The sequence below is a fragment of the Amaranthus tricolor genome, chromosome 1, assembly GCF_026212465.1.
Source record: "Amaranthus tricolor cultivar Red isolate AtriRed21 chromosome 1, ASM2621246v1, whole genome shotgun sequence".
In the NCBI taxonomy this organism is placed as follows: Eukaryota; Viridiplantae; Streptophyta; class Magnoliopsida; order Caryophyllales; family Amaranthaceae; genus Amaranthus; species Amaranthus tricolor.
This window is the reverse complement of record NC_080047.1, coordinates 5526387-5628209: the sequence shown is the minus strand read 5'-3', so window position 1 is coordinate 5628209 and position 101823 is coordinate 5526387. Positions and strand designations below refer to the sequence as shown.

The window sequence follows — 101823 nt, the reverse complement described above, 5'->3', positions numbered from 1 at the left end:
CAAAGAACAGAAAGAGAGGGTAACTGGAGACTAAACCAATACAATCAATAACCAAATAGCACATGAGATCAATGCTCATCACTAATGTCCTACCGACAATAAGAGCTAAGTGGCCACACAGAATGTCAAAGCACATTTTTATTCAACAGGATAATGCAAAGCCGCACATAGCACACAATGACAATGAGACCAAATTCTCCTGACATAAATGTACCAGACCTAGGTTTTTTTAGGTCAATTTAGGCTTTGCAATATTAGAAAGCAGCCTACAATGTACCACAATTACTAAGTGCTGTGAATAATGCATTTGCCAATTTAAGTCCACAATGTTTAAGATTTGTGTTCATAACACTACAAGCATGCATGATTGAGACCATGAAAAGGCAAGGGGGTATTGACTATCATATCCCACATATGAACAAAACCAAAGTTGCTAGGGAGGGGACCTTGCTTGACTATCTAAGTGTGGGCAAACAATTAGTGGTTGAATCTCTTCAACATTTATTCACAAGAATCAGTTCAAAGACAATGAATCAATTGGTGGACATGATAGGGTACCAGCAAGACAACATCACCATCACAGCAAGCCAAAACAATGAACAACAGAACCACCAGCAAGACAACATCATCACAGTAAGCCAAAACAATGAACAACAGAACCAACAATAAGGTTGAGGCACAACAACAAGTACACCAGTAGTTAAGAATCATTTTGAGAGCAACAACAATGAACAAAACATCCAATAAATAAAACGAAGACTTATTTTAGTAAGAACAGAACAGGAAGCACAAACCCAACACAGCAGCTTGAACAACAAGAACGAACACCAAACACTTACCATGTGAAGCTTAAAAATCAAGCATTTTTTGGACAATTTTGAGATCTTGAAAATGGGACGTTTCAGATCTAAACAAGTATAAAAATTTTGATGTTGTTTAAAATGAAACATTTGTACTCATGCTTACATTAATGAAAAAGGTGGTTGTTTTTACAAAACTCTCAAAATGTTGTCATTTTTAGTGTGAAATCATTGAGCAAAAAACGAACATGTTTGCACTTGATGTTTAGGGAAACAATCCAAACCCCTATTTTTTGTTCCTTTTTTAGTGGCAAAAAAAAATGCTCTCACTTGAAGATCATTGAGCAACTAAAAATAATGCATCGAAAAACCCTAAAACACAAAAATCATCATCAGCCAGAACACAACCATAGGAGTAGAAACATACTCGAAAATGGCCCAAGTTTGTCAAGCCAATCTTTATCCTTACAATTAGTGTTAGAGAAAACAACATCAATAGAAGAATAGTCACGATCAGGATAAAGATCAGGCTCAGGAGTGTAAATGGGTTCACCTTCAGAGTCTAGTTCTCTACCCCACTTTAGATTTGTCTCAAATGAAGAACATTCATCCTCATATGAATCAAAAGACTCATCATCATAATACTTAGGGTTTGATAGAGGTGATTTGAAGATTTTGAGAGGGGAAACATCAAAGGAGTTAAGGCTCTTCAGAGGTGAGTTAATGGCGGATTTAGGGTTCTTGAGAGGAGAGGTTGTTAGAGATTTAGGGTTATCCATGAACACAGCAAAGAAAATGACGCAAGAGAGAGAAGTAGGAGAAAAACAACAACAAAAAAAATACGAAGAAGAAACCAAAAACCCTAATGTAGAGTTTGAAGAACAATGGAGGAAAACTTGAGAGTGAAAACAACAAAGAACAGAAAGGGAAAGAGGAAAAAGACTGTGGGGTGGGTAACTTAGGGTTTAAATTGGAGGGAGGGATTAATTTGTGTTTAGATTAGGATTGTGTAATTGATTGTTTAGGAAAAAAAAAGAGTAAATTAGTTAAGTTTAATAAGGATATAAAAGTAAATAAGTTAAGTGAAATAAGGGTAAAAATTGCATACAAAAAATGAATATGAAACATTTAAGATGACTTAACCCTAATAAAAATGGGACAATTAGGCTGAATAGAAGGTAGTATATAAAATATTACAAAAAATATTACATGTTTAAAGATAAAGTTTCGTTCATGCATATTAGAAGTGTAGCTATTAAAAAAAAACATATAATAATATTTTAAATACTATTAATTACTTAATTTCGCTCCTTCAAATGGTAATGATCTCTCTTCTCATCTTTCTTTTACACAAGCTTATTCTCTCAATTAGAGCAAAACTTAACATGTCCTCTACATAGACAACATGTATTCTTCATAGGTCATCAACAGTATAAGATCAACTGTAACATTTTTCCTAATTTATCAATCTTGGTGTATTCATAAAATTGTACTTCAAAACTGAGTCTAAAATCCAATCGAAGACCTCCATCTAAAAGGGCTTGTTGATTAGCCATTGCAGTGCAAACATTATAACATGTCCATCAATCACTAATTTCCTTGCAAATTGCGAATAAAAAAAAAATTATGATCGGTTTGAGCCACTTTAGTCTTGAACGAATCGCAAATTCAAAAAGCGAATCAACTGGTGAATTATGTTGCACTACTTATGCACAATAATTCAAATAAGATGACTTCAAGTTCAACAGACTAATTTAAGTGATTAACATGATTGTAGAACATAATTGAATTCCAGCAAAATAATTCAGTATACAAATTCTACAGATACTCCTATTTTACCAATAACTACAACAAAAATTTACTCCTATCTGAAGGCCAAAAAAGGATCATGAATAAATTAGTAATAAAAAATCCTGTAATTCTCCATTAGTAAGAAGACCAGGTGATTAATCACTCACTGAAACCTTCACTAAGATCAGCATCGCTTAGACCACTAAAATCTTCAGGTTCTTCCGTCTCTTCGTCAGCCTCCATTGCGTCTTCTTCTGATTCTTCTTCATCGCTTTCATCATTGTCCTCGTAAATGACCGGGGGAGCGGAGTCATACTCATCAACTCCTTCATCGTCGACCTATTCCACACATACAGGGCAATTAATGAGCTTGAATCAACATCTGAAAACTCGATAATATGCTAATACAACACTTACCCCAGCAAATAAGAGGTCCAAACTGCTAGACAGATGCATTGCAGGGTTAAAATTTGCAACTCTAGATTCTATGAGCTGCAAATGGACAAAAAAACTTGTAAACCAAGATGAAATCCAAAACAACTTACTTCCATGTTAATAAAGTAGAAATATGAGAATCATATGTTAACCTAGTGGTTAAAGAATTTTCATTTTATACTTGTGACTATTGTGAGATACTGAGTTGTGATTGGGATTCAATCCTTATCACTTACCGGAAGGATTATTGTGGGAATTATGAATTACTTCCTGCATTCTACTATACTTGCTACATTTGACTTTTTACGCGGTCCAATGTGATATTTTGATTATTTATATATTGAACCATAGACATCTAAAAATTATAAAAAATTAATATTATGAAAGTATGCGATTAGACGATTCAAACAAAATCCAACATGCGTATATTTTTTCTTACACATTAGCCGCAATATATAAAATAAGCTTAAACGATGAATAGTGCCAATAATTGTAATGTAGCGAGTATTTCAGAACGGAAGAAGTATCATAGAAGCAGGTGAAATCACCAGTCAACTTGCTACGAAAATGTAAGATAAGAAACTTTACCTGGTACAAGGAATTAAGAGCAGGTAAGGAAGATTCTTGGGACATAATCATGCTAGAATGTTGGAGTAGTAAACTTTTTAGCCAAGGAAGGGTACATGCCAAAACCGCACCCCTGCATCAGATTCAAGCTTGTAAGACTCGACCTTTAATGAGCAGCACCATGATACTATTACCAGACAAATGACATTGCAATGCATTCAGACAAGTTGAACAATACAATCAACAGGCAGTACAATCTTACAGCGTTTCTCAGTGACCTTTGCTCAAAGAATTAATTGCCACAAAAAAAGAAACACATCTAAAAGAGCTACACTATTCCAAGCATCACAAAATGTAGCCATCGCCAAGAATTTAGTAGTTTACATAACATATTTGTGAAATCATCTTTCAAGTGTAATAATTTAGCATTTACCGCCCGTTTGGTTGTCGGTACAAAATGTGATAATGGGTATGATTTATAGAGTAAATTTTCATAAATTCACCATTTCATTCCTAGAAGGGGGCCCTTGACACTAGTTCAAGTGTCGTTGTGTGAGTCATGGGTTCTAGTCTTAGAAGCAACCTAAGGTTGCACATATGACGTGAAAATCATTTGACGGTGTTTTCATGAACACTTCCTCCTATGTTTGATGAAACTCCTTGTCCTTGCACATTTGCATACCAACACAACATTTGAGGAACAAAGGTCCGAAACTAAAGAAAAACAATATTCCAACTCTTCAATGGCCTTTATGTTGAACAAATTACAAGCAATACACTGTAAAAATCCAAAAGAACTACTCACTTTCAAGCACTCTTGCAGTGGCAGCAGGCTACTTTGTCTCAAACAGACCATATAAGGCAGTAAAAGAGGCAAGCAATGGATGCTCCGTCCCCAACATAATGAATTTTAAAGGATAGCTATTTAGGCTTTAGAAAACATTAAGTGATAAAGAGCACAACATTCTTTAACAGTCTGGTTTTCAGCTAATAAACAGAGCTACATAGTTATTTCCCAAGTCTCCTAGTCACATGCTACACATACTTCTCCAAGATTCTCTTTAATTTACACTGTACAAAATCTTCTGTTGCTAGCCTCAAATGAAGCACTACTGGTTGTCTTCTTTGACATGTTTGTGTCTTTCTAATTAATAAAAAATGGGAAATTCCTTGTGGTAATCCTCAACTTTCGGCTTTTCCATGAGATAGACAAACCTTTTTTAATTCACATGGTGACCTTAACCTTTCAATTTTCCCCGTGGTAGACAAAAGGGGAGTTTTTTTTGTTAACTTTATCTATTTTTATCCAACATCTGGACATTTATTTCCAAAAACAAACGTCGTAATCACCGTAATTGACCATAAATTTTGAAATCCTGTCGAAATAAGTACTTAATTTAACCAAAAACTTAACATTTTGTCCAACACATCAAAAAGTTGGAAGCTCAAGGTCACTACGCGGATTTCAAAAAACATTTGTGGAAAACCAAAAACTCAAGGTCACCACATGGAATTTCCCTGTAAAAATTCTTGTCTTTAATAGAACATTTCATGCATGTTTATAATGAGCATTATAAATCATCAAACGCACACAACATGCTGATTTACCTTGACTGGATGATGGATAAAATGGAGTTCAGGAGTTTGAAAATGTCAACTGAATTCAGTAGTGAAACAGAATTTGCAATAACCTGCCATTAGATTAATCATGGGTAAGACATATATCTACTCCAAGCGCCAAGGTGAAGTTTTAAAAATCAATTGAGGGAGAACCAACCTTGTCATCTTGATTGTACAAGCAGTCCAACAGAAGAGCACGATCATCAGCATGCAGTGCTTGTTTCAGCAATACATGTACAGAATCCGCACTTGGAGGCTGTGTCTTAGGACGCTCTGCGTTTTCTTGAATTTCTGTATCTTTTTTGTTATCAAGATCTAAAATAGCTAATTGATCTGCCATAGTAGGCTCATTATCATCAATCTGAGTCCCATAAGCATCCTCACCTTTATCTGTGTGAAGAACACGACTGATCACTACTTGCAATTTGCAAGTGCAAAAAAAAAAAAGAAGAAAAAAATATGATATTGTAATAAAATATTCACTTTGACACATTACCAGAGCCTCAGTTCCCCAATCCCACTCATGATCCTTCCACTATATTAGATGATCTCAATTCTCAAGTATAAAAACAAGAACATGTTGAATTCTTGAACTGCCAAAAAATGACAAACAAAGATGATGCTAAGCCTATTTTGGGGAGATAAGAGAAATTCAACAAACAATTTCCATGTCCTAAACCACGGGGTTATGACGTGTGAAGCGATATCACACCACCATCACAACTTTAGTATAATGATGAGAAACGTTCCATTCAGCAGAAAAACAACTAAATCAGTAATCTCAAAACTCAAAAGAAGACTACTTAATCAGATACTACACAATAAAGAGAAGATTCATGCTCCATGAACAAGGAAAAATCTTCAAAAAAAAAAATTCTTTATAGTTGGTGGAAAAACATCAGGTGATCAAAAGGCTAAATCACCGTAAAGCTATCAAAGCTAACTTCAAATTATTTATCTTAATAATACCCAAGCTCTACTTCTCAGACTTAATATTCCTATATAAATTCTTGCATAACCATTGAAAAGGCTTGAAATTTTCACTCCAATCATTCTTTACAGATTTCATATTCAGTCTTAAATTCTGCCAACATATAATCCTTGATTTTGCATACAAAGAAGTACATAGAGACAACAATACCATATCATTCTATTGTCACCACTTAAACTTATATACAATATATACAACTCAATAACCTTAGCCCAAAGATGACAGCTTGGCAAACCTTTGAAAAAACAGGCAGTCTATTTAACAAAATACACAATTATAAGTATGTAAGCAAATCATAAGCCTAAACAATAAAACGACCCACAAGAAACAAAGACTTCCGCCTAGAGAGGATTTAAGGAGTCAATTGTACGAAATTTTACCCTAATAACAAAGAAATTGTTTCAAATTCACCCTCGGTAACAAACATTAAAGGGGTGTTCGGTATGGAAGATTCACTTAACTCACTCCATTACTTAGTTTTTGTTATAAAATTTGTTAACCCAATTCCTTCATAAGGATGATGGGTACCTCCAAATTGTTAGCACCCATTTCTCTATATAAATCAATTCTCTTTCTTTGGTTCTCTCTTCCTTCTCGTTCCCTTTACCAAACAATTAAATATTAACAATAAAAACACTTAACATTACCCTTATCTTTCTTCATACATTCCTTTTCCATTACATTCCCATTTCTCGTACCAAACATCCCCTAAATGGTGCACATGATATAATGAGGAATTTGATATGCTTCATTAAAATCAAAAATCAAAGAAACAATGGTATAAAAAAATCAAAAAACCACTTAATGCCCAAAAACATAAATGAGAGGAAATTTAAGAGAGTATAGATAATTCATTCAGAGGAAATTTAAGAAAGTTAAAGATAATACAACAAATCAATAAATACCATGAATTTTATCTTCTAACAATGGAGCATCATCGTCAGGTGCTCTTCTCTTTTTCTTGGATTTTTTTTTAGAACTATTCTCTGCGAAAACTTCTGAGACCACATCACGTCGACCCATATTACAATTTTTTACTGTCACAAATACAAAATTGTTATTACTTCATATTTCGTCAACAACGACAAAAGATTTTCAAGTAGGGTTTAATCAATACATACCAAAAGAAAAAAAACTGAACCAATTAAATATTCCAAAATTAGGGTAAATTTCATAATCCCAATATGCAAAAACAAAAATTGAAAGACATAAAATATAAAATGGGATATCAATTTAGCTCATGAAGAGAGGTGCGAAGACTGCAAATCGAGTAATAATCTCTCGCAGAGTTTTGGTTTGGAGTTTTGGCTTACGACCAAAGAAACCCAACACTAGTGACTAAGTGGAGTGTTTTTTAACCATAATCTGGCATAATAATCAGTTTTTTAGCTGATTTTAAAGACATTTATTAACCAAAACAACAAATGTAAAGTCAAAAATTAATCTAAAAGCCATTTATCAAACAACCTTTAAATGTTATGTTTTAGATTTCAATAGTAATATATTTATTTATTTATTAATATAATAGAACAACCAATCTCATTAGTTACATACCTAGAAACCAATCCAAAAAACTAATGAAACTAAAATAAAAAGAACTTTCAAAACAATTACATAAACTTATTAGACGACAAGCTAAGAGCCAAAAAACCTATATAAAATATCGGCAAACCACCCTATACTGCATCGTATGCCCTTTAACTATATTCTTCATTCTTCAATCTTCAATCTTCAATAATTTAAAACAATAATTTAAAAGTCATATAATAACTTAATTACATATATAAGATTAATAATTTTTTATTTAAATAATTAATAAACCGTGCTTGGCACGGAAATCTATCTAGTTAATACAATAAATTATGAGAATATACTCTTTATTTTGGGTTATTTTTCTAAGAGACGGTCACAAAATAATTGTTTCTACTAAAAAGGGTCAATTCTTAGCGGATAGAAATAGGATCGAGCATTTTTCCAAAATATAATTCAACTATTTCAAATTCAATTCAAATACTACCGATATAAAATATAAAAATTCTCATAATACTACTATTCTACTACTATGTGCTAGTATATGATTTACTTTTTTTGGCATTCACAAAGTAAATGAATTTGTTTGAGGTATTGAGTACTGACTCAGTAAATCCCGTATAGTGGGAAAGGGTCCAGAAAAGAGGAGGTAAACAAATTAAATCTGTACCTCCTCTAAAAAAGGCAAGAGAAATACAGTTTAAGATATTATAAATAGTGAAAAGTCTTAGTTCTTATATTATCAAACTAAAATGAAACCTTAGAAGCCTTGTAAATTATCTTTTTGCCTACAATTGATCCTAGTTTAAGAAATGACTCTACTGCCATTCAAACAAGTTTCAACTTGTGCCAACAAGTAGTTTAGCCACACACAACGACTTCAATCCTAAACTAGCTTATGAACTAAAACATCATATTACAAATCTAACCACAACACAAAATTTATACTCTAACTCTATATCAAGGTATGATCTAATGAGAAAGCTTCCAATTTTATACTTTTTGCACTAGCATAACTTTTAGGAATTAGTAGACTTAAGCTCTACAATGCAGTGTATTACACCAAATAGTAATGAAAATACTCATGGTGGTATTAATTTACATTCCTACATTATTCAAGTTTAAAGTGATAACAAATGAAAACAATAAAGAAGAAACGATTTATTTAGACACATTATAATAAATATGGCTAAGTTTACGCAACTTACGACAACAATAAACAAGATCACCAATGTCAATCACTATTAACAACAATAATGACCCCATATTACTACACTAACAATAACTACACGAAAGCTAACAATTACTACAATCACTATTATAGTCGACAACCAACACCATTACTAACCACTAACCACTAATATTATTACACTTATCAACCACATTTTAATAAACTTTAAAGTAATGCTTATGGTTAACAATACCCAACAACCATGACAACAAGAATGCTTGAACTCATGACAATGGAAATTATAGTGTCCAACAAAATTCCAACATTTAACACGAAGTTTCCATGTAGTAAGACACCATCGAAATAGCACACAACTATCATTTTTATTGATACTACAAACCCTAATTCATAAATATTCAAATCATCAATCAAGCTCTTACCCATAATAAGATTTAATAGAAAATAGTATAAAATCAACACAACACTCATAAACTTAAAATTCCAATTGGAAACTAAAAAAAATCAATTAAGGGAAAAGAAAATGGCTTACAATAGGTGAAACTAGGAATGGACCAAGAGATTGGAAACTAGGAATGTACTAGTGGTGGGGGGAAAAGCTGCGTGGACAGCCGGTTGTGGCAGCAACCGCAGCCTACTGCTGCTGTGAGAGACGCCCGTTGCTGGTGTCTGTTTGTGGGAGTGAGAGGGAAGAGGAGGTGGCTGTCGGGCTCCGTGGACAGCCGCTAGGGGGCCAGCAGCTGGCGGCACACAAGGGGAAAGGGAGAAGAGAGGGAAAGAGGGAAGGAGGAAGAGGTGAGGCGTGTTTTTTTGCTTCAGAATGTGAGGGAAGGCGTCTCATTCAAAAACCCTAACTCATCCTTTTTTTTTTCTATTTATTTATTTATTTATTTACTTAAATTTATTTTCTTGCGAGGCCCAACTAAAAAACTCATTTTCGTGTGCTCACACATTTTAAATAAAATAATAATTTTGATTCGCACCTCTTTATTTTAAAATCGTAATTATATATATATATATATATATATATATATATATATATATATATATATATATGTTAACATTTAAATTTGTATAAAAAAGAAATTTATTAAAACTAATTCAAAACAATTTAATATAATTATAAAATCCCCAAAATTTATTAAAATATTAATTAATGACGTCAGAAAACTCGGGGTGTTACAGACTACCCCTTAAAAGGAGTTTCGTCCCCGAAACTGGAGTAACAAGGCACCAGTCATGAAAATTTATATTTCTAGCTAACTATTTTAAGCATAACAAATTGACTTAAAGGTGGTGACTTTATAAACACTATTAACAAAAGGATACTCAATCTATCTAAATAGTCATACATATTTGATTTTGAGTATTTATAATCACGCAAATTGACTCAAACAACCAATCAAAAGCATGTAATTATCATACAAATTGAAAACTATCAATCAAAAGCATGTGAATTTGTAATAAGTTGATATCATAGAGGAAAAAAATCATGAAAACGCGCGAAATTCAATCGCATTCTACCCCCTCAAAACTTAGTTACGACCCCCTAACTCAAATAACCTCAAAATAGGACAATCCGAATCTTTTCTATGACCTTATAAGGTCCTATAAATTTCAGGCTTGACTTGCTTTTACTAACAATTCTCAATACTCCTTTCATCGGGCGATACCCTCAGTAGTAATCTCCCATAGTGAACGCATTATAACCTGTAGTAAACCATCTTTCAAGTTTACTAAACATCACAATCCCTTTTTCCTTCACTTATATCTCATAGAACAGTTGACTCGATGAGACGTTTGCTTTATTCACTTTACTTTAATTTACTCACTTTAAATATCATATATGAAAAGGCTGAATAATAGTATAGATCTCAGAATAACAAAAATCTCAAAATATTTTAGAGTGAGGAAGGTCATACTAGAACAATTAAATTAAATATGATTGAATGAGGGAGTTCACTAGGGTGGCACTGGTCTTATTGAGTGACTTTATCCATAAAAGTTGATACGTTTGTATGAGTACAATGCAGTATGTCGAATTTGAATGGTTGCACAATGTAAGATAGCATGGTTACTACATGAAAGAGCGAAGTATTATTAGGACTTGTAAAGAAAGTTGAGTCCAATTATAATAACAGAAAAAAAAAAAAATAAATTTACTTCCGAATAAGTTTCAAAAGAACTACACAAATGTTTTACAAAGGCATGGATGAAGTTGATGGAGTAAGGGTAGCAAAATCATTCCAAGGTAGAATTTAACAACCATTGTCAACTAGTAGATGGACATACATTATAAACTTATACTAAAAAATGATAACATGATTATAAGTTAATTTCAAGACATTTCAACATAGAAAAGTTTTAGGATATAAATGTATACTACTATAACTTCAATTTAAAAGATAAAAACCTCACTTTAATATTTTAACAACTCAATTTACTTCTGAATTATTTATATTAACTTGACAAGTTTATCTCGGAAAAAAAAAATCAAACACTCAATGCTTTACTTTAAAACGTTAATGAGTTATATATATGTAGATGAGAACTTTAGTTATGCAAAGGAATTATTAGGTAACTTATACATTTAGGAAGACATTCTACGATAAACTTTTGAACGAGAACAATATAGAGTATTCATAGTGATTCAATCACTACATTCATAACTATCCCATCTACACAACCTTTTAATTCCATCTTAGTGACCCATTAATACTATTTTTGGATCATCAAACTTAACCAATATTCCCCAAATGATCCATACTATGATAAACATATAATTCTCTAAGTCCTTGCACTTAATCCAAGGAACAAGACATGAGCCTATCCAATTTACTATACTTGACACTTACACTTGCAAGACATTTTCAAAATCGGACAGAAGATCTTTTACTTAACATGCCAGGGTCGGTTAAACGTTACCCATAACTATACTTGACACTTTCGTGCTCTTGTATGCGTTACACAACAATAACTAATCTTTCACGTCATCGGGTACATAATCTCTTTACTTAAAAACATACTTTAAGCTTTTACATAACTTCTTGATTATAATTCAGGATTCAATACATGATTAAACCAAAACTCACACTCATGCTACCACGTTACAATTCATATAACATGCTACATATAATACCTCAATTACTTAAGTAAGTATGATTTGATAATAACCCACATTGTTATACTTAGTGATGATACATCAATACATGATCTGTAACACCCCGTAATTTATCGGGTCTAGAAATAAATAAAGTATAATAAAATAAAGTATAACAAAATAAAATAAATAAGTAATATTAAATTATGCTACTTTAAATAGTTAATTATAAGTATTTAAGTAGGTTAATTTTAACGGTAACGAGTTTTATCGTGTGACGTTTCTTTTCGGTTATGACAATAACACAATAATTACTCAATTAATTAATTAATTAATTAAAAAAAAAATTAAGGAGGGAATGGGAAAGGGGCAGCCGGTTGGGTGAAGGGAATGGGAGGAGTTTTGTAACTCCTCTCATAATGGGATTTTATGGCACAATTAGTGACTAATAATGCCTATTAATCCTTAAACCTCAATGGAACTCTTCACATTTTTTTAATTCCCAAAGGAAATCACAACAAAATCAGAAAAAATTCCTTCCCTTATTTCTGGATTTCGGCTGTCTCAAAGAAAATAAAAAAAAAAAATTCTTTTGGTGTTCAATTCAATCTTTTGTTCAAGGGGTAAGTTTAGTTGAATTGTTATTATAAATTTTATTCAAAAAGATTTCTAAGGTGAAGTATATTTTTATGTATGATGATATCCTATGATTTTTAGGAGGATTGAATATACATTCTTTTATATATAATTTTCTCTACTAATCCTTTAATAAACTTCAATTTTGTTAAAAGGATTGGGTTATGTTTTCTTTTGATTTAAATTCTTTAACAAATTTTAATTTGTTAAAAGAATTAAGTTAATATTGATATTTAAATAAATTTCTTTTATGGTTCACATATCTCTAACTAAATTACAATTTGTTAGTAGGAATTTTAAGTGTATGAATTAAGTAATGTAGGTATCCATGAGTTTATAAATCCTTTAACAAAATTTGATTTGTTTAAAGGATTGTCCTTATATATATATGTTTTGGTTCTAAAATGATGATGTATGATTCTCTACAAAATTTTAATTTGATAAGAGAGTCAAGTATTTAATTTAATTATCATGGTTTATGAAACTTTAATTGCTCTTGAAGGATCTTGTGGATGAGTATGTCTTAAGTTGCTAGTTTTATGTTTTTGATGATGGTTTAGATTGTTGATGGGATTTTATGTATTGTTAAAAGTGTGGAAATATCAAGTGGATTGTGTGATAGGAGATTTGGTTTTAATTGTTTTATTTTAGTAAAATGTAAATTTGGTTTTTGGTTAGGTGTATTTTGGTATGGAGATTTAAAAAGGATTAAAATAATTTAAATAGGAAAAAAATATATATATAAAATAAAAAAAAAAAAAAAATTTAAGTAGAAGGAATTTCGGACAGCAGCTGCTGCCTCGGTAGTGGCGCCCCGATCCGAGTGTTGGGTGTGTTTCGTTGTTGTTTTATTTAACCGATGCGTTTTAAAACTCGTTAAAACGCTTAAAATAATTAAAAATAGTAATCGGATGCTAGAAATTATGAAATTTGGTACCCAAGATAATTGATGCGTTCCGGAGGCAGCGATGAAGTTGGATTTTTAATTTGAATTTTCTAAACTGTCCGAAATGACCATAAAAGTTTCTGGTCAGAATGTGAATTTGGAACTAATAGGAGTTTGATGAAAACATTTGAAATTATCAAGTCTTAGTGATATCTTAATGATATTGAGTGGATTAAATGTGTAAACACGGTCTAATACGTGATCGTTTTGTGTTATTTAGGACCTCGTTTCATAAGAGGGCGAAATTTTAATTGTGCTTGAACAACGTGTGTTTGCAACGTTCAAAGGTACACGCTTAGACCATACTGTTTATATGGTTGTGCAAGTAATGTTGTTTTATTCCTAATCAAGGCATTGTAATCACATAAGGATTAGACACCTCAAATAATATGAAATAATTATGTGGAAATTGAGAATTTATGGATATGTTACCCAAAAGGGTTAACAAATAAATTGGAAAACTATCAACTATTTTTTCCATGGCATTCAGGGATCTTTATGGTCACCATGGGGGTATGCATACTTAGCCTTTGGCGACCCGAACAAGACGGGCAACGTCTTAGGTAGGTGGTTGCCTTGGGATTTGCTCTCCCAAGTGTATTCCACCAAACAAATTTGAAATATGACTTGTACGACCCGAACAGGACGGGCAACGTTACAAGGTTGGAAATAATGAATAAAGATTACATAATAGAGCCTTTGCATGCTAGGGTAAACACAATGCTTGTATTCAACCTGTTTTGTATATGTATGAAGTCTCTGACGTGTATTGGTTGTTCTTTGGAACCTGCGACGTGTTATCATACGACGTGCAGCAGGTTAACTGCAGGAGGGGGCTGGAGTGAGGATTCAGCTTAGAACCCGTAACTATCAAGTCTAGACTTACTTTGTAATGAGTCTAAATACCTCAGTTTATGTAACCAAAGTTTATGATGTTTTTTTTTATCTCGTACAACTTTTAGCTAGTCTAGAGGCCGGTGGGCTCTCGAGTTGTATGTAAAGACTTCCGCTGTTTTGTTTGGTTTTGTTTTGTTTGGCGCTGTATTCTTTGTTGACCATATTCCTTTACCGTTGGAACGTTGACGATCCGAGTAAGGATGAGTTTCCTTGCATCCGTTTGTGAGCCGGATTCATGTTTTCACATGATTTTTTTCCGAGTCACTTAAACCGGGCCGTTACATGATCTCAACTCTATATATTCAACTTAATAACTTTACTTATCATAACATAATCCTAACCTTTTACTTAACATAAAATGCTCTTTTCATTAATCATATATGATCAAATCATTTTATAACATATTAGATTATACGTGATCACTCGATTAGTAGATTCACAGATCAAATTAATAACTCAGAACATAATACATGTTTCAAGTATATGATCCAATTATATGTACCACATTTTAGCAAGTTATTAAAGTTAATAATTATACGTTCACATCCATGATACTAATATACATATAAGAACTCGATTTCAATGAGCAATCAATGGAAAATTCTTTGTAAACCAATTTAGACTTACTGGAGGGGTGAAAACACATTTTAGAATCAATTTAGTAGGATAACTAGATCAAAACCAAATTGGATAATTTGGTAGCAATACACTTGACATATCTGTCTAAACAAATGACCTCGAATTATTACTGAACGAATTCAATATGTTATAAACACTTTTAAGCATGTGTTATTTTAATTTGATGTGAAATTAGTCAAATCGTCTAGGAATTAGTTCAGAGTCTTCGATAACTTAATAGAGGAAAACGACTCGAATTACTTGTTAGAATTTCTACTGTCATTCTTGCGTCAACAACTTTCGATTCTTCATATTCTAACATACTCCATCAATATTAGTAATCACACAAAATACCATTTAGATCCATAGTTATCCATATATCGTCAATGATCTAAGACAATAACCAATAGTCTCCAATTTACTCTACTCCAAGGTGTAAATACATCATTACCAATTTCAACAACATGAATAAAATTATTACCATTTGATTTACATTAAACACCAACTTGACTTCAAAAACCATAATATTATTCTTAATTTATGATTAAGACTTTATTTACAGGCTATCTTATCAATAATCTAACCAAATAACTTCATTTACAGTCATGTCAACCTCCTATCATATTAGTTCCATATACTTATTCTTGTTTAAATCACTCACAATCCTATTTGCACGGTTATTAATCATATTCGAAAGGACTTTAATCTTCACTTCATATACTATAATGAATGAATGCACTGGACTCATGAAAATATTTAATCACATAATTAAAGAGTGAAAATCTTTGTATATTATCATATCAAAACTCATAAAGCTTAATGGAAACCTATTCACATGAACGAAAATTCATGCATATAAGACCAAAGTTTATGCTATCCTCACCATCAAGAGTAAATACCAGGTGCAACTAGCTTCTCTATAATTCTATTATTCATACTTTGTTTTTCATAATTAATACCTATTACGCAACTCATGAATTGCCCAAAATATGTAATAACTGTCATTTATACTCGATAATACATAAATCAACTCTAATAATTTGTAAAATCATATCATCATTCAAACCACAATCATAACTTTTAATTATAATAATAACACACATGAGAATGACTCTTATAACATGCTAAACTAAACAAACTATATATTTATCTATGCACGTGCAATGATAATCATTATGCATGAATATGTAATATGAGCCTATCACATATCTACGCAAACTTTCACGAATAACTTCTAACTTCGAGCAATTTCTCAATGAATTCGAAAACACAAAGCATCAAAAATAGAAACCACTGGCTCTGGTAACCACCTGTAACACCCCTGAATTTTCGATCCCTTATACGAAACTCAGACTGCAAAAGACGGGAGGAAATTCGGGTGTTACATTGAAATAAAATAAATAAGATGATATTAAATTTTAAAAGAAATTATAAGTAGAAATTTCGACAGCATCTCTGCTAACCATCGAACATGTAGTAGAGCAATTACCACAATAAAACATTAAACTAATCTAAGGCATCATTGCCTTTAAAATTTTACACCATGGCGGAATGATTCATCGCTGGCTTCTCAAATCAACATACCAAGCACGAATAGTAGTTCCAGTGTTAACGCTTGCGTTTTAAAATGACTTAACTCTTTAAAAACCATACAAAGTTATAAACTACACAGCGGAAAGACAAATATACAAAGGAGTACACCAGGCCTCATAACGAAACTTATACAACCAAAATTTACAAAAGATAAACAAGTGCTACAAAATCGAAAGATATCAGTATGACACGGGTTATGCTTCGCCCTCATCACTCTCCCCCAATGCAATGCAATGCAAAAGAAGCTTCAATACCTGCCACGCCTGTCTATGTTCCTCCTGCTGCTCGACATCAGACCAAAGGCCAATGTATCATAGCAGGACAATCATAGAAAGTCATCAAACAATCAAACATAAACACAAACACATACACGTTAGTAACTAGCATCAAATATAATAAGGCCAACTACTAGGTAACATTATGTTATACAACAACATAAGATGATTTCATAAGACACAAGTACAGATAGTAACCGTTTATTATCCACCTATACTTCTTAATCTCATTACATCCTTTCCAACCCGAACCATGTGTTCTTGAGTAGAATACAGGTCTTCACACTCCTCTTTTCAAAGCATAAACTCTAGTAAAACATGCGTAGTATCAACTCAGCCAAGGCATTAACAAGGGACCTTATAGGGCTTGTCTATCTTAAAGTAAGTGTGATCATAGTCTATCTTTGGGACTGGTAACTCCCTTGAGGTAACTTAACTTAAGCGCACTTCTCATTAGAACTACTCTATCATTAAATAAATTTTCTATCAATGAGTAAACTTTCTATCAATAGCAATTTTTACATTTTAATTGTAAAGTATTTCATGAATTTTCAACTAACAAAAATAATCTAATATTTTATACCAATTAAGCGACTAAATATATGAAGTTTTAATACATTGAAGTTCTTAAAAAGAAATAATTATTATGTCTCACTTTTTTTAAAGTATAAATACAACGTTTATATTTTAAATTGTAAAAATTGATAAAATTTTAAATTAGACAATGGTCCAAAATATAACAAAGTTGCAATTCAAACAAACAACTACACTTAATAATTTAACCCAAATTTAAACCCTAAGATCATAAACTCATAATCAGATCAAAATCCATTAAGTCCAACACCCATGGCATCCATACTATGGAGTCATCCACCAACTGATTTCATGACAAATTCCCGAAATAGTAAAATTTTCATGATGTTGGTTGTTGACTATTAAAAATTTAGAGCTACACGCCTACACACATGAGACTATTACACACATGACGAGAAGCAACGAAGAGTGTTTGTTGTTTTTATTGGCTTTTAAACTAATTTAATAAATTAAATTATTTAGGATGATATTTGGTAAAATTATGTATTAATCATTGATTGTTTATTAGTGAAAAATAAATCAATAAGCTTATAGTAATTGAAAAAAAGCTAAAGAAAACTAATCTTTTCATTTTGACATAAAAATTAGTTTTTTCAGCTTATTTAAAAGACATTTGATTACCAAAACAACAAATTTAAGTCAAAAATCAATTTAAAAACCAATTATCAAATAACCTTTAAATTTTATGTTTCAGATTTCAACAGTAAAATATTTATTTATTTATATAATAGAACAACCAATCTCATTAGTTACATACCTAGAAACCAATCCAAAAGAACTAATGAAACAAAAACAAAAAGAACTTTCAAAACAATTACATAAACTTATTAGAGGACAGGCTAAGAGCCGAAAAACGTATATAGAATATCTGCAAACCACCCTATACTGTATTGTATGCCCTTTACTATATTCTTCATTCTTCAATCAACCATTTCATTTATATCTTGTTTACATTGATCTCAAATAATCTTTCAATAAATTTTAATCCATCCCTCAACGAAAACATTCGAGCCCCAACCTTGATACCAAGAAATTGCACACTTCATCCATCTCCCTTGGAACTGTGTAATGCCCAAGTCTGCATAGCCGAACATATATGTTAGATTATATAACATATTTTAGAGCTTTGACTATCGGCTCAACTTTTTGATTTAGTTAATTCCTTAACATGGTATCTGAACAAAGAGGTCATGAGTTTTAATCTCAGCCACGTCTCATTTAAAGTGAAATATTTAATGTCAGGTATAAGAAGGGTACGTGTTACATCCCCACTTTACTTAAAGGATTGTTGTGTGAGGAGACGTGCTAGAATCTATAAAATATTTTAGGGCCTCAACCATGAGCTTAATACTTTTGATTGAGTTGATTTCTTGACGTTATAGTTTGTCAGTTGAAATGATTTATATGAAGCCAATAAACCGTGAAGATAATTAATTGTTCATTGCAAGAGAACTAAATTTTCATACCCATTATGGCTCGAGAATGTAAGAAGTTGGAATCCAGCATAAGTTAAGGCATGAGCTGATTTCTCTCCGAATTTGAATGAGACTACTTCGTCAGCTGCAACAGGAAAATTGTATGATTAGCAACACAAACATATACACTTAACTGACATATCATGTCGAGAAACCAATTCAACTAAAAACTCAAACTTATAATTATAGCGACAAGCTATATTACTCGAAGACTAAGGGACTTACATTTGCCATGACACAGGAAAATCGGCAAGGATGCAGCCCTCCTTGCTGCATCATGTGAACATCCAATCTTATTCCTAAGGGTTCTAGAACCAGGAAGCCAACCACTGAGTCCTACTATTGCCCTTAAGTTTATTGGATAAAAGTTACCATTAGCATACTTTCCTACGGCAAAACAGGATGCTGAATAGAGTGCAACTGCTGCACCCATACTGAATCCTCCAATACCAAGTTTTACTGTTAAATACAAGCCAAGATATCGTCAGAATGTAACAATGCAAATACATATAATAGTTTTTTTAGGTGTTTGGATGTTTGGATTTTACGTTCGCTTTTAGGTTGACTTTTGGATTTTGGCCGTTGGTCGGTCAAACAACAAAAAAAAATGTTTTGTTTCAGCTGAAAAATTGACTTATAAGCCAAAATAAAAAATTAGCTTTTTACTTGTTGACCCACTTTTTCTCTAATAAACAGCCAGCAGTCGATCTCTAAATTTTCCAAACATCTCCGTAAAAACCTGACTTTTTCAACTAGTTTAAAAGCCAACAAAAGACCAATTTTTTTAGCTGGTCAAACGAGCCAACAAACAACGGCCAACGGCTAAATTGACATAACACCCCCTTTAAATAAGTACTTCTACATGGGTTTGTCTGGGAGATGACAATTAGCTGGAGTTGTTGCTGATTTAGCCATTTGAAAATATTGATTGTTTGACCAAACAAAAAGCCAAAACACCTCCATATATTTTGTGGATATTTTGTGGTGGAAAGTTTAGACATTTACCATCAGCTGGCTCAGTTGACAACAGATTTGCAATATGTGCAGCTGAGGCATCCAATCCTTCAAAATCATCCGGACTATCCTCTGATATTTCAGCTACATCAAACCCTATAATACAATGAAGCAACTTCGGTGATTATTCTTTCCAAAAACTAGAAGTTTAAATGCCCTGTTTGGTTAACGATATTAAAGGGTTGCAATCGAAAACATTTGATGAAACTTGTTATGTCATACGATTGTAATTAAGCTCTCTTTCTCATGAATTCGAGTAGAAGAAGCATGACTATAAACCTTGTCGTGTAATTCTCCCAGCTAAATCAAAGTACATTTTCGTACCATTCCTATAATTTAATACCAATAACCAAATGAGCCATATGAAAGAAGGCGTTCTTACATGATGTGCATGTAAATCCACCGAGTAATGCAACAGGACGAGTAGGAGCAGTTGGGCATATAAACTTAACCTGTAAAAATGTGGAACTGTATTAAAACAAAGTATTCAATGATCAGTTTGGCAAGATATAACATTTGGTAACAAATGAGTTTGCTTACATTTGGAAGTGGGAGAGATTCCAAGAGTTGACAAGCACTGCAAGAACATCAAAGGCATAAAATTAATCAGAGGAACTGGCTAAAGAAAGCAATGGTAGCTCTAGAGAAAAATAGAGTAATTTGAAACATAGTGCAAAAATACGGCAAATGTCTCAATAAGTGGATGGTTTTCTTTGTTGTTTCGGCATATATTGATTAGATTCTGTAAGCTCAAAAGCCTTTATAATGTGGCATAAAATAATCTACTAGAAGCACTATTAGCAAGTAGCAACCCACAAACAAATTAGTAGATTTTTGTTATCGTAGTAATGATGGAGAATCCCGTACAGGCACATGGATTGAAGAATTATGTGTTGCGGTAAGTGGTGAAAATCGAACTCTTGTCATAAGGGTGTAAGGGAAATCCTTCAATGACTAGACGAACTTAAGATTCTCAAGTAAAGGAATCAACTCCTTGAATTCAATTTAGCTAGTCAATGCAACAAATGAACATCAAGAAGATCGTAAGGGAGAATGTGAACCTTGCACCATTATCACCAAGTCCATGTAGCCAAACAATTGTTGCAAGGTGCCTTCCTTTTGGCCTAACCACATGGGTCCTTCCAAATTCAAAGGTTCTCCTACCACTTCTTGCACCTAATCATGAGCATGAATACAAAGTTTAGAAGAAACATCATAAATCAACTCCATTCTTTCAATGCTACAACATAATACAATAATAACCTCATTTCAAAGATAGAAAATATTTGAATTTTTCTTCTCTATTAATTCTGATTTTCAACAATCTCAATCCATATTTACTTATTAAAAACAAAAAATGCTCTTATGTATTATAAAATATCAAAAAAAAGTTACTAAAATTGTGTTGGGCATAGTTTTTTAAGTAGTTCCTTGAGCTAGTGTTTTGTAAAAGCTAATAAAACTAGCACCTTTTGAGGTATTGTTTAGCAAAGAGTAGCTACAATAACCTTTTAATTAAAACACATGTTAATAACCCCACAACTAATATTTTTCCAACAATCTACTTCAAACAACTAATAACTAACAATTATTAGTTCATTGCTCAACAGCTACAACTAATGATCACACTTACAACTACTTTTATTAAACCCACACAAAAAATGGATCATATTTCTTCCCTTAGCTCGTAGATAGTCTCACCATGAAACGAGTCCATTTAATCAGCTTATTTCTCTAATTAATCACTTTAAAATTATAAGTAACCACTTTAACACTCTAATTAAATGTACATGACCAGCCAATAAAGACGGTCTCACTCATTTAAGAATTTGTGTTCTTCCCTATCTCTAAGGCCCTCCCCAATGATATAGGTAAACACTAATTAAACAAGGTTAGATTTACGGAATTTTACTTGTGCACATAAAGATAGGCATTAAAGCAAACCAATAACCCCACATATACTAAAGAAAACTGTTAAATTATATAATATATTTTGGGCTTCAACCATAAGTTTAAACTTTTGGTTGAGCTGGTTCCTTGACATGGTATCAAAAGCCTACGTGACAGAAGGTCACGGATTCATTTGAAAGTGGAATATTTCGCGCCAAACCCAAATGTAAATCATGCAACAACTACCATATTTGAGGCAGGGAACCTAACACAAAAGGGCACAATTTAAGTGCCATGGAGAAGTATGAACTAACCAGAGCCAGTTGAGTAATTGGAATAGCTCATATTGAAGTTGCAGAATAGTGTACAGTTAAGTAATCCTATTAGTTGAAAGTGAGATTATTGTCTAATAATTGGGAGTAGAATGCAATGAAATAAAACCCAGGTGAGACATCCTATTTATATACACAAAAAAAGAGTGGAGTAAGAATATATGAATATGCATTAAAACATCAAGGAGAAAGGAGTAAGGAGGTGTATTTTGTGTTTGTATACAGCTGCACTTTATGCCTATAAAGAAGTTCAATATTAAAGGAGAGGCATACATGAAAAGGAGAGACAAAAGCTGGAAATCTTTAAGTTTTATGGAAAAGGAATCAAAACTCATTTCCATTCCAAAAATCACATTCATCTCCCTGCTCTGCCTCAGTATTCTGTTTTCTACTATTCTTTTTTTAAAAAAAAAAACAAAAAAACAAAAATTGACAGACAGACATCAACTCAATCAAAAACTTAAGCCGATTGTTGTACTCTTATATTATTTACTCATCACGCGTTGAACCAGGGGCGTATGTAGACCCGGGCTGGCATGGGCTATGACCTGGGTCATGAAAATAGAGCAGTATGTTAAACTGATGTTCAGTATTCGAATTCAGATGTTCTATGCGCTTTGATAAAGGCATTTCCAACTAATTACGCCATGCCAATGAGAGGTCATATAATATTGGTCCAAATAATAAATATTTTTTGGATTCGCCCCTAAGTCACCTTCTCATATTAACGTCTTAGTAGATAAGAGACGAATCAAAGATAGTAATATAGGATGGATCGAACACTCAATCATTGTATATCAATGTGCTCAGCCAAAAAACTTGTCTACCTTTCATTGTGTTGTACCTTACACAACTCAATATTAATTGGGTTTTTAAATTAATGACTCGAGTTATGAACTAGGCAGATAAGAGACTAAATTCTTCGTTGTGTGAACATATATTACACTGACTTTTCTAGAGGTGTTCATTCGGATCATTGGGTTGATTTTAAATCAGTTGATTTGGGTTAGTTCAAAATCAGACACATTGATTTTTACATGATTGTAAATCTATATTTAAGTCTAGTCAAATCGGATTTAACTACAAAATTGAATGTATATTGGATCATCAGATTTTTTTTGAACACCTATGCTCATATCATTTAAAAAATCAAATCAAGCAAAAATATTTGTTTATAATTGAAAGGTGGGTGTGTTGGAATTGGAGTTCCCTTGGATGAGAATCTAATCCTTCAGGTCAGATTAAATATATCAACAGTACTCAAAAACCACTGTTTTTCTGGTTTAAAAAATAAATGCAATTATTCTCATAAGTCATAAGTGTTTTATCAAAAAATTTAATGGAGAATTTATATGTAAAACGTAACATGTTGAAGTCTATTATACTTTCATATGTGGTTATATATATATATATATATATATATATATATATATATATATATATATATATATATATATATATATATGGTATTTAGAATTTGTTATTTTAGGAATTAAATTGAAACTACTTCTACAAATGAATAAATGATTCATGTTGTTGGTCTATATTTTATGTCTTAATTAATAAACTTAAAAAGTGTAAAGTAAAATCAAAATAGATATTTTTTTTTAATTATTTGAAAGGCTTTAATTCTTTTAGTATTAAATGATTGATTGATAGTTTGATGCCCATCAAGGATAGGGACAAGGTTCCATTTTTTACTTCACATTGGAGGAACTATATTATTTTTACATGTAAAACAAAGAAAAGTAGTGGAAAAGAATAATTTGAGATTTTGGTACACTTTTTAATTTTATGGCAAATTAAAGTATAATTTTAAACTTAATAAGAAGTAACATAGATTAGATGAGGAGGATCGTTAAATTGTGGAAGTCAATTTTTTTTTTTAAGACTTACTGAATATAAGTTCAGTGATAAATTTATTATTATACGCATTAAAATTAGTTCATCTAAGCAAAAAAAATATTCTCTTTGATAAAAACAAGTAGTGTAAAGAAGAGAAACACCATGAATTGGTTAATAAGCTTATCTTAGTAGAAATAAGGTGAATTGCACGACTAAATTGGACTTGTTTTTAATCCAAAAGAACTTCTAATTCAACTTAACTTATTTCAACTAAATTAAATTTAATTAAATTCAACTAAATTTATTTTAACTAATTAACCAAATTAACTTATTTTTACCGATTAATTTTATTAATCAGTTAATAATTTCAACTAATTAAACTAATCCACAATCATTTGTCAACAGCTCATTCTAAGTACTTTCAAGTTTCAAACATTATTAATGTGTTGGTAATAGTGAAGTTAAATTAAAATAATTATAAATGAACTACACGAAGTGCTAAAAGTGAGTAACAACAAAATTGTTGTTTGCCAAATTCACCCATTTACATGTATATTTATTCCTGTTTTGAATTAGTATCGTAGAAAAATAAGAAATTTTTTTAAAAATATAGTTAAAATTTATGGATGATATTAAAAGAAAATGATGGACTATTATTTAAAAATAGAAATATACAAAATGAATGAGACGTACTAAAATAACAAATGATGCTAAATGAGTAAAGTGAGTAAGTAATTTTCATACTTGGATCTTTTACATTGCTTTTTGTACTTAGAATATACTCCCTTAGTTTTAGTTTGTTACACTTTAATCAAAAATTGTTAGAGCTTTTTGAATAAGTGTAACTAACAAAAATAAAATGGAGAAAGTAAGTTTTGTGTTAAAATGGAGCAAGTATATATGTATGATGATATATCATATAAGTAATATGTATAAATTTGGAGTATTTTCAAGTATTTAACAAAAATATGAAGTAGAGAAATGTATAATGTATCCATCGTCCTCTTTCCTACCAATGTAACAAGATCAATTCTCAAAACACCATAAGATAATATCTTCTTATGAGTCTATAATGTATATGTCAATTCCTATTACCTCTATTCTAAAATATGATATTAAAATGTTTATTTGAAAAATATTACTATCAGTAACAAGTATAATGAAACTGAGTAACATCTCTTTCATAATATGATGATCACTTTAATTACCACCCGTTTTATTAAGATATTGCTTGGATTGGTTCCTTAAGATTAAAAGTTATCGTTTTAATTTACGGATGAAAACTTTGTTCATAATATGATTACTTAACCTAATTATCATTTGATTAAACTAATGTATGTTAGTGTAATTGAATAACCTTTCAATTTTCCATGGGCACAAACCCTTTGTAAGCATCCATGACTTTTGCCAATTGATACCTACATGAAACAACACAATGCACCGTCCATTTTTACACAACTTATTCTCTTTGTCATCCACATAACTCATTTATTAAAATTTTATTGCATACTTAATTATAATTGGTATATAATTAATTAACGTACAAATTATTATCTATTACGTACATCAACATTCAACAACCATAAAGCAAAAGGCTAACTTTTCATATGAATTAGTTGACTTATAATGAATTGTAATTAAGAACATTTTGAGTTATAAACCGCGTTGAGAATGGTCCTTTAACATCACTAATTAGAATCTATAATAAGTCAACATTATGACATTCCTTTCTTCAAGAGGATGAAACATGTTTACCTTTTTTTTATTGTCAACCATACCTTATGAAGGAATATCTTTACTTACTTCTTTAATATATGCATATAGATTTAGAGGTGTATATTCTGAGTGTTCGGGCGTGATATTTTGTGACAGGTTAATTTTGATTTTTGCTTGTTATGTGCATATAAAGATCTTGACAATCTGATTTGTTTTATATGTGATCGATCAGTTATTGAGTCGAATTAAATTATACATAATTTCAGTTAATTTTAATTAGGTTTAGTTTTGACAACTCTACATATGCATGATCATATACCTAAGTTGAGGGTTTTAACCATAAGGAAATTTATGCTGTTTTTCACTAATTTAAATGCAAGTGGAATTTATTATTTAAGTAAAATATCATGGCATGCAACGTTTATTCTCATGTCTATTCTCACTTTATTATAGTATAGTTTTTTTAATGGTTTTATTATTAGTTAATTAATTTAAATAGAATCAGAATAAAGAGGTATGTACATACGAAAATGAGAATGGAAAATTCCTTGCTTACTACTCTCGGCCCATATGAGCCGTTTTTATATATTTTTAGTCTGCTAAAACTATCTCTAAAAGTCTGCTAAAACTATCTCTAAAAGACTTCTTCATAAACTTTCATCAAAACTTAAATGCCTTATACTCCATCATCTTAAGAATTGTAGATAGAAATATAATATAGCTCAAAATTCCATATTGGGATGGGCATGGTCTTGATCATAAGGGTCTACATCCGACCCTATTTTAAAGGTTTTGATCCACTTATTTTTGGACCCTTTGGATCAGGGTTGGATTTGGATTAATTATGACCTTAGGGTTTGGGTCCGGATCCATATGTTTGAGATTCAGATCCGACTCATAACCCATTTACATCTTTTTTTTAAAAAAATTATATATTTGCTATTATGTGTATTTTAATTGTTTGGTTTGAAACTTTGTTTTATATTGGAACATTTACGTGATCTAAAACTTTGTCGGTTCATGTAATTTGAAATGTGATCATTGTATCTATACTTTAAAATATGGAAAGGTACATGATAAATACTTCGTTTTAAAAACTTAAATATTGAAAAGCTTCGTACATTTGGTCTAATATATGTAGTATTAGAAGATCTTTATAGTTGAAAATATTTAAATAATTTTATAACTGAACAAAAATTATAAAATATATTTAAAAAATATTTCAGAAAAAAACAAAATATTATTTTGGTTCCAAATTCAGACCCTATACCTTATGCTTTGGGTCCGAGTCTGAATCCAATAAAAAATAGGGTCTAAATCTAAGTCTAACTATACTCGACCCAGATCCGATCAATGCTCATCAGTCATCCCTACTCCGGTACGATTAGACATCAGAATCTCAAATAGGTTGAGAGTTGTTGTATCGACAAAATTAAAGGCTGATATGAAGAACCTAACAAATACCAAAAGTCTTATATAAGAATTTTAGTAACTTAAGGGCAGGCATACCCTAGAGTAATTTAATAACATAATTCTAGAAATTAAACAACTAAAATAACCAAATAATTATGAATTAATTGCAAATTACAGTCTTAATGTTTGATGCTTTTGCAAGTTACAGCCTTGATGTTTTTTTTTTTTGCGAATTACAGTCTCCGAAATAGCATTTTGACCAGTATTCAAGCCAAGTGATTAGTTTGTGTAATTTTAACTGTTGACCAGACTTTTTACCTTTGAGTTTCATTTTTCTGATTTTAACGTTTTTTTTGTGAGTTTTAATTTATTTTTTTCTCGTTCAATTCCCTCTTCCTCCACCATTGATAAAACTCCATTGAAGCTTAAATCCAACCCCTACTCCTCCTTCTCCTCAATCCCAACTACCTTCCTCTCTCTTTCTTCTTCTTCCTCCATAAAATGTTAAAGCCTACAACTCTTTATTCTCAATGTCTGCATCTCTTTTCTTACCTTCTCAATGATCCCAACTATTGAAGATGACCTTATCAACAATCCTTTATTTTTAGACTTATCAACCCAAATTTACCACCTAATTATAACCCAAGTCCTAGATTTAAGCCCTCATCATCATCATCATCTTCCTGATCTGCTCCAAATTTTGGGTCATTACCCATAAATGTTTGTAAGAGATCTCTTGGGTATTCTCATTTTGAATGAAAGATTTTTCAACTTTGGGTTTTAATTTGTTGCAGATTATTTACTAATTTTAAACCCAGAATTAAAAATTGAATCTTTTACTTTTGGGTATTGTTGCAGATTACGAAGAAACCCAGAAAAAATAAAAAGAAAATGCTCAAGTTTAATGGACTCCCCAAAGCAATACTGTATATGATAGAATTAATTGCGAATACCTTATATAAATTTGTGATTGAAATGAAAAGAGTAAGAACTGAATTTTCTGAAAAAAAAAATGGATGATTTATGGAAAGAGAGAGGAAGGTGATTGAGATTAAAAAGCACAAGGAGGAGAGATTTTGAATTTAAGCTTGGAATTTCATCAATGGAGTTTTATCAAAATTAGGGGAAGAGGGGAATTAAATGAGAAAAACAAAACTCACAAAAAAATAAAATCTAAAAAAAGGAAGTCAAATGTAAAAAGAGTGGTCAACGGTTAAAATTGTATGGAATTGGTCACTTGGCTTGAATACTGGTCAAAAGGCTACTTTGGAGGCTGTAATTCGCAAAAAAAAAAAACATCAAGATTATAATTCGCAAAAGCATTAAATATTAAAGTTGTAATTCACAATTAATTCAATAATTATTGATTTAAACAATAATCGAAAAAACGATAATTAAGACAGAATGAAGACAATTGAACTTTATTAAATTGATGAACAAAAATTTTATACAAGAATTCTAGGAATTGAAGAAAAAGGAAAACTAGAACTAAGATAAGCAGGAAAAAAGAAAAACTACTACGTCTACTAGAACTAAAAAAATGAAAAAATTCATAGAAAAAATCTTCCCAATTAACCTAAAAAATATTTTAAAAAAATAAATAAATAAAATAAATCAATGGCGGAACCTCCTTAAAAAAGGCGGCGAGTCATCGCTTACTCATTGTTTTGTTTGAACTTCAAGTTTCAACTTCAAGTTTCATAACTTAGGTAGCAAGTCGCTCTTAGAGCACCATCATTCATGAGGATATATATATCCTTTCCCATTTTCTCTCTCCTTTCCTACACTTGACACATCATTTTCTCTTTCCTCCACATCACTTCCCACTATCTCCATCCTTTTACTTATCCTTTCCCTCAAAATTTCCCAACATCCATGAGTATCCTTTCCCACTTTCTCTCTCCTACTTACATATACTCCACCATTTATTCCCTTTTCAAATTATATATATATTTTTTTTGAGGGGAATTAATAAACTTAATTATTATTATTATTGGTGTACATGTTGTTAATAATAATTAATATGTAGATCATTCTATTATAATAATTAATATGTTGTTAAAAAAATTTTATGACCGTTGGTGTTTTCAGTTTTTCCAAATGTATTACCGTTTACAAATTATGGTAGTTTTTTATTTTTTAGACATATAAAAATACCCACCCACCCATAATCTGACAAGTGGCGTCATTTCCTTGCTCAACAAAAGCAATATTACCGTTGTAAAGCCATGAACTTCAAAAATATGTTACCCATTGCACTGTTTCTTTCCTCTTTTCAGTATTTTTTTTGGCTTCTTGTACAACTTGTGCTCGTGGGCCGAGGAGCCTTCTCCTTTCCATGGAAAGGAATACCCAATTCCTTTTTCTAACAGGATCCTCAAACTTATTTTTACATTGTTATTCATCAAGATAAGTACAAGATAAGGGAGCTAAAAGGAGAGTAGTCCTCAACAATGTTGGTGCTCTTATAAAGCGGTGACTCATTGCTTTTTTGGTGACTAGCGAAATTTAAACGGCCACCACTTATTGCTCAGATTAATATATTAACCGATCTTAGTTTGCCAGCTTTATAATGTATATGCTAATATCAAGTAAATTGAAATCTTGTAGAATTAAGTTGTTGATTAATTATAATATGTGAATTAAATGTATTTAATACTTTTTCTGTTCTGAAATACTTGCTACATTTTGGTTATGGGTACTATTCATCATTCAAGTTTATTTTAAATATTGCGGCTAATGTATAAGAAAAAATATAGTCAAGTGAGATTTTGTTTGAATCGTCTAGTCGCATATTTTCATAATATTAACTTTTTATAATTTTTAGATGTGTATAATTCAATATAAACACATTAAATTACGTAAAAAGTCAAATATTGCAAGTATAATGAAACGAAGAAAGTAGATAATGCTTTTCAATTATTATTATTCTATTATAAATCAAAAAATTCCATCACCAAATAGTATGATATTGCAAATTAATGACATTTTACAAAAGGAATGAATGATATTCCATATGTGTACAATAATTTTAGGGGAGAAAATTTACATTTACATCGAAACACATGTCATCATGTGTTTCTTTTTAATGATTGTATATGATTTGATGATAGATGATTTATAATATTGTCAAACATGTGTGTTTGATAAGATTAGAAATACTCTAAAAAGAATATAATTAGGTTAATTGTATACATTTCATTGAATTGGTGAGGTGTAGACATCTCAACAAAAAAATGTTCACTTATTTGTACGCGTCCATTTAACACAAAAATTTACATTATTTAAATTAGTTGATTGAATAATAATGTACGGTAAGAATGCTAAGCAATAACAAGTAAAAGTGTTCATTCAACTTTCGGGCGGATTTCAGGTATCATAATTATCATACTCAGTATATTCTGCTTATAGAAAATTATGATTAAGGTCTAGGGAGGAAAGAAAGATAGCAGCTCATTCCAATAGAGGAAAGTGCGGTCAAAAGTCTCTCGGCTTGAGAAAGATCTTCAAAGAGAGAGAAATTTGTAACTTACAAATAGAATAAATAGAATACGTACAAATAACTAAAAATAAAGACAAATTTAAAGAAGAAGGTAAAACACGATAATTAAAGGCAATGAACAATATCAAACGATGGGTAAACGGTTAGTAATCTAAGACGTGGATAAGGCGCCGCCAACTACCCCTATCCCTGGTCAGGTCCTTAGAGAGGTGAAGTTCATGCAAGTCACTTTTAATCTGTTCCTCCCACGTTCTCCTAGGTCTTCCTCGACTTCTCTTGCCCTCCACTATGATGTATTCTACTACACATGCACATGCGGAGAGCGGTGCAACCCCTAACTTCTCCTTGAACTCCTGGTTTCTTATCCTATCCATCATATTATTACCACACATTCACCTCAGCATACCCATTTCTGTTACTTCCATCCGCTGTTCGAAAACCTTCTTTACAGGCCAACATTCTGTCCCATATAACAACGCCTGCCTAATTGCGACGTGGTAAAATTTACTTTTTAATCTCCCCGAGAACTTTTTATCACAAAGCACCCCGGTTGCTGCTTGCCACTTGAGTCAACCCGCTTGTATACGATTCTTAACGTCTCCATCGATCTCCCCATTACTCTGAATCACCGATCCCAAATATTTAAACTTGGACATACATACGACCACTTCTCCCCCTATGGTCACCTCTGGCTCCCCTATTGGTTTTGTCCCACTAAAATTGCATTGCAAGTATTATGTCTTCGTACTGCTTATGCGTAAACCCTTACTCTTCAAGGCTTCCCTCTACTCTTCCAATTTACTATTAGCCTCCTCCTTTGTTTCTGTGACCAAAACTATATCATTGGCGAAAAGCATGCAACATGGTACGGTCTCCCAGAAGGATTTAGAGATTTCCTCCATAATGACCGTAAAAATGAAAGGACTTAGTGCTGATCCCTGATGTAGTCCCACTTTAATTGGGAAACACTATGTCATACCCACCGATGTATGTATGTTAGTCGACACTCTGTCATACATGTCCTGTATTACCTCAATGTACCTTCGTAAAATATATCTATTCTTGAGGCTATCCGAAACGATGCTTCGTGGTAACTATCGTACGCTTTCTCCAGGTCAATAAACACCAGATGTAATTCCTTCTTTCGCTCCCTATGCTTCGTGGGCGGATTTCGGGTATAATTTTTTAAATCGAATCAATATCAGGTTTAATTTATACGTAAATATCTTAACAATTTAATTTTATTTTTATACTTAAAACATTTAAAGTCGAATTAAATTATATTTAATTTCAGTTAATCGGGTTAAATTTGGATAAGTCTAATAGTTAGGAGTTTATTAAAAAATGATTGAATATTTCTTGGAAGTACAAGTTCGCATTTTATAAAATGATAAGTTAGGAGTTTATAGGTGGCACAATAGACCAGAATTAACCCAAAAGCAGAAAGAATTTAGACATTAGCAATTAGCAATAAAAAGATCCAAAGTAAAGTTGGCATTTATCTGAAAAGGGCATTGTCTTAATAACAAGTATATAATTAATAATTAAAAAAGATTATGGTTAATTAACTGTAATTAAGCATTAACCATCAATATTTAGTATCTAATCAGACATGTTTTGAATAAAATCTATCTCTGGAATCTTAGTAATGGACGGTTGAATTATTTAATTATGAGAGAAAGTGTGAAAGGCTCAATCTTTTATCATAGTAGCTCATTAATTCTTTGTGGCTTGTAGAATATAAAAGTTTTTTTTTTTTATGAAAGTAATAATCAAATAATTTAGAATAATGAGAAAGTTATTTTAGTGAAAGCCAGTAAGAAAATTTAGGTTTATCATAAATAATTTATGTTTTAAATATGTAGATACATCTGTTATTAAATATGAAGATTTTATTTATCATGACCTCTATATTAAACTTTTAAGATTTTGAAGCTTTATATTGCCTATTTCTCCCTTGAACGACTTTTCTTACAAGAAAATTCATGTAGAATTGTGTCGAATAATCAATACGCATGTTTAGTGTTTTATTATGAGAATCTATGATCCTAGTTTTGCTCTTCATGCTAAACAGTTTTTGTTTGCTCATTATCTAAGTTCTGATAAATTCGTTTATAAACTTGTACAAATTAGCTGATGAAATTTTATCCTAGAATCAATTCGTAATAGTAAAAGTAGTCTATCAAGCTTATATGTTAGTCAAATTGTTTCTAATTTTGAAAAGTAAAAATAACGTATAAGTTATTTTCCAACCGTTTTCTGTGTTGCTTGTTTCAATTTTCGACTTGCTTAGCTAGACCAATGTTTCATAGTAGTTTGTTGTAGATATATTTGGTGTGAGTTTTATTTTCAAAAATAAAAGAGTAATATTGTTCATTAATTGTTTTTAAGCCACAAGTTAGAAGTATACGAGTGTGAAGCAACCTGAAAAAGGGTAGAAATAGTGTACGTTTGGAATATAGAGAAGTGGGTGTCAATCAAGTGGCAAATTAAGGACAAAAAGAGCTCAAGAATCATATGATCCTTCTCTATTTCCTGTCTTTTCTTTGTTGCGTTACAATTGTCCACTTTGTACCAAGCATTCTCTTCACTCGCAACACACAACTTTTATGAGCCACCCAATTTACACCCATGATGTGTTCCATCCGGGAAATAGAGTGGTGTTAAAGGAGGGTTGAGGTACTAACTTTATAATACACTCTATCATGTCCCCTCATATGTCCTCAATCCTCCTCATATATGAAACTAGATATTTCGCTTGAAATTCAATACGAGGAATAGATGAGATTCGAACCAGTGATATTTCTGTTAGAAGATAACATTCATGTGATCTTACATCAAAATAATTAAATAGAGATTGACTAACATATCAGTTTGATGGACTACTCATCCTACTACCTATTGGTTTTAGGATAGAACGTCATTGAGTTTGTGCAATCAACTCTGCTCTTTTGCAGATATTATTATTGTACATAAGCATAATAACATATTTATTGTAGCATCAGAACCGATTATTGAAATTGAAAAGATATCGAATTTCTATAATAAATATTTTCATTTCAACCCAATTAAAAAAGGGCGCAAATATCAAACCATTCTGAACACAAAAAAGAAAATGTGTAGACTCAAGATGGATCCAACACAAATCAAACCCATTAGAACCTGACTCGAATAAGCCAAATGAAATAAATTGATCGTCACCCCTATTGCTCTAGCATAGAGTGCAAACTTCTAGTATGCAAACATTAGGAAAGTTTTTCTTGAAATCACTAGGAGTTTATTAAGAGTATATTGCTAGACTATAGTTAGATTTAGAATATGTCCATTATTTCTATAGCACCAAAAATTTATAATTTTTTAATTTTAAATTATAATAAATTTAAGTGACTTAAATCATGTGTACTTTTTATTTATGTTAATGTTTGCTATTAAAAGTCAATCGGAAATAATATCTTTTTTTTTAAAATAGGAAACAACTTCTTTGTTAGTTCACAGAAAATTAAATGAGATGGAGGTCTCCAAAAATAACAAAATGAGACGGTCTCATAGTCAGATCATCTCTATTGAGCTAACTTATTTACATTTAGTGTGTTATAGTGATCACTTACAATTTTAAAGTAATCAGTTAGAAAAACGAATTCATTATATGAGTCATTTTCATCTTGATCTTATATAACACGAGTTAGTTGTTGTTAATTCATAATTAATAAGTGTAAAATTGCATTCATCCGATCCTTTCAAACTCTACTCTAACTCCTAATTAAATAAATATCAGTCAATGACATTGGGATAATAGAATGTTATTATTGTTGTATACTTAGATTTAGAAACTATATTACCAATCAATCTTTTCCACTCATTGTTTCAAATTAGTTCAAAACTTTTTGTAAAAAATCATAAAGAAAATAGAATATGCTAGCCATTGCAAATAACATAACATTATAAATATATATTTAATTATTTATGTCCATCAATTTCCCGATATGTATGCTCTTTTCCATTTTAGAGTACAACGGTTCATTTAGCATCAATTTACAGATATTATTCTCCACTTTTTTACTGTACTATACAATGACTATAATTAAATGGGCATAGGTAGTGAACCCTATACGACGAGTTTCTTGATAGAAAGTTCTCTATAAAGTTTTTTAAAGATGAAAAGAGAGAATAACCATCTTAATGCCATTTTATTCTTTGAGTACTATAGATATTTTATTTTTATTAGAAAATATATATGTCTTTTGATGATAATATAATATTGTTTTGTTCCATTTATTAAAGTAATTAAACACTTTTTATAAAAAAATTAAAAGTTAGGTATTAATTAGGTTTGTTTATTATTTAGTCGGTTATAATCTTTTGGGATTGAAAATTTGATATTGTTATTGCAGACCGTATGAGAAAAACTACTTGTAAATCACAACACAAGTTGGCCTAAGGATAACCATTAAAATAGAAAGTAAAAAAATAAATAATAGCACATAAGCAAATTAGATAACACAGATTCAGGTAAATGAAATGAAACAATCAAAAAATTAATTGTAATAAGGTAAAAATATATTTAAGTCCTAACAAATACACTGATTAATTCTATAACTAAAATTATACTGTTATTATATATATTAATACGTTGAAAGTTATCTAACTGCCATATGATTAATTACTAATGAGATCTCGATTTTTGTCTTAGTTTGAGCAAATTCTACCTTCTTTATATAAGATTTTAAATTCTATTCTCATTTAGTCTTTCTTAATACTCATCTAGTCTTTTTCGATTCTCATCATACATTTTCTTTTCTTCAATCTGCCCTATAATTAAATAAATAAATAATAATGCAGATAAAACACAAAAACTTTCTCTATTTCTAGCAAATAGATCAACTACATTGAACTAACCTTTTATGTAAAACCTTACCAATTATCAATCAATTATTTTAAATTGTTACTTTTATTACATTAATAAAGTAAATAGAAATGAGCAAAAGACTCTTTGTGTTTTCAAATGTTCTTTTCATTTATTTTTTTCGTAGGCAATATAAATTTTAAAATCAAATAATTTCAATAATGAGTTTTTAAATATTCAAAAAAGTTGATAAAAAGTATATATTTAAACAATAAAAAATCATAATCAAAATTTGACATTAAAATTCATAAATTCTATCTGAGAAGAACACCAGAAAATAAAAAAGTATTAAAAAAAATGTGTAATATTTAAATGTGAAAGACTGAATCCATACAAGACTTACTCTAACTTGAATCAATATAAAATTTTAAAGTACGTTTAACCTTATTTGTAGATGTACTAATTTAGTTGAAGTTGGAATTGGTGATCGATAAGTAGAATCCACTGAGAAAAATTAGTAGTATTTATATAAAATTATATAAAACTTTTTAGTTTTTACTATTTTTGCAAAGAAAAATGAGTCCTGGTTTAGGCCACCTTTGGAAGGTTGCAACAGGTACCTAAAAATAATATTATTTTAACAGAATGCGGAAGAACAGGATGTTTTTTGCATTTGCCCATTCAACAGCTTTCTTAAGACAACCATATGAAGTACATGAGAATCATTATCGGTTTTTTTTTTTTTTTTATTTTTTATGGCAGTGGTGATGATAGATTCAATATTAATCTGTACAAAATTAAATTGAATGTCATTTATCTATGTTGTATACTATGATAACATTATTTAATATTAATAGAATTTTTAATCAAATGAAATCATAAGGTAAGATTTCCACCCTAAAATTGTGGGTATAATAATAACAAAAACAATGTACTTTGATGTGAATTCTACTTATTACTAATTAATTGGGTGGATAGTGATTAAGCGATAAATAATAACAAAATTATATGAAAAAAACACATATTTGAGTATGAAAATATCATTACTATGAGAATGACGTAACACTAGTTTTTATGAAAATATAACAATAAATTCATTATGATTACTAATTTAAAACGAAATAGTACTGAATGGGCCTTAAGATAACAAAAATCCCTTCATTCAACAATAGCGAAATCAAAATTCAGAGTAAAATAAGTTAAAAACCAAACAATAATTATACGAGAGCCTAAAATTCATAAAAAAATTACTTAAGGTTGCGTTTGGAAACATGTATTTCATTTCAAATTGTAGATTTCAATTACGAATTCATAATGAAGAATTTGAAAATGACAAGATTTGAGAAGTCATTCTAAAATTCTTATTGTTTAATCATTTTTATAACGGATTTGACTCAAATCCAAATTTGAATATTCTTTATTTGCTAAATACTAAATTTGAGTTAAATCTTTATTTTCAAATGAAATCCTCATTTTCAAACATAGCATAAAAGTATAAACAATGAAAATTTTAGAAATTAAGAGTTTACGTGGCTAACCCTTGCAACTCCCAACTCCGCCTATAAATAACCCTTAATTTTAAGGACGTGTCTGTTTTCGCCGGACAAAACCTAGAAAGCACGAAGGTTAATGTCGAAGTTCATCACTATGTCATAAAAATTTCAAGCATATGTAGACTTTCGTTGCAAGAAATAGACACATAGTGAGAAGCCACAAGGGAGAAAAAAAGAATAAAACCAAAATGTTGGTCCCTTCATACAATTGATATGATTTTAATACATCAATATAATTTGGGAATAAATAGTGAGTACTCATTTTGTCTCTGTCAATTTGACCTTTTATTTTATCCGTCTTGATAAATTTATATTATTACCATTTTACAACATGATTTCACCATTTTAACGTATATTAATTCTCAAAAGGACAAAAAAAACTAATCCATCTAATTCAATTGTTTAACAACATGTAATCCTTCTTGTTGCAAAATTAGTGGAACAAAGAAATATTTTGAGTAATATGATTGCATTGGTTCTTTGATAATATAATAAAGTTAAAAATAGATTCAACAGTCTAATATCCTACATAAATAAGGATTTGAGGGAAGGTAGCAGACACATTATATCTGTGTTCCCTAGAAGAAGAGGACAAGAAGAAATTCACCATTCAATATGTCCAAAATATTAAATTTTTTCTGAAAAAAAGATAAATGATATATAAAACGCCTAAAAAGACATCAAAAATAGAGGGAACAAAGTAATCATGATACGAGAAAAAGACAAGATATACATGCACTTTGGTGTTGTGTAGAGTCTTTTGCAGAGTGGAGAAAGATACTTCATGAATTGGGAACTAGCTAGAAGGGATGGTATATCCGTATATGCACCAATATAGCATCCGACTTCCACTTTCAACCAATGTCAAATAAAATGTCACTATATAGAAGTATAAGTTTATTAATTTAATTTAAAAATTAAAAATAAAATATAAATTAAGGAGTGATGTAAATGAAATAGTAATAATTCAACAAATGGAAATAAATAAAGGTTTCCTCTTATACAGTTTGAAATATTTGAGGGGTTGAGTTACTTTAGAATAATAAATTGAGTTTCCAAAATTATAAAATAAATAGATATTAAGGTATTTGTTTCACCTAATTTGTTACCAAGTACTCTAAAACTCGTACCAAACACCTCCTAAAATTGATAATGAATAGCGTCATATGCAAATGGAAATTCCATAGGAATTAAAAAAGGGTTATAATTTTTCAATTTTTTGTTTCCCTCCTTTCTTTGCATTTCATTCCTTTTGTTTCCTTCCCTCCTAAAAACTGGATCAATGAGTTTAGATGTAAATTATGTTACTTGGACTCGAGTATTGATGTCGGATACTAGTACGTGTTCATGTTTCGAATACGTCTAAATATTCAATTCTACGCCTAAAATGAAGCCTAAGTGCATACCAATGTCTGAGCATAAGAGTATCAAGGATCAGAAATGAGTATGTGAAGCAAAATAAAGAGTCCGAGTAACATATATGAACGTAGAAAATTTAGTATTTTATACTTAATTATTGTATATATATAATTCTATATATTAACCCTTTTGTTATATACTTTTATTTGATAGGTTTCTAGTGTTTTTTCCTGTGACGACAGAAATTCATAATATTACCTATTAAAGACTAATTTTATAGTTAGTAAAGGGGTTCCAAAATTTTTGAAACAACATTGCTTACACAAGTGAAGCAGGACAGTTCACTAAAATGGAATGTATGGAACTTCACAAGGATTTGACGTCATGTGATCTTTTTAATATATGTGGTGACAAGTGAGAATCAGATCTTGTCTAAATTGGAACAAGTATTATTTTTACAAAATTTTAAGTTCGATTTTTATCTAGTTTTTTTTATTCTTTTTGGCCTACCCTATAATTAAACAAAAGAAAAAATATACAAAGGTAGAAGAATTTGTAGTAAGTTGTCCTAACCTTAGAAACATCAAAGAAATGAGACAACGGTGCAAAAAAAAAAAATGGATGACAAACAACGGACATAATACATATCATTGTTGAATCTGATTCTATAAATAGACTTCCATGTAGGGATGGCAATGGGTCGGACTCGGTTCGAATTATACATACTCCGACTTTGCTCCGGATTTTAGTCGAACTTTTTTTTTCATTCCACCTCTACTCGGACTCGGATTATGCATACTCCAAGTTTACCCAGACTCGGACTCTCGGACCTCCAACGGAGTTGGATACGGAATCGGATTATTATTAAACTTTATCGTTGTAATATTGTACTAATGATTTAAAGCATACGAAGTTAACAAAATATATTTTTCAAATACAATTTAACAAAAAATATGTACTTTGCATTCAAGTTTAACATGAGAAATATTCCTAATACTACAATTTAACAAAATTTTCTCGCATTTTGATTTGGCGTATTTTATTTCTCTTGATCTGATTTGTCGTATTTTGATTGATTGATCTAAATAAAAATACCAAGTAGTTTTTCAAAATCGAAAATTACAATTAGTATGAGAGAGAGCTTGAGTTAGTCATGTCCAGAGTTTTAAGGAGACAAAATATTGGGTTACAAGTCAAATTCAAAGTCGGATTTCCTTCAGGGTCGGAGTCGAGTCGGAGTGTCGAATTTTTAATAAGATCCAACTCCGGTCCGTCTCTAACTCGGATTCGGATCATGAAGTCGGAGTTGGAGTAGGATAACCTTTTCCTTGGACTCGAATCGGATTATTTTCCTTGGATCGAGTCGGATTAGGGTCTGATTCGGACTGAATTGCCATTCCTACTTCCATGAAAGGAAGATTCAAATGCATATTGAAAATTCCATTCTTGGTTTTATTTTAGTTTTAGAATCATGAGTTAACTTAATAGCTGAAATCTATAAACTTTCTCTTTCATCTTTATGATAACGTTTAATTTTCACTGCCTATAAAAAGACTATCGAATTAAAAAAAATGTGTGATCCGACACTGCATTGTTTGTTCATGGAGACTATCGGAAGGTGGCTAAGATGAGCACCAAACTCATGTTTGCATTTGTTGAAAAAGCACCTCAAATTATTTCCTTGTATGTTATTTCCAATGATATTGGGGTGACAATAAGATTGAGCATTTTGTAATAAGATTGAAAGCAGCAAATAACCACTTAACTATTTATTAGTATCAAAATAAATTAAAATTGTGTAATAATTTATTTCATCGAACACTCATGATAAGTAAAAAGGAACGTAAATTAAAATTAAAAATTTGTAAGGGAAGAAGATTATACTGTCGGAATTGTGATAGTTATATTCGATTAGATAGTGATGGGATAGTTATGAATACCTGTCAGGCTATCACCTCAGTAGTATGTGAATTTTACCATCATGAATGCTAGGAACCGGGTAATTGGTGAATACAAAACTCTAAAGGAAAAATTATATATTATTCCGATTATTACAAAAGTATCGGAACTTTAATTTTAATTTGCTAGCAACATAACCTTTTATTTTATAATAATTCAACATTTATCCTTAGTTTGCTATAAGCATAACCAATTAGTATACTGACAGCAAACTAAGGACAAAAGTTAAATTATTAAAAAATAATTGAAAGGTGGAATTATTTACGGCGGATAGGTGTCTAAAAATTGGATTATTAATATCAATTTTTCAATTTTAAATTGGTACTAACATAGGCAAAAGAGTATTCATTTCCACCCAACCAACAAAAAAAGATAAAACATCGAAAATAAAATATAACAAAATCATAGAGAAAACTGAAAGTAAATCGTAATAAAAGCATGGAACAAAAGAGTATATCCAAACAATTGTACACAGATGTGCAAGAAAACAAAGGTGATACATAAGACATTGGCCTAGCATAATAGCACTTATTCAGTTATTTGTAGTAATGCGAATATTTGCACCATAAATTCAACTGGAAAATGTATCAAAAATCTAAAATGGTATCAAAGCAGCAAAAGAAAAACCCATTTGATTAACCAACTCAACTCAGCAATGGAAAAATGTGAATGTATATTTATACTTCTAATTACCAACTCAATGGTGAAGAAACGTCTCGTCGGATTTCTCCCAAAAATACAGCAACAGACTAAAATGTGATCAACAGGCATTCATCAAAAAACAAACAAGCTTTTACGCTTTCGATTGCAAAGCAGCAGCAGTAGTTTTCATAGGCCTTGTCATTGTATCACTCATCAAAATTTTATTTCATCACTACAATGGTAAACTACAATCAATGGTGGTGTTCATCTTCGTCATGTCCTTCAGGGTCACCGCCAGGGCCAACAACTTCCAACTGCAGTAAATCAGAAAACTAGTCAGAATACATCAAGAACATTTTGATGAATGATTGCAGATCATGTGACTGAATATATATTATACGCACACGACAACCGCAGAAACTAAACTTCTGAAAGCAGTATTCATCACCCCTTTAACACTAAATCGGCAAGGATGCGAATGTGACAAATCTCAAAGATCTGTCTAGACCAAGATCAAAAGATCAGTAGAAGGTGCCAAGGACCATAAAGAAAAAAATCCGAGCACTTAGCATTCAGTAGTTAATTTGATGAGACGCTCTTTAACCACATTACAAATTAGAGGTTTATAAACAAATATTTCAATTAATTTTATTTAAGTGACAGTTATTTTCGCAAATCTTTCATGCTTTTAAAGGGCGGGTCATTACAGTTGATATCAAAGTCATACTAATTTATGTAAATTTTCATGAAATGTATTTTTCATTTCTATAGAGATGAAACTTTGATTATTAAAAACGAATGTTTGCAACTTAAACAACAATCTAATATCATGTAATGCGGCTGCTGGTGGTGCGGTACAGATGGGCTGGTGGCTGCTGGAGTGGGTGGTGCAGGGGCTGTTTGGTGGGTGGGGCAGGGGCTGTTGAGAGATGGAGCAGGGGCTGTTTGTGATGGAACATAGTACAAAACAGTAGCAACAGTGGGTAAGTAAAAGAGAGATTAAAGGAAAGATTACTAATTTGATTGATTAAGCTCTTCGAGTGGCTTTCACTCCAAAATAGCCCTAGGCATTACACATTTCAAAAGATGATCTTACACATTACAATCCCCTAGTATAAATAATACTACTACTCATCCAAGTTTCTCTAAAAACAGCAAACATACTCCTAAAGTACCAACAAGTACTACTATATAAGGTAACACAAGTTTCCACTACTCGTACATGTTATCCTTGCTTGTCCTTCTTGTCCCCCCTCCTAGAGCAAGTAAATCTCAGTTGTGGTCCCCCCTTTTGATTCATTACATATCACCTCTCCGAATGGTTATGAATTGAATAAATTTTGTGAACAAAATAGGATGATTAAAACAAAACAAACATGGCCATTAAACTTGTTAAGAGATTTTTCTACCAAACCAAACTTTTACAAAGAAACAATTGGGTTAAAATAAATCATACCCTTCCCTTTAAATCAATTTGTTCGATTTTCTATCAGATGACAGATGTATACAAACATGACTTAAGTTTTAAATATCTCTCCTTTATATATCCAAAACAGGAAGGGAGAAAAAAAAAAGAAAAAAAGAAGAAAAAAAAAAAGAACAACTTGTCTATGGGCATGTCAAATTAAGGCTCCCATCAGTTAACGGACCGAGTTCAGAATTCAAAAGTTCTGACAGCACGCAATGTACACTCATGTCACTGCTGACACTGTAAGTTTAACAATCGAATTCCTACTATATGTAATGTTTTTCATTGCCAAAAGAGTGTTAGCACTAACCTTAAAGTACTGTGTGCACACTGGACACTCATATGACTTGCCTTTCTCCAGCCAAAACCAGACAACATCATGTTCATCCTCTGTGAAAAGAACCAAAATAAAAAGATAAGTGTTTTAATGCATGCCATCAAAAGCAATGCAAGTCCAGTTTGAGAAAATTAGACAAGATCTGTTAAGATCAAGGAACAAATGATACTCACCTCCTTCACCTCCGGGACATCCAACAATTCTTTTGTCATAGTACGACTTGACAATAGAAGGATTTTCCTGCATGTAATTTGAACCAATTGAACTCAACTACAGTTCTAGCAAAATAAGTGACGCTCTTAATAAACCAACCCAAAACCATAAGAATTTCATTAAAAAATCATCAAGTCAATATCATCGGAATCAACGACAAATTCCAATTTCCAAGAGAACTTAGTATTGCACAGAAATAATTAAATAATAGATGAAAAAATACCATCAAGAATAGAAAATACAGGGAACACTAAATGTAAACTGGTTACAACTTCCAATTTCCAACAGAACTTAGTATTGCACAAAAACAATTAAATAATAGATGAAAAAGTACTATCAACATATATTATTATTTTATTATAATCGCTACAAAATAGCTAAAAATAGTATATAATAGTTTTTGTTAAATTTTTAATAGTTTTTCTTCTTATATTGGGTCAAAAATAACTCTTTCAGTCACACTTCTGCAATATTAACTAAAATAATAAAAAAAATTGACAGCTTAACAGAAGGTTACAACTCAAAAATTCATCAAACTTTAAGGAAAAGGGTTTGGTCGAGTTTCTGGGTCGGATCAAAATTTGAACGGTGTAATTGACAAGTTAAGAACAGCACTAACCGAAATATCATATCAGGCGTAACCTTGCTCCTTTCAAATCCCCACCTTTCCTCCCACACCCTTTCTTAGTGACCGTCAAGCAAACATAAATATACATGTACTTAACTGTTCATGCTTTTTGAAAGCACTTTATGAAAAAAGAATGAATGTTCCATTACTTCCCCAGCATCACTATTATCCTCTTTTTAGGAAAATACGGGTGCTTTTAACACTAGCTTGAGAGGCCAATTTTGTTCAAAAGTACCGCTGACTTAAAGAAATATGAGATCTAGCATGTGTGATTCTAAACATCCTGTGCTACGCTGCATTGTCACAAAGAGAGATTTCAAAAGAGACAAGCAAATATGGGGTTCAATCTGCAACAGAATGAAGGAAGTTGCACATCAGTTGAAAGTCAACAGATCGCAGGCTAGCAGCATACTGCTTTCAAAGTTTGAACAATCCACTATCAATGCCCTTTATGCTCATCTAGCTATATAAGAACACATGATGACAAAATCAAAAGTACAATACGTTGCTTCACAAATGGTCCCCTCGTCGAAATTGAATGGGAACACCAGATCCTATTAGGTAATTACAGAAGCAAAAGCACATTGCAGTATTGCGTCCAAACAGTCCTCTCACAACACCCTTGATGCTCATCAAATTACATGGGACTTGCACATTCTTTCCCCAAATAACATTATGCCAAAGGAAAACTACACAAACCCATCCTAAGGTCAAATAACAAGTAGAATTACGAAAACCAATCATTTATATATAAAAATCCCCAAGTTAGATCATAGAGATCGTTGCCAACTCAAAGGACATCAACAATTAAGGTGAGACACCGTTTGAGGCACCTATCTTCTTCATTACTTCTTATTACATTATCAATTCATCATGTCAAAAGAGCAAGGTGTACACACACTATAACTTTAAGTTTTTACCAACTTAAGGACCTAAAGGTTGTGACAACATATTTTCTAATGACTTATCACCTAAAGTCTCCAATGACAAAATCTATATTGGTTTTCATCCATATAATGAAAAGAAATCGGTACCTAGATTTTAGAATATTGTAAATTTTTGTCAGTTTTACTAATGAATGATATGGCTAGATTTATGTGGCTCGACTCGAGCGGGCTACAGCAGCCCAAATCTGCGCCTTTCTGTTTGTTGCGGGATATACTTGGGGAGCAAGGCTTTTATCCTAGGGCTTCTAATATGTTGTAGGACTATATATAAGGGTCTTAGAACATCATTAGATCACAAGAGAGAGCCCAGTACTTAGAATCAACTAGGGTTTCAACTAAGAAAGTTTATTATACTTGTATTAGTGCATTTGAGGAAGATTGACATCAAAGGTCCAATCTTTACTTTGAGAGGGTGTTCTATGTTGATATATAAATGAAAGTAGTGTTGTTTTGAGGAGGAGGTATCCTTAGATACCTCATTAATCTTTTGTGTTTTGGCCATTATTCTTGTGTTCTGTTTTTGTGCATTCTTAACCATTTGTTTCTTCATCAAACCCTCAAAACCCTTGCATTTCATGACCCATTCCGAACAAGAAAATGATGCATAAAAGTAAGATATGTCTTCTTTCAAACAAGTATTTCAAGCACTAACCATGCCAAAAGAAAGATAATAATCATAAATAATTCCATCAACTAAAACACACAATCAAGTTCTAGCATAAAGAGAGAAAGTAGAAAAAAAAATAAAATAAAAAAAATAAAAAAAGAAAAAACAAACCTTGGTACCAAAAGGACCCACAGGGTAGTTAATCTCCAGAATATCTTTTCCCTAAATATCACCAGTTAAACAAAATTCATAAACAAACAAATCAAAAAATCACCTTCAAAATAATTAAACAAAAAATAAATAAATAAATAAAAACCTGAAGTTCAGCTTCAATCTCTTCACGCTCGTGACCAGTGGCAATAGGCATTACATCGTCAATACTCTTCTTGGAAACCGCTGCACCAAACAAAATATCTACAAAATCAACAATAATAACAGATCTAATCAAATAATGTTTTAAAAAACCTAGATTACCAGCATCGGTGGAGAATCGGCGAGAAAGGAAGGAAGAATAGGAACGAAAAGAGGTAACAGGAAGACGAGAAGAAAATGAAGATTTAACAATGGAAGATGATGATGACGATGACGACGACGACGAAAGGTTTTTGAGTTGAGAGAAAACGAGTCTTCTCCACATGATTGCGAATGGAGGTGGAATTTTTTCGTATTTGTGTTACAAGGAAAAAAATGGAAATGATGCGTTGAGGAGGGAGGGACGGCTACTTTGGTATTGGGTTGGGTTTGGTAAGTTGGACGAAAGACATATTAACAGTCAAACAGATAGTCAACGACTCACCATAAGACGTTAATAAAAGGTTAATAAAACGTTAATAAAACGTTATTGGGTTTTGAATTTTTCACAAAAAACGTTAATAAAAGTTAATCTCGAAATTTTAAGACTGTTGTACGCCTATTTATCCGATTCACCATTTCAAATACAATCAGTTTTGACCTTTTTCCCCAAAATATAACCCTAACTCCATCTTTCATCCAAATTATTTTTCCCCCCAAATCCAAAGATGGTAGAGTTAAGGTTTATGTTTTGAGGGAAAAAGATTAAAACTAATGGCATTTAAAATGGTTAGTCGCATAAATAGGCTTATAGCAGCCTTTAAGCTTCAAAATTAATGTTTGATAACGTTTTATGTGCAAAAAGATCACGGTGGAACAAGTCGCAAAATTAATATTTTAAAAGTTTAAAAAATAAGCTTTTCTTTTGAAATTGTTTAAAAATAAGTTTAATTAAAGAAAGAAAGTGAAGTGAGCATAAATAGTTATGTCGAAAAAAACGTAAAATTGTTTAAAAAAGACAAAAAAAATTGAAAACCGGATATCCGGTATCTAATCTGGATTAAACCGAATATCCAACTTTCGAGTTCGGACCGGAACCGGATAGTGATTTCACTATCCGAAAAATCGGGTATTCGGATTTTCGAATCCAGGTCGATCCGGTATCCGGTTTTGAACACCCCTAGTTTTTATAGGCTAATTAATAGTACAAATTACGAAAATAGAAGTATAAGCTTTTTGTAAGCAATTTTTTATGATTCTGTTTTATTATTAGGCTATCTTATACGATTAATATATTTCTCTAATCAGTCGCTTTAACATTATAAGTTATTACTTTTAAGATTATAAGTTTTAAGTCACTCAAATGATCCTTCTAAAATTATAACTAAACGGTTTAAAATATAAATCACTTTTAAGCCTACAATTATACCTTAGTCTTGTTATGAGATAGATTTATTTGAGAGTTTTGAATTTTAATTTAAGTTTGACTCACGAAAAAATAACATCGTACAAGCCTAGTCACGAATGAACAGAATAGCAAAGTTGGTTAATCGGCTATTTGGGTTCACCAACTAACCACATGTGTATTGTTCAATGTTGACTTATTGTATACCGTTTGCCTCTTCCAATGTTCGTTAACTTGGGAAAAAAGTTGGTTTATGGACGGTTGTCCACCGTAATTGTGTATTTCCTTATCAATCAGACCGGGTTCGGCTCTATAAAATTTGTAAGAGATACATCACAGGAAACATTAACATTTATAATTTTAAATTTTTTTGTTGTTTTTAGACGTACGAGTGATATAAATACTAGTTTTATTATATAAAGTTAGCCTTATTGTACAATGTGGCTAGTTACTTTTTTTTTTTTTATTGTTTTGTGTTGATTTGTTTATTGGTTAGTTGTTGCTTGGTTGGCTTTGCTGTCGCTTTCCTTTCGTGTTTTGGGAAGTGTTTTTTCCTTTTATAGCCTAAATTGTAAAAAGTTGTTTTAGAGTTGATATAATCCTCTTAATTGCCAAAAAAAAAAATTTCTTCTTTTAATTACTTTCTAATAATTCAATATTTGTCATTAATTCGTTATAAAAAATTCAACATTTGTCTTAGTTTGTTGGTAACATACACTATTATTGCATATTATCAATAATGGTATATTATAGACAAATGTATGACAAATTTTAAAATATTAAAAAATAATTTGAACGTGAGATTATTTTAAGTAGATGGGTGAAATATTATATTATTAATGTCAATTTCTCATTTATAATAATTATTTGGCTTCCTATATTTATTTAAATTATTCTATTTAATATTAAGTTAGCCACCACTAAAAGTGTTCAAAGTTTGCTACTTATGCTTCATTCCTTCACCATGTTAATTAGTTAGGTGAGTTTGAACAAATTTCTTAATAGAAAGTTACCTTCTTCTAACTAAGGCTACGCTTTAATTCATTGACAATGTCACATTCACAAGCTAACATGTGATATTCCACCTCCATATGTACACCCACAAATACAATTAGACCCAAAATTAGATGAGCTTGATATCTAAAGCATAGCAATATATATCATCACAAACCAAAATGACATAATAATGAATAACAATATATACAACAACAACAATTTATACAGAAATATCAACTAAACTTCAATATTATATACATTTTAAGCCACCGTTTAATAACCATTTTAAACCCTAAAACACAAAATATCACGGTTTTACATGATAATTACAAATAAAACATTAAGATATTACTATGTAGATAACTTGAAATTACAAATTACAACAATTAATATTAACAAATATCATTATTCTTATAACAAAAATAACAAAATGAATTCAATCGATATTTTCAAAATCAAACTATCAAAACAACACATAATTACTGAACAAGCTAAAGTGACAACTTCGAATACAAACAATATGTTTGAATGAAAGGAAACGAAAGTGATATATTTTTTTCTAGATACCAAGAGTAAAGGGAAGAGAAGGGTAATAAATCCTTCTAGCGTGAAAAGATTTGCAAGGAAAATACATTAATCTTTCCTCACTTTCTAATCCTTTACTTTTCTCCGTCCTTTCTTTTCTAATATTGTCCAAACACGCTTTAAAATAAAAACATAGGCTCTTGCATAAAGGTAATTAGATTCAAATGCGATAAGTGCTAAATGCTAATGGTGCAAGTAAAATAGAGAAACTTCAGATCCTCTAAATGAGATTGATGAAGGATTATTTAAGTGAGTTGATTTTGGGTACGGTGAATGAAGACGACCAAAGAAAACACAAATGGCCATGGTGCAAACATTTAAAAATGTACATGTAAACAACTCATTATTGTTGAATCACCACACTACAACTTAAAAGTCTTAGAAAATATTGTAAATTTTAAATAACTTTAGATATGTTCAGAGCACATCATCATTTTTGTCCTACAGATACAAAGGAACTAGTTTGGTACTGACATTACATTAGAAGAAAAACTACACACATTACAGAATAGTTACACGCTACAAGCTTCCACATCGCAACAATGAAATGTGCATGCTACACACATTAACGATACGAGCTTCCACATCGCAGTAACGAGACGTGAATGATACACAAATAATAGATCAGTTGCATGCTACGAGCTGCCACATCGCAGTAATGAGACGTGCATGCTACTAGTACTATCCTAACAAAGATATCAGCCTAGATAACGCTACTCAGAACAGAAGTCGCTAATAGATTTTTGCTTTTGCTTCTTAACGGCAGGTTCCTGCTTTTGATCTTCCTCTAATTCCCGTCTCAACTTTCTTAGGTCATCTTCACTGACATTGCCATTTAATTGGCGATTCAATGCATATGCTGCAGCCAACTTCCTTTTACATTCTTTACTCGCAGAATCATGGGAAACCACTGGTAACGAAAAACAGAAATTATAAGCAAGAAAACAATGTCGAATATGGTGAAAGTTCGTAAGTAAAGCTCGTGCGGAAGATATCGTCAATTTACTCACCGGGATTTGGGTAGTCTTTTCCAATTATGCATTTAGCCTTCACTTGAACGCTCTTAGGAGCTTTCCAAGGTTCATATATGTACTCTTTTGGCATATCTAGGAATCGAAATGACTTAGCGAACTGGGAGAGTAAATTCTATGATACTAATCATATCTCGACGAAATTTATGTATAAAGTTCAACAATACCTTTCAGAACTGGGAGAAAATGCCTGATGAAATTGCCATTTGGGTCATACCTCTTTCCAAATGTGACTGGAGAGTAAATTCTATGATACTGCAAAAAATAAATGAACTAAATCTAGTGGACAAAAGCAATAAAATTCAGATCCTGGCAGCACCAAGACTAATGTTTGAGATTATAACCAAAAAAATAGAACACTTAAAGAAGAAACAACTAATCCTAGCCACTACAAAGCAAAGGCTAAAACTCAAACCACAAACACAAAGAGTCCAGAAAAATAAACAAGATTCATATCGAACACTAGGTAACAGAAGACCTTGATAAGTTATACAAATTAGAATCCTTAAATTAAACGCGGACATTAAGGGAATATAAGAAAGTGTTTAGATGTATGGGATATGTTAACATTCCATTATCCCAAAGGTTGTTTTCACTTGGCCTTTGATACCGAACTCGTATGCCACTTTACATGAATAAAAAGTTGTTGAATCAAAACCCAAATCCTCAAAGAATGCTTGTGTATTGATGAGTAAAGACCCAAGCAATAAAAGCTTGGAAAAGTTGGAATCGGTCAAAACGAGGCAAAAGATTTGGGGAGGGTACCATAAAACACTTGTTTTGTGCCTTGCTTGCATTGTTTGTGCTTGTGTGTGTGTTGGCTTTGTTTCCTCTTCCTCATCCGGTCATCCCCATCTTTTTCTCTACTTTGTGAGTCCAATTTCAGTACGAAAGTAACATGATTTGAAGAGCCATTTACGATTGGGATCCTATACTAATCCAAATATAACTTCCGATATGGTGCAGTTGGCACAATAAAACATCTGTATTATAAATTTGAATCAGTAGGTAGGGAATCATTGAAGTTATAATGAGCTCATTCCTTCTTTATCGTTTCAACGCTAAAAACGGGAAAATATGCCCATACAAGTGTACAGTTTCAACAAGAAAATATTGAGCATACCTCATAGAAAAATGAAGAACATGAAAGCCAGAGCCAGTTTCCGTTGTTAATTGCCCAATCTGAATCAATCAGTAACCTTTCGAAAACATCACGACCTTTCTCCCAGTGAATAAACTGTTGAGTATAAATTAATATCAGTTAAACAAAATCTACAGGAAGCAGAAAAGGGAAATAATGATTATGAAAAAAGCTTTCGAGTCTCACCAGATCACCACGGGTAAGGAAACATGCAACACAATGACGCGCAAGATGGTGCATCCATCCCCATTTATGTAGCTGCAGGACATTAGTAAGCATCAAAATTTATTAATAAGACACTAGAACTCTATGAACATGTTCAAATAGCAAGTTCATATAATCATGGGTGGTTCAAGGCACGTACAAGGCGCCCAACTGCACGAGGCCTGAAATATTAGTTTGCATTACTTTTAATTTAGTTTAATTGCTTACTTTAGAGTCCCAAAACTTTGCAAAAATGTAAAAATGGGGGCCTCAAAACATTAATTACATTTTTGCTCCGCTGATGCACATAACTAGTCAGTCTACAAAGTTTCAAACCCGATAGAAAATACCTGCCTGTACCATGATCGCATCAATCCAAGGGTACCCGGTCCTTCCATCTCTCCATGCAGTAAACAGTTCACTATCTTCATTCCAAGGGATCTATGTCATGAAGCAGAATCAGATCTCATAAACAAGCAAAGTTGCAGAATGGGTATAGTATTGAATATAAATCTTAGCACTTGACACAGAAAGGAAACCAGTAAATCAGTGCAATTAAGTAGTGCTCTTTGTAACGTACCTGCTTGCAAATTCTGTTACCCCTCATTCGGTCAAAATCAGGTGTGCCAAATGCAGCGGTATAGAAGAAATCCCGCCACAACAACTGTAAATTTTGAATTTCAGTTAAAAGAAGTTTTCATATTTGAACCAATCCTAGTTACAAACACAGAAACAGACCTGTCCAAGAAGAGAAACAGGTGGAGAAGAATGGTGTTTAACGTTCTTGTAGATTTCCTGAATGCATTGGTAAAAGTACCGAGAAGATAGACAGCCAAACTGCACAAGTTATAACAAAGAGAAGCTTTAAAACTTCTATCAAAATCCAATCCAATCTTTCAGATTTACACGTACAACACAATTCAGAAGCACCTATGACAAAGGATAAAGAGTAATGATGCAGAAAAACTCATAAGTACCTTCAAATATGGTGATAAAACGGTAGTTGCAGGCTTTAGAAAGGAAGAGGGATCCCCTTTTGGCTTCTCAAACTTAGCCACCCAGTCCTGTGTCAATAGAAAGGCTAAGTACCACATGTTAATACAAGAAAACTAGTTACAAATAGGTGATTATTTATTTTATTGTAAAGATGTAGCTTATAGTAGTTCTGGTACATTGAGTCATTCACAATGAAAAACAGCCAAAAAAGGTTCAATTGGAATTCTAAGCAAACCGAAGACATTATTATAATTGGGGCTACCAAAGATAAGCTCCATCAATGCTGAAAGAAGAATGAATTCTAAATATCTGGAACTCAAGTATAAAAATCTTACCTTATCATCAAGAGACTGCTTCAGTCTTTTCAATGCTTCAGATTCACCACCCTTAAACGGCGAAAATTCATGCTGCAAAGCCATTATAAATTACTACAAAATATGCAAATGGAGAAATTTAAAGTAAAAACCCTAAGAATTTGTTTTTCCAAATACCAAACCTGTCCAATATCTACATAGCCAAGTTCTTCCATTGTTGGTACATTTGAAATTTGCAGGTTCCCTATGTCCCCAGGAGGTGGAATCGATGATGGCCCACTTGAAACTGGGGAAGATGCCCACGAGGGTTGACCAGAAACTTTCAGAAATGACTGGTAAGTAAGAGGTGGTTTGCCCCCATTCTGTTGAAGTGTGGTGCAAACAGAGACCAGAACCAGAATTAGCCATAGCAAAATTTTCAAAGAAATTAATGGAGCTTAAAAATGTACAAACATCATCAATTTATCATTATATTTCCTTTTAAGAATAAAATTTTGATGTCAAGAAGGAAAAAGGATCAAACTTACCTTATTTATGATAGCTCTAGGATCGAAAAGGGTATGACTTACAGGAGAAAAAACCTCAATTCCTGCTACAGATGTATATTTCTGCTCAGAAACTTCAGTTAATCAGAAAACGATAAGCAGAAAAGTGCAAATTGCGGACATGGAAATCTTTGTGCATTCAAGAAATTTAAAAGAATTCAGAAAGGGCTCAAGAGCTTTATCAATATAGTTATCCCCAGGCAGACAATCTAAGATTTACCTTGACTCTAGCCTCTAAAGCTTGATAATATGGATCCGTATCATACTCAAAGCAAAGCTTCTTTATATTCCACTGCACATAAGCCATAAAGGACATCAGAAAAAGAAAGATCAATTATAAGTAAGATCTATGCAACACTTGCAATTACTTCATAGTCTGTACAAACAAATTGGAAAAGCATAATGAATCCCCACATCCTAAGATTTTAGAAGAGATGAAAAGAAATAGTCAATCACAAATTGTACTATCTGATTATAGGGAAACTTTTATTTAGATAAAATCTTCATAATTTTAGTTCCTTGAACATATCATCCTTAATATTTACCAATTTTCTCCTTTTAATATTAGTACTAAAGCATTTTTGTGTTCAATTATTACAAAAGCAACAATTATTTTCCCCTACTAACTTTTCTATGCTAGCAAACAATAAATGCCCTTATTGCATAAGGTTTATAGTGTTACTATAACTCATATGAGAGTTTCTTCACCAAGTTGAGATCCTTTATCGGACAAAAGAAATTCACTCACTCGAGCAATGCCATAAGTGTAAAGTATTTTCAAGAATATCTTAAGCTCCAATTGTAACTAACAAGAAGATACTAATGGACAAACTAATATATTCCCTTTTCTAGAGAATAAATGCACATTCTTCTCCTTAATTTTTCTTTCTACATCTCAAGATGTGTACACATAGAATTTTGCTACTCACATACTACTATTTCACAAGAAGCAATAAAACTATGATTCAACAACACCTCAATTCATGAGCTTCTTTTGCTCCTTGTCATTTTGTCTACTCGATCTCCATTGCCACAACCATTTCCCTTCCCTACAATAAAATATCCTTATCAACTCTTATCAAGATTACATAAAATCCTTGATTATGGCCCAAGTAGATTATATAAAATTTTTCTAGGGCTACAACCATCAGCCTTAACATTAGGATGAGTTGGTGATCCTACACATTTGAGTAAAATATAATGTTGTGTATACATATTTTGTAATCAAAATTAAGCAAGTAGCAACAACACATCACACATGCCTACTAGTATAAAACTTCCCATCCAAATTCCATCATCAAATCACTAATTCAAATTAAAATCAACAATCATAAATCATAATTCAAAATTACAATTTTCCCATATCATAAAAGAGTAATAATTACTTTATTTCACAAAACTCAAAACATAAAACCGAGAAACGTGAAGTACAGAGATAGAAACAGACCTGTTTCAAACAATGAATCAAAACATCACCGGGCTCAGCCTTAAGAACCAACAACCTAGACCCAATCTTCTTTAAATTACAATCCAAATCCTCCAAACTTTCAATCAAAAACTTAATACGGTTAACCCCAGCCCTAACAGAACCGGGTGAAAACGACCCCGGGTCAGGCTCCATGTAATGTGGGTCAATCACAAAAACCGGGTACACAACATCCGACCCTTTAACAGCGTGTTCAAGAGCCGGGTTATCGTGAATTCGGAGCCCCTTTCTGAACCATAATAAAGAAGAATTACAAGTATTGGCCATTTTTAGAGGAATTGAAAGAGTTGTTGTTGATAAGAATAGGTTATTTAGAGAAAAGAAATGGAGAAGGCGCATTTGGAGTTAATTTTGGCGCCATAGCTATTGAATGTGGGAAGTTATATTTGTTGTCGATTAGTTTCTAACGTGGGCCTTATGTGATGGTCTGTTTGTTACGTGTTTGTTTGGTAAATGGTAATGATGCGGATGAGCATAGTGTACTTTAGTAAGGGGCGTTTCGAAAGGTCAGTATAATTGGTTTAAAGTACGCCACGTTGCACCGTTAAGACATGAATTTTTTTCTTTTCTAACGTAAAAATTCGTGCAATTTTTTTAGCATTAACATATATAAACATACGATATTAAAGAAATAAAGTAAGAGATATTATACATAAGAAAATTCAATTTTGATCATTAAATGTATAAATAACTATAGCTTTGGAAATTGTGAACAATATATTGTGTATTATATTATATTATCTAATTTACTTAATTTGACTATAAATAAATGCTAGTCAAAATCAAATGTCATGTCATTTTTCTTTTATTAATAAATAAGTTTCACTTGGCAAAAAATATATTTGTCAAAGTCAAATGTCATATTATTTTTCTTTTGTCAGTAAATAAGTTCTATTTTGTCAAAAACAAATAAAATATGTGGCTGCTGGGATTCGAGCCCAGGTCTCCACGGCCACAACGTGGAATTCTTACCACTAAACTACAGCCACTTTGTTGATACTTCTTTACTATTTAATTAATTAATGTAGTTAAATCTCTTGTATTTACCGCCTAATGTGAATATTTAAGTTTAAGTCGAAAAAAACAGCCAACGATGGTCGGTGAGTTCGAAAAACCAGAAAAAAATACGCAGAATCTACTCGTAAGATACTTGGATGAAACTTTAAGGTTCGAAACATTTCTCCTTTCTCTAGTCTATCTCTTTCAATTTCACTTTTTTTATTGACATTACGAAGAATTTAATTTTTTTCAGGTCACATTTTACCCTAATATTTCGGATATCTGTTTAATAACGATTTTGATTTTGATTTTGATATCGAAATGTGAGCGATTAAAATGCAGTTTATTTTTTGTTTGAACAAATTGCTGATGACTACAAGTTTCTGTTTGATTTTATTTGAATTTTGTTTGATGATTTTCTTTAGAAATTGTGCACAAAATTCTCAACACTTTAATTGGCTCTGCATTCAAGGTAATTGTTTTCAATTCACTTTTGCCCTAATTTTTCCGATCGTTGTTTAATGATTTTAATTTTGACGTAGAAATGCTAGCGATTAAATTACAATAGCAATTTTTTTTTACTATGAAGCCTGAAAAAATGTACCATTATGTGTTGGGAAAATTCCGGTGTCTCTCTTTGTTACCACTTACCACGGTCATCTGGTGGGCTGGTTGTGCTTGTTTAAGTTCAGCTTAGACTAATATTCATATAGACTTGGCCTGTTTTCATCACTATCACCCTTAAATGGAAATCTTATGAGGTTGCATTGGGTTAGCACACGGATAAAGTAGTAGCCATTGTTGGAGGAAGATGTGGTTGAAACATTGAGTAAAAGAGGGGGTTATGCTGCACTAAGTAGTACCATTAACAACAAAATGAGAGTTAATAGTAAAGCAATATCGCATTGATGCCAATCACAACATCAAGCACTAAAAATTTTTAGTGAACTTATTATTTGAAGGTTATTTTCAATGTATGAGTTTAGAAGTAGACAAGTAATACAAAATACAATTTTGTGGTTTAGCAAACTTTGGATGCGAGCTTATCAGTAATATTTTAATTATTGTCTAGCATCAGGGCATGTTCTTTTCGATTAATTTTGCTACACTTATTTGACTTACCTTATTACTGTTGAGCTAGATGTATCTGAACTTAACTAAATTAAGTAGTATGAATTTAGAATAATAAGTTGTAGGGAGTGTTGCTTGTGTTAGCGCTTAATTCAAATATTTTGAACATTTATTTCCAAAATAAGGTCTAATGGTTCAAGAGACCAAGTCGATAATGGTGTTAGTTTACTTTACTTTTGGTACATTTTTTTTTGTAGTTACTACTAATTACTTTGAATGATCTTTTAGCATGCCTCCTGCATTCGCAGTTTGGACTTTCTCTTTTTGTTGTTCAAGTACTCGGCTGGATCTACGTCCGTGTCGGGCATGGGTACACCAAAAATTAATGGGTTTGGGTCCGAGTCCTATTGGACCTGAACAAAATCCGATCCATGACCATCCCTATTTAGAACACTTATCTTTGTGATTGTATCAAGAACTTTCTATGCTTCAAGTGCAACAATCAGCTAACTACTGTTTTTTGGATTAGCAATCTTGTAATTGATAAAGCATGGAGCTATAAAAAAGAGACTTGTTATTAGTGAAGTGTAAGGCACTCTCACAGACCAAAGATCAAAACTTGGAGTTTGGATGGATGTTTATAGTGTGTATAATAAAGTAGATCAAAACACAAGATCTAAGGTGATTCACCAAATTAAGGCTACATCCACCATATTTAGCTAGGATAGTATCCATAATGTGTTTGAAGGAAAAGCTACAATATTGAAGGAATATTCTAAGGCTACAATATTCTAACCAAATCGAATATTTAGACGTATCGAAACTTGGATACATACCAATATCGTAATCAGTAGCCGAGTCTAAGTAATATAGATCCTAACAATTAGTTATATAGTTAGTGTGTTCTAGAGTGTGGTTTTTCCTATTTAGCATGTACCATGATTCAACAAGATTTAATTGCCGCAATGCTATCAAGTGGCTCCTACTTTGAGTGAGTTTTGGAAGGATTGGATGTATGCAACCGTACCCTTGATATACATTTGTTAGTGATATTAAAGAGGTTGTTTCCAGTTGACCCTTAGTAGTAAACTTCATATAAATAAGAAGTGCACATGATTCAATCAGTCATTTTACAAATAGTCCATTCCAAAGACAAATAACTGTTAATCTTTGGCCCTGTAGAAATAAGGAACGTAGCACGTTTTATTTTATCTCAAGCTAGATAGAAACGTAGCATGTGGATCAATTTTAGTACGTCATACTCGTAGTCTCTTAACAGAATCTTCCGAGTTTCTTTTCGTTTGATTGGTAGATTTAGTTTATAAATTAGCAATAGCTCAGTATTTAAACAATGCAAATCGAGACATAGCACAATTTGTTCTCATGATATACAAATCTTAATTCTGAATAACATTTGGTTATGCTCTTTGAAGCATTGCATTTGCATGCTTTATACTGCATTGTGTGGAAAGAATCAAAGTTACATGAGACATTCTATATGTCCCGTTCTCCGTTTTTACTATATTTGTATTCCAAGTGTGCAATAGGGAAAAACCTGTTTTATTTTAGCATGTTGATTATGTTGACTGTTTGACACTATTTTACTCGAACTCGTATACCCATGTCAAGCACGACTAATTGTCAAGTGTCCAAACTAACTACTTTGTAAAAAATCCCAAGGTTTCGAACCAATTGAAATGTCCAAGTGCTCTACTCATGTCCAAGCGCCACAGATTTGTCACGAGTTGAGGTGTTGTAAAGAGTCCAAGCAACTAAGGTTCGACACATAACTTTCGAGGTCTCCTTGGTCTGCTCCATTGTTCTTCCTCATTTGTATTTGTAGAGACCAAACTGAATGGGACCATGAGAGTAAGATATCAAAGGATCAATTTATGGGAAGTTAGTATGATGACATTTTGGATGTTACCAACATGAGTTCAAAAACAAATGCAACTATAAAATTTTCTCTATGCACATAGCAATGAAGCCCGTATAAATCATGGGGCTTTACATTATGTGCATTTATGAAGATGTAAGTACTTACATGGGTGTTTGATTTTATTATATGCTTACCTATAAATATTTTACTATGAAAAAGGCTCAAAAAGGCTTGAGATTTTAGTATCTAGCAGTGCTTTCTTTGCAAGACTAGGAGTTGAGCTCTCAAATTTCATTTTCTGGATAAATGGATGCACGAAGGTGGTTGTAGAATGTGATTCATGCTTAAAGAAAGGGAAGACTGATTGGTAAACTTCGGTCCTGAATAGCGTCGTGTAAAAATGCAGGTTTCATTGCGATCCCAAATCAGTTTTTTCTGTTAATGTGGATGGTTTTGTGGTTGCCTTGGCGCAGTTGATTAATAGTTCCTTGGAAGTATGGTTTTTTCTCTTTTTAATTATTGTATCATTTTTTTTAATTTTTATGTCAATTTATCGGCAATCTTTGAACATTGCCTTTCTAAACTTGTGTTTTTGTGGCATGCAGTTTGCATAGGTTTTATGGTCTATCTTTCTTAGTTCCTTGCACAGGTTTTATAGTTTATTGATAAAGTATGATGTAGCTTGAATCTTGATTTGGTTTTATGGTTGTCCTATAGGTACTACAGATTCTAGGTAGAGTACGGCATGATGGCATGCTTAGCTGATACTAAAGTAATATAGTTTGTGGCCGTACTTAATCTTTTGTTGTTCTTAAGTGTTAATAGTTAATAAGTTTGTAGGAACTTTTTCCTGGAGGTCTGGGGGCTGGCATTTGGTTAAAAGTGTTGAGGCTCAGATGGTGTGCAATCAATCTATGAAATACAGGAATCCGATATCTATTTATTTGAAATTTATTTATACCATATATCCTCGATCTGTGGAGTCTGTACTTAAAGCGTTTAGAACATCTGGTTCTAAGATGAAAAATTGGCGATATTACTTTTATTGCTTGTTTGAGTCAGAAATTTATTTTCTTGTGAGTCTGGTGTTTTTGATTCTTGACGAACAATGGAGTTTATGCTGAGCTTCATTTCATGTTTTATTCTAAATGCTTTTGTATTTTTAAAAGAAATGAGATATTTTAAGTAGGCTTGGCCGAACTATTCTAATTAGCATTGAGTTGAGTTTGATGATGATGATGTGTATGGCCTTACTCTATATTTATGATGTTTATTGATTTTGTAAAGCTTATAAGAAGGATAATATTTGGACCACATACTAATAACAAATGTTCTCTCTGTTTTTTAAGGTAGATTTTGTATTCACTAGTAAAATTTTCCCAAGGCTCCAACTACACCTTGAATTATTTTTAAAAGGCAAATTATTTTAAGCCATCATGAATCAAGAACGTCCCTTTGTGGATAACCTGTCCTACTCAACTGTGAATGTGTAGCTTTACATTTATTTGTTACTGTGAGACTGCAATTATGAGACAAAATTTATGTAGTGAAATTTTCTTTTACCGTAACAATATAAGATGGCTCAGGCTTTTGGATTGAATGGTTTATCTTGATTTTAAAATTGCATACATAATTACATATGGTTATATTTTTTCTTTCGTAATGAAGTCAGTTTCTTTTGTATGTTCTGTTTCTTTTAAGGGTTCTGTGCAAGTGGCTTAAACTAAATTTTAAATTAGGAGAGAATTCGTTGAATTCTTTTCTTTGGTCCGTTACGCAGTCCAATAGGATTTTACATCTTGATTGTTGTTAAGGGACGTTAAAGAGTTCTTTCATTTGTTTGTTGAGCTAGTAAGGATGAATTATTATATATTTGGTATACCTTATTTGTAAGTTCTTTTGATATTATTATATGTTACACAAGCCTTTTATTTATACTTAGGATGGCAATGGAAGGGATGCTGAGTGTGCATCTAGAATTATTTACAGAAGGAAGATATGAAGATAGCTGATGTATTTTGAGATAGTCGGTCTGTTTAGAAAGTGTAGTTATCGGCCATTGATTCTATGTCTTAGATTAAGATAGTGCTGAGCTTGCATCTAGAAGTTTGTATGGATAACTATTAACTTACAAAAGGAAGATATGAAGATAGCTGATGTATTAGAGATAGTCGGTCTGTTAAGAAAGTGAAGTGTAGTTATTGGCTGTTGACTCCTGTCATAGATTAAGATAATTGGAGTAAGTGAAAGTGTACTAGTTTAATATTCTAGGCATATGGAGTAATAGTTCCACTGGGTTCTATAATGTAGGTGAAAAAAAGTAAATCATGACATATGACCGTAAAATCAAGGTTGCTTGTAGGCAATGCAGGGTGGTATGGGCTTTAACAGCTGAAATAAAATCTTTTCAGTTGCCACAGAAAAATACGTGAAGAGTGTTGTTATTAGTTGTGTGATCTGAATTTGATTTCCTATTATATCAGATACGTTGTAATATATTCAACTGATTCTTGATGCTTGTCACAATCTCTTTGTAAGGTGAATTGATGTTTCCTCCCTTTATTCTAACTTCTAAGGTGAAATTGTATAACCACTTTTTATTGTATCTAAATTTCCTCCACTTTTGCGCAGATTATGAGATTGTCCATGTGGATAAAATACCCAAGGCCCAAATTATTTATTACTGAAGGTGCATATCTGTGGATACGATGTAAATTAGCATGTTAGTTAGTACCTTGAAATGAACTGAGGACTATTTTCTTAGTGAAATACAACAAAGTGAACTTATTGGACTAAGTGAGTATTCATTATCTTCTACAGTTCTTTCCCTTTTGACTGAATGTTAAAAATTTCTGCATGTGATTGAGGTGAATATATGCACATTATTCCCTAAAAATTTGCCATACGCCAATCATGGTTGCTTGTTTTACAAGTGGATTAGTCGTTACATAAACCCGAAGTGTTTACTGGAGTAGGATGGATAAAGCCCTTTCGATTTTATGTGTGGTGAAACCATTTAAATTTTTTTTTTGTAGATTGTGGTACTTGTGAGCACCAGCATTTGCTGTTGCAAACTTTCTACTTGTCCCTAATGCTCTGTGTTTTAGTACTGGTGTAATTACAACTTCTATTTTGATCTATTTGTATGTTTTGTTTCAGTTAAATATAGAAGTTAATTGTGCATTAACGTTTTGAGGTTTTAGTTAGGGAGGTCGAATAGAAATCATGGCCTTCTGTGTTTTTGGATAATAATGTTTGCTAGTAAAAGAGTTATCAGACTTGGGTGTTCAATCTCATTGTGAGTTACTTTGTGGTGATAGTTGTTATCTTGGCCTGGTTTTATGCCTAAAGAAGTCTTTTTGTTATCTCATGCTATCTTTTTTCTATCTCTTACAATTGACTTTGGAAATCGTGCAGTGAAAATTATTCTCTTCTGCAACAATTTAACTAGAAAAAGTTATCAACTTTGTTTTATGAAAGCTGTTAATTGGCTAGACTATATTAGAAATTTTGTGAGCCAGTGAGCAGCAATTCTCGTCTTTTCTTGTAACTTTGTATGCAGCTAGGCCAGTGTGGTGCACTTAAGGTTTTGAGCTGCAACTATAGTGCATATCCCTGTTATAAGAGTCCACATTAATTCTTATGTACTTTTGTCCAAGCCTGACTATTATAAAAGAGTAGTATTATATTAGTTTCTTCGTGTCTATCTGAAGCTTTTTGGTGCATTAAAATTTCAAACACTTGAAACTTAGTCTTCAACTCAAGCATGACATCAATCCTTGTAGTTTTTTGAATCAAACTAAATTGTTATCTATTGGGTTGCTAGTTGCTACCTGCTACTTGGACTCTCTTTATTTGATCGCTCATGTCTTTGCTTGCTTGTGTCTATATTAAATGTGCAAAAACCTCTAGGGTATCACCTTTACTTTTATCTTATATTGGTGCACCAATTCCGTTTTTTTCATCTTTGTGGGTTACATACCCATTATCACTGTCCGTAGCTTATAGAAAATGTTCCATGTACACGAGGTATCTTCATCAAATGGCTGAGAAATAGAACGAGTTGAAAATTTGATGTTGCACTAGAGTAGAAGTATAATGTGATGGTAGTTGATGGCATTGGAAAGCCATGTGATAACACTCATTTGCATTGGTCACATGAGAGAGATTCCCTTTAGATTATTAGGAACTAGCAAGCCAAGAAGATGACAAAAGAAATGTGCTTATGACTTGAGTGCAAGAAATCATAAGGAATTATTTTCTTGTTGTTTAGTTGAAGATTTAGGTTCTCGGGAATTTTTTTTAGGGCATAAATTTTAATAATTCTAGTAGATAACATGACATCCTTGGTGGAGCAAAAAACTATTGGCACATATGTTTATCAGAAAGGACTCAGTGACCTAATACTATATTAGTAAACGTTTTAAACAAATACTCCCTTTGTCACTAAAATTACAATAATTGTATATTGCACAAAGATTAAGAATTAATGGGACCATTTGAATTGTGTGGATGATATAAAATGAGAGTTGAAATGTGTGAATGAAAATAAAAGAAAGCAGTGAGGATATTTACATAAAAAAATTATAGCAAAGTAAAAGAAACAAACTAAAAAGAAAATTGTGATAATCTTCTAGAGACAAAGGGTGTATCATTGTTCTGGTTGGTAGTTGAAATTGTCTGTTAGAGCTGTTGCTGCTGTTCCAATATATGCTGCCATGCACTGGAGTTTCGAATGCTTTGCCTGTTCATATAGTATGTTATTATAATGTAATGATTGGTTTTAAGAGAGATACCCCTATACTATATAATTCAAATATCATAGACTTGACCACACCTACGTGCAGAGATCATGCTTTTTTATAATGAATATGTGTCTAGTAAACTTAGGCTTCAGTTGTTTACAGCTAATCATAGAGAAAATGACATGGCAACATCTTTTACTTTGTTTTGATCTCAGTTGAAGTAGTAAGTTTCAAGCACTAGAGTATTTTGCACTAAAGCTCACTGATAAAAATCTAAAGTCTTACTAATTGAAAATTTTGTACTTATCTTTACATAAAACAGCAGCTACCTCCACCAGCCTCTCTGAGATTAGTGCTGCCTTACAGATTAAAATATAGGTGACAACCAATCATAGGATGAGAATTATAAAAAGCCCGACAAGGTGGCTTTAATTAAGGATAGACAAGCCAGTTAAAATGCTTTGGCCATATGTAACAAAAGGAGACAATGTTTCTTAAATTATTAAGACTAGAGAGGAAAGGTCTTCATCAACAGCATGGATTTAAGGGATTTACTAGGGATTTGTGGATGTGTCTAATTGGTAACTGAGCTGATGAGCCGGATACCTCCATGACGAATGTACAATTTTTTTAGTTTGTTACTCCATCAGTCCCTTTGAAGTCGCAACAAGGGGAGTTGGCACAATAATGAAGAACTAGTGGGGACATTTGAATTGTGTAGATTGTTTAAAAAAAGAGAAAATGTGTCGATGAGAATTAAATAAAGTGGTGTGGACATTTCTGTTGAAGGTAATGTTGAAAAGTAAAAGAGACGGACTAAAAAAAGTGTTATATTTTCAAAGCACAGATGGAATATTTATTATGCAGTTTTGTCTTTTAATTGTTTTCTACAATAATGAGCTTTTATGATTTTGCAGAAGCCACAAGAAGTGCTCATTTGTTTCTGGGCTTTCAAGTAACATGAGAGGTTACATTCCTGTTCTTAACATTTAATGTATACGTGTGTTTGAAGGATTTAATTATTATTGCAGACATTTTTTCTTAATACACACCTATTTAAATAAAGATTATGAGTCAATTTTGAAGCTTTTGTCCTTTTATGAATTTTAATTAAATTGAGTTGTTAAACTTGGGACAGAGGAAGTGGTGGAATAAGTTTATGACATGAAATATGATTCGTTAGATATCAAGTTAGTTACTTATTGTTTTTTGTTGGGATTAAGGATTTGACATTGTTATTTTGGTGACGGATTTATAGGTGTAGTAATACGTTAAGAGTTTGCATTCATCACTTTGAATTGTGATAATTTATAGATTCACTATGTGATAAGAAAGGGATGCTGATAACTGATAACTTCTAATTAATGTTATTCGGTTTCTTAGAGGTGATCAGAAAAAATATTTAAATTTTGGATGATATTAATGTTGCTTTGCCAAGTTCATTGCACTAAAATGCCTATTGTCATGTCAGAAAAATAAGGAGGTGCTTTGGGTTAGAAGATTAGGATACTACTTTGGAATCCTACTGAAAGCTGGTATAGGCTATAATATATTGGTTAGAGGTGGTAGCATATCTTACATGACATTGCATGTTGCATCAATTGAAAAGATGTTCACGGGGTGGTTATATGTTTTTGATGCTTTGTTCATTAAATGCTTATGCTAATCTGTTCCTTTGAGTTTACACCAAAAAGACTAATTAGGTCTCACATTGTAAGACTAAATTGATTGAGAGGTACTCTGTAAACTTTACATCCATATTTGTAGTAGATGATTCTTAGCTTATCCAGATATGGATAGTACCTGATAGTGTGTCATTTTATACTGCATTGTTGAGGTTAGACAGTGGTAATGAAGTTTGGTGGTACATTGCCAGTCATTTTTAATGGCAACTTGTGGTGCGAAGCTGATCGTAAACACTGTCACTTAAACAGTGTTTCAGTAATACTAAAACCTAAGAACCTAGTCGTGTTTTCCTCTAATAGTGGTTCATTAATGTGTCTTCTAGAATGTTAAACCTGTGTAAGCAAAGGTGTTTGTGATAAGGCTGTAGTCTGTGTGGCTGTATTTCGGTTAGGAAATTAATTAAGTAGGTATTAGGAGCTAATTAGCCATAGTGCTTCTATCTCATTAAATGGCGCAAAAAATTCACAATCTCTTCATAAGTAGGACAGAGAGCAGATCTCCTAGTCACATGCCTTTTGGGGACCATCAATTAGTGATCAGTTCTAACAGCTTCGAAGGACAATAGAATAATCAATAAAAAAGAAATCTCGTGGACCCATGAGGGCATATAGTTGGTAGATTTGGCTATCTTGCCAGGTAATGTCAAGTTCACTGTGAAAACAGAAATATGGAAGAACTGGATGAATGAAGAGTCGTCTTTATTGAGCTTCTTAAATTTAGTCTTAGGAAAATATTTATTTGTTGTAGACTTTCCGGGTACAGATATCGACACATCTCAAAACTGTAGTTTGTTATAGAACGTCCATTTAATCTGGTGCTTGCAAATAGAGTTGCTAGGTGGTCCGTTAGAGAGAACTTGTAATTCATGAAGCGATAGATAAGTGCTATACTATATAGACAACAAGATGGCAGACTTATTAGTCGTGTCGGGTGTGGATTGGCCAAGTTTGGGTTCAGGTAACGTGGGGTTATGTAGGTTGAAAAAGCTTGTTCATGAACCAATGATTTTGATTTCGGGTTCATGCTGCCTTTTGATTTGACAAAAAGGATGTAGCCTGTGTAGACACATTATGATATATACACAAAATGGATGTTCAAGCCTATAACAATGTGTAAAACATGTTATTTCATTCAAATTTAATTCATTTAGGTTTTGGAATGCTCAAAATTGGTGCATATTTTCCTTGTAACGATCTGCTATGCAGGATCTTCTTCCTGACGCCGGAAATCGATCTGCTATGCAGGTTTGTCTTCTGACATTGAAAGTCAACCTGCATTTCATGCCTAAGTTCAAGCAGTAAAATCTGACCTCTTTGTTCCGTTAACTCTGGGATTTCATGTTAGAATTCTGAAAATCAACTTTTTTGGCTTGAAGTTGAGTCAATTGGCTCAATTAGTTACATGTTAAATGCATGTGTGCGTGTATACGCGCATGCTTCAAACTGCATCTTACAAGAAGATAACAACCTACTTCTTAATGTTTAGGATCAAAAAAGCTTTAAAGTATTCCAACTTCCAAAGGGAACCTTCCCACCTTCTATGGTATGAGTATGACTGTTGTCTACTTTATCTTTTCATTGGATTAAGGCAATGCAAGAATGGCATGATTGTATTAAAAGCCTCAATCTACAGCATGGGTTATTACACTATTTAAATTGGTATATGTGCAAATCTAATTGTATTATTTTACTTAAAACTTATAGTAATTGTAAACTAATAAGCAAGGGGGACAATTACCACTTTGTTGTTTTGAAGCTCTAGATTATTGTCTTGAAATTTGAATTCTACAATATGGAAAACCTGGGCTTTGTTGCTCTTAAACTTGAGTTCTCGTATAACTAACTAGCTGAACCTACCCTTCTTATTGTGCTTTGTGTCAATTTTTTCTTTACTTTTTCAATGTGATAACATATTTATAGTTTTTTTGTTTCGGATTATAATTATATTAAAATAACTAATTATGTTTTGTGCAATTTTTATTTATGTAAAATTGCAGATAACTTTGGCCATCAAAGGTCACCTGAAAACAACCTTTTGTGATCACTGGCAAACGCAAGGTTTTTTATATTGGAATTGAAAGCTATTTATTGGCATTGAGACAATTGAATGTTGTTCGATTATCGTGACACGCATTTTGATAACTATAGTATTAATTAGTTTCTTTATATCTTTTCATGATTGTTTCTTATTCATGTTGATTTTAAACATGTCAACTAGTTTGTTATTGAGTACTGACTATGGTCATGAACGACCATAAGAAACTATGATTAAGATTTGGAGAGAGATGAAATGTAATAACTTATACTCATAAAAAAGATACGGCCAAAAAGCCATACAAAGTTCAATTCTTAATGTCATTTCTTATTTCTTATTTTTGTTATCCATGTCATCTTTACTTATATTTTGTTCGTGTATTTATCTCAAAGTTTCAACTTTTATAGCACATATATTTGGTTTGTGTGCGCATATCATATACAAGCCTAATTGTTTTCCATTCTCTTATTAATGTTTGTGACCTTAAGATCTTTTTCATGTCTATTTTAAATTGGAACTTGAGAGGTGATGTAAGTGTAACAATTAACTTAGTTGACATTTTCATGGGTTTTGATAACAAATTTCCCCCTATTTGGGTTAGCTTTCTTAACATCTTGCAAACTATGTCTGGCCGCTGAGTAGAATTGAAAGAGATAGGAAGGTTCACAATTGATATCGCTTGATATCTATGTAAGTCTCTGTACAATGCTATTGCTTTTAGAAGGGTTCTAAACCGATCTGACGATTTGATATTTATCCGATTTTGTAATCGAATCTAATTCAACCCAATTTTAAAATGAATTTATAATTATGTAAAAGTCAATATGGACATAAGATTTAATTTTAAATCGACTTAAAAAACTTAACATGAATGATCGCCTCTAATTGTTTTTATAGTTGTTTTTAAATTAAAAAATGTGACATCATGTGCCCTTTTGACTAACTAATACCTAAATATTACTTATAATTCAGACATTATCAGATAACAATAGCTGTGTTCCTCTTCTGTCATTCTTAACAATTAAAATGTGAAACCTACTTTCATTTTCTTTATGATTTTCACATTCATTCATGGCCCTTGCTTACAAATTGAAGTCATCAAATTTGCTAACTTTGTAACCTTTTGTTAATTGTAAAGTCAATTAAGTTTTTTTTTTGGCTTTAATGTCGTGTTGCTCTAACAGTATTTGTTGATGATTCATATCAAAAAAAGTGTTAATACTACTACAACCGTCCACCGCCTATATTTTGTGATATTTTGAGGACTATTTAAAAGCATTAATTAAACCATCAAAAATGACATTAACCTGAAAATTTACTCTAAATTGCGCATTACTCGATATAGTTAATTTTTTTAAAACTATTTTTCAATTTTTTTTTCAATATTTTATGTTTGCTAATTTCATCTCGTAATTATCAAAACGTTGGATAAGCCCATTTCAGGTCGGGTTTAGGGTTGTGTCAACATTTATTATTATTATTATTATTATTATTATTATAACTCAAATTCCATATAATAGCAAGCTTTATAAGCTGTAAGATAGTCAAGCAACAAGCTGATTACTTATACTTCTCAATATAAAAATTTTAATTATTTTAATTATTATTATTTCTAAGAAAATCTTTTGCTATAATAATTATTCATATTTTTATAGAAAGTATTGTACCTATTTAAATGTTACAATGAAGAAATGTTAACTCGATCAAAGTAGTGCTCTTAACTTAAAATTGATTGCGTGAAGTTGAAAATGTTCGCAAAATTAAGAAAATGAGTCAAATTAGTTGAGTTCAAATTTTATTCGGGTTTACTTAGTTTTTTTTAATTATTTTGAATCGTGCGGATCATTTTCAAGTCACAGGAAAAAGCTTTCTCAAATTATAAAACACAAAATTAAAATTCGGTCGGTTTTGACCCAACTACAAGTCAAGTCTAAATTTGACAATTTTACTCCTAATCTTATCTATACGGAGTATTATTTTCATTTACTTCTTTGCGTCTTATTTTTCTATTAACAATAACAAATCAAAATAACATTCTATAAAAATTATCAAATTGGGGGGAGACAGAGGAATATTCAATATTTTCATTTTAGCTTCTTATACAACATCTTCTTTAAATATAATAATAATAATAATTATTCCATATCTTTATTTATATTTATGGCAAATTTAATTAATTAAGTTTATCTGATATGAACTGGCACGATAAGCTGGCCTCATTAGTGATGTTCCCTTCTGTGCAGTTAGGCTTACGCGTTGAAGAATCGACCTCTTTCTTACATTATTTGCATTGCCAATTCTTATACATCAACAATATCTTTTATTCATTTTGGTTTATCACTCATGTATTATTATCACATTTTTATAGAAATAACGATGTTTAGCGTTGACTTTTTCTCTATCTTTTTTTTAAAGTTATTCCCATGAAAATTCTAATTTGTTTTAAGGATTGTATTTATAATTTATAATTTTGAGTGGATATTAGTTGGTTTAATGTCATTTTGGAAGCAAGAATAATCAATTATATAGTTGAGTTCACAGCATTTATTTTAATTTTGATGTGAAAAGGGAGCCAATATATTAAATAAAATCGTTCCTAAAGATATGTATATATTTATAATGTAAAAATAAGGTTTTATCACCGTATCGCAATCGTACTATAAAGGTTTTTAGTTTATAGCGTTTAAAATATAAGCCGCATGACCGCAAAATCATCCATAGTGGCCATAAAATGCGTTTTAAGACTGTTACTGTGACCTTAACTAAAATCGTATTTTTGCACTATGATCAAATCACAACTCATTAGATATTACTTGATGCCCATAATAAATTAAGCCTATGATCAATCTCATTCTTTTCTTGATCAATTGAAGGAGTTATATCAACCCTTACTCCAAGAGAAATGTTTCAATAATTGAAATAAATTGTTAAAAATTATTAAATAAAAAACTTTCTATTTGCAATTTACTAGCACCTTCAAATCATGTTGTTGATTTTTAGGGTCTTTTAAAAGGAGTGTTTGATATATTAAACACTTTTACAATAAAAGAGAATATGCTTATCACATAAACAATTCATTATCATATATTACAATTTTGTTAGTGATTAGAAGCAAATGTATACAATATTTACTTAATTACAATAAGAAACAAGATATGCTAGCAATTCTAAAAAATTAAAAAATTTCCAAGCCCTAATATTTTTTTCACAAGTGGGTTAGTGCAAAAGTAAAAAGGTTAGCAAACATAAAAACAAAGAAAAAAAAAGTGAGAAAAGCAAAAATTATTTTCTAGTGATGTTTTGGTATGTAGGACTCAAAATTATAGTATAGGTTAGGGTGGGATTTGGGTTTTACAAGCTCCGAAATATAATTGGAGCTCCGAATTGAGGATATAGAAGCATTAAAACTGTTGGTGCATGCTTATAATTGGGTGATAGATCAAAAGTGAACCTTTGCAAGATCATTGCTATTGCTAATTTGGCTTGCAACAATGCAAGGTTTTGTCCAATGCATTGACGACCGCCTACTCCGAATGGCATGTAGGCGGTCGGGTGGGTTGCAGCTCGAGACACGCCTTGGGAAAACCGGGTCGGATTAAATTCCAATGCGTCCGGGCCCCATATTGTGGGATCATGATGGACGGCTAGGATTGGAATTAGGAGCTCAGTTCCTTTTTTGATGTTGAGGTGATCTCCAAGGTCCACTTCTTTTTTGGTCCGTCGGATTGATGCTACCACTGGTGGGTACAGTCTTAGGACTTCATATATGATCATTGTTAACTGCATAATTAGAGAAAATTTGTTAATTAAAAGACAAAAATAAGAAAAAAAAATACAATTTAAGAATTATACAAAATTCTAATAGTAATGCAATATAATTGTTGAATATATAGAAGTATTCTTGATAGCCAAAAAAATACAATTTAACAATTATACAAAATGCTAAAATACAAAAATATACTAATACCAAAACTTCCAATCAAATCTCAACAATTTTTTAAAAATAATAATTTATCAAAATTATATAAATTTTTGTTAAAGTATTAAAAATAACATGTACAACGACACACAGCTCGTCTATATGATACTGTTTCACCACAAGACAGACTTGTATAATTAGCTTAATTTTTAAATTGATCACTTTAAAATTATGAGTGATCACTTTACTTTAACACACTAAATATACATGGGTCAACCCAATAAAATTGATATCACCATAAAACTGTTTTACTTAAAATTTGTGATTATCTTTAAGTAAATGTTAGTAAAATCAATCAAACTCAATTAATAATTAATAAAACCTTATAAAGCAAAATCTCATCAAATCTCTTACTTTTAAAACCAATTACTATAAAAAAATTATACTTTATAATATTTAAATTAAATTTAGGATTTATTATTTCCTCTTGGAATTAGACAAAAATGCATGAAGACAAAAAGAAAAGAGAAAATGAGGGCATAATTTAGGGGTTACACTTACCGTTTTTAGATTTGAAACATCATCTTTAGTTGGGATATCACGTGCTCCACACACCCTCATAACTTCCTCACGTGCCAGTTGCTGCCATTGAGGGTGCATTGCTAAGAGAATACTAGTCCATATCATCAAATTTGAAGTTGTATGTTTCCCAGCAAAAAAGAAACTCTTACACTCTTCTACTATATCATTTTCCGTTATTCTCGTCTTTCTACTATTATTATTATTATTATTATTATTATTATTATTTTCCCTTTTTAAACTTGCTCGTATTAAAACGTCTAATAAATCTTTATGACATTCTTCTTCTTCTTCGTTTTCTTCCTCCAATCCTCCACGTCTTTTCTCGAGGAGACTTTCTTTCCTATGACTAATCAACTTCATTAATGAGGTCTCGATTTCCCTATCCAATTTCCACGTCGTTCTGTTTCTCTTCGTTGGTAGGAATCTGCTACGAAAATGCAAAAACGCGTCTTTTAATATTATGTTAAGTGTGTTTAAATAATATAGTAAACAATAAACCATACTTGTCACTACTGTTACAGTATAATACTGTAGCAGTAGTGACCTAGTATATACGTATTAACTAAAAATAGTATAGTAAAGTAAAGATTACCTGTATCCAGGGAAAAAGACTTTTTGAAAGGATTCAGCAGCAAAAATAATTTGCTTAGCTTGTAATTGATAGATTTTTTTACCATGATCAAAACTAGCACCAAAAATGGTCCTAGTAATAACTTCTTCAGTTAAATTTTGAAACCATTCTGAAATTTCCAGTTCAACTTTGCCTGAATTTGACATCATAGACCACTTGTCCAACATATGGGCCACACTCTTTCCCATTATAGGTATCATCAACTGCTCCAAATTTACCAAATTTAACCATGAATTATTATTAAGGTCTAGTAATAATAAATGTATGTAGGAGTAAATCATAGTACTATATGATCTCATCATATGATTTATCACCAAAAAATTTCATTTGGAAAAATTTTCATACAACCACTTTTACAATTTTTTTTTTCAATAGATAAAGAAAAAAATGTAATAAAAAAATGATTAAATCTTCAACTACTAGGCTAATTCATTATTTGAGCAAAATGTTTATAGAAGATGAATTTTTGTTAAAAAAAATATATATATATAAAATGAATTTTGAAATATAAAATGTGATTTGGTGAAAATTATATGTTTTTATTTGATGTGTTAGATAGATAATTATCCATACAATAATATATTTGTGACTTACTTTGAGATTTTCAATGTGGAAGATGGGTGAAAGGGTCTTTCTACGATGAGCCCATTTTTCACCATTGAGATGAACAAGGCCATTTCCTTCAAGTTTTCTTACGAGAGGATGAGATTCATATTTTTCATAGAATTCGGATTTGGTCGAGTATATCTCCCTAATTAGACCCGGATCCGCAACCGTTAGCCTTGGTGTGGGTCCAAACCATATTAGATAAGTTGCACCTGTTCATAAAATTAACCAAATTATTAAATTTTATATAAGTCGTAAAGAATAGGCTAGAGAAGGAAATAACTAGTATACCTAAAAACAAGTTAAAATTGTAGCTAAAATCTTTTTTTAAAAAAGTGATACATATTTCAACTGATAAGATAGGTCTAATTCTCTAATTCAACATTAAAAAAGCATTGTACAAGTATAATTGAGTTAATGATCATGAATTATACATACAAACAATAAAACAAGTTAGGAAATAGGGAAACAAGAATTGGAGACATACAACCACCATAACATGTTTGGAGAGAGAGAATGTTACTAAGGTGATAATGAAGGGTAGAAAGAAGACAGCTAAAAAATGAAGTACTTATTCCTATGAAGTACTTCTAAAATTGATCTATGAAGAAAAAAAAAGAGAGCCAAACACCCCCTTAAAAATCATCCCAAAATCCCATTTTTTGATGATGCAACAACATAAGAAAGGAGAAAACAAACAAAATAAAGAACAAATTTTTGTAGACATTAATGGGGGCAAGGCACACCTAAAAAGAAAAGGGCAATAAGAAAAAAGTTTTATACAATAATTGGATTATATTCTTCCATAATTTGGAGATCTTCCCATCTTTTCAAATCAAAATTTTGGCCTTTTTTGATAGATTGAAAAGAAAGGGTTTTTTTTCCTTCCTTATAAAACATATTTGACAAAAAACCCATTATGTAAAAAACACAAAACTCTCCCTTAGTAAGATACAAACCCAAAAAAAGTCTTATCTACGCAATTTTACCCTTAATTTAAAAAAAAAATCAAATATATGCAATTTTACCCATATCTGAAAAAAATCAGATATACACAATTTTTCCCTTATATGTGTTAATTAGATAACTATGATAAGTTAAAAAGATGGGAATTTAAGAAAATGAAGAATTATTTACCATAGATTTTCTTCCAATGATGATAGAAAGGAAGAACTCTAGGAAGAACATTATGGGTAAGAGTCATAGGTTGAGAAGAAGCTTTTTGCATCAAGTCAACTAATTCTTTCATATTACCAATGAAGAATTGATAAGGAGGGCCTTTAATTCCTTGTTTGGAGAAATGGTTTGCAACTTTTCTTGGTCTCCACCATAGTTGAACTACTAACTTTGCTACAATTACTATGGCTACCAAAACTACTACATTTGCCCATAAGCTTTTCATCATCATTCTTTTTTCTTCTTCTTGATCCATTTTTTTCTCACTTTTTTTTTAATTTTTTGAGTATTGTTTTTATAATAAATTAAAACGGGTGGAATTTCCTTAAGAAAGGGGAACAAAAACAGCTTTTTTGTTTAGCTCCCCTTAAATTTTGGCTGGTTTTATAGAGAGAGTAAGAGGAGAGAGAAAGAAGAGAGAGAAGGGAATGAAAGTGGGAAGAAGAAATGTTTTTCTGTTTGTTTTATATAAAGCACTGCCATAAAGGCCGCCATTAGAGTCAACTTGTAAGGGCAGTTTTTGTAATTTTTCATTTTGAAAATGAAATATTACTCTAAGGTGATTCATAGTGTAAAAAATTTATCAAAAGTTTTATAGCATTCTTACGGTAATGCAACTTTGATCACAAAAAAGTTTTTTATTTACAAATTTTCATTACCACATAATACCACATCTTTCAATGGTAATGCATTGTAATGAATTTTATGAAAAAAATAAGATGATTGAAGTTGAACAAAAATAACCTTCAAGGTAGCCAAGAGATTTTTCAACCAAAATTACACTATTTTTTCATTTTCATTACCACTATTTATTACCATCTATCAAGTAGGTCGAAATTTTTTGGGGGTCAAAAGAAATAGCCCTTGTTATATGTGTTTTATTTTTGTGAAAATCCTTATTTTATTTTCATACTTCCTCTATTCTCCATAGTTGATTTCGGCACTATTTGTCGATACTGAATTTCACATTGTCAGTGATTTATAAATTAAAATATATTCATATAAGATCTTGTTTAAGTTGTCTCAATTTAAAGCTTATAAATTTCTACTTTTTATATGTTTTTGATATGCATAATCAGAGAAATAATGATTGAGTTCGTGCACTGAGAGATGTGAACAAACAAATGTTGCAAGTTAAAAAAGAACGGAGGAAGTAATAAATAAGGAGAATTTTTTTTATTGATAAGAGAAAAAACTAAATAATCATTTATGTAGATGGTGATTAATGAGTATGACCAATGAAATATGGGCATTGACAGACACACAAAGGGCCTTGGGCACCATAAATTATACTCTTTCTTATTCACTATTATTGTCTAAGTTAATTTTTATATGTTTGTGGATACATATATTCAATCTTAAATATTTCTAATTTGTATTATTAGAAATTATAAAAAATTGATAAAAGTAAAATTTAAATTGAAACGAATCTAACAATATCCCACTTGATTATGTTTTAACTTATAAATAAACATTAAAATACAATTTAAAATTAAACGATAAATAACATCTTGAAACCAAATGAGACAATAATAATTGACAAAACTGTAGTAATTTACAAGAGCGGATCAAAAATTGACAAATTTTTTAAAAGCGCCTGAGCAATAAAATTTTTCCTACAACGTCGTATTTTTAAACACTTAACATAAACTATGTAATTTAATATTAAGACCCCCAATTTTTCGGGGCTCTGTACGGTCGAACATGTTGAACATGTTTAGAACCTGCCCTAGTAATTTTATATGGTAAATTTGTTAACAAAAATTGTAAATGTTAAATATCTTTTTAAGTAAAATACGTTGTCCCCCTCTAACTTACTATTTCTTTGCCTAGTCATTATAATTATTTTTGAGGACTCCTCATTATTTTCGAAAATTTTGAATGGGTTATTAATAAGTAATATTAGAAGTATTTTATGATTTTACCTAAATTACATTATTTACAAGTTACAACCATATAAGTCTATTATTTTGTGAGACTACCTTGCTTATTTAGTCCTGACTCATGACTCATGTACATTATTTGTTGCTTTTTTATACCGCCCTTTGTCGTTTTAAATATATTCCCTATTCACTTTAAAAGAAATAAATATTTATATTCCGCATTGATTACTATATCATAAGTGATATCCAAGATCATTCATATATTTAAGCATATGAGTGAAAAGTATGAAGATTTTGATGATTAAAATTTATCGTCATCATCATCTACGTATATTATAGAAATGCCAAGATTTTTTTTAATAATATAGCATCCTTTATAGCAAAAAAAATATATTGGATATGATCATAATTACTGGGATGATTCATCTAGGACTCTGCAAAAAAATCCGATCTGAAATATCTGATCCGGATTACCCGGTATTCGGTTTTTAAAACCGGATAATTTACCCGGTTTTGCAAACCGGATGATCCGGATCTGGGTCACATATTTTTTGAAACTGGGTATTCGGTATCCAGTTTCTTTGTTTTTTATTTTTTTTATTATTTTTTTATAAATAAAATAGTAATGGTATTTATTAAGTTAACCTTGGGTTGAATCTTAATATAATTTTTATCCCGCAGATATAATTTTTTTTTAATTGTTCTTACTTAAACCAATGTGTAATAATATTATTCTTTAATTTTCTTAATTTTTCTTTTATGACTAATTTAGCTAAATATTTTTAAAGGTTTAGTATTTGAATTTTATATAAAAAAATATTTTAAATAAAAATAGAGATAAAAACGCATGGTTGAACGAAAAAAAGACAATAAAAAATAAAAAATAAAAAATTCTAAGAAAACCGGGTATCCGGTTTCTGACCCGGTTTAAACCGAATACCCGGATTCCGTGTGCCCGGTTTAAACCGGGTTGGAATCGGATCACAATTTTAGGTATCCGAAAAAGCGGGTATCCGGATTTCCGGATCCGGGTCGACCCGGTATTCGATTTTGAACCACCCTAGATTTATCCCACATCGACAAATTAAATATGGTGTTTACTCTTTATAAGCTATTGGATACCTTCTTCCCATTGTCATATGGTTTTGGGATAATATATATCTCCTTGGCTTATAAAGTGTGTGCACCTCGTGTCTCCCCGTTGATATGCTAGCATTTACAATAAGTCCAGCTCAATTTAACAATAATTTATAAACAAAGCGTTTGGGCTTCAAACAATAATTTTTTTTGTATGTAATAGATTTGAGTGTAATTCGATTGGATTTGGAGATGGATAATATATTTTTAGTCATAATTATAATTATAGTCATTAATATATTTTTGATTTATACAAATAATTAATCCTATAAAATCAAAGGATTAACCGTGAAAACAATTTCATCTCCAAACTTTGGTAAAAATATTGTTGATTGAAAATTGTGTTAAAAAAAAAAATCTTCAAATTAAATGTTCAAATCTAACGTTGAAATTTAAGTTAGACGTGCAATTATATTGAACAGAATTATCTTTAATATGGGTAAAAAGTATTCTTGCTTTAACTTAATTTTATTAATGCCAAAATATCAGCAAATGGACCAAGCCAAATATGGACAAAATCAACATTAATGAGATCTAGATTAATTAGAGATTTATGATCAATGAAAATTTTGATCTATAAATTGAAAATGACTGAAAATACTAAAAATTGGTGCAAATCCGACAAAACTTGAACACACCTGTTTTTAAAAATTTGTTAACTTTTTATCATCATTTTAAGTCAATATTTTTTTATTACACGTATAATAATGATGATTAAGAAAATAAAATTTAAAATTTCTAGAATATTAAGTCAGTTTGAATCCGACATGACCTGATTTGATATTGATTCAAACAAAAAAATCAAACCCGAAACTCATTTGAATTCTAATAGAACATTCGTTCATAATCGAATTTGAATGCCCGTAAGAATTATTTTACTTTTAGCTCGTTTGGTAATCGATATTAAATATTGCAGTAATAGAAAGGTTGAAATATCTCTTGAGAAACATACTGACAATGCTTATTTTCCTTCAATAATCTCATTTCTTTATCGAATTCGTTCTAAAACATTACCATTTGAACATTTGGTATTAGGTGGTAATGAAAAATTGTGAAGAATTTTTTTTTTGATCAAACTTTCATTATCATGAGAATGACATGATACATACCATGAAAATTTATACTACAAATTATTCTCATCACCACCAATTAATACCGTTAATAAAAAGTTGTGAATAATATTATCTAAATCTATATTTACCACATGAGATTATTCCATAACATTTATCTTAATTTAATTATGCATAATAAATTTGTCAACTGAAATTATTATTTACCTTGTTCGACTCTCATGCAACATAACGTACCTTTAATGAAATATATTTGGTGATATTTAATTTAAATGTCACTATTTTGAATTTCTATTGGTATATATATAGTGGATTTAGTGATATTTATTGAACCCTTTAACAGTATAATAAAAAAATATATTAAAACTTTTCGCGACACAGGATCTAGTGACATTTCTCATAAATGTCACAATGTCACTATAGACTATAATAACAATTACATATGTCACTAAACACCAACTAAAGTGTCATTATAGACTATATTGGAACCAAAGTTGTTAAAATCGGAATTCTACTTAGAATTATTTACAGAGGTAAAATCGAATCGTAGAATCGTACGATTCTACAAATAAACTTAAATATATTAAAATATATAGTATCTTATCATTATTATTCATTTTAAAAGTCTAAATTTATGAATTAAAGTTTCTTTGACTTTATTTTTAAGAATGTAAAGAAATTTGTAACACCCCGAGATTTTAATGACGTAATTATTTAATATTTTAATAGTTTTTAAAGATTTTACAATTATATTTAATTATTTTTGAATTATTTTGATAAATTTCTTTCATATACGAATTTAAACATTAACATACTTATATTGAAAATATAGTTACGATTTCAAAAATAAAGAGGTTCAAATCAAAATGACTATTTTATTAAAATGTTTGAGCCTACGAAGGTAAGTCTCTTGGTGGGGTCTTGCAAGAAACAATCGAGATAAAAATAAATAAAATAATAAATAAACATAATAATAATAATAATAATAATAATAATAATAATAATAATAATAATAATAATAATAATAAGAGAAAATTATAAGAAACTACCTATTCTATACCTTTTTTTAAAAAACTACCTTATGTAAAATTTTTTGCAAAAAACTACGTTATATAATATATTTCTTTGCAAAACACTACCTTATAACGGTTTTTACCCTTTGACCGTTTAATTTAACCGTTGACCGTCACGTGACAGTCACGTGATTTTATAAACCTATTCTTCTTCTTCTTCATTTCAGCCTGTTTCAGTCATTTGATGCTCCTGTTTCAGCCTGATTCAAGATTGGGAATAGTTAGGGGAAGAAGAGATAGAGGAATCAAACTAGTTAATGGGAGAGACTCCTCTTCATATGGTAAAAGCTTTTGCTCTGCATTTTATTTTGAATCCTGTACATGTCTTTTGGTGTCATTCACTATCAATATCGAATGTTCCCAAATGGGTCTTGATGAGGGAGGTAAGGTTGGATGTTATCATTCTTATGGGTTCTTGGGCTCTGTGATCCGCTTATGAACATCTCTGCTATTTTCCAGAGCAATTTTATTTTAGAGTGGTTTTTGCTAATATGTGATTTCAATAATGCTAAATGTAAAATGTGAAGACAAGGAGTTGGAGATTGCATTTATCAAGGCTGCAATATGGGTATTTTGAAGAGAAACATTTATTAGTACTTGGCTATTATTTTCCCCCTTCATTTTACCAGTTTGCACTAATGATTTTATTTGATGATCTAGCAGAATTTTACTTTGTTCGTCTTGGTTGAACCAACCTGGGGTGACATTACATGCAGTCTTCTTCATTTCTCTTGCAAATGACTGAAACAGGCTGAAATGAAGAAGAAGAATAGGTTTATAAAATCACGTGACTGTCACGTGATAGTCAACGGTTAGATTAAATGGTCAAAGGGTAAAAACCGTTATAAGGTAGTGTTTTGTAAAGAAATGTATTATATAAGGTAGTTTTTTGCAAAAAATTTTACATAAGGTAGGTTTTTACAAAAAGGGTATAGAATAGGTAGTTTCTTATAATTTTCTCTAATAATAATAATAATAATAACAACAAGGATAATGAGTAGTATGACCCTCATTTCTTGCTTGTAGCCGTCACTCCTTTTCCTTCCCTCTCCTCTTCTTTTCCCTCATCTCTGTGAGTCGCCACAACCACCAAGGAGCAGCCGGCAGCCTCCATGCGCGCACCAAGCCCAGTAGCAGCAGCCCCGCTACTCCCGCCTACAAAACAACAGCAGCTGCTGCATTTTCGTGCACCATAACAGCAGCTACGGCTGTCCGCACTACCACTAAGGCCCCCACCGCGGTGTCTGGACCCTCCTATGCAACCACCACTACATCAAATACTTAATCATCTCACCCCTCTTTTCTTATTACCCCATTGTAAGCTTCTCAAATTTACTCTAAATAATCTTCCTAGTATCTAATTAGAATTTTAGTAAGTTTATGAGTTTGGTGTTAATTTTGTATGATTGTCATTGAATCTTGTTATGGGTAAGAATTTGATTGATGATTTGAATGTACTCATGAATTGGGTTTTTGAAATATGGATGAAAAGTGTTGAACTATGTATTATTTTCATTGAATGTTTTATGGGTAAGAGTGTGGTTGATAAATTTAACATATTTATGATTTAGAGTTTGAAGTATGAATGAAAATAATGGTTGTGTGCTATTTTGATGGTGTCTTAGTACATGAGCAATTTTATTTGTGTTGAATGTGGGAGTTTTGTTAGGCATGGTAGTCTTAATTGGCCTTGTTGAAGTAAAAGAAATTATTAATGTTGATTACAAGTGCTCTCATTAGGTTATCGAAGTATGATTAAATGATATTAGTAAGGCTATGAACCTAGTGTCAACTATTGAGAATTATTAAAGTTACGTGTTATGATGTCTTGATTTTAGTTCTTTCCAACCTTAGAGATTATAATAAATGATATTGCGATGTGATAACTTTAAGATTCGTCCTTGTCGTCATATTAGCACTACATCAACATTAAGTGTGAATCGTCATTTTGTATTAAGATGATGTGAACCGTTATAACTCAAAGTTAGTTGGTGTAATAAAACAGTTGACATAATCCTTTTATTCTTTGTTGATGGAAAATCTTGTGTTATTGTTGAATTGACGATTATCTTTGGTGTTGGATGAGTTGCGTACGTGCTAGAAGTAATTGGAAACTTGTCGTGAATGGATGATAGTTAGTAGTCACTTTGGCTTTTAGCTGGTAGGACAAAGTAGTTAAGGGAACTTATTAGTTCTATTCCAAACTTGTATAGGTCCCCAGTTCATAAGAGGAAAGTAGAACCTTAGTTGGGTGATTTTTGTAACTTAGGTCGTGCAGTGACGCTTGTAGGTACGTACACGCAGTAATTAATTATTATATTCATCGTTTCAAAGTATTATCAATATTACATGATTATATGCATCACATTAGAATTATAAAACGCCAGAAAGTAAACCATGTTAGTGAATAGTCATAATAGTGATATAGGCAAGTAGAATGAAAGCATTAGGAGACTATGAGAACAGATTTCTAAATAGTAGAGAACGCACCATAGTTGTGTGTGGTATCGAAGTGATTCCCTACTTATTGAGCCTTGATTAATGATTAGTTGGCGTGACTCAACTGGATTATGTACAGTTGATTTAGTAGTCCCCTAGGTGAGGTCCGACGGGACCACCGTAAGGGGGGTATGAGCATGCTTGGGTCATTGGGCGTCGGGTGGCTGATACCGCCCCTTGACCGAGGTGTTACCATGTGGGCCTTGCGAACCCCAATATGGTGGCCTCTTCACTGGTTTAGTACCCCAGTGTGTTAGTTTTTCGAAGGTAGGACCCGAGAGGGTCAGCTGGAGGGGGCATGAGCTCATACTTTGCCATGGGCGTCGGGTGGCCCATAACGCCCTTGGTCGTGTCACTATGCCATGAACAGAGAAAAGATCCACTACCTTTGAATATACTTTGAGAGCTTAGTAGTTTGAAAGAGAAATTATGAGTAAATGGAGGTGTTTAGACAGATGAGTAGACTCGTTACTGCCATACTATATCGTTGTCTATAGTTTTGTTCAATGACTCTAATTGTTAATAAGTTCATTAATTACTGACGTGTATGTGTTTGTTGTTGTTTGTTCATGACTCTCTATAATGTTCTTGCTATGACACATCTGACTATGGTCATTTTGTTGAGCAGCAGGAGGATCATAGCTTGACATGACAGGTATAGGAGCTTCTTTTGCTTTACTTTGGGGGAAAGAGCGGAGTACGGTCGTAACAATTGTGTACAAATTGCCTAATGCTTGTAGCTTCTATATTACTTGTAAAGTTTTCTTTAGGGATTGTATAATTTCTTTTGTATGGAGTCATGTGACTCCTTGTATGATCTATAGTTTCGCTGCGTTTAGCTTTTGGATATATAGTAGTGAGAATACTTCTTTAGTATCCGTTAGATTGATGCGTTAACAATGGAACAACGATCCTCGTTAGAGTTGATGATTTGAGAAGCTGACGATGATTCATTCCGTCGTAACGTATTTTTGAAAGGCATTAAAAGCCTTAGATTAGTTTAGTTATGTTAATCATTTTTATATCCTTGTCACACCCTCAGTTTTAACCGAGATGCTGCCCAATTTTCCACCTACTCACCTTTTCAATTAATCTTTAGCGTTTATTTTAATAGTTTTCCCTTCTTTTTTTATGTAACACCTAAATTTCCTCCCTTTCTTCACGATTCTGGTTTCGTTTAAGGGGTTGGAAATTCAGGGGTGTTACATCATTTTTAATAATTAGTTTAAATCTTCAAACAAATTAAGAAATTTATTTTTAAAAGTTTTCATGATAATACATTTGAAATTTATTTATATAAGTGAAAGAGATTAGTGAAAGATGGTAAATAAGAAAAACTAATATTAATTAATACTAAATTAGTAGAATCGGATCGTTAAATCGTAGGATCATAGAATCGTGTTATGATTCTACATTTAAAAATTTTATTTCAACTGGAATCGTAAGATTCTACAACTTTAAGATTCTACGTACGATTCAAATCGCTTACTTGTTTTTGGATCGTAAAATCGTAGATCAGCATCGTGATTTTAACAACAATAAGTACAATGGCCAACCCCCCCCCCCCCCCCACACACACACACATATATATATATATATAGGATCTAATAGGAAGGAGTTTGAAAATAAGAAGAATAGGAAGGAATTTCATCCGTCAGATCTTAGATGAATGATCCATCTTGCACGCGGTTCAGAACAGAAAATAAATTTTGATGTTTTCTTAATTAATATGTGATAGTTTCTGTATAAACATGTGTCAATTGAAATTGTGATGTTTTCTGAATTAATATATGATGCTTTTTTCATAAACATATGTTACTAGATCTTTTGCTAAGACAACTTTTTTTAAACCGTTAGATCTTAATTAATCAACGGTAGCTATTCTTTCCTATCCTTCCTATTTTTACACCCTTCTTATTCAATGCCTCCCATATATATATATATATATATATATATATATATATATATATATATATATATATATATATATATATATATATATATATATATATATATATATATATATATATATATATATATATATGAACAATAATAAACAAATAAATATACATAAATTAAAACATACTTCCTCTGATTCAAAATAGATGCAACATTATGATTTTTACACTATTTATTCATCCTATTATTTGTATTTATTTTTATTATTTATAAATTAAAACATAGTTAAGTGAGTTTTTGTTGAATTTATCTCAATACAAGTATTATTAATATTCAATTTTATATATTTTTATTATACATGCAGTATTAAATATACTAGCACATTAAAGTACATAAAAAGTGAAACGTTATAAATAATCTTAAATAGAGGAATTACGGTATTCCTGCAATGTGGCACATGGATTATGATTTATGCATGATACATTAATGCCCCGGTACTTGAGTTGTAACTTGTAACGAGTTATGTATCTTCCTTACTTGGAGTTGGAGTGGTAATCGCCTCTAGGCGATGTCAGGAATTCCAACTAATTAAGGGGCCGGATACTTATTTTCGTAGCGAAATAATTATAGTTAAATGATTAATATTCTAATAAATTATTTTTTCTCAAATTGATACAATAGTTGGAAAATTTATCGTGAATAATACGATTTTTCGTTAATTTTCCTATAATAATACCAATTTTTGATTAACTATGAATAACATCAACTTAAGGGTTTTTTTTTCCAGGAATAATATCAAATTAATTAGTTTATTAACTAATATAATAAATTTTTTTATCATATAATCTCCAATAGTTTGGTTTTTAACGTGTTAGAGATATTCTAGGGAAACATTCCCCTAAGTTGGTACATTTATAGTTAATCAAAAGTTGATATTATTTTAGGTAATAAGAAAAGGGTTGTATTATTCCTGATAATTTTTCCTAAATATAAATATTTTTATAATTTTAGAGAATTAATTAAATTATTATTCATAAAAATGTACTTAATTCCGAGATTCAAAACTAATAATCTCTTTGTTTCTTAATGAAGTTCCCATAAAGATTGTTTATGAGAATTAAGAAAAATAGAATCTTTAATAATAAATTAATTATTTTATTAAATAATAAATTTAATAAAAGAAAAGTGAGGATCATAAACATTAAAAAAATATTAAAAGAAAGGTAGTAGAAAAAATATGAGGAAAACAACTAATAAAAAAAATCTTTTATAAAGTTAGTGGGGACCATAAGGAATATAAAAATGTTATATAAGAACTCTAAGCATTATTAAAATATTAAAATGAGTATGAACGATGTTATTTTTATCAAAAATTTGTGATATTAAATAGAAAGATTTCTTGTACTAATTGAGCGAGTAAATATATGAAGTTTTTCAACATTCATGTTCTTATAACGAAGTGTTTATCAAGTCTTTAATTTTTAAACTATAGATACAACGATCACATTTTAAATTACATGAACCGACAAAGTTCAAAATCACTTAATGTTCAGAAATATAACAAAATTTCAAATCAAATAATTAAATACACATGATAGATAATATATAATTTAAAAAAAAAAAAGATGTAAATGACCCGGACCCTAAGGTCATGCACCCAAATCCATAGGGTCAAAAATATATGGACCCAGACCCTTAAAATTAGGGTCGAATCGAGTCTCAATCCTTAGAATTCAAGACCCATACTCATCCCTAGTTGGAGCTAAATCTTTTGACTCTGACATATCATATTTTCATTATTCTTTTATTTTTTATCGTTTAGATTTTTACAAGGCTTTCCTTAATTTTACCCTCTATCTCCAAGCTCAATTCATACTCTAATTTTTTTTAAAAAAATAATTTGTTTAATTATAAAGAACAATTGTGATAACATGATAGGTAATTGTTTTATAAGAAGGATCACAATTCACCTTCATAAACTCTATTTAACCAACTCAACCAAAACCTCAAGCTAATGGTTGAGGCCTCATGATATGTTATATACTTTAACACGCCCCCTCACAGATACGACACATATCCTCCTCATACTTGTGCTGAATATTTCACTTTAATGAGGGGTGGTTGAGATTTGAACTCGTGACCTTTTGTCACATTGGCCTTTGATACCATGTCAAGAAACCACTCTAACAAAAACTTCTGTCTTAACTCAATTAAGACTCTTATCAAGACTAGGAATAAACATACCTAACTAATACTTTCGCTCGTATATGGTTAATAACATAATATGCGCATGTTTCTTGCTATTATTGTTGCTAACATTAAAAGGTGCACCAAATTTATATCTACTTTGCTGTTATCGTCGATTTTCACATGAATTGTGCTTAATTTATGCAATAACAATCTTTTGGTTAATCAATACCATAAGCTTCTAAAATGTCCTGCCTATGAACAATTTTTTTTTGGTTATGGCATTCTCTTTATAACCAATTTGCCTCTTTTGCTTTTTCACCCTTTCTTAATTAAATTTAACTAAGATTAATAGTCTTGTTTCATTGATAATTTTATATCTACTCAAGTTATTATTATCAACTAGAAAGAAATAGCGATTTTTTTACTATTCGGTCAACTTGTAATTCTACAATCTAAACTTACAAGGTTCATTCTCTAGCGAGAAACCATCTTTCGAATAGACAACCTCAAATAAAAAGTCTATATTCTCATAATTTATTACGTATGAGATGGACTATTTAAGTGATGAGACATATTTTAAAAATTATATGAAAAAATAGTTTAAGTTTAATGTAGTGGCCACACTAAATTACTTTTTGGTGTTTAGTTTTCTTAGCATATTCATAAGGATTGTTTTATTTGTTTTAATCACAATACAAATATTAGGCTACATTTTCAACCCAATTTTTTCATGAAAAGTCAAAAGAATGCTTAATATAATATATTCTTATGACTAACTTTAGAGTCAACGAACTAAATGTTTTAATGTGGACATGTTTGGTGGACAAAAAAGAAGTGCATGCAAAGCTCATTTACATGCTCATATACGTGTTGAATTCACTAACAAATTCTATGATTACAACTCCAAAACATATATCAAATGCACATCAAAATCAAATAAAAGAGAGAAAAGAACATTTGTGAATATATTGTTGTATTTTCAAATTTCCTATTCATTCAACCAAGCAATCTTCTTGGTTTCATACGTGAACACACCTACTTTTTTTTTATTTGGGATAAAGGAATAAAGTTAAAATTAATCATTGCTGTAGATGGTGAGAATTAAACTCGATCATAATCTGAGAAAGGATAAGTCCTTAAACACTAAATCAATTCATAATTATAATGAACACAAATATTAATATGTTCAAGGATATAACTTGAGACAATCACTAAATGAAGTAATCGCTATGTTTCTTTGATTTTGCCTTTTGCATTATTAATTTATAGGAGTAGTTAAAAAAGAAGATAGAAAAGTGGCCGGGTGAAAGAAATAAAAGGATAAGATTGTGGTTGATATTCAAAGAAAGAATATTAAATTATCATTAAAAACAAAAATTAATAACAAATTTCCACATCATCCTTAATTCATAAAGAATATTTTTTCAAAAATAAAACATTAAGGTTTCGGGATCAACCCGTCTTATATGAGACTGTCTCACAGTGAGACAACCATAATACAAGAAGCCCATAAGTTAAAGTTTATATTATTTGGTTATTTAATTCAAGTATGAGACATGTCTCATTCTAAGACCGTCGCATTTAAAAATTTGTGTTTCGAGATATAACAATAAGAGCTCATATGTGCTATGGATTTTGGAAGGGTGATTTTTTTTTTTTTTTATTTATCAAAAGGTCAAATATGCTTACTAATACTCCTATAATACATTATAATTTTTTTGACATTACATAGTTGATTCGGTGTTATTAAAAAGTGTATGATAACAACTCAGAATAATTTTGATTTTCAACAATTAAGTCTTTTTCTTTGAAGCAATGATAGTCTATAGATATCCTTGCCCTTTTGTTTAAAATAGTGCCTTTAATACAGAGTATGAGTACTTTAGGGCACTATAAAGAGCTTTTGGATACACTTGTTCCACTTGATAGAATTGGGGTACATAAAAAGGACAATCTAATTGAATCTCATGTAGTCATGTGTAATTAACGATAGAGTCTAGAGATGATAATCAGGGTATAATTTTATGGGTTGCACATATATTATGCGTTTTAGTTTGGGAGCAGGCTGTTAGATAAGGGTATAAATTTAATGAATAGTGAATATGAAAAATTTTACCCGACATGTATAATAGGTAGGTGGTAAATATAAAATCTCACCTGCCATATTCACCTGTATTGCCTCATACTCACTCACTCAACCACACCCTACCCCTCCCCATACCCACCTATATCACCCGATTTTATACCCGCTAAATTTTTATTTATGATATACAATTTATAATATATTTATATATTATTTACTATTTTGGTAAATATTTAAATATATAAACTTTCTAAATAACCTAGATAAAGGTAATTTATGTTTTTGAGGTATAGATTAATTCATTTCTTAAAAAAAGTTAGATTCATTTTCCTATATCAACAATATGGTGAATAATTTAATGTGATTTTTGATGTTTATCTAATTAACATTTTATATTTAGATAATAGTTAGAAATACTAACGTATGATATGATGGTATTATAAGGTGCATATAATGCATAACATCAAGTAAGTATGAGGTGGATATAAGGGGAGAATAATCCTGTTTAATATATTCAGTTGCGCATAATGAATGCATATGGGTATAATACATAACCCAGATGGCATTAATGGGTATGAAAATTAATCCACTCGTCATGCATGTTGGTTGTTAGGAGTGAAAACGAAAATTTTAGGTGGTTATGGGTGTAGAAAAGGGATATTCATACTCACCCATTTATTTTGTCTTCTCACTTAAACTAGTAAAAATACAAGTCAACGTAAGATATAATTAAAAAAGTAAGAAATTTTATAGCGTTATGCCCTTAAACATACATTGTTTGAGAAAAATGATATTTAAAACCCTAATTATTGGAAACAAAGTCATCAAAGATTAATTATCTTAGAGAACAAATTAAAAATTAAAACTCTAAAGTACCATTGTAAATATACTGAAAAGGTCACATCAGAATCAAATCAAACTGAAAAATGAGATATTTTCTCAATTAAAGATATGTGTTCTATTTTTTACAAGAAGAATTTAAATTTAATTCTCTATCATCTCTGCAGATATGTATGTTAGCTAATAAGACAAATAGAAAAACATAGAATACCTATTGGAGAATTATAGGATGGCATTTGAGATGTGGTGACAGGAAAAAAGAAGATCCATTATGTTTATAACAAAGCTTCAAAGAATCAAAATGAAACAATTGGAATTGGGTATTGAGGGCCTTTGCCCTTTAATTTGGAAGTTTGCTCTTAAAATTTAGCACATGGGACACTACCAAGTAGATCTTAAATAATTCATGCCATCTTTTCACGTTTCTTTTCTTGCTTTTTATATATCGTTATCAATTTCCCTATATTTTATTTTTATGGTTGCTATTAAAATTTAATTTCCTACAATGAATGCTTTTTGTTTATTTTAAGAGTAAAGTGAGACTCCTATATTGTATAGGGCCTATCGTAGATAGTCTAGAAAATTCAGTGTAGGGCCCAATAAAAAATAAACAAATATATAAATAATGACAAATAACTCTTGATTATGAAATTTGCTATTTTGGATTGAGTTTAATGTTAAAGTTTAATTTAAAATTAAAAAGATAGAAATGGAGACAAGAGTTTGAGTTACAATGTTTCAAAGTAAGTCGAAAAAAGTTAGAGTTTTTCAAAGTGTAACTTTACCACAAATATAGTTTATGAATTATAATAAATGATTACTAATCATATATATATATATATATATATATATATATATATATATATATATATATATATATATATATATATATATATATATATATATATGAAAATAATAGAAAATTTCAACACATAAAAAATATTATAAAAATAATTTAAAAGCTCAAAAATAAGTTTTGAAACTAGATAACATATATTTTTTTTACTAATAATTAACATATAACATAATTTATTTATTTATATATTATAAACTTGTCAAACATAGGTGATATAATTACTATTTTAAATTAACTTTATCAATATTTTATCCTAATTATTTACTTAAATAATTAACGCATAATTTATTTAATTTGTGTTTGTGTTTTTTAAATAGGATTATCTATGAAAAGTATTTCGAAATTATTTTTTTTAAAATTTATTACAAAATAATTTAATGAAAATAATTTTTTTAAAAAAATAATTAACATGTTATCCGATAATAATCTATGATATTAAAAGTACTACAGGAGTAGTAAATAGGGTATAGTTTTAATTAATCAATTAAGCAAATCTAATCAGATAGATATTACATGATATGCTAAAAAATATTTTTCTAATTAAAAACATGAAAAAAGCGAAAAAAATTTTATTTTAAGTTTAAAATGTGTTCTAAATCTTAATTATTTCTTCATTAGTATATTATACAATAGATAGATAGATAGAAGATGGAGAAATTTAGTTATTCTTAAATCTAGGTTTATGAAGCACATATTACTAAATTTGTGATATATAGTACTAAAATAGGATTATTTGGAGGGGACACTAAAAAAGTCTGTGGAAGGAATACTTGTCAATTACTTCTTCAAAGGATCAACTTTGTATTTTATTATTTGGAAAATTAGATTGTAAAGATATAAACTTTTAGTATTTATTTTTTAAGAGTTTCAACTTTGATTTACTTTTTAATGTTTAAATTTTATATCACTTTAACTTGTAAAAGTTTTTTTTACTTATAATCTGATGAAATTCAAATTTACTCCATTCTTCCCTAAATATTCTATATGTTTATTTTCAAATTTTTTATTTGCTTTTTGTATGTTTGTCAACGCACTAATTTAATTTTTAATATCTCTAATTGTATATGATTAAAAGTGATAAGAAATAGATATCAATATACCTTATGTTGAGATGAATCAAACAAGATCCAATTTTACGATATTTTAATTTAGAGATTAAGAATAAATTACAAATTTAAAAGATTGATAAATTCACAAAAAGCAAATGAGACATTTGACCATTTCCTCCATAAATGTGATTTAACCTTTATCTCCTTCAAGAATTTAATCTCCATTACTGCTCAAAATAAACATTAATGAATCAAAAAATAAACCTTAATGAATTTTAAGTTCTTTAATTTTCTAATAAGGACACGTTTAAATGAAAAATTGGAGAAGCTCAAAATGAAATAATTCAAGAAAAATCAATATTAAAAACCTAAGTGTTTCTTAGTTTTGTACGAGCTTACAAGTTCAATATGCATAATTATACTAAAATTTTCTTGCTTAAAAATCTAGGCCATAATATAACATAATTGAGTCCATAAAGACTTAATTATCAGTGATCTGTTATAATGTTTTACCATTAAATCAGACCTTATAACAATAATAAGCAGGATTGGATTGAATCAGTTGAAGCCACTCAAAAAAAAGGTTGATGAGGATCATTAGTAGTCATTATCACTTATAATGTTATACACACAAGTGGCATATAGATGTTTGCTACAAGTAAACATTGTTAATTCTAGATAATCTCTTGAGAGACCGTCTCTTTAAGAGACGTATTTTAAGCTCAACCTATTAAAGATTAGTATCTACTTATCGTATTCTTAATGTCTATTTGCATTATCCTTAATGCTTGCTTACCGTATCTTTAATATCTACTTTAAATATTTTAAATATCTACTTACATCATTCTTAATGCCTACTTACAAATTTTTTAAAAAATATATAATAAGCCAGTTCAATTAGAAATAATTTCTTAAAGATACCGTCTCTCACAAGTATTTGTGTTGTTAATTAGGAAGAAGAAAAAATAGATATAAACTAACACAAAACTTAGATTAGTAGAAAAGCTAGGTCTAGTACTTCCAACTCAATTGTGCTTAAATAAAGAAGTGTAGAGTCTCTTGGCTATTGGATAGGCTGGGGTTGGAAGGGTGTGGGGTTTAATTTAAGCGACTAAAAGAATAGATAAATCTTGGGTGCCCCAAAACAACAGGGTGTCCCACGCTAGGGCACCGCCCCCAAATCTTTGTCCTAATACTTCCAAGACATGTTGGGTCCATTTTAAGAGACCCTAGCTTTTATACCTCGCATCAAATTACATCGAGTAATAATATAATGGGATCCATCAACTATTCACCTATATCAAAACTAAATTATTACATAGTTGATTCATACGTTATTTATAAAAATAAAAAGTTATAAAAATTTAGAATTAATAAATTTTTGATCGAAATAATTCAAATAATATTTTATAGGACTATATTTTAACGTATTGATGGATGATATAATCAGGTTAATCTGATTACTAAATAGTGTGAAAGTTAATATGTACGTGCATGTATGTGTGTGTGTGTATATATATATATATATATATATATATATATATATATATATATATATATATATATATATATATATATATACATATATATATATGTGTGTGTGTGTGTGTGTGTGTGTGTTTTAATGATACTGCTACAATTTTTATAAGTTTTTTTTGGTAGAGACTTAATGGAACGTTTGAATTAAAAGCTTAAATTAATTGTTGTAGTATAATATTGATAATCTATTACGTTCCTTTACACTGGAGCTAATTCTGCTAAAAGTATGGATGTAACACATATTTTTCTCATGTCACTAAATATTGCCACTTAAAAGCGAGGTTGGATGAGTTTCGTACTTGTAATCTTGTGTCACCTTGACTTTTATATAGAGAGCATCTATTTCAATATATTTGCTATATTTTTTTTATTTGGTTATGGTCCTACTTTATCTCTTCTAATCTTATTCAGATTCAATTTTTTTCTTCCTCTCATCCACATATTTTTATTATTTTTTTATAAAATTTTTCTACAACATTTAGCAAAATTTTGAAAGCTATTATAAAGAATACAAACAATTTAGTGAGATAGAATTATTAGATTTAAAATCTCAATTATAATAATTTAATTGTTTGAGATCTATCAAAATAATATGTGATATCCCCTAAATCTTGGATTATGGTCGAAGACGTGGGGCTTTTCACTACTTTTGGGGCTTCACATGCCAAATGCCAATGCCATGCAGATGTAGGTAAGCCAATAAAACTGCCTTGTTTGATGATGTTTTGCTCAACATCACTCTCATAAACAATTAAAAGAAAATTATTATAATCCAATTCGAATCATCAAATTAATTTTAACACTAAACTTTTTTCAAAATTATTTAATTGTCTCATTTTAATAAGCAGAATATATATATGATATGATAATTATACATATAATAATTTAATTGATCATATGGATTATAGATCTTCTAGAAATTTGAAAATTATGTACTTTATGCCACTCATTTTATAGAGAAAGTAAAATAGATATAATAAGATAACAAGTTTTACAAATTAAGAATATTTATTGTGTATGGGTTCATGGAAAATTAATAAGTATGCACATGAATTAAACTCAACAAAAACACATTGCTTCTGTCTTATATTTTTCATCTTGTTCTCGAGTTAACGTCACTAAAAAATTTTTAAAATCGATTTTCACCTGACCTTTTAATTTCTTATGTATTGGTTTGCTTAGAGGAGTTTAATAACATGATCCCTTTAACATACTTTATCTAACTATACATCACCGAGTATGAGCATTATGTAATTAAACCAAAACATATCTATCGAATTAGAATATATATATATATATATATATATATATATATATATATATATATATATATATATATATATATATATATATATATATATATATATATATATATATATATATATATATATATATAGGAGTATTATCTTTTGTTTCTTTTTAAAATAACATTTTTTTTGTGCCAGATAGTGGTGTTCAATGGGTCAGATAGAGACCGGATTGGACATAAGTAAATATAGACCGGATCGAATAAGGGTCCTTTATAATTAAAATGGGCTTAAAATCGGTCAGACTTTTAAAATCCGGCCAATCCCAACCCGACCCATTTTATTGCTAAAATTTTTTTTAATCTTCATTTATCAATTTATTACAATTAAACTATCATATGTAATAATCAAATTGATAAAATATTAATAATTCCATTGACATTGTTATTTATAATATTTAAATTATACATTAATTATGCTATTTATAAAGGCCCGTTTTAGCTCTTATTTAACACTTTTATAGTCCGTTTCATTTTAATTATAGTATAGCCTGTTTTCGGCCCAACTCGTTTTCGACCCTGCCTTAATTCTTCTAAAAACAGGCTGAATAAAAAATCAAAATGAAGGCTCAACCCATTGAACACCCCTAATGCCAGAGAAGAATTCAAGGTTGTTTAATGGTGTGAACCGAATAATATAGAGTTCTAGTGAATATGTGGTATAAATCGTGAGGGAAATGTGGCTTGAACTCAAGTATCAATCCACTTAGTAGAAAGAGTAGGGCATTTATTTTGGTATTTGTTTGTTATGCGAGTACAATGTATCAGCTGCCTGTAGGCTTTGATTAAGATAAGAGGAACAAGAAATAATAAGTGTGAGAGCTAGAAAGTGATTCATTAACATGCAAAATTAATGAGCAAAGGCTATACATTCAACAGCCTATATTATTGGTCATTTGTGAATTGTTTAATTTTATAAAAAAAAATAGAAGAGGGTATATCCTTTTATAAATATGAGTAGTTTTTATTACGATCAATTTATTTCAGTAGTTAATCTTTTTTAGTTTGTATGTGGGTTACCCTAACTTCTCTTTTTATTTGGGTTGTCTATGCTTAAATATGGCTTAATTTATTATTATGTCTTTATAAATGGATATTTAATCAAATATATTGGTTAAGGGGTGTCTAATTAAAAAAGTTTCCATTGTGAGGGGTAGTGTTAAAGTGTCCATTATTATCAACGTGTTAGTTGTCCCATATTAGAGAAATAGAAGAGATCATACCTTTTTATAAATTTGAGGATGCTCTTGCTACCACCACAAATAACTAATGAATTAGCGATGGAAAAGTAGCCAGGGGAAAGGTTGGTCGCCAGTGGCGACGGCAAGGCGAGGGCTGGATTAGTCGCCAAATGGGAAAGTAAATTGGCGACAGGAGCATTGGTCGCCATTCTGTTGCCAGGGGTATATATTCTTTTTTTTTTTATTTTAACGATTGGTGACGGGTGTTTTTGGTCGCCAAGTAGTCCCCAGGAAGACTGTTTTTTTCTTTTTTTTTTTTATTTTAAATGTTGGCGACGAGAACAGTGATCGCCATCTGGTCGCTAATCTTTTTTGTTTTATATATTTTTTTAAATATAGACGACGAATAGGTTGGAAGCCCTTTGGTCGCAAGGGGTTATTTAGTACTCGCCGTTTCGTCGCCGTTGTTTTCCGTATTTTTTGAATTTGAATTTGAAAAATGGCAATGGGTTTGTAGTCGCCGTGTTGTCGCCATGTTTTGTATAAATAAGTCGCAGAATTATTGTGCATAAAGAATTAGAAGAGGTTAATGATTTTCTTATTCTATTATGTAGCTTGTTTTTTATCTTTAGATAAGTTGTTTTATTTATTTTTATTATTTATATTTAATTTTTATTGTCATTAATTTGATTTAATTTTATCATTTAATTAGTACATATTTTATTTCCATTTTTTATTTACTTGAGTTTTTTATATTTTTTATTATTTTATATTTTATTTTTATTGTCATTAATTTGCTTTAATAATTTTTATTAGAATAATTATATTATTATCATATATTGTTATTTTCATGAATTGTTTTATATATTTTTATTGTCATTCACTTACTTTACTAATCAGTTGAATATTATATTATTATATTATTATATTATATATAGATGTTAAAAATGAATTTTAGGCAAGAAAGAAGTTGGATGTACAACTAAAGAAAAAATGAAAAGTTTAGTTTAAGATTTATGAGAGGGTTGGAAGAGTTTTTAAATTTTGCTCGTGCAAAAAGCATGAGTTATAAGATTAGATGTCCTTGTAAAAAGTGTAAAAATTGTTGTTATAAGGAACCAGATAAAATAAGAGAACATCTAATGAGAAGGGGGTTTGTTGAAAATTATTATGAGTGGGAATATCATAATAACACAGAGATAGGAACAACATCTGATGTTGTAGCGGTAGTGGGAGAGCAATCGTCAAACACTCCAAATACATACTCACAGATGGTGCATGATGCAGTAGCCAGTGTATTTCCAGACGCTTACCATTAGTTTCTTCCCTCCCAGTATGATGTAATGTCAATAGATAATGAACCACCGGTACACGTTGACGAATATCCAAACCCTCAGTGTCGACAGTTCTTTGAAATGTTAAATTCTGTAAATAGTCCTTTATTTGAAGGTTGTAAAAATCACACCAAGATGTCTATTATTGATCGATTTACAAACCTGAAGACAGACCATCGTCTCACTGAGAGGTGTTACGACGATATTTGTGCTATTGTGAACGAAGTGTTACCAGAACAAAATATGATGGTAAACAACTTCTATAAAACGAAAAAACAAATAGCTGCCCTTGGATTACCCGTTGAGAAGATAGATTGTTGTCCTAACGGATATATGATATATTGGGGGAATAATGCGAATACAACTTGCTGTTATATTTGTGAAACTTCTAGATGGAGAAGAAACAGTAAAGGTGATAAGGTTTCGCGGAAACAATTTCATTATTTCCCCTGGGCCCCAGATTACAAAGATTGTATGCTTCAGAGGCAACAGCTAGGCATATGAGGTGGCATGTAGAGCACCGCACTAAAGATGGAGAGATGATACATCCGTCCGATGCTGAAGCGTGGTTGACATTTAACGACATACATCCAGACTTTGCAATGGAGACTCGAAACGTGCGACTTGGTCTGTGTACAGATGGTTTTAACCCCTTTGGAAGTTTCGGTCAACAATATTCATCGTGGCCCGTCATTGTCACACCATACAATCTTCCGCCATGGATTTGCATGAAGAAGCCGTATATGTTCTTGAGCGTGATCGTCCCTGGGCCGAGTAATCCAAAGCACAACATTGACTTATATCTTCAACCACTAATACAAGAGCTGAATATGTTGTGGGAGGAGGGTATTTGTACATTTGATGTGTCAAGATAGGAGAATTTCCAACTGCGGCAGCTTTAATGTGGACGATCAATGACTTTCCAGCTTATTCTATGTTGTCCGGGTGGAGTACTGTGGGCCGATTTGCTTGCCCTTACTGCATGGATGATCAGTGATAAACTTGATTAGTGTTGATGCTATGATGCATGGTACGGTTATGAGTATTAACCAAATGATTAGGGGCCGTGATTCTAACTTTCTCTCTCTCTATTCACATGAAATGCATGGTACCCATTCTCTCTCTCTATTCACCTTGATCTTATGAGATTCTAATTTTCTGTGATTAAGACTTTTACGTTATTGTTGTTGTGTTGCTGTAAAATGAAAAAAATGAGATAATTAGGGGCCGTTTGGTTTGCACAAGGGAATCAGAATGGAATGAGGAAAGGGAATGAAGGAGAAAGGAATGGATTCCCCTAATTTAGCCTAGTCGTTTGGCTGTGTTCAGGAAACGGAATGAACTGCTCATTGATTCTCTTTGTGACTGTTTATTTCAAGTTAAGGAATCAAATTATGAGTTTTTAAATTCTTTTATATTTTTTCCAAAAATAACTAGTTATTATATAATAAACTTGAAAAACTTATTTTTAAAAAAAATATCATTAACCTGTATCATCTTTTCCTATTATGAAGAAAAAAAAACATAACTCTAAATAATATCTTTCTAGCTCCATTGATTACAAATAATAATAATAATAATAATAATAACAACAACAACAACAACAACAACAACAATAATAATAATAATAGCAATAATAATATAAATAAAGCCTGATTGGGAACCCTTCCTAGAAGGTGGCTCTCGCTAGTGCTCATGGTGGTTTGGCATAATCTTGTTTCTTTGTATTTGTACTCAGATTTTGTTTTGGTGTAATATAATTATTCTTTTTTCTCAAAAAAAATAATATAAATAAAATTAATAACAATTTTTTTTTTTAAAAAAAATTACCAATCACACAAAAAGTGCGACTGTACCTAGGTCAAGTCGCACTTTTTGTGAGTCTTTTCCCATAATATTGCCCCCAAAAAAAATAATTCCCACTTTAGGTATTATGAGAAAGTATTTCCCACAATACCGTCCACGTAACCACCACATGAAATGGCGGTTTTGTTTAGGAATCTGAACTAAACCGCTAGATGAAATGGCAGTTTAGATGAATTTAAGTTTTTTTTTTGAAAAAAAAAATAAAATAATTTGAAGCAAACCGCCAATTGAAGTGGCTGTTTTATACTTGTACAAAACGCCAGTTTCTGTTCTTTTCACTTCATTTCATTTGCTTCGTTTTCAAGTGGTTGCCGGTTGTTCTTTGAAAAAATTTCTTCAATCCTCATTACTTCATATTCACAATTCCTCTCATTCAACTAAATTAATCAACTACATTCTCATCTTCTCCTTCTTTACTTGTTCATTTTCATCATCATTTAAGGTATTAATATAAACCGTAATTTATTTCAATTTGCAAATTGAATATTTTGTTCATTATTGTTGTCATTTGAAGTTATAAATACATTGATTGTTTGTTACATTCTCTTGATTTTATGATTTAAGCTTACATTTTACACATTTGTAGTTGAATTTTATGATTTGGTTTGTATGCATATAAAGTGCTTGATGAAATGCTTCAATGAAAGTTTATTACTTTGTTGAGTTAGTTTAATGGTTTTAGTATTTATTCATGGTATTTTTATACGGGATCACATGAAAAACATGTTTGTGTTTGCAAAATATGGACCATTATCCCGTTATAGTGTATTGGGGTGGGGAAGTAAGTTATACTGGATCTGATGTTGTGTATAATGGAGGATTAAATACAGTGATGTTTATCCATCGTCAGAATACTAATTTTGAGGTGTTTCATAGCAAAATCTGTGATGTAATTGGTTGTGATCGCAACTCTTTTATGTTAAAAATGGAGATGAAATACCCGGTGACTGGAAAAAATGTGTTAGTCCCGATTAAGAATGATGAAAGCATAAGTGCTCTTGCTTATGCGGCATCACAAGCCCCTGGAACGGCAATGGAGGTTTATGTTGAATTGGTTGCAAATTTAGATGTCGAGCTCGTAACATTTCATATGATGCTTTTGTGGACCCTTCGTTTCGCACTACAAAATACGTATCGACATATAAGAAGACTTTCATGCGCCTGATCCAGATATGTTCACCTGCGATCCTTGGAACGGTCCTACAGTTGTTCCAGATCCCTCAACGAAGCGTGGAAAGGATCGTTCGCGATCAACTCATATACGAACGAAATGGATTCACCGTTGACGCGTCCTCGTAACACGTGTAGCTTTTGTGGATTTAGTGGTCATTAGGCAACACACAGGAGCATAGCTGCGTGGGAGGGCTCCACTGCCCAATTGGTTACTCATCCACCGGTGCGCAAAACAAAAGGGGCCGGGGGTTGTAGTTTAACAAACTTTGTATATTCTTATATGATTTGTACTTCTTGTATGACTTTCCATAATTGTAATATATCTTCGCATTATTTTCATAATTAATTTTTTCAAATCAAGCTGGTTCGTAATTGATTATTATGAAATAGATGGTATTGAACTAGTTTAATGCAGGTTGCATTCACTATTTAGGGGAAATGAAAAAAAAAATTCCAGGACAAGCAAACCGCCACATGAAGTGGCGGTTTACCAGGGACAAAACCGCCACATGAGATGGCGGTTTGGCTTGACCAAACCGCCACTTCATGTGGCGGTTTAGTGCTTAAGGCAAACCGCCATCTCAAGTGGCGGTTTTGTCTGGAAAAAAAAAAAACAAATTTCCACGTGGACGGTATTGTGAGAAATACTTTCCCACATAATGCAAACTGAGAATTATTTTTTTTTAGCAATATTATGGGAAAAGATTCACTATTTGTGCGACTCGACCTAGGTACTGTCGTACTTTTTGTGTGACTGGTATTTTTTTTTAATTTTGAATTATGAAATTTTTTTGTTTAATTAATTTATTTTTTAAGTTATTCTTATTTAAATAAATGTTGTAATAAATTATTTTATTTTAATATAATATTATATTATGATAATTTATTATGATAATTAGTTTTGAATTTAAATAATTTATTTGAATGTTTAATTATTTTTTTAATATAATAATAATATATTAATTAAAATTTAGTTGTTAATTAATTTTTAATTTTTTATTAATAATTTTTTTATTAATTTAGTTGATAATAGTGTTATTAAGTCCAATGGCAAATTCGTAATTTTTTTAAGTCTATGGGCAAATTCGTAATTTAATTAGGGGGTGGCGATAAAATGAAAAGAGTGGCGAATTATAACAATACCCATAAATCAAAGTTCAAATTTTAAGTGATGGGTAATGAAGTGGGGAATGGGAATGGAAAAGTCTTGGGGAGGGTGGGGAATGAGTGTGGAATACCTATGGGTAAACACAAAAATAAAAAAAAGGAAAAGAGAATGATAGAAAGTGGCAAACAAACAACAATAACGAGAATTGAGTCTGTTAATTCCCTTTCCCTTTGATTATTACACCGAACCAAACAGCCCAAAATAACACACCAACTACCAAGTGGATAGGTTGGGAAAACCTAATATTTATACTTAAATAATTAAAATTAGCTAATGTAAAAATTAAGTGTTGGAAAGGAAAAAGTCAAAATTAGAGACGATTAGTATAAAGTACTATAGAGGATAGAAGACGTGTCTATGTATTACAGATAATCAATCATTATTAAGAAACTAAAATTACAAAAGTACAAATTTGAAATTAACAATTCTTTAATTAATTTGTTATGAAACATGCCATTATTTCATAATAATATGGATGAAGTCCATGGTTGGTCGTGATATTTTAGTTGAAAGTCAAGCCTCCATGTTGAAAACTATATATATATATATATATATATATATATATATATATATATATATATATATATATCAACGAATTAAGGGACCAAGTAACCTTTGAAAATAGTAATAAATTTAATTAATTTGTTAAGAGTTAAGACTAGGGTAGTTAATTAGTTAGTCTCTCAATTCCAAGTCTTGTAGTTATCACGTCTGTCTGTTTACTACAATAAAAATCAATTGTTGAAGAACAATGACCTTAATATTGCCCCTTTTTAGTTTCAATGGTTAAATACTTATGATATTGACATGAAAAGCAATTTGAAACTAGTGAACGATAATCTATACATAAACTGTTGTGAGAGACGCATTAAATATATAGGCTAAATAGTCCATTTAACACAAATTAAAAAAAAATAAAAATATAGACTTCTTATTTTGAAATCGTCTCTCATAAATTTTGACGCATAATTTGAAAAGAGTCCAATAAAAGATTGGGGCGTTTTGACTTGTTTTTCTTTTTAATTTTGCCAATTTTTTGTTTAAATTATTTTATTTTTAGTTGAAACTCACTTGATATGCTTCTATTCATTTTGTGTTTTGATTATGTTTCTTTGTTGAAGCCTTAGAATTTTTATATTGATTTTTTTTTATTAGAAAATATAATTTTATTTTATGAGATATTTTTTTCAATAATCTTAGTGATGTCTCGATTTTTTTAAAAGTGATATTTTGTTGTGACGACTCAACCTAAAATTAGTTTTTTTAAAGCCTAAGATTCATGGGTGAATTTTGTAGTTGAAGGTTTTCCATTTTACTCCTATGACTAGGGTTTGATTATTAGCTTTTTCTTTTTTCCTTGTCGATAGAGATTTTTCAGCCTACCCCAATTTAACAATATTACTATAATAATTTAAAACAACCAAAAAATTATAGTATCTTTTAAAACTCAAAGAAATATATTTTGAAGATTATAATATTCCATATTGTAGCTTATAGTGCAATTTTGACATAACCTTTAACTTTCAAGAAAGGGTAGTTGTATTTTTGTTGAAAAATTCAAGAAAGGGTACTTGAAAGCTAGAGAACACCATTTCTGAAGAACAATTCCCATACATAAATTTATTCAAATAGGTTCTTTTCATGAGCAATGCTTATCATGACAACAATTCTTTGATTTACATATAAATCGTCCTAATTTTAAAATAAATAATTATTAAATTCAACTACTTCTATCCAAAAATACTATTAGAAACACTAATATAAAGGAGTATGCTATCTTTTTTTTGGGGGTTGTTGAAAGACCGTCATCACAAGTAATTGTCAATTGTGTTCTATATACTCAATAGAAATTAAATAATAACAATACATTTTTTTTTTCTGATTTTGATTTTCAATATTATTGAATTTTTTTTAAGAGCTTGGTCGTCGGACTATATTATTACTTAATTAAATTATGAAAATGACATGCACATTATATAATTTTAACGTTAATCAGATTAATGTGAAATAACAAGCAAGTCTTCACACTT

The 101823-nt window shown here is 30.8% G+C and overlaps 5 protein-coding genes, 1 long non-coding RNA gene and 1 other non-coding gene across 16 annotated transcripts; 1 reads left to right on the top strand and 6 right to left on the bottom strand.

The window, feature by feature from the left end:
- Nucleotides 1-2512: 2512 nt before the first annotated feature.
- Nucleotides 2513-9769, bottom strand: LOC130823909 (uncharacterized). Its single transcript, XM_057688741.1, has 7 exons — nucleotides 9456-9769; nucleotides 7110-7241; nucleotides 5371-5603; nucleotides 5202-5284; nucleotides 3615-3726; nucleotides 3009-3083; nucleotides 2513-2930 (listed from the first exon to the last, which is right to left on the bottom strand). Exons 2-7 carry the CDS (start codon nucleotides 7225-7227, stop codon nucleotides 2751-2753), a joined length of 801 nt encoding a protein of 266 aa, XP_057544724.1. The 5' UTR covers nucleotides 7228-7241; nucleotides 9456-9769; the 3' UTR covers nucleotides 2513-2750.
- Nucleotides 9770-18277: 8508 nt separating this feature from the next.
- LOC130826578 (uncharacterized) lies at nucleotides 18278-22477 on the bottom strand. Its single transcript, XM_057692161.1, has 8 exons — nucleotides 22276-22477; nucleotides 21133-21247; nucleotides 20612-20648; nucleotides 20454-20523; nucleotides 20063-20167; nucleotides 19283-19516; nucleotides 19049-19142; nucleotides 18278-18660 (listed from the first exon to the last, which is right to left on the bottom strand). The coding sequence occupies exons 1-8, from the start codon at nucleotides 22304-22306 to the stop codon at nucleotides 18576-18578; spliced, it is 771 nt and encodes a 256-aa protein (XP_057548144.1). The 5' UTR covers nucleotides 22307-22477; the 3' UTR covers nucleotides 18278-18575.
- An 18411-nt stretch (nucleotides 22478-40888) lies between these two features.
- Nucleotides 40889-46080, bottom strand: LOC130823475 (cytochrome c oxidase subunit 5b-1, mitochondrial-like). 2 transcript variants are annotated; one of them, XM_057688095.1, is made up of 6 exons: nucleotides 45800-46080; nucleotides 45642-45739; nucleotides 45497-45547; nucleotides 43104-43170; nucleotides 42904-42983; nucleotides 40889-41439 (listed from the first exon to the last, which is right to left on the bottom strand). In XM_057688095.1, exons 1-6 carry the CDS (start codon nucleotides 45960-45962, stop codon nucleotides 41377-41379), a joined length of 522 nt encoding a protein of 173 aa, XP_057544078.1. In that variant the 5' UTR covers nucleotides 45963-46080; the 3' UTR covers nucleotides 40889-41376. The 2 variants fall into 2 exon arrangements, with proteins under 2 accessions (XP_057544078.1, XP_057544084.1); XM_057688101.1 differs by having other exon boundaries at nucleotides 45642-45721.
- A 2900-nt stretch (nucleotides 46081-48980) lies between these two features.
- On the bottom strand, nucleotides 48981-54757 carry LOC130818547 ((6-4)DNA photolyase). The gene is made up of 14 exons (XM_057684714.1): nucleotides 54281-54757; nucleotides 53054-53125; nucleotides 52816-52896; nucleotides 52471-52650; nucleotides 52310-52381; nucleotides 51956-52042; nucleotides 51717-51815; nucleotides 51559-51642; nucleotides 51333-51419; nucleotides 50961-51032; nucleotides 50757-50870; nucleotides 49801-49888; nucleotides 49613-49708; nucleotides 48981-49512 (listed from the first exon to the last, which is right to left on the bottom strand). Exons 1-14 carry the CDS (start codon nucleotides 54656-54658, stop codon nucleotides 49316-49318), a joined length of 1707 nt encoding a protein of 568 aa, XP_057540697.1. The 5' UTR covers nucleotides 54659-54757; the 3' UTR covers nucleotides 48981-49315.
- Nucleotides 54758-55236: 479 nt separating this feature from the next.
- Nucleotides 55237-55308, bottom strand: TRNAH-GUG (transfer RNA histidin (anticodon GUG)). The gene has a single exon. It is a non-coding gene; the product is annotated as a tRNA-His (tRNA).
- Nucleotides 55309-55420: 112 nt separating this feature from the next.
- Nucleotides 55421-66866, top strand: LOC130818552 (uncharacterized). 9 transcript variants are annotated; one of them, XR_009043964.1, is made up of 5 exons: nucleotides 55427-55486; nucleotides 55572-55641; nucleotides 55744-61064; nucleotides 63931-65943; nucleotides 66696-66866. It is a non-coding gene; the product is annotated as an uncharacterized LOC130818552 (long non-coding RNA). The 9 variants fall into 9 exon arrangements; XR_009043963.1 differs by lacking the exon at nucleotides 55572-55641 and having other exon boundaries at nucleotides 55421-55486; XR_009043959.1 differs by having other exon boundaries at nucleotides 55572-61064.
- Nucleotides 66867-69804: 2938 nt separating this feature from the next.
- On the bottom strand, nucleotides 69805-74083 carry LOC130826528 (cytochrome P450 734A1-like). Its single transcript, XM_057692112.1, has 5 exons — nucleotides 73609-74083; nucleotides 72460-72683; nucleotides 71827-72068; nucleotides 71214-71658; nucleotides 69805-70513 (listed from the first exon to the last, which is right to left on the bottom strand). Exons 1-5 carry the CDS (start codon nucleotides 73901-73903, stop codon nucleotides 70085-70087), a joined length of 1635 nt encoding a protein of 544 aa, XP_057548095.1. The 5' UTR covers nucleotides 73904-74083; the 3' UTR covers nucleotides 69805-70084.
- Between the last annotated feature and the right edge of the window lie 27740 nt (nucleotides 74084-101823).

What these genes read in the sequence shown, in the direction of transcription:
- LOC130823909 (XM_057688741.1), bottom strand. Translation starts at nt 7,227, where the DNA reads ATGGGTCGACGTGATGTGGTCTCAGAAGTTTTCGCAGAGAATAGTTCT. An exon ending in GTTAGAAGATAAAATTCATG is followed by an intron (nt 5,604 to 7,109) that starts GTATTTATTGAT and finishes TTCTTCACACAG; the next exon opens with ATAAAGGTGAGGATGCTTAT. An exon ending in CTCTTAATTCCTTGTACCAG is followed by an intron (nt 3,084 to 3,614) that starts GTAAAGTTTCTT and finishes GTCCATTTGCAG; the next exon opens with CTCATAGAATCTAGAGTTGC.
- LOC130826578 (XM_057692161.1), bottom strand. Translation starts at nt 22,306, where the DNA reads ATGAGCTATTCCAATTACTCAACTGGCTCTG. An exon ending in CAATTACTCAACTGGCTCTG is followed by an intron (nt 21,248 to 22,275) that starts GTTAGTTCATAC and finishes GCTCATGATTAG; the next exon opens with GTGCAAGAAGTGGTAGGAGA. An exon ending in AATCTCTCCCACTTCCAAAT is followed by an intron (nt 20,524 to 20,611) that starts GTAAGCAAACTC and finishes ACATTTTTACAG; the next exon opens with GTTAAGTTTATATGCCCAAC.
- LOC130823475 (XM_057688095.1), bottom strand. Translation starts at nt 45,962, where the DNA reads ATGTGGAGAAGACTCGTTTTCTCTCAACTCAAAAACCTTTCGTCGTCG. An exon ending in CCGATTCTCCACCGATGCTG is followed by an intron (nt 45,740 to 45,799) that starts GTAATCTAGGTT and finishes TTGATTTTGTAG; the next exon opens with ATATTTTGTTTGGTGCAGCG. An exon ending in TGTGCACACAGTACTTTAAG is followed by an intron (nt 41,440 to 42,903) that starts GTTAGTGCTAAC and finishes GATTTACTGCAG; the next exon opens with TTGGAAGTTGTTGGCCCTGG.
- LOC130818547 (XM_057684714.1), bottom strand. Translation starts at nt 54,658, where the DNA reads ATGCGCCTTCTCCATTTCTTTTCTCTAAATAACCTATTCTTATCAACA. An exon ending in GTAACAGAATTTGCAAGCAG is followed by an intron (nt 51,420 to 51,558) that starts GTACGTTACAAA and finishes TTCATGACATAG; the next exon opens with ATCCCTTGGAATGAAGATAG. An exon ending in TTGATGCGATCATGGTACAG is followed by an intron (nt 51,033 to 51,332) that starts GCAGGTATTTTC and finishes AATGTCCTGCAG; the next exon opens with CTACATAAATGGGGATGGAT.
- LOC130826528 (XM_057692112.1), bottom strand. Translation starts at nt 73,903, where the DNA reads ATGGATCAAGAAGAAGAAAAAAGAATGATGATGAAAAGCTTATGGGCA. An exon ending in TCCACATTGAAAATCTCAAA is followed by an intron (nt 72,069 to 72,459) that starts GTAAGTCACAAA and finishes AATTTGGAGCAG; the next exon opens with TTGATGATACCTATAATGGG. An exon ending in GTCTTTTTCCCTGGATACAG is followed by an intron (nt 71,659 to 71,826) that starts GTAATCTTTACT and finishes TTTTCGTAGCAG; the next exon opens with ATTCCTACCAACGAAGAGAA.